A 144,179-nucleotide genomic window follows, 5' to 3' on the forward strand; every position below is an offset into this window, starting at 1 on the left:
GTTGTGCTAATTACAGTATGAAACATCTGGCCAATGAAAATGAGAGAGAGTACCCACTAGCAGCCAACTTTGTTAAAAGGCATTTTTATGTGGATGATGGCCTCATAAGTGTGGAAACTGTTGGAGAGGCAATTGAGCTTCTAAAGGAGGCCCAAGCTTTGTGTGCCAAAGGGAAGCTGCACCTTCACAAGTTTCTTTCCAACAGCAGAGACGTGCTAGACACAATCGATGTAATGGAACGTGCAGTTGAGATAAAGGACGTGGACCTCAACTACAATGACCTTCCAGTGCAACTAGTATTAGGCATAAGATGGAATGTAGAAAATGACAACTTTTTCTTCCAGGCGACATTCGATGAGAAACCACTGACACGCCGTGGTATTCTCTCTGTTGTGGCATCTCTTTATGATCCCTTAGGGTTCCTGGCCCCTTTCATTTTAGAAGGAAAGAAAGTGTTGCAAGAAATGTGTCAGAAAGGCATTGGGTGGGACGATCCGCTACCTACTGAACTGAAGCTAAGGTGGGAGGGTTGGCTGAAAGATTTAGAAAATCTCAAAATGATCCAGATCCCCAGATGCTTCAAACCCATAAACTTTGGTGAAGTCCTGAGAGTTGAACTTCATCACTTCTCTGATGCAAGCAGTCAAGGGTATGGCCAGTGCTCCTACCTCAGGTTGGTGAGTGACCAACAAGTGCAATGCACTTTAGTCATGGGCAAAGCAAGGGTTGCGCCAACCAGAATAGTCACTATCCCAAGACTAGAACTAACAGCGGCCGTAACTTCTGCTGCTGTGAGCTCTATGCTAAAAAGAGAACTAGAGCTCAAAGTTGACAGGGAATACTATTGGACAGACTCACAGGTAGTTCTAGGCTATATCAACAATGAGGCCAAAAGATTCCATGTTTTTGTAGCCAATCGTGTACAGAGAATCCGCAAAACTACAAACCCAGAACAGTGGTATTATGTTGCCACTGCAGAAAATCCAGCTGACCACGCCTCACGTGGCCTAAAAGTCACTGACCTTATTGACTCAAACTGGTTCACAGGTCCCAGATTTTTATGGGAAAGAGAGATAGTAACAGAACAAAACATTCCGGAGCTGTTGGTGGGAGATCCAGAGGTAAAGGCCATACAAGTGCTGGATACTGAGTTGGAACAACAATGGGGCATTGCAGAACATTTGTCACGACTCTCCAAATGGACTACTGCAGTCAATGTTGTTGCACGCATTCAACGAATGGCAAAGAAAATAAAGACATCGGAGCCACCAGATGTGGAACAAAGGAGACAAGCCACATTGACCCTTGTTAAACTTGCACAACAAAATGCTTTTCAGGAAGAGCTGAATAACCTTGAACAGAAAACAGGAAAGTTGCCCTGTAATAACAGACTCTATCAGCTTGATCCATTCCTCAAGGACTGTGTGATGAGAGTTGGAGGTAGGCTAAGGAAGGCATCCACACATTTTGAGGTGAAGCATCCTGCAATACTCCCTAAAGACAGCATTATTACAAGGCTCATTATTGGACACTGTCATGAGAAGACACAGCATCAAGGTCAAGGTCAAACCTTAAATGAGATCAGAGCTAATGGGTTTTGGATTGTTGGAGGAGGTAAAGCAGTAGCTAAGTATATCAGACAATGTGTGTGGTGTAAGAGAGCCCGTGCACCACCAGAGGAACAAAGAATGGCAGATCTGCCTAGTGATCGCATTGACCCTTCCCCACCATTCACCTATGTAGGTATGGATTGCTTTGGCCCCTTCAGTACCAAACAAGGCCGCAAAGTGTACAAACGCTATGCTCTTCTCTTCACGTCTCAGCTTGAGAGCAATTCATTTAGAGATGCTAGAAGACATGACAACTGATACATTCATCAATGCTTTACGCTGTTTTATAGCTATCCGTGGAGCTATCAGACAAATCAGATCGGATCAGGGATCTAACTTCATGGGAGCAAAGAATGAAATGGCAAAAACTCTACGAGAAATTGACAAAGACAAAGTGACATCATACTTGGCAAATAAGCAGTGCGACTTCCTCATGAATGCACCAAGCTCAAGCCATGCTGGAGGCGCATGGGAGCGCCAAATCAGGACTGTAAAAAGTGTACTGAGTAAAGTTCTTGCCCAAAGTGTTGGAAGGTTGGATGACGCATCTTTAAGAACCTTTCTTTATGAAGCCATGTACATTGTAAACAGTCGCCCACTCACTGTTAACAGTATCAGTGATCCCACAAGTTTGGAGCCCTTAACACCAAATCATCTTATCACCATGAAATGCGCTGTACCACTGCCCCCACCTGGCAAGTTTGTTCAAGAAGACGTGTATGCCACCAAACGCTGGAGAAGAGTCCAGTATGCTACAGAGCAGTTTTGGAACAGATGGAGGAAAGAATACCTTGCTAACCTCACTCTGAGACAGCGATGGCATGCCCCTAAGCGCAACATGAGAGTTGGTGATATTGTGATAGTCAAGGATGAAAACATCCCTCGTAATGAATGGACACTTGGCAGAGTGGTAGATGTACACGAGGGTGATGATGGACTGATTAGAAAGGTGTCACTACAAGTTGGAGACAAGCAACTGGGGAAGAAGGGTGAACGCTTGCGCAAACCATCCATTATAGAGAGACCCGTCCAAAAGCTTGTCGTTCTTGTAGAAAGTAGATGATTTCTTTGAAATTACCATTGATTTATTTAAATGAAGAGTGTAAAGTGCAGCATCTTCATTGTGTATCAAAGGTAATTTGGTGGGAGTGTAACTGACGCCAAAATGAATTGTATATAGGTTACCACGACAACAGGAATATGATACAAAATTTCCTTTGTTCATTTTGGTAAATAACTGCACGATTATTTAAGGCTATGTGTAACACGGCTTTACAGCTTAAGATGTTTATTTTATTTTGAAATTACCTGTGCTGAAGAGGAAATAAGCCACATAATTGCTCGACCCGGAAGGGCATATGTGTAGAGCGGGAGAGAAAAGGGGACAAGGAAAGTCAGAGCAGCACGTAAAACTCATATAAGACACAGAATCTGCTTATGGTGTCATTCTACTGCTGGTCAAACAGGTGCACACGTTTTCACGGTGTTCCACGGGTGTTACCCACGGTTGTTCCATGGCTGTTACACGAGCTGAATAAAGAAATAAATGTCTGTGGACATCAGTAAGGAGCGTGAAGTCCTTTTTGAGCAGACCAGCGTAGCTACAGCATCTTAGTGTTCTGAAATGTTGTTGTCCATTCAGATGCTCCTGCTTTGGTCTGAGTCACCACAGCGGATACAGCCCGATCCGCATTCGTATTTGGCACAAGTCCTGAAGCATTTCCTGCATTTTAAATAGTTATATATATCTTTGTTGTTTGCCACATTTGTGCATGTTTTTGAAAGTTACAATTTATATTTGCATTCTAAGTTGTAAAAATGGTTTGTTAAACATGTTTCTGATTTTCACAGAAAAAAGTACAATTTTTTTTCTATATGGATTTTATGTTTTTGTGTGAATTTAGGTTCATTGTGTTAATACAGTATGTCAGAATGAAAGAAAAACTGTAAAATCACACAGGTGAGGTTGTGTTGAAAAAAATGACACCAAACAAGGCAAAGTAAACAGTTTTTTAAAGGTAAATTATGAAGGTAAAACCAAAAGTGGTCAAAAACGGGCAATTATACTCTGGACCCCAGAAGGTTAAACTTTTGGCTGGCAAGTTGTCACATAGCATTTCAGATTTCAGTCAAATTCTTAATATAATTTGAAAAAAAGAGAAGAAATTTAGGTATAACTTATCTTTTTGGTGCAAGGTTTGTATTTTTCAGTGTCGTTCCCCAATCAGCTGCAATAATTAACTAGTAAGAAGCAGGGGCGTAGCACCAAATTCTGGGCCCTAGGTACTAGCCATATTTAAGACCCCCCCCCCCACACTGTTATGTTCTTTATTAACGCAAACACCAAATTTCTAATGCGTAGTCAAGCCAGGTCTAAATCATGTATACCTTAGATCACACCTGGGAGTCAGAACCCTTTTTAAAGTTGGGGGAGCAATACTGAATTGGGGGGTCTAGGGAACCAAATTCAATATAGCTAGCTTTCAAGCTCACCTCTCTTTTCAAAGAATTTGGTTAGCAGCTGCTTTCCCTCATTTAGTTTTCCTTCCCTGTCTTTTTTTCTCTTCTTTTTTGAAATCCGGACTTTGATTTTTTTTAGGAAAGACATATTTTAATTCAGCATAAACACTAGGGCTGTAACTAACGATTATTTTACTAATCAGTTCATCGATCGATTATTTTTTCAATTAATCGTTTTTTTTTTACTCACATGTGAGTTTTGCCATTATTTTTTTAAGTGAGTTATTATTAAAAGGCCTTTGTCACACAACATCAACATTTGAGCTTGTAACAAAGTTATGTTATATTCTCATCAAAAACATACCTGGAGTAGTGTTTTGTTTTATTTTGCACATACACACATCACCGACACACCACAAAGAGATTTCCAACAGGTTTAGATGCCTACAGCAACTACCTCAACCACTGACAACATATTACAGCAAGAGTCCATGAAAGTATTTTAAAGGCCTGATGAAAGTGTAGTATGTTATATTTAATGAGATATTTTCATGAAAAAAAGACACAAATGTGCAGTTTACTGCATTTTATTTTTTTCTTGTGTAAAAACACAGCTTAGATGTGGTTTGACCGAAACAAATTGTCATTAAACTTAATAAAACAGGGATGAAGTGGAGGTTTAAGAGTCACTAGGTGTTCACAGGAAACAGTTATTTCTGTATTTGGGTGATTCTTAGACTACGGGCACTTATGTCCTTTGATCATATTGTATGAAAAACAGAAAAAAGAGGAAATTTCACACTTTTATAGTTATCTTCACAATGAAAGTGTGTTAAGAAATTTGTTCTAGTAGTCTATGATGACTTTTTCACCTTTTTTCAGCATCATTATATTCAAATATTGCCGTTTTGTGCTTGTCCCACACCCAGACTTTTGATCTTCATTGATAAAAATGAATGGTAAAGAAACATTTTTTCTAATGTTTTAAAATATCTCTGAATAAAATATCAGTAAAATAATCAAAACATAATTGGGGTATTCAATGTCATACAACTGCTGTGATTTTTTTAAACAAAATGTAGTTGTCCCACACTATTGTCGTAATTTCCACCACAACATTGTAATGTCCCTTTAAACAGTTTGTATGAAAGATTGTTTGGGTAGTTTCTATGGAGATAGTGACATCAGAGCACATGTATATAACGCCAAATCACAACAAACAGTTGCCCCAAGGCACTTTATATTGTAAGGCCATGGTGTGGTGGAAATTACATTTACAAGGCCAATAGTGCCCATAGTTAAAGAATCACCCATTTATTTATGTTCATTGTTAGTTGGTTTAATCTTTTCTGTTTTGTTTTATCAGATTCTTTTTGTCCATTTCTCTAAAACTGTATTCTCCTCTTCACAGACTCGGTGGTCCATGCAGCCGCCTGGGGGGGTGTCGGCAGGGTTCCTGAGTCCAGAACATTTGTGGCTCCGGTCCATTTGCACGCGCCGTTCTCCCACACCAGACCACTGCTCCCTTTTGCACATTACTACACAGTTGGTTAATAAATCTGTTTTCTTTGAACCGCTCTGTTCTTTTAACGCTGGGTCTGGTCAGACGCTGGTTCGGGTCCTCCAAACTGCGTCGGCATACAGAACAACAACTTTACTTCAAAAAGCACTTCACGTTGGCAGATAATCACAGCAGTGCTGCAACCTAATGAAAGCCAAAGAATAGAGACTTTAAAAACTTTATCAGATACTAGATGGTCTGCTCATGCAGATGCCACAAAAGCCCTATGTGGCAATTATGCCAACATACAAAAAGCCCTCCAAGCAATCATAGCTGATGAAAAACAAAATATAAGCACAAGAGAAGAGGCCAGAGTTCTAAACAAAAAAATGGACAGAATCGAAATTGCTCTGCTATGCAATATGTGGAATACCATTCTAGGACGGGTCCAAAATGTCAGTACTGCTCTTCTGGCAGTCAACTTAGATCTGTGCAATGCAGTAGATTTAGTGAAATCATTACGGGACTATGTATCTGGACTGAGGGGCAAATTTCATTTGTTTGAAACTGCTGCTAAAAACATGTCCCCAACTGTGTCAGCTGAGTACAGAGCAGACACACATAGACAAAGAAAAAGAAAAAGACATGCAGATGAATCAGCTGAACCTGATGTACAACTGACGGGTCAACAACGGTTCCATACATTTGTTTGTCTCACTGTCATTGATCGCCTTGTGTCAGAGCTTGGCAGGAGGTCTGTGTGAAATCTTTGGATTTTTAAATAATTTGAAATCAATTTCATCCCAAAGCCTTCGCATTGCTGCAACCAAGCTATATAACAAATATAAAACTGATTTAGCGGAGGACTTTGTTAAAGAGGTTGTACATTTTCGTGATTTCATAAAAAAACAAACAGGGAGCAACAACTCAGCCATAGACTAGCTTAAAGACATTCAGAAAAAACAACTGCAGACAGTATTTCCAAACACAGACATTGCGTTAAGGTTATATTTGACACTGCCAGTTACAAATGCTGCTGGTGAACGCTCGTTTTCCAAACTGTCCATTGTTAAATCCCAGCTACGATCAAGCATGCACCAGGACAGACTCAGCCATCTTTCACTCATGTCAATAGAGCACGACATCCTTCGGGGGCTAGATTTTAAAGACATCAAAGACTTCTCTACCAGAAACTCAAGAAAAAGGCATTTCTGAGAAGGTAAGACTCCACTGGTTTATTTTAGGTTTTAAGTAGAAATTGCGATTGTACTTGTATATGCATCTGTTAAACCAATTTTATAGTTGCTTGCTCTATATTTATATTTCTTGTATAATGTTTAAATATCTCATCTATTTTTCTTTATCTATCACTGATTGTTAGCTGTTTGCACAATTTTGTCTTTTTATGTATTTAACAGGATTAAGAGCTGTCCCTCCTAATGGTGTAAGGAGGTCTATATGGTGTGTGCTTTTAATTATTATGATTGATTAGTGGTGATAGCTGTGTTTGCGTTTCTTCATTCAGGCTGCTTTATTTTATGTTTGAAAAGTATGTTTTTTTCTGACAATTGTTTTTATTTTAGCTATAATTGGTGATTTAAGTTGTGTAGACCAGTGCAATATCTAAGTATTTCTACTGTTCCTTGTTTATTGTATGATCCTTTTGTATTTTGAAGTATTTATAGTTTTGTCAGTTTACAGTCAATTTCAATTTTAATATATGCTGTATATAGTTATTGAGGTATTTACTTTTGAGTGCAATTCTTTTGTAGTTTTATATTTTATTTATAAATGGCTCTTTGGTTTATGTTGTTAAGTGTTGTTCATAGCTTTAAAATTTTCATAACTGATTTCAATACTATAAGTTTACTTATTAGAATAATACTTTACATTTCAACTATTGCAGTTTGGTGGTTAGAAATATTTATATTTAGTTATTGGGTTTTTTATTTTAATTGAGTGTAATATTTTAATAGTTCTATATTCCATCGCTAAATGGCACTTTGATTTATAGTATTAATGGCCACGAGTGCAATATTCTAAACAAATGTACATGTTGATTGTTAAATATGCTTTGCACTTTATCTTTGATTGTAATTTTTTGCTTGTGTTTGGTTATTAAAGTGAGTTTGTTAAAATTTCACCATTGCTTGTGCAAAATATTTGTTAGGAGAATAATACAATCTAATGTAACAATGTGGTATGTTCATCGTGTGCAGTAGGGGGGGCCTACAAACATCACTCAGCCCCAGGGCCTCTAGGCAGGTTAAGGCGGCCCTGTTCCTGGACCATAGTGAACACTTATTTGTATAAATATGATGTCATAAAAAACAACACTATAACAAAATTGACTGTAAACAGAATCAAATTGCCAAAATCTTTCAATTATACCTGAATCTATATTTTTTTTCAATTGATAAAATCAATAAAAATATGACTGCATATATTCTTAATAATAATATATTGAGATAGACAGTTCACAGAACACATTTTCCATTGATACCAATCAAAATTAGAAACAGTCCAGCAGGTAACAATATTCATCATGTCCATGACTAAATATACTAAAACAAATACATCACAATTGTACACATATCACAACTGTGATGTGTGTACATTTGTGATGTATTTGTTTTAGTATATTTAGATTTTGTTCTGATTTGGCACTTTATAAGCCGATTAAATTAAAACTGAATTGAAATTGAACATTTTATTGAGTCTTAAAGTAAATAAATAAAAAATTGGTCACTGGATCCTTAAACTTTGGACATAATAAACTCTACATGGTGGATCCTTGATCTCTGGACATAAATAGGAATAAACAAAATCTGTAGTTTTTGTCAAAAACATTTCCTTTCAGACATTATTGGCATGAATGTCTTTCCATATATCTGAGCTGAGCTCTTACAGCACATCAGGATGTACTTTGTTTCATTTTGGAAGGAAAAAAACGTTTTAGTCTATTGTAGTTTCTTGTCTGTATTACAGCGTTTGTAAAGAGGTGTCATTTTATTTTAAGCAGCAATTCATTTTGAAGTTATTAATTCCAACCGGACTCTGTCTCAGCGGAGAGCCGCGCAGCATTTGGAGCTGTGCCAGCGGAATGGAGGACGATTCTCATTTCTTGACTCTAACAAGAGTCCCAGTTAGTGACTTTAATCCACACAAAAGTAACTCATGGTATCTTAATGGCTTTGAGAGGGGTTAAGAAGCAGAGTTACCGCTTCTGAAGAGCAGCGAATCAAAGAGTCACAAGCCATGGAATCGAAGCATTGCTTCAATGGTTCATGGCTTCAAAGTGGAGTCGCGCTGTGGAAACAGTTGATTACAGACCCGCTGCAGACCAAACCCTGAATATCCGACTTTATTTGTACGTCCATATGACTCTGAAACTCGGAAACATCCGTATAATTTAGGGACTATAGCTTGACATGAAAACCACCAAAACGCTGTGTTCACTGCGGGGACACGTTAGGCACTATTCGGGATTATTCAAGTTTTTTTTTTTTTTTTTTTTTAAACTGATGACGAATGATGTGTAAAAAATGTGACCGATGCAACTGCATCGGTCCAAACCGGTCTGGATCCGGGCCTAGAGTAACATACTGTTTTTATTTCTTCATACCTGATTTAAATAATGTCCAAGACATAATCAGTGTCTCGGAAATGTTCATGTAGCCATCCCCTGACTTGTCTGAAGAAAACTAAAACTGGTTTGTATGTGTTATACTAAAGGGTGGCACTTACTTATTCACACCATCATTTTGGATTTTCAATTTTTATGGCTGTTAATTCATAATGTAGAGATTACTTTTTACTGTGAGTTTAAATGGCATAATTGTAGAAATTTTAATATAAAAAGACAGAATTTTTTTATGTCCTAAAAAACAGCAAACATGTAAAAGCTCAAGGGTGCATTATGCACACACACACACACACACACATATATATGTATATATATATATATATATATATATATATATACATACATACATGTGTATGTATGTAGTGCTGTCAGGTGATTTAAAAAAATAATTTGAAAAAGTCTTGCATCATTCTAAACTGATCACGTGTAATTCTTTTGTAAATATCACCCCTCAAATTGCAAAACAGGTATGCAGGCTCTCATAAACACAAAAATATATTTTTTGTACCTCAATACTAGCCCTAAATACCCCTGCTTCAACTTCCAATTCTATTGGAAACTTTTGCAGGTTTTAAATGCAGGAATAAATGTATATAAACAAATGAAATGAAGTTAACAACACAATATATGAAATATCTTGGGATCATAATATTTGCAATTAAATAAAAGTCAAAGTAAATATAAGAATCCATGCATTTTTGTTGTTTTTTATTTTGCATTTTCCATACATTCCAACTTTTTCTGATTTGGGTTGTAAAATAGTTGAAACAATCTTTATTGATGAATTACTGACTTATTGACAGGCTGGGCGGAGGAGAGGCAGAGACAGAGGCTGGACACAAAATACAGACTCACAAGCAGGCCTTATGAGTAAAAAATCAGGGTGTTTAAGCGGAGCAAAGGTACCAGGCAGGAGTGAGACAGAGGACGTGGTCATTAACAAGCCGGGTTCTGTACACAAGCAAACTGGGTTATCAGAGATGAGGCAAAAGGCAGGATCCAGTAACAGAGCAGTCAAAAACGGCTAGGCAAAACAGGACTGTGACAAAGTGCTGGTAAGTGATCAAAATCAACAAACGAGCAACGAGGGAATAAACAGATGCAGTTTAAATAGGTACAGTCGGGCCAGCGTCACTTCCGCTTAGTTACGGCTGCCATTTCAGATCGCCGCTGAAAACAAACTGTACGCACACTCACAACCATTGTTGATATAGTTGTCTTTACCGCTGTTTATTCGCAAAGGCCTGCCGATTTGGTCATGCTAAATGGCATATGAGTATGTGGAGAGCCTTGATAGGTGTGCAAAAGTTGCTGCAGTTAAGAAGCTCGTAGTTGGATCTCAGATCGAGCTGACAGCCCGCCACGAGGTGAGCTGCCATCTATCCCAGCCCCTGCCTCTCACCACCCCCTCGATGTCCAGCGGGGTCCAAAGCATTTACTTAGAAAAAATTAAAAGGAGGCCCGGTCACCTCAATACCCCAGCTACGAATAATGGAATAGGACTCCGGTTCTATTTTGTAGGTTTTCCTTCTCTGAGTCTGAACTGGGGCCATGATTAAGAGGGATGGCCGAGGGCATTCGTATTGTGCCGCTAGAGGTGAAATGCTTGGACCGGCGCAAGACAGATGAAAGGGAAAGCATTTGCAAAGAATGTTTTCATTAATCAAGAATGAATGTCGGAGGTTTGAAGATGATCAGATACCGTCGTAGTTCTGACCATATACAATGCCAACTAGTGATCCGGCAGTGTTAGTCCCATGACTATCCTCATTTACTTGACTGATAGCAGCCAACCATTTATCCCTTCTGTCTCGACTTTTGTGGCGCTTTGGGAGCTTGAAAAAAAAACGCACTTACAATCTTTTAACTTATCGTGGTTGGTACAGCCAACTGCAACACACGATCGTGGCGTTCTCTGTGAAAACTGGTGTATATTAAGTAGAAAAAAACGTGGCAGAATGATGTGAGCACGATGGACGTCGAGTAGGAAATGAGCGCGACAGTAGTTTGTTTTCAGCGGCTCGCTGGTTACTATGCACTTGCTATGTGCGCGTGGATCAGGCACCCGGATGTCCGACCGTACCTATAAGGAAGGCGGTGACAGGAAAACAAGACGCACGTGAGGGAGAAGGATCTGGAAACGTGGGTGTGGCCAAGCGATGAGGAAGAAGACAGAACAGGTGCAAGAACATGAGGGAAGGAAAACACAACGCAGACAAAACCAAGACAACTACAGTTGTATGCAAAGTTTGGGCACCCCTGATAATTTTCATGATTTTCATTTATAAATCATTGGTTGCCTGGATCAGAAATTTCAGTTAAATATATCATATAGCAGACAAACACACATATTTGAGAAGTGAAATGAAATAGGATTTACAGAAAGTGTGCAATAATTATTTAAACAAAATTAGGCAGGTGCATAAATTTGGGCACCCCAACAGAAAAAAATACATCAATATTTAGTAGATCCTCCTCTTGCAGAAATAACAGCCTCTAAACGCTTCCTGTAGCTTCCAATGAGAGTCTGGATTCTGGATGAAGGTATTTTGGACAATTTCTCTTTACAAAACATCTCAGGTTTGTTGGTTTCTGAGCATGGACAGCCCACTTAAAATCATGCCACAGATTTTCAATAATATTCAGGTCTGGGGACTGAGGTGACCATTCCAGAATGTTGTACTTGTTCCTCTGCATGAATGCCTTAGTAGATTTTGAGCAGTGTTTAGGGTTGTTGTCTTGTTGAAAGATCCAGCCCCGGCACAACTTCAACTTTGTCACTGATTCATGAACACTGTTCTCAAGAATCTGCTGATATTGACTGGAATCCATGTGACCTTCAACTTTAACAAGATTCCCAGTACCTGCACTGGCCACACAGCCACACAGCATGATGGAACCACCTCCAAATTTTACTGTCAGTAGCAAGTGTTTTTCTTGGAATGCTGCGTTCTTTTTCAGCCATATATATATATATATATATATATATATATATATATATATATATATATATACACTCAACAAAAATATAAACGCAACACTTTTGGTTTTGCTCCCATTTTGTATGAGATTAACTCAAAGATCTAAAACTTTTTCCACATACACAATATCACCATATCCCTCAAATTCTGTTCACAAACCAGTCTAAATCTGTGATAGTGAGCACTTCTCCTTTGCTGAGATAATCCATCCCACCTCACAGGTGTGCCATATCAAGATGCTGATTAAACACCATGATTAGTGCACAGGTGTGCCTTAGACTGCCCACAATAAAAGGCCACTCTGAAAGGTGCAGTTTTATCACACAGCACAATGCCACAGATGTCGCAAGATTTGAGGGAGCGTGCAATTGGCATGCTGACAGCAGGAATGTCAACCAGAGCTGTTGCTCGTGTATTGAATGTTCATTTCTCTACCATAAGCCGTCTCCAAAGGCATTTTAGAGAATTTGGCAGTAGATCCAACCAGCCTCACAACCGCAGACCATGTGTAACCCCACCAGCCCAGGACCTCCACATCCAGCATGTTCACCTCCAAGATCGTCTGAGACCAGCCACTGGGACAGCTGCTGAAACAATCGCTTTGCATAACCAAAGAATTTCTGCACAAACTGTCAGAAACCGTCTCAGGGAAGCTCATCTGCATGCTCATCATCCTCATCGGGGTCTCGACCTGACTCCAGTTCGTTGTCGTAACCGACTTGAGTGGGCAAATGCTCACATTCGCTGGCGTTTGGCAAGTTGGAGAGGTGTTCTCTTCACAGATGAATCCCGGTTCACACTGTTCAGGGCAGATGGCAGACAGCGTGTGTGGCGTCGTGTGGGTGAGTGGTTTTCTGATGTCAATGTTGTTGCTCGAGTGGCCCATGGTGGCGGTGGGGTTATGGTATGGGCAGGCATGTTGTGAAAGTGTCGTGACACGGACCCACAACAGGGGGCGTTAATGAACGGACAATGGATAAGCCAAAAGTAACAATTTAATGTTGTGAATCGCACAACGACGTACAGACAATAACAATATGGTGGACTGTCAATCATACACCAGGTGACGTGTGGGCAGGCTCGACGATAGAAGACGCCTGGCGAGAGAAGAGCCAGATCCCCACACAGCTTCCACCACCAACGGAGCTGAAGAACACCGGAGCCGCCAAGCCCTGCGCCGCAGGTGGCCGCTGTCTTCAGCAGTCAGACCCGGTACTGCTGGCAGAAAACAGAGACAGTCCTGATGAGTGTGAGTTCGCACACTCAGTAATCCCACAGTCACTGTTTAGTTAGGAGGGAGCACCTCCACCTCCAATCACACACTCGTGCAGCTCCTGTTTCACCACTTATCTGGTTTGGGGTGTGAGGCGAAGCCGTCGCTGATCACACCAAACGCCAATCCCACAGATAAGGACACACCAGGAAAACGGCTGCAAAGAAGTTCAGATTAATACTCAATGTTTTGAGTCAGCAGAGAAAATTACCTGAATGGTAGCTGATTTCTCGGCGGGGAGGTGGAGTTGCAGTCCGGCCTTTATGGTGGTGGTGATGAGTAGTGGATGAGTGACAGCTGGTATGGATGATGTGTGACAGCTGTCACTCCTGGTCGCTCCGACTCCCTCTCGTGCTTGAAGCCCGCACTTCAAGCAGGGCGCCATCTTGTGGTGGTGGGCCAGCAGTACCTCCTCTTCGGCGGCCCACACAACAAGGCATCTGTTATGGACGAAGAACACAGGTGCATTTTATTGATGGCATTTTGAATGCACAGAGATACCGTGACGAGATCCTGAGGCCCATTGTTGTGCCATACATCCAAGAACATCACCTCATGTTGCAGCAGGATAATGCACGGCCCCATGTTGCAAGGATCTGTACACAATTCTTGGAAGCTGAAAATGTCCCAGTTCTTGCATGGCCAGCATACTCACCGGACATGTCACCCATTGAGCATGTTTGGGATGCTCTGGACCGGCATATACGACAGCATGTACCAGTTCCTGCCAATATCCAGCAACTTCGCACAGCCATTGAAGAGGAGTGGACCAACATTCCACAGGCCACAACTGACAACCTGATCAACTCTATGCGAAGGAGATGTGTTGCACTGCATGAGGCAAATGGTGGTCACACCAGATACTGACTGGTATCCCCCCCAATAAAACAAAACTGCACCTTTCAGAGTGGCCTTTTATTGTGGGCAGTCTAAGGCACACCTGTGCACTAATCATGGTGTCTAATCAGCATCTTGATATGGCACACCTGTGAGGTGGGATGGATTATCTCAGCAAAGGAGAAGTGCTCACTATCACAGATTTAGACTGGTTTGTGAACAATATTTGAGGGAAATGGTGATATTGTGTATGTGGAAAGTTTTAGATCTTTGAGTTCATCTCATACAAAATGGGAGCAAAACCAAAAGTGTTGCGTTTATATTTTTGTTGAGTGTATATATATATATTAATGATTTAACATGTTTGAGGTAAATAGCAAAAAACAAAACAAAAAAACATTGTTACCCTCAGAGTGGTGGTGTTTTTTTGTTTTTTTTTACCAACAGATATATCAACTTACATAGATGCGTGGTAGGCATCTCTCAGCAAAGACCTTTACAAATTAAGAATGTTGACATTTTGCAAGATTTAAATGTAGTCATATATTACAAACTCAGTGTGATGTTAGATGTTATATAGATGGAATAAATAGTGGATATACAGTATATGCACTTACTGGCCACTTTATTAGGTACACCCTGCGAGTACCGTTGGACCCCCTTTTGCCTTCAGAACTGCCTTAATTCTTCATGGCATAGATTCAACAAGGTTTTGGTAAAAATTCCTCAGAGATATTGGTCCATATTGACATGATGGCATCACACATTCAACCAGTACCGCCCATTCAACCAGTCTGTCCATTCTCCTCTGACATCAACAAGGCATTTTTGTCCACACAACTGCCGCTCACTGGATATCTTCTCTTTTTCGGACCATTCTCTGTAAACCCTAGAGAAGACTGTGCGTGAAAAGTAGATCAGCAGTTTCTGAAATACTCAAACCACCTGTCTGGCACCAACAACCACACCAGATTCAAAGTTACTTAAATCACTTTTCTTCCCCTTTCTGATTCTCACTTTGAACTTCAGCAAGTTGTTGTCAACACGTCTAGATGCTTAAATGACTTGCTGCCATGTGACTGGCTGATTAGCTATTTGTGTTAACAAGGAATTGAACAGGTGTACCTAATAAAGTGGCTGGTTAGTGCATGTATCCAAACAAATTCATATGAATTATTGGGTTCTTACTATTAGTAAGGAAATGTATACAGAAATTTGGCCTCAGAGATAAATTCTGATATTTTTGACACCAAAATCCATTTTTGTTCCACTTTATGGTATAATTTTGCAAAAAAAAAAAAAAAAAAAATTGTAGTCACGTTTTCTTTATTTTAGAACTACAGTATACACAGTGACCTGAAAAAGATAGAAGCATAGTAGTCCTTGTGCAAATGTAACAGGCCCCGTACGAGAGGACTGTTGCCAGATTGTCCTGTAAATAACAGGAAAATAATGAGACAAGCAGAGAAAGTGTGTCTCCTTCCCTCGCTTCTGAACGTTCTTTATTTCCTTTATACAGTCAACTGTATTCCAGCTACTTGTTCATTGTTTGTAACATCCATCCATCCATTTTCTTCCGCTTTATCCGGAGTCGGGTCACGGGGGCAGCAGCTCAAGCAAAGCAGCCCAGACCTCCCGATCCACACACACCTCCCCCAGCTCCTCCGGGGGAACCCCAAGGCGTTCCCAAGCCAGCCGAGAGATGTAGTCCCTCCAGCGTGTCCTGGGTCTTCCCCAGGACCTCCTCCCAATGGGACGTGCCCGGAACACCTCTCCAGCGAGGCGTCCAGGGGGCATCCGGAAAAGATGCCCGAGCCACCTCATCTGACTCCTTTCGATGTGGAGGAGCAGCGGCTCGACTCCGAGCTCCTCCCGAGTGACCGAGCTCCTCACCCTATCTCTAAGGGAGAGCGCAGCCACCCTGCGGAGGAAACTCATCTCGGCCGCTTGTACTCACGATCTTGTTCTTTCGGTCATGAGCCAAATCTCATGACCATAGGTGAGGATCGGAACGTAGATCGATCAGTAAATCGAGAGCTTTGCCCCCCTACTCAGCTCTCTCTTCACGGTCCAATACAGCGACTGCATCACTGCAGATGCTGCACCGATCCGATGTTTGCAACATATTTGCCTTAAAAAAATACAAAATTATCCACTTGCCAAAACATATGCAAATTAATTTGAAAACAAATGAAAATGCAATGGCTGGCTCGGGCATCTTTTCCGGATGCTCCCTGGACGCCTCGCTGGAGAGGTGTTCCGGGCACGTCCCATTGGGAGGAGGCCCTGGGGAAGAGCCAGGACACGCTGGAGGGACTATATCTCTCAGCTGGCTTGGGAACGCCTTGGGGTTCCCCCGGAGGAGCTGGGGGAGGTGTGTGTGGATCGGGAGGTCTGGGTGGCTTTGCTTGAGCTGCTGCCCCCGCGACCCGACTCCAGATAAAGTGGAAGAAAATGGATGGATGGATGAGAATCCATAGCAATGTGGTCCAAAACTATAAATAAAACAGTCCTGTCTTCTTTTCCCATGACACAGGCTCAATAAAATATATGCATTTCTGGGCAAACTTAAATGCTCTTATTTGCTGCATGTAAGCACTTTGTAGACTTCCAGTTAACCTGGCAAGAGGGTGCTAATCCTCGCTTAGCATTATGTTAGCTTAATTAAAGAGGAATCCAATGGAAAAACGGCTAAGCTAGCGGAGTTAGCATTCTACTTTTTTTAACCTGTATAAACACACATGTGAATAACAGCTTCTCACGACTTATGACTGTTGTAAGGGATGTACAGGAGCCTTTTACAGTTAACCAATAGATAAAGGGAGTTTAAGAACCAGCTACGGTGGACTTTTAGTGTCTTCCATTTCCAAAACTTTCCTTTTTGCTAAAGCTTATAGTTAGGGCTGGATCAGGTGACCCTGAACCATCCCTTAGTTATGCTGCTATAGACTTAGACTGCTGGGGGGTTCCCATCATGCACTGAGTGTTTCTTTCTCTTTTTGCTCTGTATGCACCACTCTGCATTTAATCATTAGTGATTGATCTCTGCTCTCTTCCACAGCATGTCTTTTTCCTGATTCTCTCCCCTCAGCCCCAACCAGTCCCAGCAGAAGACTGCCCCTCCCTGAGCCTGGTTCTGCTGGAGGTTTCTTCCTGTTAAAAGGGAGTTTTTCCGTTCCCACTGTTGCCAAGTGCTTGCTCATAGGGGGTCGTTTTGACCGTTAGGGTTTTTCTGTAATTATTGTATGGGTTTTGCCTTACAATATAAAGCGCCTTGGGGCAACTGTTTGTTGTGATTTGGCGCTATATAAATAAAATTTATTTGATTCCATTACTCACATGAGCTAAGCTAACGCTAATTAGCATCACGACCAAAAGTATTTCACGGACTCTTAAACAAACAAAATACACTTCCTGGTATAGCACGTTAGGATGCTGCTTTAATTTAACCACAAAAGGTGTGCTTAGTGACATATACTAACCTGTAAATAACAGGAAAAGCAGAGAGAGTGTGTCTCCTTCCGTCGCTTCTGCCGTTCTGAAGACGGGGGCTTTTGAACACACTGAGCCGTCTCACCGGGAGGCTGTCCCCCTGCTGGCAAAATGTGGAACTACACTAAAACTAAATGTCTCTCAAAACCTCACTCCCTTTCACGATTTTCAAAGAAACAATCCAAAATGTGATCACACATTTCTGTGTGTCACACAAACGATACTGGAGTTATACTGGCAGTTGAGGTTAGCTGTAGGAAATTGCCAAACCATGAATTTCCTCTCTGTGTCTCTCTTTCTTTTTCTCTCTCTCTCTGTTTACCTATCGTGGGACAATTAAAGCATCATCTTACATTGTCTTGTGGACTTTTCGCCCATTTACCTTTTGTTTGCTGTTCCTCCTCACCCTTTGCTGCAGCTTTTTTTTTTTTTTTTTTTTTTTTTTTTACTATGCAGTGTCCACCACATGGAAATATAGTGCACACAAACACAGAACAAATGATCTAACAGTGGTGGGCGCAGCTAACCAAAAACTTAGCTTCGATAACCATTAATCAGATAACTGAAAAGTTATCTTTAATGAGGCTAAATTGATAAACTGCTAAAAAAAAAATGTATCTTTATTACATAACATTTGTGCACACTTGTGTTCACATGTATGAATTTCGATAACCGACAACTTTTATTTGGAAGCGGCCACATCAGATTACACTGTCGGCTTCTGATAAACCAGTTTCACTTTAACTTTTTGCTGTTGGGTAAATTCAAGGATCACAAACACACAAGAACACACGAAAAATGAATGAATAAAAAAAAAAAAAAACACCCAAACACTGTCATCATCTTCCAAAAGCAGTTAAACACAGTATTAGAAGTCACAGTTTATCTCGGTATTAGGTACACCGTCATTTATGAACTAAATATTTCCGAACTGCTTTTTTCACATGCTTTGAACCCTGCGGCTTAAACAACCAAAATACATCCATTAATGCATTGATTGGCAGCGTAAAATACACGTAGTAAATATAAATTCTTACCTGTTAGAACTACACTACCCACAAAGCTCCCTGCGTCGACCGGCCAGTCCTGTTTTTCACTTAATGATGAGGTCATCAGCAAGTGACAGGCAGCCAGTCTGCTACAAACACACAACAGATGGACTAAATTGTTTTATTTTAGGGTTTACAAACGTTTTTGACCGTTAAACTTTGCTAACTTTACCAGCAAAAAAATGTTATTGGACTGAAAGTTATCGGAACTAAATTTATCGAAAGATAATTGGTCCGATGATGGTTTTAAAATTTATCTGAAAAGCTAATCCGCTAGCAAAAACATTAGCTTTGATAATTATCGGTTATCGGATTAGCAGAACTGTGCCCACCACTGCGAACTAATAACATTACTCGTGAAAATTGCAAACGACACCCAGCCAGTTTGTTTTGGTGAGTGAGAGTGCGAACAAGTCACAAGCAATCCCAGAATGCAATGGATCATGAGGTCGTTACCCATTCTTTATAGCTGATAACATACATGTTCACGCTAAATTGCTGTGTTTAAATATCCACCTTTTTATATGAGAAAAGATTATATATCCACACATCACTAGCATTTAGGTACGTGGACATCTTCCGATGATGAAAGTAAACATCAGAACAGGGAGAAAAGGTTGATTACTCGTTTGAAATCTACTAAAATTTTCAGCTGAAACCAATTTTTTAAGGTCTGCACAGAATGGACAGAATCATCAGGTCAAAATATCTTGCCATTTTTCTCAAATTTCTTCAATACTCCAGACTCTTAGTTAAAAAACAACAAAGTTACACGAGTGACAAAGCACCAAAATTGGCACAGATGGTGCATCTTGAACCATTTCACAAGGGGTGCTCTCACAAACACCTTCTGTGAGCAGATATATTGGCATTTTTTTTTGAAATACCTGCCCTAATTTGTAAGTTGAATATCTCCACTCCTATAATAGCTACAATATAAAATTTGTGGTCTATCTGCATATTTTGAAGTGAAAGAAATACATTCAAATAGGATCTAAAGCTCAAAAATTAGTATTTGTAAAGTTATGTAGGGTTTTCCTTGTTAAATGAGATAATTGGGACAAATCTGGACTTTGCACATGGTAAAGAAGTCAAAGTAATTTTTTTGATATTTGTAATTGGTACAAAAATCAATAATTGATATATGAAAAAGAATGTTGTCTATAACCATCAATGTTTGCTTTATTTTGTATAAATGACTATATGATATTTATACATTCATTCACATATGTGTACTTGTATTTACATTTACATTAGCTTATACACTGTGAGTGTATAAGCTAAGTTTGCAATTTACAACACTTACATTGCCATAATATACCATTTTTTTGTTGTTGTTTATATTATAAGGGCAGCGCGGTGGCTTAGTGGTTAGCAACGTTCCCTCACTGTTCCCTCACAGCAAGAAGGTCATGGGCTCAATTCCCACCTGTGGCTTTTCAGTGTGGAGTTTGCATGTTCTCCCCATGTTTGTGTGGGTTCCCTAAAGGTGCTCCAGTTTCCTCCCACATCCAAAGATATGCAGATTAGGTGGATTGGAAACTTTAAATTGTCCGTACGTGTGAATGTGTTTGTCTATATGTGACCCTGCGACAGACTGGCATCCTGTCCAGGGTGTACTATGCCTCGCACCCTATGACTGCTGGGACAGACTCCAGCCCCCTCCCACACTGTGACCCTTAATTGGAGTAAACAAATTTACAAAATCGATGGATATAAGTAATCCAAAATGATGACGTATTTACTTTAGAGCACTGTATTGGATTCCTTGCCCTTCAAAATATGCAAAAATCCATTTTGACCCCTCCCAAAAAAAAAAAAAAAAAAAAAATTTATGTACAGTATCTCTGCTCACAGAAAGTGTTGGTGAGATCACCCCTTGTGAACTGGTTTAAGATGCCCTGAGGACCATCTGCACCAATTTCGGTGCATTTGTGAGTTGTGTTGCATTTTTTCTCCTAAGACACGGTTGCAGAAATCAGAGAAGACTGGTGAGATATTTTGTCCTGATGATTCTGTTCCCTGCACGCACTCCATCATTTACCTGATGTTATCCCTCGTCTATCTGTGGCATTCTTTCATACTGGGGAGTGCCCTGTCGCTGTGTCTGGGCTTGTTATCAGACAGAAGTGGGCGGCTTCCCATAGAGCTGACACAAGAACTCGCAGCATTTGAAAACTATGTTCCTCTGCTCTTTCTGTGTTCCTGTCAGGACCACCATAAGAACCACAGTGCTTATTTCTCCAATCTAATGCACTTTGAAGCAAGAGGATGTTTGCCCACAGCACCATAAATGTGCAACACTACAGAAACAAAACTGGTTTTTCAGCTTTACTGTGGACTTAGTCAAACTCTGTGTTTAACGGCTGGATTTGTACAGTTTTTCGGTCATTGAGTTCAGAATTCCTCCCTTCCTCTAAGAAAAGGTGAGTACAGCATATTTTATCCATTTGTTACTTTATTTCAAGGTATACTAAATAAATTGAAGATCACAGGTGCAATTCATTTTTTGCAGTCATTTTAATACTTGTCTCAATATTTCAACTTTTCTGAAACACTTTAAAATATTTGCTGTATCTTAGACTATATGAACTAAACCATGGATACTATTAAAAGGCTTTGAACATATTATATATGAAATTCACAAATAAATCTCACTGAAAAAGTGAAACTTGGAGTATGTGACTCTATGTTACACCTACATTTATGAGTTTAAGACTTTAGTTTGAGAGGAACTAATAAATTTAGATGTAACAACTTTGAAGGGTTTTTGTCTTTTTGAAAGTGATTCAAGACTTTCAGTGGTGTAAGTTAATCACAGCAGCAACATTTCTGTGCAACTCCAGTTAATGCTGCAGACTTTTATAAACTGTGTTCAAAACAGTTAACTTTTAGGTCAAAACTGAAGAAAACGTAGATTTTTGACAAACGAATAAAAAAACAGAACAAATAGTTTAGGCTGCTGTTTTTTTAATGTAAAAGTGGTCACAGTTGCCTTGAATATATATATATATATATATATATATATATATATATATATATATATATATATATATATATATATATATATATATATATATATATATATATATATATATATATATAAGAACCACAATGCTTATTTCCCCAATCTAAACAGACTTTCAAAACTGGTTGAAAGTGAAAGTTTTTTCACCATCTGTTTGTAGACGTTGAGTCAATGTTTGGATTTAGACCTTTTTTTAACTGAGATTTTTTCAATAGTGATATTAGTCAACCTGTAAAATGACTAAATTATAGGAAATCATAATTTTGAAGCCTAACTAGCAAGGTACATCCACATTTATCAATTAAAACCTGGAAATGAAAACTGAATTTAACAGAAGTTTAACATCTGTAAATAGTTATGGTTATGGTGAAAATATGTTGAAAACTGCTTTAAAATTGAAGGTTTAGTCAGCGTCTGTTTTGTAAAACATCTGTTCAATGTTAAAATCCTCCCTTTTGGAAGTCTTAATGACCACAAGATTTTTTTGTTAAAAATAGCAGCACACAAATTACACTTTGAAACATCATTCAGTTCTGGCTGTTGAGAGACAGTTACATCATATATATATATATATATATAGTCATAATGGTTTACAAAAAACCAAAAGGAAACAAACAAACAAACAAACAAAAAAAACAAAAACACCATACCGGATATCATTCAGCTTCTTTCTCCAATTAGGGCTCACAGGGGGGGGGCTATCCCAACAGTCATAGGATGTGAGGTGAGGTACACCCTGGACAGGATGCCAGTCTGTTGCAGGGCGAGGGCGATGGTGCGTCATTCGACTCCAGAGGTTTGAGCAACAATTTATGCATAATGCAACATGCATAATCTCTTTGAATTGCCCCAACTGGGGAAAGTTTTCTTGAATCTTACATCTGTTCATAAAAATACTAAGAAATAATAAAAACATCAGTTGCAATCTATAAAAAAAAAAGCAGCACTACTTGTTTTTGGCAAAGCCACACACAAAATTCTGAAGACAGTTTTTCATCAAAACCTCGAAATAAACAGTAACATGTCCACTATACATTTTGAATTGACCAAATCCTGCTGGTGGTTCTTCATTCTAGGCTGAAAACCAAAAGGCGACTGTGTTTTAAAGATTGTGGCTCTGATCTGTGGACACTGTTGAAACGTTTAACAAGAAGTTCAAGATCAATTTGCACAGAGTTACTTCTATTTTATTGTATTTGTTATAATAATGCATCTATATTTTTTTGTAAATTATGAAGCACTTTGTAACTTCTGTTCTTGAAGCTGCTATATAAATTTGACTTACCTTTACTTACATAAAGTTATATTGAGCAAATTTGGGATCTGTTACAGATTATGAGCCCATGTTGTGTTGCTTCATCAGCAATTGCGCTCTCATTTGTTGTGCACATGAATTGTTATCTGCAGGCAGGTCAAAGTTCAAGTTGCATTTTAAACACAGTGGAAAAACTAAAAAAAATCAGAGCAAGTTTTATTTAGTGGAGTGACATTTCATTATAAATTTATTTGATCCTGCAGCTGAAACAGCTGCACACTGGTCTTATCAATACGGACGGTTTTCGGCATGTTTGCATCAATACAAACTCATGCACTGCAGTGCTTTGACAATGCAATGAGTGTAGAAAGGAGTAGATGGAGTGATGAGTGAGGGAGGGGAGAGAACGATGATGACAGTTTTGACAGTTCAGCATCAATCATTCCGTCTTCCCCCATTGATTTGAATGGAGCACCTTGGGGAGCCGTGGCCTGACATGAGGTCATCAAAGTCGAGTTTACTGACAGGTTCAGGTTTCTGAGTGTTTATAAGCAGCGGGTGAAATCAGGCAAAATTCTTCATGTTTATGACTAAATTTCTCAGGGCATGTGGCACCAAAAATAGGCAATACATTGATATTTTCATAATTCATTCTTTATTTGAAATAGTCAGCTCATTTGACATTTCATTTTCGAGTGATATGTACGAGGCTCCCCATGAAGGAATGCATTAACTGCATTATAGTGAGCCTTAGAACTTTTCAGCCTACCCTCGTACTTTAACTTTGAAACATGTTCTGGCTGTTGACATACAACACCATCAAATATTATATATTCAGTCATAATAGTTTACAAAGAAAGAAAAAACACCACACAGGATATAACAGATTTATATAAGCAACAATTTAAATACAACGCAGTGTCTTTGAATTGCCTAAATTGGTGAAAGTGTTCTTGAATCTTAAATCTTTATCAAAAAATCACTAAGAAATAATAAAAACAATAACAGTTGCAATAATAATAAAAAATAAACAGTACTTATTGTTTTTAGCAAAGCCTCTCTCTCTCTCTCACACACACACACACACACACACACACACACACACACACACACACACACACACACACACACACACACACACACACACACACACACACACACACACACACACCAAATTCTTAGTTCTTAATTCGTTTTCTTCAAAGCCTCTAAATAATTGTCATCAGTGAGCACGTTTACATGACTTTAATAAGCAGATAACTGCTAGTAACCACATAACTATTAATCTGATGCATTTACAAGCACTTCAGGAGAAAGGCAACTTTTGAAGAAAAAGCACAGACTGTATAGAGAAAAAGATAACAGTCTCCCTCTTCTCCCTCTCCCTACCCCCCACACACTCTTACGATGTCACGCTTTTAGCAAACTCTCCTCAACTTTAATATATTTGTCTATAATCTGCATTGATAGCCAAGAAATTTACAGTACAGACCCCCCCCCCCCCCCCCACACACATGGTTCAGCACGCACATGAAGATTACTTGAAAGGTTTACATGTCAAGGTGACTTGTTTTCACAGGGATAAATCTGTTAATTTTGTTTCAGCCACGGTGAAATTTTAGTGAGTGAAGGTTAAAGAAGCTCTGTCTGCACATTCAACCCAGTCTCACTGATTGTCATGATTCAGCAGCACGAAATATACATTAATCTATTGGTTCTGCATATTGTCACGAAAAGTGCAGAAATTTTCATCATGGCAGCACGAATTTGTAAGGGCAGCAAGCAATTAAAAGTGCAGCGGGGGGGGGGGGGGGGGGTCAGGGTGGTTATGGCTAGGGTTAGGGGAAGGAGTAGGGTTAGGTTATGGTTAAGTTTAGGGTTGGGGGTAGGAGTAGGGTTAGCAATGGTGAGCTAAAAACCCCTGTCATGAAAGTTTTAATCATTTCGTGACGGGAGGACAACAAAAAAAAACAAAAAAACGTGAGACTGGGCTGGCACATTGTGCAGTCCTAAATGCAGCCTGGTATAAACAGCCTTGTGCTTCAGTTGCTGCATGCTCAGCACACTTCTGAATCCTAAAACTGACAGAATGTCTCAAAAGAATAAAGGAGTTGAGGACAAAGTGTCCGTCTTCTCCCTGTGCATCCGTTAACCCACTGAGGTAAGTGTCACGCTCAAATTGCGCACACAGCGGAGCTTGCCAAAAGTCCACAACACGGGAAAACAGCGAGTATTCCAGACTTTTATCCCAAACATCTGCTCTGCAGGAACATTGACCTGAATAAATTCTGATCAGAGGGTAGGACTAATGGATTTATCCTGTAAAGGTTATAAATAAAATTATTGTAGTCACCTTCTCACCAAACATCCTCTTCTCCTGTTTTAAAAAAATAATAAAATAAAATAAAAAGATAGTTGGAAGTTCTAAACTCTGATCAGCTTTGCTACATTTCTTCTTTTTTATTACAACAACATGATATTGATGAAAGGCTGTTTTTTATTCCCTGATGCATTTCATACTGAAATTTAATACAATAATCAAGGATATTATTTTCAAATATTATGTAAAATACTGGATACCTTGTTTTCATTTTTCATTCATGACCACACACACAAACGTTCCTTGTTTTCATTGCTCATTCAGCTTATTTTTTATACAAATTACTATTTGTCTTTAATTATTAATTTGTTATTTGGCTGATCCAAAAATGATCCATCCCATAAAAACTGTATCCAGTACAAACAGTGAGTTTTGTGATCTGTGACACTCCCAGCTGCCGAAGAGATTTTTTTTCACTGTTACACTAAGTACTGTTGTGTATACAAGTCATGGTGTGAAAGTGTGTAAAGAATTTCAGTAACACACTTTGTGAGAGATCAAAATGTTTGGTAGCATGTTTTTAATAAGTCCACACTATGAAGCATTTTTTAAGCATTTGTAAGCCATTAATTAACTTTGTACGGACTTTAAAATTCCACAAAACTGACAAAATTTAGTGGCTACTGACACCCAAGCATTATGATGTTCCAAAGTTACAGCTAAATTTAATGAAGAGAACATATTTACCTGCCCCCTGTGTGCATGCATGAGGTTTTGAAATGACTGGAAGTTTGACCTCACTAACGTCTGTGAGATGTCTTGCAAGTCACTTCAGAGGAGTTATTTCAAATACAGCTTTTTAAATTTTAGCAGTGTTTGTTTCTCAATAACTTTTACAAAACGTATGAGAAACATTTTAGATTTCTACAGAAGAATGTTGGATTATTAAGGAGTTCAAGGCCATCTGTTTTTTTTTTTTTTAATTTTTCCCTTCAGGTGAATTGGTTACTAATTTTTTTTCAAGACAACGTGAATTTTGATAATATTGGTAATGTCATAGTATGAATCCTCTGCTTAAAGGTTATTAAATAAAATTATGCCAATGTGCCAATGAAAATTATTTTTATGACTTAATTTAAAAAATGTGAAAGGCTGTACAGCTTTAATGCTTGGTTCATAATTTGCAAAGTGTTGTTCATACATTACATTTGTTCCAAGTAAAGAGCCCATTTAAAATGTTTTTATTAATTGAATTTATGTAAGAAATGATGTGTCAACATTTATGCATGGGCTTATGAATGCAATGATTTAGGGCCTAAACTATTAGTGCAAACCTAAATTTTTACACTTACACTAATAGTGAGTTTGCGTTAAAACTCTTTAACAAACACTTACCAATACTGCAATTCATAATTAATTCAGAAGTTACGAGTGGTTAGTTAAATATATTGTGTGAGCTCATCTGAAGTGAGGACTTTCTAAGATTTACAAAGCATTTACAAATGGCTTCCAAAATAAGTTTTAAATTTACAAATGAGTTTGTCCTTTTTAAAATAGAATATTTTTAACTGTACATAGTGGTATAAAAGTTGCACAGGCATGGAAAAGTAACATTGCCTCACAGAAAACACTGGTAGCTTAACTGTAAAATGAAAAACAATGAACGACTAAAGAAAAAAAATTCAATTGAAATAAATAAAAATTAAGAGTAAACATGCACATGCCATGATAGACTAGATAGGCCAGACCAAGAATGGTTCACAAGACACCATGAAAGAACGAGGCAGAGGAAACATGACCTGGCCCGGAAGAAGCTCGGGGCCCTCATCTGGAGCCAGGCCTGCATGTAGGGCCCGTCAGAGCGCGCCTGGTGGCTGGGCTTACCACGGAGCCCAGTCGGGTACAGCCCGAAAAAGCAACGTAGACTTTCCATCTCCACCCTGTGGGCTCACCACCTGCAGGGGGAACCGCAGGTGTCGGGTGTGCTGTCTTTTGGGTGGCAGTGAAAGTCAAGGGCCTCGACGGACCAGACCCGGGCGGCAGGGGCGAGCTCTGGGGGTGTAGAATGTCACCTCGCTGTGGGGGAAGGAGCCGGAGCTTGTGCGGGAGGTGGAGCGATACCAGTTAGGGATGCAGGTGAACAACGATGTCACACCAAATGACACCATAGTTTCATCTGCCTCCAGCTGCAGGTCCTTGATCTTGTTCACAAAATCTTGTGTGTTCTCCACATGGTGGTCTGATTTACCCACTAGAGGAGCCAAAATCCACTTGAGGTGTTTGGCCAAATTGTACGCGATGTGACATCGTTGTTCACCTGCATTCCCACCGCTGAGGTCGTCTCTGCTGTGAGGCAGAGACTGCTGGAGGATGTGTCTCTACTTGAAAGGACCGAACTTGCACCAGACCACATCTGCCAACTCTTGGCGATCTGTCTTAACACCACATATTTCCTGTTTAGGGGGAATTACTACAGGCAGATCCATGATTGCGCGATGGGGTCTCCAGTATCCCCCATTGTGGCCAATCTGTACATGGAACGAGTGGAGAAGACAGCCTTGATGTCTTTTACGGGCAGCCCTCCCAGTCACTGGTTCAGATATGTCGATGACACATGGGTTAAAATCAAGCAACAGGAGGTTGAGGACTTTACAGAACACACCAACTCGGTGGACTCCAATATCAAGTTCACACGTGAGGATTCCAGAAACAACCATTTAACATTCTTGGACTGTGATGTTATGATTGGAGAGAACAGGCAGCTCCAGACAGGGGTTTACAGAAAACCCACGCAGACTGACCAATATCTGTTCTTTGACTCAAACCACCCCCTTGAACACAAGCTCGGGGTGATCAGGACTCTTCAGCACAGAGCCCTACAGGTGCCCACAACTGCAGAGGGAAGGGCTAAAGAACAACAACTTTTCCGGAAAGCCCTCACAGTATGTGGGTACCCATGATGGTCCCTGGACAAAATGCAGAAGTCCCAGAGAACAAAGACACCAGATAGACAGCAGACAGAGACAAGAAGAAGAGGAGTGTCTCTCCCTTATTTAGCAGGAGTAGGGGAAAAACTACAGAGGATCTTCAGACAACACAAAATCTCAGTTTACTTTAAACCGGTTAACACCTTGAGACAGAAATGAGTTCACCCTAAGGACAGGATCCCTAGTTACAAACAAAGCAATGTAGTGTATTCTATCAGATGTCAGGACAACACTACATAGGTGAGACTAAGCAACCTTTACACAAAAGGCTATACCAGCACCGCAGAGAGGGCGCCAGTGGACCTCAGTCTGCAGTTCATCTCCACCTTAAAGATACTAACCACATGTTTGAGGACAAGGAAGTTAAATCTTAGCCAGAGAGAAGAAATGGTTTGAGAGAGGGGTCAAGGAGGCATTCTATGTGAAACAGTTGAAACCCAGCCTTAACCGTGGAGGGGGTCTGAGACACGCTTTGTCCCCTGTTTACAATGGGGTACTCAGGTCAAAGCAGTTTCAGTCTTTTGTTCATGGTAATGAGTCATTCACATCATCAGGAGAGTCATCAAGGGAGCCGGCAGGAGAGGAGTGAATCCCATCATTAGGAGGGACAGCTGCCCTGTCATTAGGAGGGTGCTAACGAGAGCACAATAGGTGCTAATTAGAGCTATTGTTTAGTCACTAGCCTATAGCAGTCTGCCTCTCAGTAGGAGGGGTCTGGTTAGGTTTAAAACTCCAGCTTTTGTGGCTTCTGTTTATTCTTCTCTACTAGAGTCAAGACAGAAGTCAGACTACCAGAGCAAGAATTTTAGCAGAGGAAGCTTCTGCGATTTGAAGCAAAACGTCCTTGCGTCAAGCAACCCAGTCCAGTCGAAGATTCAAGCTTCTCGACTACTGCAAAGTTTGTTAAAAACAAAACAAACAAACAAACAAAAAAAACCCAAAACAAAAATCAAACATGCTGTTCTTTTGCACCAGATTCTTTTGTATTTTTTCTTCAGTGGAAGCAGCTTTCCACTGACCTTCAGCAAACTGACTTCAATTACCAACTATCTCCTGGTCTGCATCATTTGCAGAAGCACACTGTGGATGTAAGACACTTAATGTAGTCTGATGGCTGTACATTTTAATTACATATTTGTAAGTACTCGGTACTGAGTACCGGAATTGGTGCATAAACAGCCGCGGTGTTCTGGTCTACACAAGCACATTTAAATGTTGTGGTTTGCACCCTGTCTGTGCCTTTCTGCGAGTTACCTTAGTGATCTGTCCCCTGTCGGTGTCCCTGTGTTGTCACTGTTTTTCAGTCCTGTGTTCTCATCTTTTAGTCAAGTTGTTTCTGTTTTTTGTACATTTACGTCTTTGAGTTCCATGTTAGTTGTCTTACTTGGTTATTTTGTGGTTCTCCTTTCAGTTTGATTATTGTTATGGTATGTTTTAGTTTTCACTCGCCTCCGACGATCTTCTGAGGTTTGTGTGACCTTGTGTGTGTTTGTAGGCGTGTCTTGTGTGGTGCACTCCACACCTGGAGCTCCTCAGTTCATTTGTGTCACGTGAAATACTGCACCGTTCTGCTGTTCCTTTGCCGGATTATTCTTTGTTACCTCCCGTCCATTGCTGTGTGTAAAAGGGTGAGTTTGATTCTCTGTCACGTCCTGTATGTAGCCGTGTGCACGTTCGTGAGTATCGCTTAATTTGGTGCCCTAGGCTAGATTTTTATAACAATAACCTTTAACCAAGAAGAAGCCCACTGAGATTGAAACCGCTTTTACAAAGGTGACCTGACCAAGGAAAGCAGCAGCACACATAATAATAGACAAGTTAACATCATCAAGAGAACATTTAAAACAAATAAAATACAAGGAATAAACAGAAAAAAATGAATTTTTTAAAAATTGTTTTTTGTGGTTTATGTTGCTTTCGCAGTGTTTTTGTGTTTTGTAGTTCAACTGGTTTAGTTTGTTGGACTATTATGTTGCTGTGACCATAAGTGTAACACGTAGTGTGTTTGGTGACTTCCACCATTGTCCCTGTGTTGTTGTGTGTAAAAATAATAGCACCTCCTTGCAGCAGAGTGCAAGAATAAACAAAAGCTTCAGCTCGGCTTATGTTATTCCATGCAACTCACCACACTATTATCACCATTATTATTTAATCTACATTGCTATGCAGTTAAATCAATATGGGCCTGTATTTATTTTATATTAAAAGATAAATAGTTTTAACTAGTTGCATCCAACAAATAAAATTATTGGCATTTACTTATTTGTCTGTCTGGATTACCTCAAAACTACTGCATGTATTTTGAAGAAATTTTCACCACAGATAGATATTAGGCCATGGAAGACTTGGAAGTGATCTGGATCTGAATTCTGGATCAAGATTTCACTTTATATTGGCTTTGAAGGATTATGTCAAAACTAAATTCTCACCAAATTTGCCACACAGATAGAGCATGGAAGGGATTAGAGCATGGAAGATTCCATTGAATTCTGAAGGTGATCTGGATCTGGATTGGCGGACAGTGTCCCTGTGTTAATTGTCACTGTTTTTCAGTCCAGTGTTCTCATCGGTTATGTTGGGAAAGTGTAGGAACACGGACCCACAACAGGGGGCGCAAATGAACGGACAATGGAGTAAGTCAAAATAACAAGCTTTACTGTTGTGAATGTGCACAACGAATACAACCAATCACAGCAATGGACAACAGTCAATTCACAAAAGTGTCGTGTGGGCAGGCTCGAAGATAGGAGACGCCTCTCCAAGGTAAGACCGGAACCACACGGCTTCCTCCGCCACAGGACCCCAGGAATACTGGAGCCGCCAAGTCCCGAACTCCCAGGTGGCCACTGCCTCCGCGTGTCGGACCTGGTACTGCTGGCGAGGAACAAAGGACAGTTAGATGGGGGCGCGTTTGCACCCAGGACTCCGAAGAGCAGGGAAGTTACCTCCACCTCTCGTTGGAACAGTAATCCACAAACTAAGCACAAATCCAAAAAGATACACTCCGTAGCTTCGATACGTTACCTCTCTGGTAGAAACGATATCTCGGCAATGAGGTGGAGGTGCCGTCCTGCTGATATACCCCACAGATGATTGCCGTCAGCTGTCTCAGGTGATGGGTGACAGCTGTCACCGTAGCTGCTCACGTGAGGCGGCGGCGCCCTCTGGTGCCTGGAGCCCGCACTCCAGGCAGGGCGCCCTCTGGTGGTGGTGGGCCAGCAGTACCTCCTCTTCAGCGGCCCACACAACAGGTTAGTCATGTTGTTTCTGTTTTTTGCACATTTACGTCTTTGGGTTCCATATTACTTGGTTATTTTGTGCACATTTTGAAGGTGATCCGGATCTGGATTGGCAGACATCAGAAATCTCGGTTTGCGCTTGTTTTAGTATAAGGATAGTGAAAGTTGACTTTATTTTATTCCCCTCATTTGTGCTCCCCCGGATGGATGGCACCCTTAGCAATTGCCTACACTGCCTATAGGCTGGGCCCGCCCTGCTCCTGTTTCACATTAGTAATTACATCCCATATTGTTACTGCCTGCATATTTGGGTTCACTCAGACTCTGCAAACTTAACATTTAAATGCTCCAGACATGGTTCCTACCCTCTTGAAGTACTTTTTTGTGCTATATCAGGCCATAACCTGCTCTGCGTTCTGGGATGAAATTCAGAGAATGTACAATTAGTGCTCTCCAGTAAGTATAGGTAAAGTATAATGTAATGTACAAAGTGCAAGGCAGACTGCAGCAGTTAGTGACAAAGCCAAGGTGATTTATTTACAGCAATAACTAACAAAAGCATATAGGTGGATGGGAGAAAACGGTGAGGGACTCAGGGTACAAAACTTAACAAAAATACCAAAAACAAACAAACAAACAAACAAACAACACAACACAGTACTTACTACAATAAGGAAAAGACAAAGCTCTTAGACCATCCACAGAAAGACAATGGAACCCCAAAGTCAAGACAAACATATAAATAAGTGGTAAAAATAAGCCAACTCATTGACACATGTAAGTAATCACAAAAAACAAAACAAAACAAAAAAACTCAAGGAATCGAAGGACTGAAAATAACCACATGAGGGGAGCAAAAGCAAGGCATTCTCATAAAACAAGACCATCTCAGAATATCACATATACAGTTGGATATAAAAGTTTTGGCATCCCTGATCATTTCCATGATTTTCCTTTATAAATCATTGGTTGTTTGGATCAGAAATGTCAGTTAAATATATTATATAGCAAACAAACACAGTGATATTTGAGAAGTGAAATGAAGTTCATAGGATTTACAGAAAGTGTGCAATAATTCTTTAAACAAAATTAGGCAGGTGCATAAATTTGGGCACTCCAACAGAAAAAATACATCAATATTTAGTAGATCCTCCTCTTGGAGAAATAACAGCCTCTAAACACTTCCTATAGCTTCCAATAAGAGTCTGAACTCTGGTTGAAGGAATTTTGGACCATTCTTCCGTACAAAACATCTCAGGATTGTTGGTTTCCGAGCATGGACAGCCCGCTTAAAATCACACCACAGATTTTCAATAATATTCAGGTCTGGGGACTGAGGTGACCATTCCAGAACGTACTTGTTCCCTTGCATGAATACCTTAGTAGATTTTGAGCAGTGTTTAGGGTCACTGTCTTGTTGAAAGATCCAGCCCAAGCACAACTTCAACTTTGTCACTAATTCTTGAACATTGTTCTCACAAATCTGCTGATATTGACTGGAATCCATGTGAGCCTCAACTTTAACAAGATTCCCAGTACCTGCACTGGCCACACAGCCCCACAGGATGGAACCACCTCCAAATTTTACTGTAGGTAGCAAGTGTTTTTCTTGGAATGCTGTGTTATTTTTCAGCCATGCATACCGCCCCTTGTTATGTCCAAATAACTCAATTTTAGTTTCATCAGTCCACAGCACCTTATTCCAAAATGAAGCTGGCTTGTCCAAATGTGCTTTAGCATACCTCACGCCTCATACAGCATCTCTTCGTGCAAAGTGTGCTGTATAATTGAACGATGCACAGAGACACTATCTGCAGCAAAATCATGTTGTAGGTCTTTGGAGCAAGTCTGTGGGTTGACTATGACTGTTCTCACCATCCTTCGCATCAGCTTATCTGAGATTTTTCTTGGCGTGCCACTTCCGGCCTTAACTAGTACTGTGACTGTGGTCTTCCATTTCCTCACTATGTTCCTCACAGTGGAAACTGACAGCTGAAATCTCTGAGATAGCTTTTTGTATCCTTCCCCTAAACCATGATGTTGAACAATCTTTGTTTTCAGGTCATTTGAGAGTTGCTTAGAGGCTCTCATTAGAAGAGATGCAAAGAGGAGAAACATTTGCAAATGACCACCTTAAATACCCTTTCTCATGATTGGATTCACCTGTGTAAGGAAGTCAAGGGTCAATGAGCTTACCAGACCAATTTTGTGTTCCAGTAATTAGTGCTAAATGTATTCAAATCAATAAAATGACAAAGGTGCCCAAATTTATGCACCTGCCTAACTTTGCTTGAATAATTACTGCACACTTTCTGTAAATACTAGAAACTTCATTTTACTTCTCAAATATCAGTGTGTTCATCTGCTATATGATATATTTAACTGAAATTTAACCAATGATTTATGAAGAAAAATTATAAAAATTATCAGGGGTGCCCAAACTTTTACACACCACTGTACATCTAAGAAATAAAATGCAAACCTGAAGAAACTCTTCCCAATGGGCACGTCACATTGGGAGGAGGCCCCGGGGAAGACCCAGGACACGCTGGAGGGACTACATCTCTCGGCTGGCTTGGGAACACCTTGGGGTTCCCCTGGAGGAGCTGGGGGAGGTGTGTGTGGATCGGGAGGTCTGGGCAGCTTTGCTTGAGCTGCTGCCCCCACAACCCGACTCTGGATAAAGCGGAAGAAAATGGAAATGAAGAGAAAAACAGAAACACTAAACATGGAACAATCAAAGAACTAGGGAGAACTTAATCAACAAAAGCAAAGTTACCTAAAAGAAAATGCAAGAGGTATGAGATGGGGGAGAAGTCAGGACCCAATGAGAAAAACACCACAACATGGTACAAATAAAGGAACACAGACCGTGTCATAAAACAGAAAACCACATAACCTGGGTAATCCAAAACTAGAAAGACCGCTGAGGGGAAAGACAGACCACGGCAGGAAAACATGATAAACTTGAGACCTATAACCAGAAATGATGAGCATAGGAAATACAAACAGAGTAGACATGAGACACACGAGGCCGGGTGGAGAGGACAGAGACAAGATGGAAGGAATGAGACAAGGGCATTGGTTAGGACACACACAAACAGAAGAGCAGGTGCACAGTGCAACAGGTAAACAAAACCAGACAGACGGTGAGGACTCAGAGGTGGACAGAACTATTGAAAAACACACAAGACAAGAATGACCTACAGGGTTAAATTAAACATGCACTAGACTAAAGAGGGACACTGACAAAAACAACCCCCAAAACCCCAGTCAGACGGGCCGCAGGGCAGAACTGCAACAGTGTTACTAATGTAATTATTGTGACTATGGTCCCAGCTCTCTTCAGGTCATTGATCAGGTCCTCCCGTGTATTTCTGGGCTTTCTCAGAATCAGCTTTACCCCATGAGGTGAAATCTTGCATGGAGCCCCGGACTAAGGAAGATTGACAATCATCTTGTGTTTCTTCCATTTTCTAAGAATAACACCAACCGTTTTTGTCTTCTCACCAAATTGCTTGCCTGTTGTCCTGTAGTCCATACAAGCCCTGTGCAGGTCTACAGTTTTGTCCCTGGTGTCCTTAGACAGCTCTTTGGTCTTGGCTATGGTGGACAGGCTGGAGTGTGATTGATTGAGTGTGTGAACAGGTGTCTTTTATAGAGGTAACAAGTTCAAACATGTGCAGTTAATACAGGTAAAGAATGCAGAATAAAGAAAAACTAACAGGCCTGCGAGAGCCAGAATTCTTGCTGGTTGGTGATCAAATATTTATTTCATGCAATAACATGCATATTAATTATTTAAAAATCATACAATGTGTTTTTTTTTTTTTTTTTTTAGATTCTGTCTCTCACAGTTGAAGCATACCTACGATAACAATTACAGACCTCTCTGTTCTTTGTAGGTGGGAAAAGTTGCAAAATTGACAGTGGATCAAATACTTATTTGCCTCGCTGTATATACAGCTACAGATTATATTTGTAGCAAAGCACACATTTTTTCTTGCCCCGTCACCAAAATAGGGCATTTTTGTGACGGAAGCACGACAAATAGCATGAGACTGGTGTTGTGTGGGCCGCTGAAGAGGAGGTACTGCTGGCCCACCACCACCAGAGGGCGCCCTGCCTGGAGTGCGGGCTCCAGGCACCAGAGGGCGCCGCCGCCTCACGTGAGCAGCTACGGTGACAGCTGTCACCCATCACCTGAGACAGCTGACGGCAATCATCTGTGGGGTATATCAGCAGGACGGCACCTCCACCTCATTGCCGAGATATCGTTTCTACCTACGAGGTAACGTATCAAAGCTGACGGAGTGTATCCTTTTGGATTAGTGTATAGCTTGTGGAGTACTGTTCCAACGAGAGGTGGAGGTAACTTCCCTGCTGTTCGGAGTCTTGGGTGCAAACGCGCCCCCATCTAACTGTTCTTTGTTCCTCGCCAGCAGTACCAGGTCCGACACGCGGAGGCAGTGGCCACCTGGGAGTTCGGGACTTGGCGGCTCCAGTATTTCCGGGGTCCTGTGGCAGAGGAAGCCGTGTGGTTCGGGTCTTACCTTGGAGAGGCGTCTCCTATCTTCGAGCCTGCCCACACGACACTTTTGTGAATTGACTGTTGTCCATTTCGTGATTGGTTGTATTCGTTGTGCACGTTCACAACAGTAAAGCCTTGTTATTTGACTTTCTCCATTGTCCGTTCATTTGCGCCCCCTGTTGTGGGTCCGTGTACTGACACTTTCCCAACAGGATATCTCTGCCATCGTCATGGATCCCGAGGGGCGTCAACCGGCTGTTGAACGGCCAATGGAAGAACAGGACGCGCAGGCGTCCGCGGGAGGGGTAATCGGTGAGTTGCAGCGGATCCTCACCGCTTTCACGACTCGGTTGGATTTCATGACCGAGCAGAACGTCCTCCTGAACCGCAGGGTGGAGGCTCTCGCCGCGCAGGTGGAAGCGCGCCCTCCGGGCGCCGCTGCTTCTCTCCCTCCCGTAGATCCTGTGCGTAACGTTGACGTTCCACTGGTTGTTCAACGACCTCTCCCTCCTTCCCCGGAAGCATACATAAGCCCTCCAGAGCCGTACGGAGGCTGTGTGGAGACGTGCGCGGATTTTCTGATGCAGTGTTCGCTCGTCTTCGCACAGCGTCCCGTTATGTACGCGACCGATGCTAGTAAAGTAGCTTATGTCATAAACCTGCTTCGCGGTGAGGCACGCGCTTGGGCTACAGCGCTCTGGGAGCAGAATTCACGGCTCCTTCTGACATACGATGGGTTTGTGAGGGGGCTCAGAACCGTGTTCGATCACCCTAATAGGGGCGAGACCGCTTCAACCGTGCTACTGTCAATGAGACAGGGGCGCCGGAGCGCAGCTGTTTATGCAGTCGACTTCCGCATCGCGGCTGCGAGATCCGGCTGGAATAACGCTGCCCTCCGCGCCGCCTTTGTAAACGGACTGTCTTTGGTTCTCAAGGAGCACCTGGTGGCTAAGGACGAACCGCGGGATTTAGACGGGCTTATCGATCTTGTCATACGGTTGGACAACCGGTTAGAAGAACGTCGGCGGGAACGAGACGAAGGGCGTGGCCGGGCACGCGCCGTCCCTCTCCCTTCCGGTTCCGACCGCGCTCCGCCTTCCCCACGCTCCACGGCCCCTGCGCTCCGTGGGGCCACAGCTCCCCCTACTGACGAAGCTATGGACACGAGTAGGGCAAAATTTAGGGCACCAGCTGCACAGAGGAGACGGGCCCATGGAGCTTGTTTTGTTTGTGGTGCACTAGAGCACCATGTGAGAGACTGCCCCGAGCGGTTACAACACCAACGCCCGCCCCTAGAGACTGGGCTAGGGGTGGGCCGAGACATTCACGTGGGACACACCCACATTGCTACACGACTCCCAGTCACGATCCTGTATGAGGATTTAACCCTGAAGGCCCCAGCACTGGTGGACACGGGCTCTGAGGGGAATCTGTTGGACTGCAGATGGGCCAGGGAGATAGGGCTCCCTCTGGTGGCGCTTACCTCGCCTGTGCAGGTTCGAGCACTAGATGGCTCCCTGCTCCCTCCGATCACACATAAGACACCACCTGTAACGCTGGTGGTGTCAGGAAACCACCGGGAGGTGATCGAGTTTTTTGTGACTCAGGCCACTTCCCGTGTGGTTTTAGGCTTTCCCTGGATGTTGAAGCACAATCCCCGGATTGATTGGCCGTCCGGGGTAGTGGTTCAGTGGAGCGAGACCTGCCATCGGGTGTGTCTAGGTTCCTCGGTTCCTCCCGGCTCCCAAGCTAAGGAGGAGGTCAGAGTCCCGCCCAATCTGGGGACGGTGCCGGTGGAGTACCACGACCTTGTCGACGTGTTCAGCAAGGATCTGGCGCTCACACTCCCCCCCCACCGTCCGTACGATTGTGCCATCGATTTGGTTCCAGGCAGTGGGTTCCCGTCCAGTAGACTGTACAACCTCTCACGGCCTGAGCGCGAATCAATGGAGACCTACATCCGGGACTCGTTAGCTGCCGGGTTGATCCGAAATTCCACCTCCCCGATGGGCGCAGGTTTCTTTTTCGTGGGTAAAAAAGATGGCGGACTTCGTCCATGCATTGATTATAGGGGTTCACGGGCCTCCCGCCGTCCCAGGGAAACACCGTGATCCTCACGATAGTGGACCGATTCTCCAAGGCAGCCCACTTCGTGGCCCTCCCGAAGCTCCCAACGGCCCAGGAGACAGCGGACCTCCTGGTCCACCATGTCGTCCGCCTGCATGGGATACCATCAGACATCGTCTCCGATCGCGGTCCCCAGTTCTCCTCGCATGTCTGGAGGAGCTTTTGCCGGGAACTGGGGGCCACGGTCAGTCTCTCGTCCGGGTATCACCCCCAGACCAACGGGCAAGCAGAGCGGGCCAATCAAGAAATGGAGCAAACACTGCGTTGTGTGACAGCCGCGCACCCGGCGGCCTGGAGTACTCATCTGGCCTGGATCGAGTACGCCCACAACAGTCAAGTGTCATCAGCCACCGGCCTCTCCCCCTTTGAGGTGTGTTTGGGGTATCAGCCCCCATTGTTCCCGGTGGTTGAGGGAGAGGTCGGTGTGCCCTCGGTCCAGGCCCACCTGCGGAAGTGCCGTCGGGTGTGGCGTGCCGCCCGTTCTGCTTTGTTGAAGGCCCGGATGAGGGCGAAGACCCATGCAGACCGGCGGCGGACCCCGGCCCCTACGTATCGCCCCGGGCAGGAAGTGTGGTTGTCCACGAAGGACATCCCGCTAAAGGTGGCCTCCCCAAAACTGCAGGACAGATACATAGGACCGTTTAAATTCTCAAGGTCATCAATCCCGCCGCAGTGAGGCTTCGGCTTCCAGCCTCACTGCGGATCCATCCAGTATTTCATGTGTCAAAGCTCAAGCCCCATCACACCTCGCCCCTCTGTACACCCGGTCCGGCACCACCTCCTGCCCGGATCATCGATGGCGAGCCGGCTTGGACAGTGCGCCGGTTGTTGGACGTCCGACGGATGGGCCGGGGCTTTCAATATCTGGTGGACTGGGAGGGGTACGGTCCCGAAGAACGCTCCTGGGTGAAGAAGAGCTTCATCCTGGACCCGGCCCTCCTGGCCGACTTCTACCGTCGCCACCCGGACAAGCCCGGTCGGGCGCCAGGAGGCGCCCGTTGAGGGGGGGGTCCTGTTGTGTGGGCCGCTGAAGAGGAGGTACTGCTGGCCCACCACCACCAGAGGGCGCCCTGCCTGGAGTGCGGGCTCCAGGCACCAGAGGGCGCCGCCGCCTCACGTGAGCAGCTACGGTGACAGCTGTCACCCATCACCTGAGACAGCTGACGGCAATCATCTGTGGGGTATATCAGCAGGACGGCACCTCCACCTCATTGCCGAGATATCGTTTCTACCTACGAGGTAACGTATCAAAGCTGACGGAGTGTATCCTTTTGGATTAGTGTATAGCTTGTGGAGTACTGTTCCAACGAGAGGTGGAGGTAACTTCCCTGCTGTTCGGAGTCTTGGGTGCAAACGCGCCCCCATCTAACTGTTCTTTGTTCCTCGCCAGCAGTACCAGGTCCGACACGCGGAGGCAGTGGCCACCTGGGAGTTCGGGACTTGGCGGCTCCAGTATTTCCGGGGTCCTGTGGCAGAGGAAGCCGTGTGGTTCGGGTCTTACCTTGGAGAGGCGTCTCCTATCTTCGAGCCTGCCCACACGACACTTTTGTGAATTGACTGTTGTCCATTTCGTGATTGGTTGTATTCGTTGTGCACGTTCACAACAGTAAAGCCTTGTTATTTGACTTTCTCCATTGTCCGTTCATTTGCGCCCCCTGTTGTGGGTCCGTGTACTGACACTTTCCCAACAACTGGGCTGTGTAAAACCCATGTTTCGGATCAGATCACAGCTTTTAAATCACAGATGATATCTTTTTTTTTTTTTTTTTGTGGATCAGACAAATAAAAACCAATAAATAAATAAATAAATAAAAACAAGAGAAATACCACTTTGCCTTCCATTTTTTAAATTAACTGGAGAACAATGAAAACAAGGAGCCTTTACCCTTGGTCCTGAATAAAAAACAAGGTGTTAAACAATGTATAAATAATATTTTAAAATAAAGTACTGAAATAATACTGTAATACTCAACTGTCATGAGCAGTATCTGTGACATTATACATCGCACGTGCAGGTCATACTGGCAGGTTTTACAGTGCCAGAGCTATCTCGGGGTTCCCTCATATGCACTCAAATTCGTTTCAGATCACATTTTGCTGCCATCAGAATATGGAAATTGCGGTCAGATGGTCCTCAGATTGCACATGGACTGCCGTTGGATAGGTGTCCCATCTCGACGGTGGCCGGAGTGTTTTGAGCATGTGTGCCACACTCAGGGCTGCCAGCCGATTTTGACCCACTGTGTGGACTTCCACAGATGGCTGTCAGAACGTTTTGGAACTGAAAATCCAACACTTTTCGGATATGCGCCGATTCGTCATTCTAACGCCATTCTGCGTGATTCTGGCTATGTGTGACGGGGGTATCAGGAAAACCTGTTTAGTGAACTTTTCAGCCACCTTGGCTTTCCTTTTGATGTGATTGAACGATTATTTCCAGCCAAAGGGGAATTCCTCAAAACACTAGTGAGACCATATTTCAACCTGAGTCCACCTTGCTACATGAAGATTATGTGCGCACGTGACAGCGGGTGTTTTCTTGATGTAGACATGAGTATTTTATATGTGTTAATGATTGTAAGCATAAAACAAAATTCAATCAGCCACTTGTTTACATGTAAATATACTGTGTGCACATGCATGTGTGCGTGTGCGTGCACGCGTGTACACGGAAGTGAAGAGATGACATGTTTTTTAATGTTTGAGGGACACAGCCTGGATAAATTTGAAGTTCCCTGCAGGTGTATTTCTGATGAAAATCACCCATGATATGACCTGTTAGGACCAGTGTCAACATAGCAGTTTTGTCTGATATACTAATCAAACTAATATAACAGCAGAGTTTTTTTCTTCTGTAATATTTAATGTTTAATGGAGTAAATTTTAATGGATCTGCCATAATCTTGTTTTTCCTTCCACAGATAATGAAACCATCTTACAAGACAAAAACCTGTTTAACAACGCTAGTCGTGTTTGGGCTTTTCTTCTTTGTTCTTTCATATTATTTTTGCTTTGATTGCTCATCTACTTTGATTTATGGGAACAACAGAGTGATGGATCACACTAAAAAGCCCATAGTTCTGCTTTGGTGGTGGCCTCTTGGGGAGAAGTTTGACTTTCAAGATTGTTTGACCTACTTCAACATCAACAGCTGCATTCTAACAGATGACAGATCCCTGTACAGTGAGGCAGCAGCTGTCATTTTTTATCATAAGCACATATACAGGAACAAATTAAACATGCCGCGCTGTCCTCGCCCTCCTTTCCAGAAGTGGATTTGGTATAATGTGGAATCGCCAACAAACACGCAGATGAAGTCGGGTTTGGATAACATCTTCAACTTAACGCTGAGCTACAGAAGAGACGCCGACATCACAGTGAGGAATGAGCTGACAATCAAGCAATCAGAGGACAACGACACATTTGTTCTGCCTAAAAAAGACAAACTGGTGTGTTGGATTGTGAGTAATAACGCTTATTTCACTGGGACGGCTACAAGAGAAAAGCACTACCTTGAACTGTCCAAGCATGTTAATATTCATGTCTACGGCACAGCATTTGGCGGGAGTCCTTTGAAGTACGAGGACTATTACTTGACCATTGCTTCCTGTAAGTTTTACCTCTCGTTTGAAAACTCGTTGCACAAAGACTACATCACAGAGAAGATCAACGGACCGCTAGTAGCAGGGACAGTACCTGTAGTTTTGGGGCCACCAAGAGAAAACTATGAGCAGTTCTACCCCTCTGAGTCTTTCATTCATGTAAATGATTTCCCTGATGCCAAGTCGCTGGCAGATTATCTGATCCACTTGGACAAGAACAACAAGATGTACATGAGCTACTTTGAATGGAGGAAATACTACACAGCCACCCCTCATCTCCTGTCAACACAAAATGAGTTCATTCATCCCATCTGCCTCGCCTGTGACCATATAGCACGGGACACATCTTTCCATGTAGTTCAGGACCTTTATCGGTGGTATTATTCATGATATGTCCAAAACATTTTTTTTATATATATTTTTTTTTTATTAGGCGGTAAGGCACAGGAACTGATGTCAAAATTATAATGATCAGATCACATCTGCAATGCAGCTGTCAATAAGCACAATCAGTATAGTAGAAATACTGTGCATCACATTGAATGAAAAATAATGCATATGATAATCTGCCTCCTATAGGTTTTCTGTTTGAACAGGAACCGAACATGAAAAGGCAAAACAAGCGAAGTAAAAAAAAAAAAAAATAATAAAATAATAATAATAATAATAATAAAATAATAATAATAATAATAATCAAGAAATTATGAGAATACTAAAAATATTTTTAACAGGAAGGGAGAGGAGGTCCATCAATCATGAGAGAAAGAGTTGAGAGAGTGAAAGAATGTTAAAAAGGGAAGCCATTTGTTATAAAATTTATCAGTTACCTTTCATTGAATATCTAATCTTCTCCAGCTTTAAAAAAGACATGGTGTCATTGAGCCACTGAGCACTAGAGGGCGCTTTAGTTGACTTCCAGTGAAGAAGAAGATGCCGTCTTGCCAATAGAGAAGTGTAAGCTAAAATATCTAATTGGTTAGAGGTAAACCTGGTATGGTCTTCTGGGAGCCTGAATATGGCGACATGGGGTGATATTTTTATGGTCTTTGAAAATATTTTTGACATGGTATCAAAGTAGTTCTGCCAGAAGCGAGACAGCAAGGAACAGGAGTAAAACATATGAGTTAAATTGCAAAATGGAGCTTGACATTTATCGCAACTGTCAGTGACAGTGGAATAGATTTGTGAGAGTCGAGCTTTGGAATAATGGACTCTGAACAGTACTTTAAACTGTATGAGGGTGAGACGAGCACAAGCTGAGCTTGTATAAATTTTAAGAGCAATGTCCTACCAGTTATCTTCCAAATTCAAGCCCAATTCTTGTTCCCAGGCAGCCTTGACTTTGGTGACTGGTGTGCAATCAAAGGACAAAATCTGATTATAAACTTTAGATATGAGCGACTTCTGGAGTGGTTCATGGCTTAGAAGATCTTCCCAGTGTAGACTTGGTGGTATGGAGGGAAAATCTGGAAACAAGTCCTTACCCTAATCCTAACCCTAACCCTTAGCACATTGTCTAATTTGAAAATAACGAAAAAGATGAGATGGTGGAAGATTAAATTCTACTGAGAGATCTGAGAAGCTGCGAAAAATACCATCCTTGTAAAGATCTTTAAAACGTTTCAATCCTTTGTTATGCCAAGCAAAAAAGGTTGAATCTGTAATTGCAGGTTGAAATAAATGATTCCTTAATAGAGGAGTTAAAGTAGAGGTAGACTTGAATTTGAAATGCCTCCTAAATTGATACCAAATTTTGAGTGTGGAATGAACCACTTGGTTATTTGTAAAGCTGGAGAGATTCGATGGAATAGAAGAGGTAAGCAAAGTGATAAGGGAGGATGAATCACAAGACTGTGCCTCTAAATTGCACCATGGCAAATCTCTTGATCTGGACCAAAATGAGGTCTTGTGAATATGTGCAGCCCAATAATATAATTGGAAATTTGGAAGAGACAATCCGCCATTGAATTTACATCTCTGAAGTGTGGATTTGCGGATCCTGGGTACCCTTCCACCCCATAAGAAGTGAGAAATAGTTTGATCAATTGTATTAAAGAACTGTTTAGGCAAAAAAAAGTGGGAGACAGTGGAATAAAAATAAAAACTTGGGCAAGATGTTCATTTTGACTGCATTAATTCTTCAAATTAAAGAAAGAGGTAAGCTCCCACATCTTTGGAAATCAGATTTAACTTTAGACATTAAAGGCAAGAAGTTGGCAGAAAAAAGGGAATTTAATGTTCTGGTTATATTGATCCCTAGATACCTAAAGCCAGACATGCTCAATTTAAAGGGAATATCGGATTGTTTGAGTTGTAATGCTGAAGTGTTAATAGGATAGCATTCAGTTTTAGAGATATTCACCTTGTAGCCCGAAAATGATCCAAATCTCCGAAAAACAGATAAAATTTTTGGAATGGATAGAACGGTATCAGAGACATATAACAATAAATCATGGGCATAGAGTGATAGCTTAAACTCTGTGCCCAGTCGAGTAATCCCAGTAAAAATGGAGGACAAGTGCAAAAAGATTGACAAAGGCATTATGGCTATTGCGAACAATAGGGGAGATAAAGGACACCCCTGTCTGGTGCCACGGGCAAGAGAGAAAAAAAATTTGATTGGATATTATTGGTGGAAATATTAGCTTGTGGAGATGTGTAAAGGAGACTGATCCACGAAATGAACCCATCACCCAGCTCAATTTTCTTTAGAACAGCAAACAAGTGTCCAAAACATTTTTAAACTTGCATCATGAATTCCGTACTTTTGGATTTTATTTAACACCTATTAAAATAAAACCAAGAAGTAATAAACTCCAAAATAACACCGATTAGCATATAGACACTGTAGAGAATCTAATTTTACAATTTTATAAAATTTGTAAGAATAAACAGCTAAGAAAAAAAACTAGATTAATTCAGTTAACAGTAAGAAACTGTATTGTACAAATACACTCCTTTTAGGGAATTGTCATTTTATTGTGCAATTACTAAGTAGTTAGCATAGCTTGGCACTCACACCAAAATGAGCCTGTTAAGGGAGTGAAGGAACCTGTCACACCTTGACGATTTAGCTAGCGTATGCCGACGTATCAAAAATGCGGCCAGTACGGCATTAGATGGTAGCTGACATGTTCAGCAAGTTCTGTGGTGGAACATGTGAGTAACTTACAAGTAACGTGTATCAACAAATGTGTTACTTACCTATAACAAATGGCCAGCGTATGTGAGACTTATTAGCTTCAACTATGTTGAAAATATTGTGCATAGACAAAATTTTTTTGACAACCTCGCTGTACTATGATTTATACCAGCGTGCTTCATCATGCTCTTAACTAAACTTCCCCATAATTTATTTGACGTACATCAGCGTAATCGCCAAATTTTTCATACGTTGGCATGCGCTGGCTAAATCGTCAAGGTGTGACAGACCCATGATGGTCAAGTAGTTAAAGTGGTGGGCTTGTTGACAAAAGATCCTCTGTTCCAATCCTTGCTGAATAGAAAGTCACTCAGGACCCTTGGGCAAGGTCTTTAATCCCCAGGTTGCTCCAGGTGTGTAGTAAATGTCTTGCATCGCTGTTAATGTGTACACATTTTTCCAGTTAGTGATTTTAGCAGTTTATGTTGTCATGTTTCATATTTGTGCATGATGTTGATTTCAATAAACCATGTAAATTTTAAATGGACCTGATGTGATAGATTGCATGAATCAGTATTTAAAAGCATTGAAATGATATTGTGAATATTGTGAATATGGTTACCTGCACGTGTTAATTTGCTCCACAAATTCTATAAATGTGTTAAAATTATTTGTTATACATACTGTGGGAGCAGATTGGACGGACTCTAAACATGGCTGGTGAGCTTGTTGCTAGTGCTAGCTGTACTTTGCTGTCATAGAAACAAAACCAATAAGCAGCACTTTTTGTTTTGATGAAAGTGCAGAGATTAAGACTTTTGGCACAAGGAAATGATAGTTCCAGTCAGTCGCCATGCTGAACCTGTTCACACAGGTATTGAAAAGAACAAACAAAAACAAAACTAGAGCACCACGCATGTAGGGTACAAACATCTGCTTGCACTACTTTCCAACTCTAACTATTTTTTATGTTGGAAAAGATTTTCAAGGTCAAAGTCCTGTTGCAAATGACTTTTCATAAGCTAAATTCTATGTATGTATTTAGTTTGTGCACTTGAATCTATTTGTTTTTTTTTTTGTGGTGTTGTCAGGTTTTTTTTCCCCAACTTTTTCGGTTTCTGAATTCTTTTTTCAGATAATTTTCACAGAATGTTGGTTATCTCTGCTATGCACAATCTGCATTGCTTTTTGGCACTTAATTTCCATCTAATAACTGGAACATAGACAAACACACAGAAAATTGGAAACTCCATCCAATTTTGGTGCTGTAGGTAAATCCATAACAGAAAAATAAGAGTGATTGAGGCACGTTTGACTGAAACATAATGCATCATCAAGGGTCATCGAGCCAACGGTCCCACCGAAAATTTGACGTGTCGCTGACCAAACAGTCTTCCCTAAAAATCGGTCCGCCCTGCCTGTGCTGCTGTGCCTATGTCATTTCAGAGCGTCAGTAGCGATTCACCAATTATCGCCTTGTTTCTGCTTACAACGGCCTTGTTTCTGCTTAAAACTGACTTTAGAATGATTTAAGAGGTTTTTAATTTGTCATCTGATGGTTAATAATCACATTATTCCCTTTGATCGCTTTGGGTGTAGAGAATCAGACTCACCAAGTCAGTCTCAGACGTGCTGCTGTGGCGTTCTGAGCACTCTCCTGTCTTCTATTATGAAATAATGCTGAATTTATGTGGAAACGATTGTTGTACAAAAGCTTCAGATACCCATTGCTGAGATAGATGATGACTGAAGTGCAGTTTTAAGCAGAAACGAGGCAATAATCAGTCAAATGCTGCAGACGCTCCGAAATGACACATGCGCAGTGAAGGAAGGGTGGACCAATTTTTAGGGGGGACTGTTCGGTCGGCGACATCAGATCAGACTTTGTCAGGTGATAGTGAGTGCCAGACTGCACCTCACTTTCAAATACGAGAGTGATTGGAGAATGTTTAATTAAGATATAATGTAAAATATTCATGAAAGGGATTTTTTAATGATAAATTTAAATGGCCACAAAAGCTATAATCTGGATCAGATCTGGATCAAACTTTGTCAGTCGATAAAGGATACCATCCTACATAATGCTCTCACACATGAAAGAAATTTGATCTTTTTGAATAGAGTTGTGAATTTTTGAAAATTTGTTCAGTGTTAAACGATAGAGATTTTTTTTCCAATCTTCCAAGAGTTTTCCTGACTTTGACCTTTGACGGATGACCTTGAAAATTGAATCAGTTCTTGCCTATCAAGATATGAATCATCTGTAAAAATTTTGCAACAGTATATGTAAAAAAATGTGGGTTACAGCCTGTTCACAAACAAACAGGGCAAAAACATAACCGCCGCCCAACTTTGCTGGCAGATTAAAAGAAAGAAAAAAACAAAAATGAAGCAAAACACGTCATAATGCTCCTTTAATAAAAATGCTTATTGAGAGTATCCACCTATGTCAGATTTAATATTAAATGAACCCAAAAATGCAGACAAGGGAACCACACAGTGAAGTGAAAGAAAAAATACTTTAGTTTAGAAGAAATGATGAAGCTTTTCAACAGATGGAGTCCAAAACAGTGAGGTGACAGGAGGCAGGTTTGTTTGTGACAGGAGTGACGGGAGGGAACGCAGTGAAAGTGAGAAGATACACAGCGGTAGGGTTGGGTATCGGTTGGGTTTTATCCGATAACGATGCCTACTCGGTATTTTTTAAACGATACTGGTGCTTAAACGGTTCTCGAACCGGTACTTTAAAAAAAATGAATTGCACACACTTTGTCAAAAAAAACCCAATACCCTTTTATTCCTAAATAAAATTGAAACATAATATTAAGTTGTTGTAAATCTTTAAACAATATAAATAAAACATATGATAATAATAAATAAATATAAAATGTCCATAATATCAAATAGAACAATAAGCCGAACAATCACTTTAATATAAATATAACACAAATATGGGTTCAGGGCAGTGCTCATCTCCCTTCAAAAAAACAAAACAAAACAAAAAACAATATATATATATATATATATATATATATATATATATATATATATATATATATATATATATATATATATATATATATATATATATATATATATATATATATTAGTCTATTTTAATATCAGCCACATTTTCACCTGAAAGATGGCGATTCCACCGTGGAAAATGGATGAAGCCCCATCACCACAAATTTGGTGGCTGCCCTGTGGATTTCCTCCACCTTCTCTTTGGGTAGTGCATTCTTCTTAGCCAGGGTGAAAGGAGTCACTGGTTACTTGAATGCCAGAAATAAAAACATTACTATCAAAATAGTTAATAATATACACCTGTCTGTTACTCATTAAACGAAAATTGACACTGATGTAAATATACTGAAAGTTCAACATTTTGTTTACATATATTCAGACTTTTGCTTTAAGCAGACATTGAGCAGAAATATTTAATAGTGTAGCCTCGAGACAGGTATATCGAGACAGGTCACGTACAACTGGCCTACAGTCTTTAGCTATAGCTTACCTATTTGTTGTTCCTATGCAATAGCAAAATTGTGCATTCAATCTTGTGCAAAATGCGCATTCAATCTCGTACATTTTGCATATACAGTACTTGTTATGAGGTTCATGTTAAGCATAACGTCAGCAGACGCTAAGTGGAACTATACATAGCCAGGCGTTAGACACACGCTGTTAAAATGCAACAGTACTTGCTAATGCTAACCTAAGACAATAATCAATCAATCAATCAATTTTTTTATATAGCGCCAAATCACAACAAACAGTTGCCCCAAGGCGCTTTATATTGTAAGGCAAGGCCATACAATAATTATGTAAAACCCCAACGGTCAAAACGACCCCCTGTGAGCAAGCACTTGGCTACAGTGGGGAGGAAAAACTCCCTTTTAACAGGAAGAAACCTCCAGCAGAACCAGGCTCAGGGAGGGGCAGTCTTCTGCTGGGACTGGTTGGGGCTGAGGGAGAGAACCAGGAAAAAGACATGCTGTGGAGGGGAGCAGAGATCGATCACTAATGATTAAATGCAGAGTGGTGCATACAGAGCAAAAAGAGAAAGAAACAGTGCATCATGGGAACCCCCCAGCAGTCTACGTCTATAGCAGCATAACTAAAGGATGGTTCAGGGTCACCTGATCCAGCCCTAACTATAAGCTTTAGCAAAAAGGAAAGTTTTAAGCCTAATCTTAAAAGTAGAGAGGGTGTCTGTCTCCCTGATCTGAATTGGGAGCTGGTTCCACAGGAGAGGAGCCTGAAAGCTGAAGGCTCTGCCTCCCATTCTACTCTTACAAACCCTAGGAACTACAAGTAAGCCTGCAGTCTGAGAGCGAAGCGCTCTATTGGGGTGATATGGTACTACGAGGTCCCTAAGATAAGATGGGACCTGATTATTCAAAACCTTATAAGTAAGAAGAAGAATTTTAAATTCTATTCTAGAATTAACAGGAAGCCAATGAAGAGAGGCCAATATGGGTGAGATATGCTCTCTCCTTCTAGTCCCTGTCAGTACTCTAGCTGCAGCATTTTGAATTAACTGAAGGCTTTTTAGGGAACTTTTAGGACAACCTGATAATAATGAATTACAATAGTCCAGCCTAGAGGAAATAAATGCATGAATTAGTTTTTCAGCATCACTCTGAGACAAGACCTTTCTGATTTTAGAGATATTGCGTAAATGCAAAAAAGCAGTCCTACATATTTGTTTAATATGCGCTTTGAATGACATATCCTGATCAAAAATGACTCCAAGATTTCTCACAGTATTACTAGAGGTCAGGGTAATGCCATCCAGAGTAAGGATCTGGTTAGACACCATGTTTCTAAGATTTGTGGGGCCAAGTACAATAACTTCAGTTTTATCTGAGTTTAAAAGCAGGAAATTAGAGGTCATCCATGTCTTTATGTCTGTAAGACAATCCTGCAGTTTAGCTAATTGGTGTGTGTCCTCTGGCTTCATGGATAGATAAAGCTGGGTATCATCCGCATAACAATGAAAATTTAAGCAATACCGTCTAATAATACTGCCTAAGGGAAGCATGTATAAAGTGAATAAAATTGGTCCTAGCACAGAACCTTGTGGAACTCCATAATTAACTTTAGTCTGTGAAGAAGATTCCCCATTTACATGAACAAATTGTAATCTATTAGACAAATATGATTCAAACCACCGCAGCGCAGTGCCTTTAATACCTATGGCATGCTCTAATCTCTGTAATAAAATTTTATGGTCAACAGTATCAAAAGCAGCACTGAGGTCTAACAGAACAAGCACAGAGATGAGTCCACTGTCTGAGGCCATAAGAAGATCATTTGTAACCTTCACTAATGCTGTTTCTGTACTATGATGAATTCTAAAACCTGACTGAAACTCTTCAAATAGACCATTCCTCTGCAGATGATCAGTTAGCTGTTTTACAACTACCCTTTCAAGAATTTTTGAGAGAAAAGGAAGGTTGGAGATTGGCCTATAATTAGCTAAAATAGCTGGGTCAAGTGATGGCTTTTTAAGTAATGGTTTAATTACTGCCACCTTAAAAGCCTGTGGTACATAGCCAACTAACAAAGATAGATTGATCATATTTAAGATCGAAGCATTAAATAATGGTAGGGCTTCCTTGAGCAGCCTGGTAGGAATGGTGTTATGTGGGCCGCTGAAGAGGAGGTACTGCTGGCCCACCACCACCAGAGGGCGCCCTGCTTGGAGTGCGGGCTCCAAGCACGAGAGGGCGCCAGACCCAGAGGAAGTGACAGCTGTCACTCATCACACCAGCTGTCACTCATCTACACCAGTACTTAAGCCGGACTGCAACTCCACCTCCCCGCCGAAAAATCGACTACCGAGAGGTATTTTCTCTGCTATCTGACACTTTGTGTGTACTAAACCAGATCTCTCTTGCAGCCTTATTCTTGTGGACGTTGCCTTATCCGGGACTTCGGCGTGTGGCGTGATGACGACGACTGCGCCACACTCTCTGAACAGATAAGTGGTTAGACAAGAGCTGCACGAGTGTGTGATTCGGAGGTGGAGGTTCTCCTCCTGACTGTGTACAGACTGTGGACCACTGAGTGTAAGGACTTACACTCATTCATCTTGTCTCTGCTTTTTGCCAGCAGTACCAGGGTCGACAGCCGAAGACAGAGGTCACCTGGGGACTCGGGAGTTGGCGGCTCCGGTGTTCTTCAGACCGTTGGTGGTGGAGGCCGTGTGGGACGCGGCCTCTCTCTCGTCAGGGTCTTCTATCTTCGAGCCTGCCCACACGTCACCTGGTGTTAATTGACTTTACAAATTCTGTGTGTTACGTTGTGTGTTGTCACAACATTAAATTGTTACCTTTTGGCTTACTCATTGTCCGTTCATTTGCGCCCCCTGTTGTGGGTCCGTGCTACGACACCTTCCCAACAGGATTTCTCTGCCGCCGTCATGGATTCCGAGGGGCGTCAGCTCGAGCGTGAACGGCCAATGGAAGAGCCGGGAGCGCAGGCGTCAGCGGGAGGCATGTTGAGTGAGCTGCAGCAGATCTTAACCGCCTTCACGGCTCGGTTGGATTTAGTGACCGAGCAGAATGTCCTCCTTAATCGGAGAGTGGAGGCTCTCGCCGCCAGGGTGGAAGCGCACGATCAGGGCGCTGCTGCAGCTCCTCCTCTGGCTGGTCCTGGGCCTGTATCAGACGTACCACTGGTCGTTCAACGAACCCCCCCACCGTCCCCTGAAGCATACATAAGCCCTCCGGAACCGTACGGGGGCTGTGTCGAGACGTGCGCGGACTTCCTCATGCAGTGTTCGCTCGTCTTTTCACAGCGCCCTGTCATGTACGCATCAGACGCTAGCCGGGTAGCTTATGTTATTACTCTGCTTCGAGGAGAGGCACGCGCATGGGCTACGGCGCTTTGGGAGCAGAACTCACGGCTCCTAACGTCTTATACTGGGTTTGTACGGGAGTTCAAACAAGTGTTTGATCATCCCAACAGAGGCGAGACCGCTTCAAACGTGCTGCTGTCGATGAGACAGGGGCGCCGTAGCGCAGCCGAGTATGCAGTTGACTTCCGCATCGCGGCAGCGAGGTCCGGCTGGAATAACGTTGCGCTCCGCGCCGCCTTTATAAGTGGGCTGTCCCCGGTCCTTAAGGAGCACCTACTGGCTAAGGAGGAACCGCAGGATTTTGACGGGCTTGTCGATTTGGTTATACGCTTAGACAACCGTTTGAATGAGCATCGTCGGGAGCAGGCCGGGGGGCGTGACCGGGCACGAGCCGTCCCTCCCCCTTCCGGTTCCGACAAGGTGACGTCGTCCCCACGCTTCACTGCCAGAGAGCCCCGTGTGGCTACAGCTCCCCCTGCTGAGGAGGCTATGGACACGAGCAGGGCCAAAGTAAGATCAAATGTCAGACAAAGGAGACTGGCCCGCGGGGAGTGTTTTGTCTGCGGCTCTTGTGAGCACATGCAGAGGGACTGCCCTGAACGGTCAAACTACAACGCCCGTCCTTAGAAACTGGGCTAAGGGTGGGCCATAACACACACGCGGAAAGACCCCGCAGATCGGCACGAATCCCAGTAACAATCCTTTGTGAGGAGTTAACCCTTCACGCCCCAGCACTGATAGACACGGGGTCAGAAGGGAATCTGCTGGACAGCAGATGGGCAAAGGAAGTAGGGCTCCCTCTGGTGGCTCTGCCGGCACCAGTGCAGGTGCGAGCACTAGATGGCACCCTGCTTCCATTAATCACACATCAGACACAACCAGTGACCTTGGTTGTGTCTGGGAATCACAGGGAGGAGATAGTGTTCCATGTAACACCGTCTACCTCCCGAGTGATTCTGGGTTTTCCATGGATGGTGAAGCACAATCCACGGGTTGATTGGCCGTCTGGGGTTGTGACGCAGTGGAGCGAAACCTGCCACCGGGAGTGTTTAGGATCCTCGGTTCCCCCCGGCACTACAGCAAATGAGGTGGTCAAAGTCCCCCTCAATCTATCGGCGGTGCCTAAGGAGTACCATGGTCTTGCTGACGTTTTCAGCAAAGATCTGGCGCTCACTCTTCCTCCGCACCGACCGTATGATTGTGCCATCGATTTAGTCCCGGGCGTTGAGTACCCGTCCAGTAGGTTGTACAACCTCTCACGTCCGGAACGCGAATCAATGGAGACCTACATCCGGGACTCCTTAGCTGCTGGGCTGATCCGGAACTCCACCTCCCCGATGGGTGCTGGTTTCTTTTTTGTGGGCAAGAAGGACGGCGGACTCCATCCATGCATTGATTACAGAGGGCTGAACGAGATCACGGTTCGCAACCGATACCCGTTACCTCTGTTGGATTCAGTGTTCACGCCCCTGCATGGAGCCCAAATCTTTACGAAATTGGATCTTAGAAACGCGTACCACCTGGTTCGGATCCGGAAGGGAGACGAATGGAAGACGGCATTCAACACCCCGTTAGGTCATTTTGAGTACCTGGTCATGCCGTTCGGCCTCACTAACGCCCCCGCGACGTTCCAAGCTTTGGTAAATGACGTCTTGCGGGACTTCCTGCATCGGTTCGTCTTCGTATATCTGGACGATATACTCATCTTTTCCCCGGACCCTGAGACCCATGTCCAGCATGTACGTCAGGTCCTACAGCGGTTGTTGGAGAACCGGCTGTTTGTGAAGGGCGAGAAGTGCGAGTTCCACCGCACTTCTTTGTCCTTCCTGGGGTTCATCATCTCCTCCAACTCCGTCGCCCCTGATCCGGCTAAGGTTGCGGCGGTGAGAGATTGGCCCCAACCAACAAGCCGCAGGAAACTACAGCAGTTCCTCGGCTTTGCAAATTTTTACAGGAGGTTCATTAAAGGTTACAGTCAGGTAGTTAGCCCCCTGACTGCCCTGACCTCCACCAAGGTCCCCTTCACCTGGTCGGATCGGTGCGAAGCCGCGTTCCAGGAGTTGAAACGCCGGTTCTCGACTGCACCAGTTCTGGTGCAGCCTGATCCTGATCGCCAGTACGTAGTAGAAGTGGACGCCTCTGACTCAGGGATAGGAGCCGTGCTGTCCCAGAGCGTAGAGGCTGATAAAGTTCTCCATCCTTGTGCCTTTTATTCCCGCAGGTTGACCCCAGCTGAACGGAACTATGACGTTGGCAATCGGGAACTTCTTGCGGTGAAGGAGGCTCTTGAAGAGTGGAGACACCTGTTGGAGGGGGCGTCGTTGCCCTTCACGGTTTTCACTGACCATCGGAACCTGGAGTACATCCGGACCGCCAAGCGGCTGAACCCCAGGCAAGCCCGCTGGTCTCTGTTCTTCGGGCGCTTTGACTTCCGGATCACATATCGCCCCGGGACCAAGAACCAAAAATCAGATGCATTGTCCCGGGTGCACGAAGAAGAAGCCAAAGCGGGGCTGTCGAACCCCACCGAGACCATCATCCCCGAGTCCACTGTCGTGGCCACCCTTACCTGGGACGTGGAGAAGACCGTCCGGGAGGCCCTGACCAGGAGCCCGGACCCGGGGACTGGCCCCAAGGACAGACTGTACATCCCACCAGAGGCAAGAGCTGCCGTATTGGACTTCTGTCACGGGTCCAAGCTCTCCTGTCATCCCGGAGTGCGTAGGACCGTGGCAGTAGTCCAGCAGCGCTTCTGGTGGGCGTCCCTGGAAACCGATGTCTGGGACTACATCCAGGCCTGTACCATCTGCGCCAGGGGCAAGGCAGACCATCGGAGGACGACGGGCCTCCTCCAACCCCTGCCAGTGCCTCATCGCCCCTGGTCTCACATCGGCCTGGATTTCATCACGGGCCTCCCGCCGTCCCAGGGCAACACCGTAATCCTCACGATAGTGGACCGGTTCTCCAAGGCGGCCCACTTCGTGGCCCTCCCGAAGCTCCCGACGGCCCAGGAGACAGCAGACCTCCTGGTCCATCACGTCTTGTGGCTGCATGGGATACCATCGGACATTGTCTCAGATCGTGGTCCCCAGTTCTCTTCACAGGTGTGGAGGAGTTTCTGCAAGGAGCTGGGGGCCACCGTGAGTCTCTCGTCCGGGTACCACCCCCAGACCAACGGCCAGGCAGAGCGGGCCAACCAGGAGTTGGAGCAGGCCCTTTGGTGTGTCACCTCCGCACATCCGGCAGCCTGGAGTCACCATCTGGCCTGGATCGAGTATGCCCACAACAGCCAAGTTTCGTCTGCTACCGGCCTCTCCCCTTTTGAGGTGTGTTTGGGGTACCAGCCCCCATTGTTCCCGCTGGTGGAGGGAGAGGTCGGTGTGCCCTCGGTCCAGGCCCACCTCAGGAGATGTCGCCGGGTGTGGCGGACCGCCCGCTCTGCCCTGTTAAAGGCCCGGACGAGGGCCAAGTCCCATGTGGACCGCCGACGGTCCCCGGCCCCCACGTACCAGCCCGGGCAGGAGGTGTGGCTGTCAACAAGGGACATCCCCCTCTGTGTGGACTCACCCAAGTTAAAGGACAGATACATCGGACCATTCCCTATCCTCAAGATCATCAACCCGGCCGCAGTGAAGCTCCGTCTCCCGGCTTCGCTGCGGATCCACCCTGTCTTCCACATGTCCCGTATCAAACCGCACCACACCTCGCCCCTCTGTACACCTGGACCCACGCCGCCTCCTGCCCGGCTCATCGACGGGGAGCCTGCTTGGACGGTCCGCAGGCTCCTGGACGTCCGTCGTAAGGGCCGGGGGTTCCAATATCTGGTGGACTGGGAGGGGTATGGACCTGAAGAACGCTCCTGGGTGAAGAGGAGCTTCATCCTGGACCCGGCCCTCCTGGCCGATTTCTACAGACGACACCCAAACAAGCCCGGTCGGGCGCCAGGAGGCGCCCGTTGAGGGGGGGGTCCTGTTGTGTGGGCCGCTGAAGAGGAGGTACTGCTGGCCCACCACCACCAGAGGGCGCCCTGCTTGGAGTGCGGGCTCCAAGCACGAGAGGGCGCCAGACCCAGAGGAAGTGACAGCTGTCACTCATCACACCAGCTGTCACTCATCTACACCAGTACTTAAGCCGGACTGCAACTCCACCTCCCTGCCGAAAAATCGACTACCGAGAGGTATTTTCTCTGCTATCTGACACTTTGTGTGTACTAAACCAGATCTCTCTTGCAGCCTTATTCTTGTGGACATTGCCTTATCCGGGACTTCGGCGTGTGGCGTGACGACGACGACTGCGCCACACTCTCTGAACAGATAAGTGGTTAAACAAGAGCTGCACGAATGTGTGATTCGGAGGTGGAGGTTCTCCTCCTGACTGTGTACAGACTGTGGACCACTGAGTGTAAGGACTTACACTCATTCATCTTGTCTCTGCTTTTTGCCAGCAGTACCAGGGTCGACAGCCGAAGACAGAGGTCACCTGGGGACTCGGGACTTGGCGGCTCCGGTGTTCTTCAGACCGTTCGTGGTGGAGGCCGTGTGGGACGCGGCCTCTCTCTCGTCGGGGTCTTCTATCTTCGAGCCTGCCCACACGTCACCTGGTGTTAATTGACTTTACAAATTCTGTGTGTTACGTTGTGTGTTGTCACAACATTAAATTGTTACCTTTTGGCTTACTCATTGTCCGTTCATTTGCGCCCCCTGTTGTGGGTCCGTGCTACGACACCTTCCCAACAAATGGGGTCTAATAAACATGTTGATGGTTTGGATGAAGTAACTAATGAAAATAACTCAGACAGAACAATCGGAGAGAAAGAGTCTAACCAAATACCGGCATCACTGAAAGCAGCCAAAGATAACGATACGTCTTTGGGATGGTTATGAGTAATTTTTTCTCTAATAGTTAAAATTTTGTTAGCAAAGAAAGTCATGAAGTCATTACTAGTTAAAGTTAATGGAATACTCAGCTCAATAGAGCTCTGACTCTTTGTCAGCCTGGCTACAGTGCTGAAAAGAAACCTAGGGTTGTTCTTATTTTCTTCAATTAGTGATGAGTAGAAAGATGTCCTAGCTTTACGGAGGGCTTTTTTATAGAGCAACAGACTCTTTTTCCAGGCTAAGTGAAGATCTTCTAAATTAGTGAGACGCCATTTCCTCTCCAACTTACGGGTTATCTGCTTTAAGCTACGAGTTTGTGAGTTATACCACGGAGTCAGGCACTTCTGATTTAAAGCTCTCTTTTTTAGAGGAGCTACAGCATCCAAAGTTGTCTTCAATGAGGATGTAAAACTATTGACGAGATACTCTATCTCACTTACAGAGTTTAGGTAGCTACTCTGCACTGTGTTGGTATATGGCATTAGAGAACATAAAGAAGGAATCATATCCTTAAACCTAGTTACGGCGCTTTCTGAAAGACTTCTAGTGTAATGAAACTTATTCCCCACTGCTGGGTAGTCCATCAGAGTAAATGTAAATGTTATTAAGAAATGATCAGACAGAAGGGAGTTTTCAGGGAATACTGTTAAGTCTTCTATTTCCATACCATAAGTCAGAACAAGATCTAAGATATGATTAAAGTGGTGGGTGGACTCATTTACTTTTTGAGCAAAGCCAATAGAGTCTAATAATAGATTAAATGCAGTGTTGAGGCTGTCATTCTCAGCATCTGTGTGGATGTTAAAATCGCCCACTATAATTATCTTATCTGAGCTAAGCACTAAGTCAGACAAAAGGTCTGAAAATTCACAGAGAAACTCACAGTAATGACCAGGTGGACGATAGATAATAACAAATAAAACTGGTTTTTGGGACTTCCAATTTGGATGGACAAGACTAAGAGTCAAGCTTTCAAATGAATTAAAGCTCTGTCTGGGTTTTTGATTAATTAATAAGCTGGAATGGAAGATTGCTGCTAATCCTCCGCCCCGGCCCGTGCTACGAGCATTCTGACAGTTAGTGTGACTCGGGGGTGTTGACTCATTTAAACTAACATATTCATCCTGCTGTAACCAGGTTTCTGTAAGGCAGAATAAATCAATATGTTGATCAATTATTATATCATTTACCAACAGGGACTTAGAAGAGAGAGACCTAATGTTTAATAGACCACATTTAACTGTTTTAGTCTGTGGTGCAGTTGAAGGTGCTATATTATTTTTTCTTTTTGAATTTTTATGCTTAAATAGATTTTTGCTGGTTATTGGTAGTCTGGGAGCAGGCACCGTCTCTACGGGGATGGGGTAATGAGGGGATGGCAGGGGGAGAGAAGCTGCAGAGAGGTGTGTAAGACTACAACTCTGCTTCCTGGTCCCAACCCTGGATAGTCACGGTTTGGAGGATTTAAGAAAATTGGCCAGATTTCTAGAAATGAGAGCTGCTCCATCCAAAGTGGGATGGATGCTGTCTCTCCTAACAAGACCAGGTTTTCCCCAGAAGCTTTGCCAATTATCTATGAAGCCCACCTCATTTTTTGGACACCACTCAGACAGCCAGCAATTCAAGGAGAACATGCGGCTAAACATGTCACTCCCGGTCTGATTGGGGAGGGGCCCAGAGAAAACTACAGAGTCCGACATTGTTTTTGCAAAGTTACACACCGATTTAATGTTAATTTTAGTGACCTCCGATTGGCGTAACCGGGTGTCATTACTGCCGACGTGAATTACAATCTCACCAAATTTACGCTTAGCCTTAGCCAGCAGTTTCAAATTTCCTTCAATGTCGCCTGCTCTGGCCCCCAGAAGACAATTGACTATGGTTGCTGGTGTCGCTAACTTCACATTTCACAAAACAGAGTCGCCAATAACCAGAGTTTGATCCTCGGCGGGTGTGTCGTCGAGTGGGGAAAAACGGTTAGAGATGTGAACGGGTTGGCGGTGTACACGGGGCTTCTGTTTAGGGCTACGCTTCCTCCTCACAGTCACCCAGTCAGCCTGCTTTCCCGGCTGCTCGGGATCTGCCAGGGGGTAACTCACGGCGGATAAGCTACCTTGGTCCGCACCGACTACAGGGGCCTGGCTAGCTGTAGAATTTTCCACGGTGCGGAGCCGAGTCTCCAATTCGCCCAGCCTGGCCTCCAAAGCTACGAATAAGCTACACTTATTACAAGTACCGTTACTGCTAAAGGAGGCCGAGGAATAACTAAACATTTCACACCCAGAGCAGAAAAGTGCGGGAGAGACAGGAGAAGCCGCCATGCTAAATCGGCTAAGAGCTAGTAGCTACGCTAAGCTAGCGGATTCCTAAAAACACGCAAAGTGAATAATGTGTAAATAATTTAGAGGTGATTCAGCAGAAGGAGTGCTTTAGTTAAGGCACGTAAAGATTACACTGGGAAACAAATCGTAATCTAGATAACTAGATCAATCTAACTGCGCAGATTAAACAGCTAACAGATACAGAAAAACACCGCTGTGCTCCGGAACAGGAAGTGATACAATACCGCAGTGAGAGCCAACCAGCAGTAGAGGCAAGCAAGAGTTAATAATCAAGATTTGCAGTTGGCATTAAACTAAACTTACCTGAAGAGGAACGGCTGCTGTCATCGTCATCATCGGTGATGTGCAACGCCACACTAGCAGGGCTGGGAGTGGGACTTTCTTCAATTTGCCCTGCAGCTCCTGCTGCCGAAGTGCTGGGCCGTGAAACGTCACGCAGTTTATCAAACACCGTGCATTGTTCAGCTTTCAAATAAACTCCGTGACTGGCCAGATGCTTCATCAAATTTGATGTGTTACCTCCCTTACATGCAATTGTTTTATGACATCTGTGGCATGTCGCAGAGTCGTTGCCCTTGGGTGTGAAATGAAGCCAAACTTTGGAGCGTTTCGCCTTCAGCATTTTTATTGATCCTCTCGCTATCAGTTCTCATCAGCTAATGCGGCGCTGACGTCACACAGGTTGACGCCGGAACACTGTGGTCGTCCAGATATACGAAGACGAACCGATGCAGGAAGTCCCGCAAGACGTCATTTACCAAAGCTTGGAACGTCGCGGGGGCGTTAGTGAGGCCGAACGGCATGACCAGGTACTCGGACAGGGACCCACAACAAAACCCGAGTGAGTGACTCAAGACAAATAAATTTAACTACAACATAAAACTGTGAAATGAGAACTAAAGGAGAACTCCAAAACTATCTGATGTACGAGGTCTGTTAGAAAAGTATCCGACCTTTTTATTTTTTGCAAAAACCTGATGGATTTGAATCACATGTGCTTGCATGAGCCAACCTTGAACCTTCGTGCGCGATTTTTTTCACGCCTGTCGGTTGCGTCATTTGCTTGTAAGCAGCCTTTGTGTGAGGATGGGTGGAGTCTCTCGTTTTTTCTTTGCAAGGAAATGGCAGAATGACTGGAGCAGCGCGACTGCATCAAATTTTGCCAGAAACTGGGGGAGAGCCAGGTGGAAACCATTCGGATTATTCAGACGGCTTTAGGTGACGATCCTATGGGCATCACATAGATTAAGGAGCGGTACAACCGGTTTAAAGACAGCTGCACAACAGTGGAAAGTGAGTCACGCTCCGGTCGGCCATCAACATGCTGAAACGACCAGATCATTTCCAAAGTGAACACTGTGGTGATGTGGGACCGTCGTGTGACTATCCGAGAAATTGCGGAAGAGGTGGACATCAGCACTTTTTCGGCACATTCCACTGTGACAGAAGATTTGGCCATGAAAAGAGTTGCAGCGAAATTCATGCCGATGGCTTCGGCACGAAGCTGATGGCGGAGCAAAAGCGCCTTCGTGTTGAAGTCTCACAGGACATGTTGTGACATGCCCATCTCTTCCACCATTCGGCAGATTCAGATGGCTTTCGGTGGCTTTTCAGTCGTGTGACTATCCGAGAAACTGTGAACGAGATGGGCATGTCACAACATGTCCTGTGAGACTTCCAACATGAAGGCACTTTTGCTCCGCCATCAGCTTCGTGCCGAAGCCATCGGCATGAATTTCGCTGCAACTCTTTTCATGGCCAAATCTTCTGTCACAGTGGAATGAGCCGAAAAATGCTGATGTCCACCTCTTCCGCAATTTCTCGGATAGTCACACGACGGTCCGACATCACCACAGCGTTCACTTTGGAAATGATGTGGTCGTTTCAGCATGATGATGGCCGACCGGAATGCGGCTCGCTCTCTGCCGTTGCGCAGATGTCTTTAAACCTGTTGTACCGCTCCTTAATCTGTGTGATGCCCATAGCATTGTCACCGAAAGCCATCTGAATAATCCGAATGGTTTCCACCTGGCTGTCGCCCAGTTTCTGGCAAAATTTGATGCAGGCGCGCTGCTCCAGTCGTTCCGCCATTTCCTTGCAAAGAAAATCCGATGAAAGACAATACCCATCCTCACACAAAGGCTGCTTACCAGCAAATGACACAATCGACAGGCATGAAAAAAATCACACATGCGCACAAAGGTTGAAGGTTGGCTCATTCAAGCACATGTGATTCAAATCCATCAGGTTTTTGCAAAAAATAAAAAGGTTGGATACTTTTCTAACAGACCTCGTATACAAGAACCTAGTGAACAACCTAAACCACAGACTTTCTACTTATTGAAGTGTTAGGCTTAAATGAAGTTTCCTATAATTATCTGTACTGTTGTTAAGTAGCACCTAGCAATCTTAACAAATTTAGAGTTCCATTTCAAAATAATAGCACAAGATAGGCCTTCCACTGAGGTCTTTTGATCTTAGAAAATTACAGAGTGGATTATTAACTGAGGCGGGAGTGGATTTAACTGATCAACATTGTTGCAAGTCATGGGAAAAAAAAAGTCATGAACAAAAAAGTGTGCTTGTACTTCCCCACCCTTTCCCATGCCCATGGTTTGGTTTTTATGCAGCACATACTGTACATACACTTGTGTGATGTCATAAAGTCTGTGTTTAATTATGTGTAAAACTGTAAAAAGAAGAGAAAGCAATGAAGGAAACAATTTTGAATCCAGTTAATTTATGTCTCCAAATTATCGAATCTGTGTCACCGCATTGAATAAAAATGGGCTTTAAACAAAGCTGACATAATGACATTCAGATTAATTGGCTCACTCATCGCTAAACTGAAAATTGGAGCTATGGAGTGCAGCTTTGAATCAAGTTCAGCTAGACTTATTCACATATATTCAGGCTGGAATTATGCAGCTAATGGTAGAAACACCTGCACATTTCGCGTAACATGCTGCCTTCACTTCACCTGGTTCACTGTTGCTCTGTGTATGTGTTCACTCATGCACGTGTGGAGGAGCTGCCTGAGCCCTGCCCATGTTGAAATTCCGATATTGACGTCTTTACGGTGTCAAATCTCGCGCATAATCACATTCTCGCTGGGGAGGCCGAGATTTCGTTGTCAGTGTAAACAAGCGTTTGCGGGTGGTGGAGTGGACAAGCAAGAAGCAACTTGTTTGCAACATTGCGTCGTTATGGAGGTGAATTCAACCAAAATATGTATTCAGGTGTTTAACTAAGATAATCGTGAGTCTTTAATGTGAGTTTTATATAAAACAACAAACAAACAAACAAGTTGCTGTTAGGGTTGTGTGTTGGGAACCGGTTCTTTTTCGGTATCCTTAAGAAATGATTCGATCCATCGACATCAACCTTTTCAGTACATACTGTACAAGTTTGTATGGTAGTATATTTTGTAACTTAAGTGGTAATAGTCTTAATAAGTTTGGCATTGCATGGAGAAAGGCACAGAGACGTCTTTTTAAATTACCTTACACTACTCATAATAGGTTACTACCTCATATTTGTGATATATTGCCACATGATACTTTGATACATACAAGATTTATTAGTCATGTTATTGCAGGACTTACACATGATAATCCTGTTGTAAAACATTTGTTTCAATTATGCTTAGGGACTCAGCTGTCCAGAACTGGGTATAATTTACTGTACTTAGGTGATTTATATGGTTTAGACCGCTTTTACATACATACTTTGAGTAAGGGTCACATCAAAGCTCTGATTTACATTTTATGGATTCAACAAATGAAGTTGATGTTCAACAAGGTGTTCAAATTAGAGAACTTTTAAGAATCAGGGACTCTGATTTTAACAATAAATTTCTATTGTCTCAGAATGAAATATCTGAGATAATTACGAGGTCTGTTAGAAAAGTATCCGACCTTTTTATTTTTTTCAAAAACCTGATGGATTTGAATCACGTGTGCTTGCATGAGCCAACCTTGAACCTTCGTGCGCATGCGTGATTTTTTTCACGCCTGTCGGTTGCGTCATTTGCTGGTAAGCAGCCTTTGTGTGAGGATGGGTGGAGTCTCTCGTCGTTTTTTCTTTGCAAGGAAATAGCGGAACGACTGGAGCAGCGCGACTGCATCAAATTTTGCCAGAAACTGGGCGACAGCCAGGTGGAAACCATTCGGATTATTCAGACGGCTTTCGGTGACGATCCTATGGGCATCACACAGATTAAGGAGCGGTACAACCGGTTTAAAGACGGCCGCACAACGGCAGAGAGCGCGCCGTGCTCCGGGTGGCCATCAACATGCTGAAATGACCAGATCATTTCCAAAGTGAATGCTGTAATGATGTGGGACCGTCGTGTGACTATCCAAGAAATTGTGGAAGAGGTGGACATCAGCACTTTTTCGGCACATTCCACTGTGACAGAAGATTTTGCCATGAAAAGAGTTGCAGCGAAATTCATCGGCACAAAGCTGATGGCGCAGCAAAAGCACCTTCGTGTTGGAAGTCTCACAGGACATGTTGTGACATGCTTACCTTGTCCACAATTTCTTGGATAGTCACACGACTGAAAAGCCACCGAAAGCCGTCTGAATCTTCCAAATGGTGGAAGACAGGCCAAATCAACATTACGTTCATACAAATTTGCAACAAAACAAAAGTGTCAACATTATTTCTTTCCTTGCAGGTGTGACAACATGTTTTCAACACTCAAAGTTTCTCTTCATCACTCCATCCTAAAGAGGATTGTTGTAGTAGCTGGATTCATCGGACTGTTTTTAATGTACTATAAGTCATTTCCGTTCCCAAGATGTCATCTTCAGTCGGTTCCACCACAACAGATGAACACGCACAGCGGTTTGCACAACACATCAGCAGTCAGGAAAGAACCAACCAGCGCTGTCGTGCAACGACAGTCACACATCCCTTTAATGCTGCTGTGGTCGTGGCCGGAAAACAAGCGGTTTGACCTGAATATCTGCAAAAACCTTCTCAACATTGACAGATGTCACCTGACTGATAACAGGTCTTTGTACTCAATGGCTCACGGGGTTGTGATATTTCACAGAACTATCCAAGATGACCTGTCAAACCTCCCAGCACCTCCCAGACCTAGATTCCAGAGGTGGATCTGGTTTAATACAGACTCCCAAAAAAACACACGCAGGATACCAGGTATCGAACACCTTTTCAATTTGACTTTGACCTACAGGAAAGATGGAGATATCCATGTGCAGTGGCAACTGAGTGCCAGGAAGAGCACAGACAAAGATTTTGTGCTGCCCCCGAAGCAACGATTGATTTGCTGGATTGTGGATAAAATGGAGCTCGACACGAGATTAGAGGAAAGAAACCGATACTACAGAGAGCTCACCAAACACATTCCGGTGGACGTCTTTGACCGCACGTCCCTCAGCGATGAGGACTACTTTCAAACAATTAGCAGCTGCAAATTTTACCTTTCCTTTGAGAAATCAGATGATAAAGATTATATTACAGAAACGTTCAACGGGCCTCTTGCAGTCGGCACTGTGCCGATAGTTTTGGGGCCACCAAGGAAAAACTATGAGGAGTTTTTTCCAGGCACTTCATTCATACATGTTAATGATTTTTCTAATGCCAAAGTTCTGGCTGATTTCCTCATGAAGCTGGATGTTGACAATAAGACTTATATGAGCTACTTTAGCTGGACGCGTTTTTACACGGCAAGACGGCATCTTACTGAGGAGAAGTACAAATTTGCACATGCTATCTGTCAAGCCTGTGAGTATTTGAGCATTTATAATGTATATAGAGTTGTGACTGATTTATATAAATGGTACTTCATTTGATGCACTCTCTTATGCACTCTCTACTGCACCTTTGCAGTAATTTAACGGAGAACTCACTAACTTTGGTCCATTTTTTTTTTTCGCTGATTCATCTGTTTGCTTTTTTTTTGTTGGTTGCATTCTTCTGTATGGAGCTCCCCCTACAGCTTGGGAGTACCTATGCCACAAAACTGTTGTTAAAAACGTACTCCTGTGACTCATCACCAGGGAACCGATTTTTTGTCTCAGACATTGCAAGGCTGGTTTTCTGCTACAAGACCATTGGAGGGGGACAGACAGCTGCCATTTCTCCAAAAACAAGTTATTTAACCATTACAATTACTTCTAAACTGTAAAATTAAGGGGAAAATGTTACTTATTGCGCCTTTAAAGGCTAGTAAATAAAATTACAGTGGTGCCAAAGAAAGTTATTTTTTGTGACTTAAATCTGAAAAACTTGAAAGCCTGTACATGTCAGGATTTGGCCCTAACCAGGGCTTCGAATCCATTTTTCCCTCCTTCGTTTTTCCACCATCTGCTCCAGCTTTGTTTTACTAGTTATTTTATTTTCATCATGTGTTTATTCCCTGTTCTATTTTGCTTTGCTACTTTGTTGCTTTTATTCTTTGGCCATTGTTCAGTTCCGTTCTAGTTTTGTTTTGTCAGTTTGTGTGTTCACTATTGATCATTAGTTTATTACTTGTTTATTTTGCTTTTTTCATTTGTGTTGCTGTAAAGTCAGGTATTGTTTTCTGTAATCAGTTAGTCTCTGTTTTTCTTATTTGTTAAGCCACTTTGTTTTCTTAGTCAGTTCCAGTTGTAGTTTTGTCTTTGCATTTATTTTCTTATTATTCTCTGATTAGTTCTCATGTAGGTTTTTCTTCTGTACTTATTTTTCTGCTCTCATGTTCCGGTTCATAGTTGTATTTTACTCTGTCCTAGGTTTCCGTTTGATCTGTGTTCTCTGTTTTCCTCATGTCCGTCTGATTGTGTTCCCACTCCACATCACTGCACCTGCCATTGTGTCTTTGTCTGTCACTTTCATGCTGTCTGCTTTGCGTTTTCCTTTACTCACTATCTTGACACCTGTTCACGTATCTCTGTCTTTTCATCACTCCACCTTGTGTTGTTCTCCCTATCCTGCACCATGTATAATCTTGGATTCACCTAGCCACACCCCTTTCTAGAAACTTCTCCCCACACATGCAGCTTGTTTACCAATCACTTCCTGTTCTATTTAAGTCCATTGTATTCACCTCCTCACTGCTAGTTTGTTGCACTTCGCCGTCTTCGTCCCAGGTCTGTTTTTGCCTTTGCCTGATTGCCAGCCTGTGTTTGACCCTGCCTTTTTTCTTATCCGTGAGTCCTGCAATTGTGTCCAGCCCTCCAGTGTCTGCGGCCGTATCAGTACAGCTTTAATGGTTTTTTCATCATGTGTGAAGTGTCAAATGTTCATACATTAGCTTTCATCAGTAAGTCATTTGTAAACAATTATAAATGTTTTGTTTGTAGTAATTAAGCTCATCCAAAATGTGTTTATTAATTGAATTTTCATATGTAATAAATGTGTTCACCATTTCTAAATGTAGTATTTCTATCATTAGCAATTTGCTAAAGGTCCCTTCAAACATAACACGAATGAGGCCAAATGGCGCATGGAGGACTCAAATGGCAGTTGTGAAAAATTGGAGCTGCACTCGAACGCCTCGTACAGAGGTCGGCACAATCAATCAATTTTTCAATCAATCAATTTTATTTATATAGCGCCAAATCACAACAAACAGTTGCCCCAAGGCGCTTTATATTGTAAGGCAAGGCCATACAATAATTACGTAAAACCTCAACGGTCAAAACGACCCCCTGTGAGCAAGCTCTTGGCTACAGTGGGAAGGAAAAACTCCCTTTTAACAGGAAGAAACCTCCAGCAGAACCAGGCTCAGGGAGGGGCAGTCTTCTGCTGGGACTGGTTGGGGCTGAGGGAGAGAACCAGGAAAAAGACATGCTGTGGAGGGGAGCAGAGATCAATCACTAATGATTAAATGCAGAGTGGTGCATACAGAGCAAAAAGAGAAAGAAACACTCAGTGCATCATGGGAACCCCCCAGCAGTCTAAGTCTATAGCAGCATAACTAAGGGATGGTTCAGGGTCACCTGATCCAGCCCTAACTATAAGCTTTAGCAAAAAGGAAAGTTTTAAGCCTAATCTTAAAAGTAGAGAGGGTGTCTGTCTCCCTGATCCGAATTGGGAGCTGGTTCCACAGGAGAGGAGCCTGAAAGCTGAAGGCTCTGCCTCCCATTCTACTCTTACAAACCCTAGGAACTACAAGTAAGCCTGCAGTCTGAGAGCGAAGCGCTCTATTGGGGTGATATGGTACTACGAGGTCCCTAAGATAAGATGGGACCTGATTATTCAAAACCTTATAAGTAAGAAGAAGAATTGTAAATTCTGTTCTAGAATTAACAGGAAGCCAATGAAGAGAGGCCAATATGGGTGAGATATGCTCTCTCCTTCTAGTCCCCGTTAGTACTCTAGCTGCAGCATTTTGAATTAACTGAAGGCTTTTCAGGGAACTTTAGGACAACCTGATAATAATGAATTACAATAGTCCAGCCTAGAAGAAATAAATGCATGAATTAGTTTTTTCAGCATCACTCTGAGACAAGACCTTTCTAATTTTAGAGATATTGCGTAAATGCATATTTGTTTAATATGCGCATTGAATGACATATCCTGATCAAAAATGACTCCAAGATTTCTCACAGTATTACTAGAGGTCAGGGTAATGCCATCCAGAGTAAGGATCTGGTTAGACACCATGTTTCTAAGATTTGTGGGGCCAAGTACAATAACTTCAGTTTTATCTGAGTTTAAAAGCAGGAAAGTAGAGGTCATCCATGTCTTTATGTCTGTAAGACAATCCTGCAGTTTAGCTAATTGGTGTGTGTCCTCTGGCTTCATGGATAGATAAAGCTGGGTATCATCTGCGTAACAATGAAAATTTAAGCAATGCCGTCTAATAATACTGCCTAAGGGAAGCATGTATAAAGTGAATAAAATTGGTCCTAGCACAGAACCTTGTGGAACTCCCTAATTAACCTTAGTCTGTGAAGAAGATTCCCCATTTACATGAACAAATTCTAATCTATTAGATGAATATGATTCAAACCACCGCAGCGCAGTGCCTTTAATACCTATGGCATGCTCTAATCTCTGTAATAAAATTTTATGGTCAACAGTATCAAAAGCAGCACTGAGGTCTAACAGAACAAGCACAGAGATGAGTCCACTGTCTGAGGCCATAAGGTAGATCATTTGTAACCTTCACTAATGCTGTTTCTGTGCTATGATGAATTCTAAAACCTGACTGAAACTCTTCAAATAGACCATTCCTCTGCAGATGATCAGTTAGCTGTTTTACAACTACCCTTTCAAGAATTTTTGAGAGAAAAGGAAGGTTGGAGATTGGCCTATAATTAGCTAAGATAGCTGGGTCAAGTGATGGCTTTTTAAGTAATGGTTTAATTACTGCCACCTTAAAAGCCTGTGGTACATAGCCAACTAATAAAGATAGATTGATCATATTTAAGATTGAAGCATTAAATAATGGTAGGGCTTCCTTGAGCAACCTGGTAGGAATGGGGTCTAATAGACATGTTGATGGTTTGGATGAAGTAACTAATGAAAATAACTCAGACAGAACAATCTGAGAGAAAGAGTCTAACCAAATACCGGCATCACTGAAAGCAGCCAAAGATAACGATACGTCTTTGGGATGGTTATGAGTAATTTTTTCACTAATAGTTAAAATTTTATTAGCAAAGAAAGTCATGAAGTCATTACTAGTTAAAGTTAAGTTCGGCCACAGCACATGCACTCCACATTCGCATTGCACTTGTGCTGTAAACCCAATCGAACAGCAGTCGAACCCAGGAACTTCCAACAGCACTCGTGGACCATTTGGTACGCAAGTGTAACGAAGGCCAGCAGGTATCGCTGTGCAGATGTAGTTAGTAAACCTCACTCCCAACAGCTCAAAAGGATTCTCTGGTCACAAGGCCAGAGCCCTGGGTTTTAGCCTTGTGGTTAGAGAGTCCAACTCCCATGCTGGAGATCATGAGTTTGCGTCCCGAGGGGAGCGAATGGGCGGAGTCATAACAACACAACACAGAGTGCAGCCGCTACACAAGGTTGGACCATTCGGACCGCGGTTGAGGGGCTGCATGAAATGATGGGCCATGTTGAACCCCGCTGAATGTGGCGATTGAGCCAGCATTCACACCAGCGGCCGAATGAGGGTGAATGCCCATTCTACCCACACTCGGCCAGAGTCGAGGTGCCACCCATGAACTTTCAACAGCAGTTGTGGGGCACTTTGAAAATGTGAGCCCATTCGCCCGGCCAGCAATAATGTAGTGCCCAGGACACAACTGTTGAGGTGCAATTGAGGTCGCGACTGTTAGGGTCCCATCGGGTTGTTTTTGGGGTCTTGTATTTTGTCTCCTTCCTTGTCTGTCTGTCCTGTCTTTTGAATGGTCAGTGTCCAAGTTTCTGCTGTATTTGCTCTGTCTGCTCATGTCTCCTGTCTGTGTGAATCTGTGGGTGTGTCATTTGGATGAAGGAGTGGAGTCGTGTGTGTGTAGGTGCGTGTGCACGTCTGGTTGTTAGTGTGCTCAACTGCATGCACGTGTTCTGGCATGCCCCCCTCCTAGTCCAAAAACTATATGGATTTGAATCATGTGCGCTTGCATCAGCCAAGCTTGAACCTTCGTCTGCATGCGTGAGTTTTTTCATGCCTGTCGGTTGCGTCAGTCGCCTGTGAGCACGCCTTGTGGTCCAGCCTCCTTGTCGGATTTTCATTGTCAGGAAAATGGCCGAGCAACTGCCGCTTTGCTGCATGAAAATTTTTTCAGAAACTGTGTGAGACAGCCAGATGGAAACCATTTGGAAAATTCAGATGGCTTTCAGTGAAGATCTTATGGGTATCACACAGATTAAGGAGCATTACAACCGGATTAAAGACAGCCCACAGCGGCTGAGGGCGCGCCGCGCTTCGAGTGGCCATCAACAGGCTGAAATGACCAGATAATTTCCAAAGTGAAGGCTGTGTTGATCCGGGACATCATGTGACTACCAGAGAAATGGCAGAAAAGGTGGACATCAGCCATTTTTCGTCAGATTCCACTGTTACAGGAGATTTTGTAATGAAAAGACGTGGAGGCATTCACGCGTCGGGACGAAGCCGCAGTGGCGGAGAACAAAAGCAAGTCTGTGTTGGAAGTCTCACGGGACATGTTGTGACATGCTCAGGTCTTCATAATTTCTCGGATACTCACTCGACTAAAAAGCCACCGAAAGCCGTCTGAATCTTCTGAATGGTGGAAGACCTGGGCAGACCCGTGAGACTTCCAACACGGACTTGCTTTTGTTCTCCGCCATTGCAGCTTTGTCCCGACACGTGAATGCCTTCGCACGTCTTTTCATTACAAAATCTCCTGTAACAGTGGAATCTGACGAAAAATGGCTGATGTCCACCTTTTCTGCCATTTCTCTGGTAGTCACACGATGTCCCGGATCAACACAGCCTTCACTTTGGAAATGATCTGGTCATTTCAACCTGTTGATGGCCGCTCGAAGCGCGGCGCGCCCTCAGCCACTGTGGGCCGTCTTTAATCCGGTTGTAATGCTCCTTAATCTATGTGATGCCCATTGAATCTTCACCGAAAGCCATCTGAATTTTCCGAATGGTTTCCACCTGGCTGTCTCACACAGTTTCTGAAAAAATTTTCATGCAGCAAAGTGGCAGTCACTCGGCCATTTTCCTGACAATGAAAATCCGACGAGGAGGCTGGACCACTCCTCCCACAAGGCGTGCTCACAGGCGAATGACGCAATCGATAGGCGTTCATATCTGCACTCTTCGTTCATGTATGTTCTGTTCTCTGCCGCCATCTAGTGTCTTAATTTAGTCTTCACACCCCTTCTCTGAGTTTCCAGCTGGAATTAATTCACTCATCAGACTCTGTATTTAACCTCACATGTTCATGTCCCTTGCTGGTCCATTGTTGCTGTTTCCCATTGTAGCTGGTGCCTGTGTTGCTGTTTGTCTTCGTCCATGCCGCACTGCTTATCATTCTGTTGTTAAACTGACTGCTCACTCTTTCTGATGTCTTGTGTTGTCCACTGCTCCATTTTTGTAAGTACTTAGTTCTGGTTTTTGCACTTCCTGGAAGATTGTCTACCTAAGTTTTGCCTTGTCTCCTTATGCCCTGGACCTCCCCACACCCTGAGTGGGTGAACATTGTATTTTTGTTGTTCCTGCTCCTCCACTGTTTTTGTATCTTTGACATCAGCCCTGCATTAAACCTGGTATTCTGTGAAATTCAACCATTTGTCGTGACTGCCCTGTAGTTGGGAAATCTCAGCCTTTGTTCAGATCCTGGCCTCAAATCATAACAGCGACAGCTCAAAGGGTGGTCAGTGTGTCGTATCCGCTCCCCCAAGAATCATGAATGGCGTGCGAGTGTGTCATACTCTCCCCCAAGCCCCACGTATGGTGTGCAAGTATGTCTTGCCCCCCCATCCAACATTGTCAAGGTGCGGCCGAGGTCTGCGCTCAAACTGCGCTTGGAGTGCAGTGCGATCGCTGTCCAGCATAGCGCACACACCTGGATAGGCTGTCATGTCCATCATAGACGTCATTTAACACATAACATTGTCATTCCCTCCCATGGGTTACACAATGTATTTGAGACATCATGATCATCACAGCTGTAATATGTGCAGCTGCGCGCAGCATGCTGCCTGCCCACGCCAAGTCGATGCATGTAACAGGGCCAGTGCACTGCCACCAGACACAGCTCAGCTGGATATGAGAGCTGTCAAACACCCATCATGACATATACAGCATGTCCCTGTGGAGGAGAGATTACCGGGCAGCGGTGTGCCCAGCTGCCACCCCAGAGATACAAATAAAAACCCTACCCTGTGCCTCATGCCACGTGACAGGTGATTGCAACATTCACAAGGTCTGTCTGTCATATGGACATTAGCTGACAGCAGAGGTGGGACAAAGTCACTATCAAGTCATTCTCAAGTCATCAATCTGCAAGTCCCAAGTCAAGTCAACTTGCAAACAATTGGTGGTCATTATGACTTGAGACTTGACTTGGGACTTGTTGATTCCTGACTCAAGAGTGGCTTAATGGTGACTTCGTCCCACCTCTGGCTGACAGCCAGGACATATGCATGCCACCGAGGTGCAGGCAGGAGCCATAAAGCTGTCAGATAACCACAGCTCATGTGGGCCAACCGAGGTGATCAGATAATATCAGCACATACAGGAGCCCTGAAGCTGTCACCACGGCTCATGCAGACCAACCGAGGTGATCAGATAATCTCAGCGCAGGCAGGACAGGATGTACAACATATTTCACTAACCACTTGTAACTTCTGAATTAATCATGAATTGCAGTATTGGTGTTTGTGAAAGGTGTATTAATGCACACTCACTAACTATTAGTGTATTAAATCTATAAAGGCATGCATAAATGTTTGTCTAAATAGTTTGTTAATCATTAACTTGTACATTCTAACTGATCTTATCACCCAGAGACAATTCCTAAAGGCCCCTTCACACATAACACGAAGTTGGGCAAATTAGGCCGAATGGGAAAACCCTGAAATATTCCAGCCGCAGTCGAGATGGACAGATGGTCGGACAGCCGTGTACAAATGCCACATGGTCCCACGGCGACGATTTTGTGCATGATCGTGTGCACGCACACAAACACAGTGTGACCATGGTGAGAGGTGTGATACCACATCACACTCTTTGTTGATGCACCTTTGACAGCAATTACATCCTCAAGTCTTTTTGAATATGATGCCACAAGCTTAGTGCACCTATCTTTGGACAGTTTTCCCCATTTCTCTTTGCAGTGAAGCATGGTGGTGGCAGCAACATGCTGTGGGGATGTTTTCAGGGGCAGGAACTGGGAGACTAGTCAGGATTGAGGGAAGATGAATGCAGCAATGTACAGTGACATCCGGGATGAAAACCTGCTCCAGAGTGCTCTTGACCTCAGACTGGGGCAATAGTTCATCTTTCAGCAGGACAATGACCCTAAGCACACAGACAAAATATCAAAGGAGTGACTTCAGGACAACTCTGTGAATGTCCTTGAGTGACCCAGCCAGAGCCTAGACCTGAATCTCATTGAACATCTCTGGAGAGATCTGAAAATGGATGTGCACCAACACTCCCCATCCAACCTGATGGAGCTTGAGAGGTGCTGCAAAAAGGAATGGGAAAAACTGCTCAAAGATAGGTGCACCAAGTATTCAAGAAGACTTGAGGCCATAATTGCTTAAATATGATCAATCTATCTTTATTAGTTGGCTATGTACCACAGGCTTTTAAGGTGGCAGTAATTAAACCATTACTTAAAAAGCCATCACTTGACCCAGCTATCTTAGCTAATTATAGGCCAATCTCCAACCTTCCTTTTCTCTCACAAATTCTTGAAAGGGTAGGTGTAAAACAGCTAACTGATCATCTGCAGAGGAATGGTCTATTTGTAGAGTTTCAGTCAGGTTTTAGAATTCATCATAGTACAGAAACAGCATTAGTGAAGGTTACAAGTGATCTTCTTATGGCCTCAGACAGTGGACTCATCTCTGTGCTTGTTCTGTTAGACCTCAGTGCTGCTTTTGATACTGTTGATCATAAAACTTTATTACAGAGATTAGAGCATGCCATAGGTATTAAAGGCACTGCGCTGCGGTGGTTTGAATCATATTTGTCTAATAGATTACAATTTGTTCATGTAAGTGGGGAATCTTCTTCAGAGACTAAGGTTAATTATGGAGTTCCACAAGGTTCTGTGCTAGGACCAATTTTATTCACTTTATACATGTTTCCCTTAGGCAGTATTATTAGACAGCATTGCTTAAATTTTCATTGTTACGCAGATGATACCCAGCTTTATCTATCCATGAAGCCAGAGGACACACACCAATTAGCTAAACTGCAGGATTGTCTTACAGACATAAAGACATGGATGACCTCTAATTTCCTGCTTTTAAACTCAGATAAAACTGAAGTTATTGTACTTGGCCCCACAAATCTTAGAAACATGGTGTCTAACCAGATCCTTACTCTGGATGGCATTACCCTGACCTCTAGTAATACTGTGAGAAATCTTGGAGTCATTTTTGATCAGGATATGTCATTCAATGCGCATATTAAACAAATATGTAGGACTGCTTTTTTGCATTTGCGCAATATCTCTAAAATTAGAAAGGTCTTGTCTCAGAGTGATGCTGAAAAACTAATTCATGCATTTATTTCCTCTAGGCTGGACTATTGTAATTCATTATTATCAGGTTGTCCTAAAAGTTCCCTGAAAAGCCTTCAGTTAATTCAAAATGCTGCAGCTAGAGTACTAACAGGGACTAGAAGGAGAGAGCATATCTTACCCATATTGGCTTCTCTTCACTGGCTTCCTGTTAATTCTAGAATAGAATTTAAAATTCTTCTTCTTACTTATAAGGTTTTGAATAATCAGGTCCCATCTTATCTTAGGGACCTCATAGTACCATATCACCCCAATAGAGCGCTTCGCTCTCAGACTGCAGGCTTACTTGTAGTTCCTAGGGTTTATAAGAGTAGAATGGGAGGCAGAGCCTTCAGCTTTCAGGCTCCTCTCCTGTGGAACCAGCTCCAAATTCGGATCAGGGAGACAGGCACCATCTCTACTTTTAAGATTAGGCTTAAAACTTTCCTTTTTGCTAAAGCTTATAGTTAGGGCTGGATCAGGTGACCCTGAACCACCCTGAACCTTAGTTATGCTGCTATAGACTTAGACCGCTGGGGGGTTCCCATGATGCACTGAGTGTTTCTTTCTCTTTTTGCTCTGTATGCACCACTCTGCATTTAATCATTAGTGATTGATCTCTGCTCCCCTCCACAGCATGTCTTTTTCCTAGTTCTCTCCCTCAGCCCCAACCAGTCCCAGCAGAAGACTGCCCCTCCTTTAGCCTGGTTCTGCTGGAGGTTTCTTCCTGTTAAAAGGGAGTTTTTCCTTCCCACTGTCGCCAAGTGCTTGCTCACTGGGGGTCGTTTTGACCGTTGGGGTTTTTCCGTAATTATTGTATGGCTTTGCCTTACAATATAAAGCGCCTTGGGGCAACTGTTTGTTGTGATTTGGCGCTATATAAATAAAACTGATTTGATTTGATAATTGCTGTTAAAGGTGCATCAACAAAGTATTGAGTAAAGGGTGTGAATACTTATGTACACGTGATTTGTTAGGGCCCTGTCCCACTGGCGTTCAGGAGGATTTGCGTATGGATTGCGCACAAAATTGGCCCATATTCGCCAAACATCCGCAATATCCGTGTAACATGCCCGTATGAGTCGGCCGTCATCCGAACACGCCCGTGATCATCCGCAGAGACACGCATGTCCACAGCCAGGATTTTTGAGCTGCTCAAAAATCTGGATGCGGATAATATCCGCCTTACATACTCCATATATACTCAATTCATACACAATACATACTCACTCTATGCGCTGTATATCTGCCATTAACCGCTGATATCCACAACTGACGTGGATTTGCAGCTTGGCAGCGGACCGGGACAGTGTGTAAAACATATATATCGTGCCCATCATGTCCACATCACAAACTAAAATATGTTGTAGCGACTGCATACAAATTGGCCATGAATAAAGCGTTTTTATTACATCTGCTTTGCGGACAATCTGTGAATGCATAACAAACACGTCACATAAACCCAAAGTACTATATGTGGCAGAAAGGGACATACCTGCCAGTCAGTGCCGGTCCGGCTGTGTAAATCCACAAACACGTAATAGCTGCTGCAATCCGGGACTTTTATTTAACACCAACAAAAGGAAGAGTTGCTGTTTTAGCTACAACTCACGCTGAAGTCTGTTTTCTGTGACACTCTCAAAAAAAAAAGAAAAAAAAAAAAAAACACCGTCTCACACCCCGAGCGGCTTCCCCCCTCCCGCTCCGCACACTCATGAACAAGTTAACCCTCGCATGACAAAATGAACATTAACTCTGATCAACTTGTCCAAGTCCAGAAAATGCTCCAGAGGCTGTATTGTTGATGTGAATAGTGATGCCGACGGTCCGAGTGTGCTTCTTTTATGACCGCAATGCAGATGCCGTGCACGCGCAACACATGCGCGATGCATTCATAATACACCTGTAATACTGCCGTGATAATCTCAATGTGTCGGATCAGTTTCCTCACTACATGCGTTATATAACCATGATTGTTCATCATATATTCGCTATATATTATTAACATATCCGTAATTCATACTGGGACATTTGTCATTTTTGGCCATTTTTGTTGCGGACGACAACGAACGCCAGCAATTTGTATACTCAATTCATGCGCAATTAATCCTCTCCCCAGTGGGACAGGGCCCTTAGTTTTTTATTTTTAATAAATTTGCAAAAAAAAAAAAACTTTATGTGGTCATTATAGGGTGTTGTGAGTTGAATTGTGAGGGGAAAAAAAATGAATTTACTCCATTTTGGAATAAGGCTGTAACATAGCAAAATGTAGAAAAATTAGGCCCCATGAATACTTTCTGGATGCAATTAGTTCAACTTTTCATGCAGGAAGATGAGCTTATCAGTGAAATCACTTGTTTTAGGTGTACATGTGGATGCAACACATGGTAGGACCTTTATTCAATGAAGTCAGGGTTTCCAACTTTCACATTATTCTCAAGCGACCAAGCCATTTTAGTGACTAATATGATAATTATACCATCAAAAATAGAAGATTATACCATCAAATATGCCAATACTTTATAACACAAATCTCAATGAACCCATCACTCATACTTTGTGACAATCATTAGCTATTTTCGTCCTCCCTCTGGGCATCAAGAATCAGTCTCATTGCTTGTGCAGCTGTAAATCTTGTTATTTTAGGTCTATTGGCCATGCTTTCCAGCAAAACAGTAAAATGATTAGAGTTGACAAATTACAATACCATCTATAATGTCGAAAATGTCATAGATCTTCCCAGGGGGTCATAAGTGACCCAGCACAGGTTTTCCACACGGATCGGCCGTCCTTGCAAAATTTTGTGAACAAATGCAGGACAAATAGATCGACAAATCATCGTCAGAAACTTTTTTGCAATTAAAATTAGAAAAATGGTGCACAAAAATATATGCCCAGGGTCATAAATGAGCGCACTCAGTTGCTTGAGGGTTAAGGTATTCTCCATATTTTTCGGATGAGACCATAGGCTGTATGAGACAAGTGAAAAATCAAAGATGGCCGCCATTATTCAAGATGGCTGATTTGTCTGAATATTGGGTCTGATATTTTTTTTACAAATCCAAATGTGATTTTGCCACCAACTGAATCCATTATGCTTCTGTAGGCAACTGCTCTTTTAGTGTTTAAAATATATATGTGGTATTCATAAAAGGTAGTCTTGCAAGAAAAAGTCAACGAGTGCAAGATATCGCTCTACTTTGCCTTTGTGGACTATGAGAAGGCCTTTGACTCCATGAAGTTCACCTCGCTCTTCAAAACCCTGGAGAATCGAGGCGTTGACCCAGCCTTCATTGCATTACTGAACGACCTTTACAATGGTGGTACAGCAGCTTTAAAGCTCCACAAGGACAGCAAGCTGATCAGGCTGTAAAGAGGAGCAAGACAAGGCAACTATATCTCCCCAAAATTGTTTACCTCTTGTCTGCAAGACGGCATCATCGACAAGATTAATTGGGAGAACAGAGGAATCAACATCGACGGACAGCGCCTCACCCACCTGGAGTTCGCTGATGACTCACAGCCATACTCTCCGTTATCCACAACACCAGCAGAACAGTCAGCCTCAACATGCACCTAGGCAAGACCAAGGCCATGTTCAACATCCATATCACCCCATCAGCAGTCACTGTAAACGGGGCAATCATTGAGGAGGTGGACAGCTATGTCTACCTTGGTAAGACAGTGACAAGAGATGGTGACCTTCTTCCCGAGATCACAAGAAGGATCACCTTAGGATGGACAGCATTTGGGAAGGTAGACAACATCATGAGGAGTGTTAAGGCCAGCATAAATATCAAGAGGAAAGTAATGAACAAGCACATCTTGCCTGTGATGACACATGGCAGGAAGACATGGCCACTGAACAACACCATCTCCAACACACTCGACATGGCACAACGCAAAATGTAGTGCATCGTGCTCAGCATCACTCTGCGGGATCAGAAAAGAAACACCTGGATCCAGCAACAGACGTGCATGAAAAACATTACAACCATAAAAAAGAACAAACAAAGGTGGGCCGGTCATGTTGTAACCCTCAAGGATAACAGATGGACTGTCAGAGTGACTAAATGGCAGTGGTGGGCACAGTTCCGCTAATCTTCTAATTAGCGAAGCTAACTTTTTTGTTAGTGGATTAGCTTTTCAGCTAATTTTGAAAACCATCAGCAGATCACTTAGGTTCCGTGAAATTTAGCTCCGCTAACTTTCAGTCTGCTAACTTTTTTTTGTTGTTGTTAGCATAGTAAATCAAAATCATACATTTTAGTACTTACCTATTGAGTGTCTTGCAATAGTCAGACGTCTTGTCTTCAGTGTTGGGCACGTTACTTTGAAAAAGTAATTAGTCATAGTTACTAGTTACTTCTCCCAAAAAGTAACTGAGTTACTTCACTATAAAAGTAACTAGTTACCAGTAAAAGTAACTATTGCACTACTCAACCCGTAGCCCCCCCTTCTCAGAGCGTGTCTCATAAGCCAAATACATACAGAGCAGGACAGCAAAGACAAGTACATTCACAGAGGTTTGCATTTATTGCAACTCAACGCGAACTATAGACAACGGATGGACATACAGTTCTCAAAATATGTTTTTAAAAAGAAAAGTACACAATTTAACAGAGGCTCGTTTAAACTGAACTGAAAATGTATATGGATTTGTTAAATCCAACTTAAAGTCCATAACATGCATTCATTCATCTTGCATGTATGTAATCATTTATCCAACCAGCCAACCCAGTCGTCTCACCAACAGCAAAGACAGTTACCTGCACAAAGGTTTTCATTTACTGCAACTCTAACTTACCAGAACTAGTACACAACTATAGCCAACGGATGGACATAAAGTGCTCCAATTTTGTTTCTTAAAGAAAGTAAATAGCTTAACAGGAGTGCTTTTTAAATTGAACTGAAAATGTTCATGGATTTGTTAAATCCAACTCTAAACATGCATGCATTCCTCTCTCCATCCATTTTTTTCTTTCCATGTTTGCTGGTGGATGTATCCAGCGTGCAGTTACGCCAAGGTAGCTTTTATTGTGTGCAGTCCATATGTCTGCAGTAGTTGCCAAATATTCCAGCTGTTCAAATTCTTTTTTGAGCTCAGCATTCATTTTAACATATTCGGCATCAATGTATTTCGAAAATGTCTTTCTACAAGGTGGGCCGACGCCTCCTTTTCTCTGTATTTTCCCTATCAGAGCCCTGAAGGAGTCTGACTCCACTGTTGACATCGGCAGCATGTTCTCCACAATATTATCTCCCTATCAAGTCATAGAGCTCTGTCTGCATTAGTTTTTGGGGAGCTGAAGCACAAAAATCAAGCTTTTGCTGCTTACACAATGAGGGTCCTTCACCGTGCCCTTTGTTAGCGGACCCCACGTTAACACCAGCCCTGCTACCTGTGTCTTGGGCCACTAGATTAGTGGAAGCGTGAGCCACCGACAGGTGTTTCAGTAGGTTGGAGTTGCTTACACAAGACACGGGCAAAGTTTTTGCTCGGGGACACAATGTACACTCGACGTGTACATTTTTACCTTTGACCTCAACGAGGTTAAAGTAGTGTCTGTATTTCCATCTGGCAAACGCTGTCTTCCCTCTTAAATCCTCCTCACTCGCCATCTCTCGCTATGCGCTGTAAACAGCCGCAACTACGCATGCGCTCTAAACACCCACCCACCTAGTTTCTCTGATTGGCTGAAGACGTAATCTTACTATACCTTAGCCAATCATCATTGCGTAGGCGGTTATCTCACCTCCCCTCCCTTGTCACACACACACACACACACACACACACACACACACACACACACACACACACACACACACACACACACACACACACACACACACACACACACACACACACGACACCCACTTGTGCCTGAGAGTCCTGTGTCTGTATGCGCGAAGTAAAAAAAAAAAGTTTATTGAGCGGCTTCAGTAATGTGCAGTAACGGGATGTCAGTAATGGTAACGGCGTTATAGTGACAGTCACAGTACCGTATTTTCCACACCATAAGGCGCACCTAAAAGCCTTAAATTTTCACAAAAATCGGCCATGCGCCCTATAATCCGGTGCACCTTATGTGCGCACTGAATTCCAAAATCTGTAAAAACGACCGACGTTGTCTTTGACCGTCGGAATATCAGACCATTTCCCGCCGACACAGGGACATAATACGTAAAGTAAATACGCTGGCAGCCTAGAGTACGTACCCTGGCAACGATAAACCAATCGGAGAACATTACGTAATACGTAAAGTACGTACGCTGGTAGCGTAGAGTACATACGCTGCCAGCGATAAACCAATCAGAGAAGAGTCCGTGAGTCTGTGTTACGTACACTTACCTCCGCCACTCCTCCGGTAGTTACCGTATACTACAGGTATCCTGCAAAACAACATTTGTTTAAGGACCCCGGAAAATGGCGCCAGCGAAGAGACATGCTTACGAGGCACAATTCAAACTGCAGGCCATCAGTTACGTGGTTGTTCATGGGAATAGAACAGCTGCGAGAGGAAACAAGAAAATGAACTGCGCCAAGTTAAAAAGACCAAACAGAGTTTCCGCGGAAACAAAGCGAGGTGGCCACAGCTAGAAGACCAACTCGAACAATGGGTCATTGAACAAAGAACAGAAGGCAGAAACTATAGCGATGATGAGCGGGAACCTGGCGTGTTTGATGTCGAAATTGCCCATCTGTTCAATTCAGACACAGAAGATGAGGATTTGTGACAGAACCATAATAAAAAACAATGTGAGTACCATATTGTTAAATACCGGTAGTTCAAAGTTGTTAAAAAGTTCAAATAAACTCACCGTTTTGCTTCCGTGACCTTTTTTTTTTGTTTTTTTTGTAGACTATATGTTTTAGCGTGCGCCTTTTGTGAGGGTTAAGTACCCGCTAATTGAGGCTGCACTTTATAATCCGGTGCGCCTTTTGTGAGGGTTAAGTACCCGCTAATTGAGGGCGCGTTTTATAATCCGGTGCGCCTTTTGTGAGGGTTAAGTACCCGCTAATTGAGGGCGCGTTTTATAATCCGGTGCGCCTTTTGTGAGGGTTAAGTACCCGCTAATTGAGGGCGCGTTTTATAATCCGGTGCGCCTTTTGTGAGGGTTAAGTACCCGCTAATTGAGGCTGCACTTTATAATCCGGTGCGCCTTTTGTGAGGGTTAAGTACCCGCTAATTGAGGGCGCGTTTTATAATCCGGTGCGCCTTTTGTGAGGGTTAAGTACCCGCTAATTGAGGGCGCGTTTTATAATCCGGTGCGCCTTTTGTGAGGGTTAAGTACCCGCTAATTGAGGGCATCCGGTGCGCCTTTTGTGAGGGTTAAGTACCCGCTAATTGAGGGCGCGTTTTATAATCCGGTGCGCCTTTTGTGAGGGTTAAGTACCCGCTAATTGAGGCCGCGCCTTATAATCCGGTGCGCCTTTTGTGAGGGTTAAGTACCCGCTAATTGAGGGCATCCGGTGCGCCTTTTGTGAGGGTTAAGTACCCGCTAATTGAGGGCGTGCCTTATAATCCGGTGCGCCTTATGGTGCCGAAAATACGGTAATTAGTTAGATTAATCGTTACTGGAAAAAAGTAACGGCGTTAGTAACGCCGTTTATTTCAACGCCATTATTCCCATCACTGCTTGTCTTTGTGGTGTATTCAACTGAATACACCACAAAGACAAAATATTTAATGTTCAAACTGATAAACTTTATTGCTTTTGAGCAAATATTTGCTCATTTTGTAATGGATGCCTGCAACATGTTTCAAAAAAGCTGGGACATTGGTATGTTTACCACTGTGTTACATCACCTTTCCTTCTAACAACACTCAATAAGCGTTTGGGAACTGAGGACACTAATTGTTGAAGCTTTGTAGGTGGAATTCTTTCCCATTCTTGCTGGATGTACAACTTCAGTTGTTCAGCAGTCCGGGATCTCGGTTGTCGTATTTTGCACTTCATATGCACCTCACATTTTCAATGGGTGACAGGTCTGGACTGCAGGCAGGCCAGTCTAGTGCAGATACAGAGGTCACTGAATAGTTTAGATTTTTGAGGTTCAAACTGGCTAACAACTCAACAGGGTGGGGCCCACGTGGATGGTACATGTTTTAACTGTAGTTGCTGTCGCGTTGGGTTCTTTTACAGATAAAGGCTGCAGCTTTTAGTTTCCACGGAGCCTCTTTATTAACTGGTCGCAACAATGCGGTTTTCCTTTGCACCGCCATCCACAACAACTAATACACGGACATAGTCTGCCCTCTAGTCTACACCACATCCCCCCTCACTGAAGTTAGGTTGACCCTTCTTAGCAATTAACATATCACAACATCAGATTTCAGTTACAGTTGGTCAACTCACTCTATGGCAGGTTATTACCACCACAACCATTTAATAAAATTTTGCTTCTCCTTTTTTTCAAACAATTTTTTTGTATCAGAAAATTAAAAATCTCATTGCATTTTAGGGCATTTTAGAACACAAACTCAGAATTACTAATACATAACTATCAAAGATCCAGTCTCTTGGCTTTTATCACCTCTCTACCAGACCTGGTTCGAATAACGTCTGGTGTTTGTTGCGCTTCAGGCTTGGAACAGTCTTTAGTAGGAGTGATGTCCATAGACTGGGTCAAATGTGTCTCCGACTGAGCCTCTGGTATGAGCATTGGAACCAGATGACTGCGGCTCCTCCTAATTGTCCCTTGTGGTCCACTGAAGACATAGGACTGTGGAGTTTGGTGAGCTGATGTCACTGTACCCTGCGCTCTTGCGTCTGTAATCCAAATAGAGTTCCCAGGTAACAGTTTATCTAGATCTCTTGTTCTGTGTCTTTTGTTAAAACATTCAGTTTGTCCCATCCTCCTTTCCCCCTCCACATGATGTATGTGTTGCAGATCGTGCACACATGGCTGTAAAGCCTCTGGAAGCATTGGCAAGGAGGTATGCAGCCTGCGCCCCACGAGAAGCAGCGCTGGGCTGTATCCGCTAGCCAGCGCTGTGGTCCTGCAGGCCAATAGTGCAAACTGATAAACTTTATTGTTTTTGTGCAAATATTTGCTCATTTTGAAATGGATCAGTGGCCTTCTTGTGGAGGTTTCTAACCATACGGACAGCTCTCTCCACCTCGCCATTGCTTTGGGGGTATCTGGGACTACTGGTCACATGCTCAAAACAGTATTCATTTGCAAAGTCCTTCATTTCCTGACAAGCAAACTGTGGGCCACTGTCTGTGATCAGTACCGCCGGTATCCTGTGGTGTGCAAACATTGAAATGAGATGTATGTTTACATTAGCTGAATGAGTAGGGCTGAGCAGAGCAATCTCTATATACCTAGAGAAGTAGTCCACTAGCAACAGATAGTTAGCGTGAGCCCTCTTAGCACGTCGTCAGCCTCATCTCCCATGCAATAAACCAGTGTATTAACTTGATTTTCATTGGAGGAGTTGTTCAGGTTACTTGCCGCTCAAAACGTCTGATCCACTTTTCCCATTCAAAAGGCTCCGGTGGTTTGATAGTGAAGGTTGCCGCTGGGGTCACCGCCGCCATTACTGGACCTGTAGGTGCGGCTGCTTGGGTACCTGCTGCCGCTATTCCTGCTGCTGGAGCTGCCGCTACATGTGCACGGTTGCAAAGCTGACTTGCCGCATCTCAAAGCACACCAACTTCTGACACCATGTTGGGTTGGGTTCTTTTACAGATAAAGACTGCTGCTTTTAGTTTCTCTGGTTCTCCTTTCCTCCGCTGTCCACAACTAATACACGGACATGGTCTGCCCTCTAGTGGTAATGCTATAGATTACACGACAGTTGCCTTAAGTCCCCGGGCTGCAAAGGTTCCTGTAAGATGTAAGATGTCTGCTGTGAGTCCAATGAACCTGTGTAATTTGTTTGTTTTGTTGTATAATGTGGCATCGTGCGGCTGGCGGCATTTAAAAGCAGCCTGAAGTCTACAGACCTGTTGCTGTTGTAATCAATTTTGCTCTATTTTAATCTTATATTTAAAAACAAAAAACAAAGGAAAAGGGAGACAGAACAAAACAAAAAGGGGAAAAAAGGACGTGGTCCCTTCTCATGTCCGCAGACAAAGGTAATAAAAATGGGATAAACTGCATTAATTATCAGGGCTCCTTAAAATGTTGCACTGAGACAACTGACTTCTCATGGCAACATTTTCATCCACAGGTGTCCACAGTGAGTGGTTTCCCAGCGACTTGATAGTCTAGTCATAACTACACCATCGGGCTAATCATAACTTTGAAAGATAAACATGAACCGACGTGGACAAACAAGGCACAAGCGAGACATATTTTTCAAAGGATATAATTGACGTTTATGCACCAGACGTTCAAAAAGAAATAAATAACAGTAAGTTTCCACATTAGAACACTTGTGTCAAATAGTATAATGATGGAAATAAGTGATTCTCGACAACCCTTTCATCCTCTGTAAATTACACTCATACCCCACCTTTTACTCCCAAAAGGATGTCAACCGACAAAAATAACATGCAGATTAATGCCGTTTTTACATTTAGTAAAGCATTTCATATTCATAACCAGACAGACACTGAAAATAAATTGGAATTCCTTCATGTAACATCAACCTTACCATGAAATAATTCTTTGGGGATTATTTAAACTTGTAAGTACGTCAAAGTATGTAACTGCCTTCAATGTTGTAATCAGGATAGACGCATTTTTGAAATATAAATTTAACTAGGGGTTATGAATGTTTTGAGAAGCACAATAGGGCCTATACAAGTGTCTTGACTGAACATGACGTTTAATGATTCAGCAAAAACTGTCCCTCTCAAACTGAGCCAAATGATCCGAAATCTAATCAAATTGTCTTTCAAAAAATCTGTCAATGGAAGAAAATTTACTTTGGCTAGAATTCTCAAAACTGGCAAAATGTCTAAGCACTGCATAATCGAACTGTGTCTTAAAACTAGACAGCATTCTTATTTTAAGATTAGCCTCTGACTTAAAATAAGGAAAACAGTCTTGTTCCTTTGCTTGGATGATTTGAAATCCATTGTCTTTCTTTGTTACTGGTAAGATACAGAAGACTTATTAGGGAAAAGTGAGACACATTTTCCCCACACAAAGACATTTTTGTCTTATGTAACAACTGCTTGACAAGATTATTTTTCTATTTGGACAAAAATTACGTCAAATGTTCTCTAAACAAATCCTTTTTTTACTCTATTAGATATCAGTTTTTGCAGTGTAGTATTATGATGTAAATCAAACCAGTTCTTAGGGAAACATAACAATAACAATATATTGTGGTCTGAAAAGCCTTTAATTTATTTTGAGAGCAGGGGCTGATTTGTTGGACTCTCGAGACATTTATCCAGATGAAAGTGGTCTCCCCGTCTGCTGGCCTCCGGTGAACCCGCTGGACTCCAGATATGTCACTGGGACTTTTGAAATCCGTCTGGGTTTTGATCGATGTGGTACAGCCAAGGTTCCTGTTCGTAAGGGAGAGATAATTAAAAAATTGTATACGGTGACGGGTAATTTGCTCTGCTGCTGTTTTTCTATTTTTTTTTCTGATTTCTGTTTGATGCGGGTCCGAGATGGCGCCTCTCCATACGAGAGCACTTAGACTTCACTCAGACTGTGTGATGTTCCTGTGGACGACTCTGCCCTATTTTAGAAAGACCACAGGTCAAGTTTACATTAAAATCAACAACTGTGCTAACAATAAATGAACGTAGAGCACGATAATATGCACAGTATTATCATTATGAATAAAAAGAATTAGAGCCGCTGCACCTTCGCGTTGAAAGGAGCCAGCTGAGGTGGTTCAGCATCTGGTAAGGATGCCTCCTGGGCGCCTTCCTAGGGAGGTGTTCCTGGCATGTCCACCTGGGAGGAGACCCCGGGGAAGACAACAGGACTAGGTGGATTATATTTCCACACTGGCCTGGGAATGCCTCGGAATCCCCCAGTCAGAGGTGGTCAATGTGGCATGGGAGAGGGAACTCTGGGGTCCCCGCTAGAGCTGTTGCCCCCACGACCCGATCTCAGATAAGCAGTTGAAGATGAATAAATGAATGTATGAATTCACTCATTACTCATTTAGGTCATTATTAAATGGGAAAAAGAAAAAACAATGGAAAAGAGAGGAAAAATAAAACTAAAAGTGGTTCAAATTAATCTTACTCAGTTGCTAAAATAATACCTTAAAAACTACAAACACTGTTGCTTTCTGTGCTAAAATGAGCATGTGACTGGGGTAAGGATGTTAAGTTTGGCTTGTTTTCACGTACTACAACCTCAATTCCAATGAAGTTTGGACGTTGTGTAAAATGTAAATAAAAACAGAATACAATGATTTGAAAATCCTCTTCAACCTATATCCAATTGAATACACCACAAAGACGAGATATTTAATGTTCAAACTGATAAACTTTATTGTTTTTGTGCAAATATTTGCTCATTTTGAAATTGATATCTGCAACGCATTTCAAAAAAGCTGGGACAGTGGTATGTTTACCACTTTGTGACATCACCTTTCCTTCTAACAACACTCAGTAAGCGTTTGGGAACTGAGGACACTAATTGTGAGTGTCATGATTGGATATAAAAGCATCCCCAAAAGTCTCAGCTGTTCACAAGCAAAGATGGGGCGAGGATCACCACTTTATGAACAACTGTGTGAAAAAAATAGTCCAACAGTTTAAGAAAAATGTTTCTCAATGTTCAATTGTAAGGAATTTAGGGATTCCATCATCTACAGTCCACAATATAATCAGAAAATTCAGAGAATCTGGAGAACTTTCTACATGTATGCGGCAAGGCCGAAAAGCAACATTGAAAGCCCGTGACCTTTGATCCCTCAACATCATTGTGTAAAGGATCTTACCGCGTGGGCTCAGGAACACTTCAGAAAGCCATTGTCAGTTAACTCAGTTTGTCGCTACATCTACAAGTGCAAGTTAAAACTCTACCATGCAAAGCGAAAGCCATACATCAACAACATCCAGAAACGCCGCCGCCTAATCTGGGCCCGACCGCATTTGAAATGGACAGATGCAAAGTGGACCAGTGTGCTGTGGTCTGATGAGTCCACATTTCAAATTGTTTTTGGAAATCATGGACGTCGTGTCCTCCGGACAAAAGAGGGAAAAGACCATCCAGATTGTTTACCAGAGTAAAGTTCAAAAGCCAGCATATGTGATGGTATGGGGGTGTGATAGTGCCCATGACATGGGCAACTTACACATCTGTGATGGCACCATCAATGCTGAAAGGTACATCCATGTTTTGGTACAACACATGCTGCCATCCAGGCAACGTCTTTTTCAGGGACGTCCCTGCTTATTTCAGCAAGACAATGGCAAGCCACATTCTGTACATTCTGTGTTACAACAGCGTGGCTTCGTAGTAAGTAAAAATTGCAGATACTAGACTGGCCTCCCTGTATTCCAGACCTGTCGCCCAATGAAAATGTGTGGCGCATTATGAAGCGCAAAATACGACAATGGAGACCCCGGACTGTTAAACAACTGAAGTCATATATCAAGCAAGGATGGGAAAGAATTCTACCTGCAAAGCTTCAACAATTAGTGTCCTCAGTTCCCAAATGCTTATTGAGTGTTGTTAGAAGGAAAGGTGATGTAACACAGTGGTAAACATACCACTGTCCCAGCTTTTTTGAAACGTGTTGCAGGCATCTATTTCAAAATGAGCAAAGATTTGCACAAAACAATAAAGTTTATCAGTTTGAATATTAAATATCTTGTCTTTGTGGCGTATTCAGTTGAATATAGGTTGAAGAGGATTTGCAAATCATTGTATTCTGTTTTTAATTTACATTTTACACAATGTCCAAACTTCATTGGAATTGGGGTTGTATTAACAGTGTAACTTTGTGTCCAGAAGCTTTTCTCAGACCGTGAACAGAGGATGGATCTCAACACTATTGGAAGCTTTAAGACAAGCTGAGGGAATCTCCAAATTTTCACACAAATTCAAATATGTGTTATGGTGAAAGATGCGGGGAGGTGTGTAAGTATTTCCTGTTACGCTGATTAAGATCAGCGTTGTCAAATGCTTACTGTGAGAACCGAGTTTGTTGGTTTAACAGGTATGTTGAAGACAGACACAAGGTTTACCGTCTAATCTGCGCTGTGCCACAGCTTTCTAAAAGGGCTGCTGTTGGTTATGTTCCAGATAAGTTTTAACTGCAAGCATCTGTCTTCCTAAAACTGCATGCGTGAATCGTGGGTTTATGCCTTATGAAAAATATATACAGATAAACAGGGGGTGTTTACAACATAGATCAACCAGACTGTGCTAATTTGGTGTTAGCTACTAGCATGCTAACTGATGTTAAAATCTAAGAAGTGGATCAATTCACTTGCACAGGTTGACACCGATCAAGATCATGCCATCTGTTGGGTTATGTTGACACCGATCAAGATCATGCCAACTGTTGGGTTATGTCTTGCTGGGCGAGGCAGCTCACCCAGTAAATAAGGTGGCCTTGACTGCTGGGAAAGAAGGGGCCCTATCACCGTTTTTTCAGTAGATGTTTTTAGCACAGGCAGATGGTCCCTTTGGAATCTCTTTGGAAGCTGGGATGAGCCATTTCCTCATACAACAAGGTTACTTGCTGTAGGAGGAAGAACCTGGAATCACATTGTAGCCAGGGACTACATTAACGCTATATCATCAGACAACAATACAAATCTATCACCACCGGTCACCACCCACTAGTGGCGATTGGTCAACAAGGGGCAGCCATACATTTAGATTTTCAAGTTTGTCCCGCCCTTTTAAGCAGAACGTTAATGACTCATTTCAATTTGAAAATAACCGCATGAACTTGAACAGGAAGTGGCTGGGTGAAACCATTACCCACAGTCCAGAGTCTGAGTGTCGAAAGTTGGCGCACCTCATCTCGACAGAACACCGGCTCTGTGGTATGCAAGAGATCACTTGACCGAGGGTCTATACGTTCAAATAATAATTAAAAAAATACTGTCATCACTCGTCACTCTTAGTCAGTCTCTTACAATGGTGCAGCGTAAATACACAAGCTTTCCAGGAGCGCACGTCTCCTCTGGTGCGCACTACTTTTTGGGGGGCGGGCAACGCCGCCCCCTGTGATAAACTCATCGCCCCCTTAATATTTTTTTTTTCTGGTGCCGGGTCTGACAAAATGGAAGCAAATGCACACAAGCGGAAAAAAGTTTTTGTGTCTCCAAAGTGTGTGTGTGAGTGAGTGAGTGTGAGAGAGAGAGAGAGAGAGAGAGAGAGAGGAGTAATGTGTAACCACTGCTAGGATTCACACCGCAGCAAATTAAGGAGCTGAAGTCCGTAGCTGTTGCATTTAACGATTAACAAAAGTAAAGCACAGTTAATTAAGATAAAAGAAACGATTCCAACCTTGTATCAGTAGAACAGCAGAGAGAAGTCCAGGCGCCGAGGAGTCAATCCATTCACAGGGGCGGGAGCGGCCGCCTCCTCTTCCTGCAATCTGATTGGCCACCCTGTATGCTTCTCCATTGCCATTGGCTGTTGGTCATGTCAATCATTGTGCTCGATGTAAGGCTCCGTTGTGTGATCAAACGGAAACAAAACTGAAACCTAGAATAAGACTGCGCCGTGTATGAAACACTACAGAACTTTTATTTTGACACAAATTCAGGAAGTGGCTCTGCAGCTGCGCCCATTAAATGCTGTAGCTTCACCGATCACGGACTTTCCTCGTGTTGACAGCAGCGCGCGGTTCGAGAACACTGTATATTTCCATAATCTCTATAAATATGGGAAGGCCGGCCCACGCACGTCTAAATGTGCAGCGGCCCACCGGGCAAATGCCCAAAATCACAGATTATCAGTCCGAGCCTGCTTCACCCAAACATAGCACAAGGCAGTCATGCGATTCCCCACCTGCAGGTGGTGGATCGCATTACACTCTCTCACAGAAAACAAAATGAAGCAAATTACAATTCAGTGTTGTGTGGGCCGCTGAAGAGGAGGTACTGCTGGCTCACCACCACCGGATGGCGCCCTGCTTGGAGTGCGGGCTTCAAGCACAAGAGGGCGCCAGAACCACTGGGAGTGACAGCCGTCAATCATCCTCAACACCAGCTGTCACTCATCATCTCATCATCACCATCACCATAAAGGCCGGGTGGCGACTCCACCTCCTCGCCGAGAAATCTCCTACGATACAAGGTAATCTCTCTGCTGACTTATCCGTCAAATAATAATCTGATCTGTTTTGCAGCTGTTTTTTCCTGGTGGTATTTCCTTGACTGGATTTTCGGAGCTGCACGTGTGTATGATTGGAGGTGGAGGCTCTCCCTCCACAAGAATCAATAATCAAGGTTGCTGGGTGTGAGGATTCACACTCACTACCTTCTGTTTTTTCTGCCAGCAGTACCAGGGCCGACAACGGAGGACAGAGACCACCTGGGGACTCGGGGCTTGGCGGCTTCGGTGTTCTTCAGGCCGTTGGTGGTAGAAGCGGTGTGGGTCCCGGCTCTTCGTTCATCTGAGGTCTCCTATCTTCGAGCCTGCCCGCAATCCTCTTGTGTGTGATTGGCAGTACCTTTGTTTATTTTACGTTGTGTTCTTGTGCAACATTAAATTGTTACTCCTTCCCTTATCCATTGTCCGTTCATTAGCGCCCCCTGTTGTGGGTCCGTGTTACGACACCTTCCCAACAGGATTTCTCGGCCATTCGTCATGGATCCCGAGGGGCGTCAACCACAGCTTGAACAGCCAATGGGAGAACAGGGAGCGCAGGCGTCAGCAGGAGGCGTGGTAAGTGATCTGCAGCAAATCCTTACCGCTTTCACTGCTCAGTTACAGCTGGTAACTGAGCAAAATGCAAGCCTCAATCAGAGGATGGAGGCTCTCACCGCCAGAGTGGAAGCACGCGAGTCAAGCGTCGCTGCAGTGTCTCCTCCTGCTGGTCCGGGGCCTAATGTAGATGTTCCACTGGCCGTTCAACTACCCCCCCCACCGTCCCCTGAAGCTTACATAAGTCCTCCTGAACCGTACGGAGGCTGTGTGGAGACGTGCGCAGACTTCTTGATGCAGTGTTCGCTCGTTTTTGCACAGCGTCCAGTCATGTACGCGGCAGACGCCACCCGGGTGGCTTATGTAATTAATCTGCTTCGAGGTGAGGCACGCGCTTGGGCTACAGCGCTCTGGGAACAGCAGTCATGGCTTCTGACGTCATACGCTGGGTTTATACGGGAGTTCAAACAGGTGTTTGATCATCCCAACAGAGGCGAGACCGCCTCGACCGTGCTGCTGTCACTGAGACAGGGGCGTCGGAGCGCGGCCGATTACGCTGTCGACTTCCGCATCGCGGCTGCGAGGTCGGGTTGGAATGACGTCGCGCTCCGCGCCGCCTTCATAAGCGGACTGTCTCCAGTACTGAAGGAGCATTTACTGGCTAAGGACGAACCGCAGACTTTCGACGGGCTTGTCACTCTGGTTATACGCTTAGACAACCGTTTGAATGAACACCGTCGGGAGCAGGCCGGGGGGCGTGGCCGGGCACAAGCCGTCCCTCTCTCTTCCGGGTCTGACGGGGTGACGTCGTCCTCACGCTCCATTGCCGGTGGGCTCCGTGTGGCAACAGCTCCCCCTGCTGACGAAGCTATGGACACGAGCAGGGCTAAAGTGAGATCAGATAGTAAACAAAGGAGACTGGCCCGCGGGGAATGTTTTTACTGTGGCTCATGTGAGCACCTGTTAAAAGACTGCCCCAAACGGTCAAACACCAACGCCCGTCCTTAGACACTGGGCTAAGGGTGGGCCATAACATGTGCACGGGAAGTTCCCGCAAATCAGCACGAATCCCAGTGGTAATCCTGAGTGGGGATTTAACCCTTCACGCCCCAGCACTGGTGGACACGGGGTCCGAAGGGAATCTGTTGGATAGCAGATGGGCAAAGGAAGTGGGGCTCCCCCTAGTGGCTCTGCCTTCGCCCTTGAAGGTACGGGCACTAGATGGCACTCTACTCCCGCTAATCACACACCGGACCCAGCCTGTGACCTTGGTTGTGTCTGGGAATCACCGGGAGGAGATAGTGTTTTACGTGACATCTTCTACCTCCCGAGTGATTTTGGGTTTTCCTTGGATGGTGAAGCACAATCCCCGGATCGATTGGCCGTCTGGGGTCGTGGTGCAGTGGAGCGAAACCTGCCACCGGGAGTGTTTAGGATCCTCGGTTCCCCCCGGAATGACGGCTAAGGAGGAGGTTAAAACCCCTCCCAATCTGACGGCGGTGCCAGGGGAGTACCATGATCTGGCTGACGTCTTCAGCAAAGATCTGGCGCTCGCCCTTCCACCACACCGACCGTACGATTGTGCCATCGATTTGGTTCCGGGCAGTGAGTTCCCGTCCAGTAGGCTGTACAATCTCTCACGTCCGGAACGCGAATCAATGGAAACCTACATCCGGGACTCCTTGGCCGCCGGGTTGATCCGGAACTCCACCTCCCCGATGGGTGCTGGTTTCTTTTTTGTGGGCAAGAAAGACGGCGGACTTCGTCCATGCATCGATTACAGGGGATTGAACGAGATCACGGTTCGCAATCGATACCCATTGCCCCTCTTGGATTCGGTGTTCACACCCCTGCATGGAGCCAAAATATTCACCAAACTCGATCTTAGGAATGCGTACCATCTAGTTCGGATCCGGAAGGGAGATGAATGGAAGACGGCATTTAACACCCCGTTGGGTCATTTTGAGTACCTGGTCATGCCGTTCGGTCTCACTAACGCCCCCGCGACGTTCCAAGCCTTGGTTAATGACGTCCTGCGGGACTTCCTGCACCGGTTTGTCTTCGTGTATCTGGATGATATACTCATCTTTTCCCCGGATCCTGAGACCCATGTCCGGCATGTACGTCAGGTCCTACAGCGGTTGTTAGAAAACCGGCTGTTTGTGAAGGGCGAGAAGTGTGAGTTTCACCGCACTTCTCTGTCCTTCTTGGGGTTTATCATCTCCTCCAACTCCGTCGCCCCGGATCCGGCCAAGGTTGCGGCGGTGAGGGATTGGCCCCAACCAACGAGCCGTAGGAAGCTGCAACAGTTCCTCGGCTTCGCAAACTTCTACAGGAGGTTCATTAAGGGTTACAGTCAGGTCGTTAGCCCCCTGACCGCCCTGACCTCCACCAAAGTCCCCTTCACCTGGTCGGACCGGTGCGAGGCCGCGTTTAGGGAGTTGAAACGCCGGTTTTCATCTGCTCCAGTTCTGGTGCAGCCTGATCCTACTCGCCAGTTTGTAGTAGAGGTGGACGCCTCAGACTCAGGAATAGGAGCCGTGCTGTCCCAGAGCGGGGAGTCCGATAAGGTTCTCCATCCTTGTGCCTACTTTTCCCGCAGGTTGACCCCCGCTGAACGGAACTATGACGTGGGCAATCGAGAACTCCTCGCGGTGAAGGAGGCTCTAGAAGAGTGGAGACACCTGTTGGAGGGGGCTACGGGGCCTTTCACGGTTTTTACGGACCACCGGAACCTGGAGTACATCCGGACCGCCAAGCGGCTGAACCCCAGGCAAGCCCGCTGGTCCCTGTTCTTCGCACGCTTTGACTTCCGGATCACCTACCGCCCCGGGACCAAAAATCAACGATCTGATGCATTGTCCCGGGTGCACGAAGAGGAAGCCAAGGTCGGGTTGTCGGACCCCATCGACACCATCCTTCCCGAGTCCACTGTCGTGGCTACCCTCACCTGGGACGTGGAGGAGATCGTCCGGGAGGCCCAGACTAAGAACCCGGACCCGGGAAACGGTCCGAAGAATAGACTCTACGTTCCACCAGAGGCTAGGGCTGCCGTCTTGGACTTCTGCCACGGATCCAAGCTCTCCTGTCATCCTGGAGTGCGTAGGACCGTGGCAGTAGTCCAGCAGCGCTTCTGGTGGGCGTCACTGGAAGCCGACGTCCGGGACTACGTCCAGGCCTGCACCACCTGTGCCAGGGGCAAGGCGGACCATCGCAAGACCAGGGGTCTCCTCCAACCCCTGCCTGTGCCTCATCGCCCCTGGTCCCACATCGGTCTGGACTTCGTCACGGGCCTCCCGCCGTCCCAGGGCAACACCGCCATACTGACGATAGTGGACCGGTTCTCCAAGGCGGCCCACTTCGTGGCCCTCCCGAAGCTCCCAACGGCCCAGGAGACGGCAGACCTCCTGGTTCACCACGTCGTGCGTCTGCATGGGATACCGTCGGACATCGTCTCGGATCGTGGTCCCCAGTTTTCCTCGCAGGTCTGGAGGAGTTTTTGTAAGGAACTGGGGGCCACCGTGCGTCTCTCGTCCGGGTACCACCCACAGACGAACGGCCAGGCAGAGCGGGCGAACCAGGAACTTGAACAGGCTCTTCGTTGTGTCACCTCCGCTCACCCGGCGGCCTGGAGTAACCATCTGGCCTGGATCGAGTACGCTCACAACAGCCAAGTATCCTCTGCCACCGGCCTCTCCCCCTTTGAAGCGTGTCTGGGCTACCAGCCCCCGTTGTTCCCACTTGTGGAGGGAGAGGTCGGGGTACCCTCGGTCCAGGCCCACCTGCGGAGGTGCCGCCGGGTGTGGCGGGCCGCCCGCTCTGCCCTGTTGCAGGCCCGGACGAGGGCCAAGGCCCATGCAGACCGCCGGCGTTCCCCGGCCCCTACATACCAACCAGGGCAGGAGGTGTGGCTATCCACCAAAGATATCCCGCTCCAGGTAACCTCCCACAAACTCAAGGACCGCTTCATCGGGCCGTTCCCCATCGCCAAGATCCTCAGTCCGGCCGCAGTGAAGCTAACTCTCCCGGCTTCACTGCGGATCCATCCGTTTTTCATGTTTCCAAACTCAAGCCATACCACACCTCACCGCTCTGCTCCCCCGGACCCGACCCACCTCCTGCCCGGATCATCGACGGGGAGCCGGCATGGACCGTTCGTCGGCTCCTGGACGTCCGTCGGATGGGTCGGGGCTTTCAGTACTTGGTGGACTGGGAGGGTTACGGACCCGAGGAACGCTCCTGGGTGAAGAGGAGCTTCATCCTGGACCCGGCCCTTTTGGTCGATTTCTACCACCGACACCCAGACAAGCCTGGTCGGGCGCCAGGAGGCGCCCGTTGAGGGGGGGGTCCTGTTGTGTGGGCCGCTGAAGAGGAGGTACTGCTGGCTCACCACCACCGGATGGCGCCCTGCTTGGAGTGCGGGCTTCAAGCACAAGAGGGCGCCAGAACCACTGGGAGTGACAGCCGTCAATCATCCTCAACACCAGCTGTCACTCATCATCTCATCATCACCATCACCATAAAGGCCGGGTGGCGACTCCACCTCCTCGCCGAGAAATCTCCTACGATACAAGGTAATCTCTCTGCTGACTTATCCGTCAAATAATAATCTGATCTGTTTTGCAGCTGTTTTTTCCTGGTGGTATTTCCTTGACTGGATTTTCGGAGCTGCACGTGTGTATGATTGGAGGTGGAGGCTCTCCCTCCACAAGAATCAATAATCAAGGTTGCTGGGTGTGAGGATTCACACTCACTACCTTCTGTTTTTTCTGCCAGCAGTACCAGGGCCGACAACGGAGGACAGAGACCACCTGGGGACTCGGGGCTTGGCGGCTTCGGTGTTCTTCAGGCCGTTGGTGGTAGAAGCGGTGTGGGTCCCGGCTCTTCGTTCATCTGAGGTCTCCTATCTTCGAGCCTGCCCGCAATCCTCTTGTGTGTGATTGGCAGTACCTTTGTTTATTTTACGTTGTGTTCTTGTGCAACATTAAATTGTTACTCCTTCCCTTATCCATTGTCCGTTCATTAGCGCCCCCTGTTGTGGGTCCGTGTTACGACACCTTCCCAACATTCAGTTTCAATTTAATTCAGTTTATTTCATTTATATAGCACCCAATCACAACAAAGTTGCCTCAAGGCGCTTCACACAAGTAAGGTCTAACCTTATCCCCGGGAATACTTCAATTCTGACGTTAAATTTGTGTACCTGACGTGAGTCACTAATCTTCATGTATTGTTCAATGATGTTTAATTGCTTTAAAACTGATTAAGCTGGTGCAATCCTACATCTGACTGGACATGTAACTGATGATTTACTCCTTCACTTTGATGAATGTGAAGACACACATCTTTCAAATTACTTCATATGACACTTGATGTCTTTCAAATTATTGGAAACTAATTCTTCTTTCAGCATTGCAGTAACATACAGTCACATCCGATGTGACTGTATGGTTTCTGCCTAAAGCCCATATTCTTCCTACCAAAATTACTTGGCATGTCCCTCAATCAACTTCTTTTCAATTTCAGATGACACTTTCACTGCGTAAGAACACAAAATGTTAAAATGTTGGGTGGTGCTTCTGGGATATCACTGCTTAAAGAATTAACGTGCATATTTTGTTTAAATAGGAACGCGAACGGTCCTGGAACTTCTGCAGTGAGAATGTGTACTCCTGGCCACACGGACTCAGGTGAATTATTCAAACAGGTATTACGTGACTTGGCGACCACAGATCATGTCTGGATTCATCGACTGAGTCAGCCTGTTGTGCTAAAGACTGTTTGCATAGGACGGATGACCTCACTTGTACAGGTGGTAATAAAAATAGACTTTGTGATACTGATCTTCATGAAACTATTGCAACAGGTTTATTGATGTCACACCACGGTGATGTTTGGTTGAACCCAATCATGGCAGAGAACTACAGAATGCAAATATGGGGGCAGATCTTTGTAAGTGGATATGTATGAACAAAAAAAGGATAAACAACAAGGGACAATAACACAGAAGCACACATCTATACAACTTGAACTAAGAAGTCGGTCAGACTGTTGTGTGTTGGGGGGGGCGTGGCTGGCTGTGTTGGTGTTCTTTTCTTTTCTTTGCTCTCCAGGTGGCATGAGGGCTGATTTGTCTGTGGAGAAAGTGCTGGTTGAAGAGTCCTCACCCTTATTAGCATCATGTGGAACACCTGTGGCAGGGGCTCACGTGCGGCCTTGAAGACTTGCAGCTGGAGCAGATAATTGGATGGCGTTCTGTATATAAGTCATGTGTGATTTGAGCGGAACTGCCGGGAACTCGACCTTGTGACGTTCGTGTGTGAAACGCTGAGGACCGCGCCTGGGTTTGACATATTGAGCCCGTGAAGCAGGGAAGGGTGAGGACACATGCTGTCAGCACACGCTAAAGGTAATTAAGTGATTAAGTAATTATTGATAGTATTTTGGTGTTTTGTTACACAGTAAACTGAGACTGTGAAGAGAATTGTGCAGCTTGCTTCTCACTACGGTGGCGTGCAGGATAAGGGATCCCCACTTGTTGTGAGAGGCTGCTCATTTGCATAAAGTTAAAGAGGAACATTGACCTAAGTGTGTTGCTGATAGCGTGTGTTATGCGAAAGATAGAGTTGTATCTGCTGACTTACCTCACCTTCTCTTTGCTCCACAGAGAATCGGTTCGTTGTGTCCACCTGGGGGGTGTTTGGCGGTGGTAGTGAGTCCAGAAGCGCCGGGCTTTAATCCTTGCAGGCGCTGGTGAACGTGCCACTTATCACTCCACCAGAGGGACGCTTTTTATGTTTTACATTTGTAAGCACAGGTGAAAAAATAAATTGTTTCTGTTGGGAACCGCCTTCTGGTTATTTTTACCGCTGGGTTCTGTCAGACGCAGGTCCGCTCCTCAACCCGCGTCGACACATAACACAGACAGCAAATACGATACACATTACATTAAAAAGTGGTTAAGTAGTTAAGTAGTTTTAGATACATTTGACACAATGGAAGGGAATTCTTGAAGGTTGCCCCACTAGAGATCTTTCAGAGAACAGATTTATAACGGATCATTTCAGTGGGTACATGGCCACTGCAGAAAAACTTTATACCAATTTCATTTATATACAATCTCCTACAATGATAACAATACAAACAATACAAGCTTGATAGTTATTTATTAATTAAACAATTCCACCTGCCATTATTAACACAGTAATGGCAGGGTTGGGCACTTTCCTTCAGAAATAATGGTGTTTCCTGGTTACAGGTAATACCATTGTTCACATTTAGCGACGGCCCTCTCTTTCAAACTACAGGCCAGTCTCACTGTTACAACACTTCCAATAGGGGCGAAGGCTTAAATGGTGTTTACATAAGGAGTTGTATAATTTCATAGCTGCACACCAAAATACTCTGTGGACAGCACTTTGGTTTGAGTCATACAAGTTTTCTTTGGGACAATGCAGCAGAGCTTTTAATTGGGGAAAATAGCCCCGGGCTTTCACATAGCCATTGACCAATACTTGATGATGAAACTGCACTTATCACTGATACAATATGTCTTGTAGTTACAGTAGATGACAGATTAAGCTGTATATTAACACTATATTAACTGTGACGGTGTTAATTCCAGGATGTCCGACATCCTAATTTCCTCTTATTATTCCCTCTATACGTCTCTTTAGATCTCTTAGATGTCCCTGACACCTGGACAGTTCTGTCGATTACACTGGTTTTAAATCTGGGTCAAAATCTGATATAATTCTGAATAATTTCTACTTTGCCAGTCATGTCCAAAATAACTAAGAAATAGGTTACCCAGCTAATTATGTAGCCATCATTCTTTCATAAGCCTTGGTCCCACCGAATAATAATCAATCAATCAACTTTTTTCTTATATAGCGCCAAATCACAACAAACAGTTGCCCCAAGGCGCTCCACATTGTAAGGCAAGGCCATACAATAATTATGAAAAACCCCAACGGTCAAAACGACCCCCTATGAGCAAGCACTTGGCCACAGTGGGAAGGAAAAACTCCCTTTTAACAGGAAGAAACCTCCAGCAGAACCAGGCTCAGGGAGGGGCAGTCTTCTGCTGAGACTGGTTGGGGCTGAGGGAAAGAACCAGGAAAAAGACATGCCGAGAAGGGGGGCAGAGATTGATCACTAATGATTAAATGCAGAGTGATGCATACGGAGCAAAAAGAGAAAGAAACAGTGCATCATGGGAACCCCCCCACAGTCTACGTCTAAAGCAACATAACCAAGGGATGGTCCAGGGTCACCCGATCCAGCCCTAACTATAAGCCTTAGCGAAAAGGAAAGTTTTAAGCCTAATCTTAAAAGTAGAGAGGGTATCTGTCTCCCTGATCTGAATTGGGAGCTGGTTCCACAGGAGAGGAGCCTGAAAGCTGAAGGCTCTGCCTCCCATTCTACTCTTACAAACCCTAGGAACTACAAGTAAGCCCGCAGTCTGAGAGTGAAGCGCTCTAATGGGGTAATATGGTACTATGAGGTCCCTAAGATAAGATGGGACCTGATTATTCAAAACCTTATAAGTAAGAAGAAGAATTTTAAATTCTATTCTAGAATTAACAGGAAGCCAATGAAGAGAGGCCAACACGGGTGAGATATGCTCTCTCCTGCTAGTCCCCGTCAGTACTCTAGCTGCAGCATTCTGAACCAACTGAAGGCTTTTTAGGGAACTTTTAGGACAACCTGATAATAATGAATTACAATAGTCCAGCCTAGAGGAAATAAATGCATGAATTAGTTTTTCAGCATCACTCTGAGACAAGACCTTTCTGATTTTAGAGATATTGCGTAAATGCAAAAAGGCAGTCCTACATATTTGTTTAATATGCGCTTTGAATGACATATCCTGATCAAAAATGACTCCAAGATTTCTCACAGTATTACCAGAGATCAGGGAAATGCCATCCAGAGTAACGATCTGGTTAGACACCATGCTTCTAAGATTTGTGGGGCCAAGTACAATAACTTCAGTTTTATCTGAGTTTAAAAGCAGGAAATTAGAGGTCATCCATGTCTTTATGTCTGTAAGACAATCCTGCAGTTTAGCCAATTGGTGTGTATCCTCTGGCTTCATGGATAGATAAAGCTGGGTATCATCTGCGTAACAATGAAAATTTAAGCAATACCGTCTAATAATACTGCCTAAGGGAAGCATGTATAAAGTGAATAAAATTGGTCCTAGCACAGAACCTTGTGGAACTCCATAATTAACTTTAGTCTGTGAAGAAGATTCCCCATTTACATGAACAAACTGTAATCTATTAGACAAATATGATTCAAACCACCGCAGCGCAGTGCCTTTAATACCTATGACATGCTCTAATCTCTGTAATAAAATTTTATGGTCAACAGTATCAAAAGCAGCACTGAGGTCCAACAGAACAAGCACAGAGATAAGTCCACTGTCCGAAGCCATAAGAAGATCATTTGTAACCTTCACTAATGCTGTTTCTGTACTATGATGAATTCTAAAACCTGACTGAAACTCTTCAAATAGACCATTCCTCTGCAGGTGATCAGTTAGCTGTTTTACAACTACCCTCTCAAGAATCTTGGAGAGAAAAGGAAGCCATGAATAATGAGCCACGCATGGGTGTGTCAGTGATTATTCGAAGAATGACCCACGTTTTCATCTATCACGTATCCACTACTAAGGTGCCCCTATGTGCCTCTCTGTACCCCACATGTGCCACGTAGCAGCCTCTAGTGAGCCACGACAGACCTGTCATTAGAGTCTCGAATGACTTACATCAGCCACGGTAAGCCACGTAGCGCCGTGATAGCGCCATGATAATGCGACGTTGGTGCATGTTTAGGCATGGGTTTGGTCCAAACCTCCAGCTCTCCCACACATGGTCCCTTTAAAGTGTGGGTTTTCAATCCACAGCAGCATTTAAAGATGTCACATTTTTTTAAATGCAGTCCAAAAATAGACGTTTCAGTACAGTCCCGTGGTTGTGCGCTGCGCGTCAGGCTGCTGTCCACCTGTAATGCTCCAGACCAGCTAGAACTGAACCAAAGGTTCCTGCCTTTGTGCTCCTCGCTGGCTCCGTGGCTCACTGGCTTTATTTCTTCTGTGGCTTTAAACACACACATGGTGATCCCACTTTTAACTTTGTGTTTGTCTGTTTATTTCTGCAAAATTGCTCTTTTGCGCGCGCTGCTGTTCTGCATTCCTGGAGAACCGCCTCTGTGCTCCTCACTGGCTTCCTTTCCATTCATGGCTTGCTGGCTTTATTTTTTCCCTGGCTTTAAACACAGTCATTTTCACACTGTGATCCCACTTTTAACTTTATGTTCATCCGTTTATTTCTGCAAAATCGCTCTTTTGCGTGCATGCTGCCGTTCTGCATACACGAGGTGGCTGCTTTAATTATATACACCTGCATCTCATGTGGATCACTTTAAAAAAAAATATTTTATCAAGCTATAAAAACATTAAAAATAGTTACCTTAAGCTTTTCAAAATACATTACACATGGAGCAGGAAAGAGAGGGGAAAAAAAAGTACCCAGATGAAACAGGCCTCTGTGATTCCAGAAGCGCTTAGAGGTGTTTTCAGCATCGAAGGTTTGGCAGAAAATGCTTCATCTGCGACAAAATAATTATTTTATATACAGCATCCAGCGCACAGAGCAGGTGGAACTGTGTGCACAAGAGGGCAGCCACTCCAAAAAATAGCCTCTCAGGTCCTGCGTAGCTGGCAGGCGCACAAATAATGGGCTTTTAGCAGCCTCGTAAGCACCACGCACATGCCTCTAAGTCATCGTAGTAACTCATACACATTGTTGCTAAATTTTGAACATCTTGAAATTAGCGCCACGCTCAGAGAGGAGCCTCGATAACTGAACATAAGGCCTCTAAGAGCCACTATTCTCCCACGATAGTTGAAGAAAATAGTGCAGCGGATAAGTTCAATTTTTCACTAGAACACTTCAGTTAATGATCCAAGCAAAAAAATTGGCACAGATATTCCCCATAGTGTACTTGTGAAAATTCACTGGGTACCCAGTCAAAATTTCAAGATGGCCGCTATTTTTCAAGATGGCCGCCAGTCGACTTTCCATATCGCAACCCTCGCAACTTTTGTCATGTTCCTAAGCATTTGTATTGGTTTTATTTGCTTAATCTACACCCCCAAGCAAATATATGCTGGATATTTGCATACTGATTAATATAGTATATAGATTTACAATTATACACAAATATCGCAGCCATATTTCCGATCAGAACACATGAATGATTTACAAGGCTCTTGGCGATGTTTTTATGTCATGCAGAAGTGTTCATTTCATTAAATATGTCACACACAATTGGTTTACAATTCAGTTTGGTGTGAAGTTGCTGATTTTGTATTATAATATATTTAAAAGAGTGAAAATCAATGCACAACCAGGGCACACTGGTGACTTCACTGCTGTTCAACTCAGCATGAGGTTCAGTGTCAGCTAATCTTGCTTTACTAATGCCATACTTAGTATTACTAACACCAAAATGGTATGCTAGCACTAGTTGTAGTGTAGTTTAGCATAGAATAGTGTCCCAAATGCTGTCTAGCAGCCCCAAATCAATTAGCTAGTAGAAAGTAGTTGGTAGATTTAGTTAGACAGCCACACCTGAATTGACAGGGTGTGCCAGCGCGGGAGAGCCGAGCCAAGGGTGAGGGGGCTATACGTGGGTTACCTATGTACTTACCCAGGTGGTGTACAGATCACACAGGACTTAAATGACATTGGATGAATGATCGGGCTAGGTGTAGGGTAACCAAACCTAGTTCTATCCCATACATCAATGTGCATACTTGACAAAGGTGGTAAAAGGACAGCCCCTCGGCCTTCGTCAAGTGCTCAAAATGGCAAGTTCTTTCCCAAGCAGAAAGGAAACTAACTGGAGCAAATGCTGTCTTTGTCAAGACAATAAAAAGGAAGCTCTTATTTCACCCTTAGCCTCTATGCATCATGATCCAGAGCAGGAAGGATGTGATGATTGCAAGAAATGTGCCATTGTTCCAGGAAATCAGTGAAATGCCAATCACCTTTGACCCAGCAAGGCTGGATGAAGACAGTGGCATAGAGGCAACATTGAGAGAAAACATGGCAAAATACCACAGAAAAGGTCCAGCAACCTCCATAGTGTGGATGAGGCCAGACTTGACCTGTTTGCCAGAAAGCAGAGGCCATATGAAGCCATCCCTCCAACTAGAGCAGCTCTGCTTCAACACACAAAACGCTCGGCATATCAAGCAGGTTGTGTGTGGGCCCAAGCAATTCTGTGCCAGCCAGAAGAAGAAAGTCCAGCTGACTGGGGTTGGGAGAAGGATGGGGATCAATGGAAAGTCTAATGGACTGCCAATTCCCCAATAGCAAAGAGCTGTGAATAGCTGACAAAGTGTGGCTGTAAGTCTCGTTGTAGTGGCAGGTGTAAGTGCTACAGACTTGGGCTTCTCTGCACAGGTTTATGTAGTTGCAAGTGTGATGTGTAGGTAGCCTCACAATCTCGTTTCGGTAGCCATGTATCTACTTTTTTTTATGATGTGCTCTCACAATTCGTATTGATCCTCTTCTAATTCTGAGTCACGTTTGGAGATCCTCTTTTTTCTTTGGAACTGCCAAAGCTTTCTTTATCTTGTCGAGTTCTTTGCAATATTAGCAATGTATCATTGTAGCAGATGGTCAAAAGTTTATTTATTTATATATTTTTTGTCAGAAAATTGTGTCTATCGCTACAGTACAGATCAACAAATATACCTCCAGTTCACTTCCAATACTGAGTCTGAGTCTATATTTGCAGGTATGTTTTTATTTCTATATATATCTAGAAACACATATGAAAGAGGAATTTGCATCAATCAATCAATCAATTTCTTTTTATATAGCGCCAAATCACAACAAACAGTTGCCCCAAGGCGCCTTATATTGTAAGGCAAGGCCATACAATAATTATGTAAAATTATACAATAATTATTAAAATAATTATGTGCGTGTTTGCATACACAAACACGCACACACATATATACATTTATTTATATATATATACACACACATGATTTGAGGTATACATATACACGTATATATGATGTGTCCATATAATTTATATTTTTTATTCTGATAAAACCTTATAATGTGAGATATGCAGATACATCAGAAATTTTCAGATTTATAGCTTGAAATCATAATTGCTAAAAAGACGATTTTGCCCCTGCAATTTGAACGATATGCTTTTCAAAATGATATTTCTTATACTGCTGATGATTTTAACTATTGTACAAGCCCCAAAACACACTTTAGCTAAGAAATGGTGCATTTGTTTCATCCATTGTGTGCAGAAATCATCATAAATTAGTATAGCCAGCGGCCATCTTGAAAAATGGCAGCCATCTTGAAATTTTTTGTGGGTACCCAAACTTTTTGAAAGAGAAGGTTCAACTGAGCTATTGTGCAAAATTTCTTGCTTGCATCATTAACTGAAGTGTTCCTTTGCTTATCTGCTGCACTAAAACCTCTCGTAGCAAAGAAAACATGCTGCGTGGCTCATTATTCATCCTTCATTATTTGGTTTAGATTCACATACTGTTAGTTTTTTCATGTTACAAGCTTTGCAATATGCAGAGTAAAATACCGCAAAATTCTCAACATGCTACATTGTTTACCTAAGGGAAGCCTGGTTTGAGTCAAGTTCAAGGGCTTAGGTCAAGACCTGCTGGGGGGGGGGGGGGGGCACCACCGGCACCACGAGAAGTGAGGGTACTCCTCTTAGGTTCACACAGGCTCATGTACTCTTGGGTATGTTTGTTATTTTTGGTAGTTAATTGAATATAATATATTTGTGTTTTTTTTTTTCGCACTTCACTTTTATTTTAGGTGACGTGACTTAGAGTCACATCAACAGGGGGAGCTGTTGGATATTATGTTTCATGGCTAATTTGTCTGTGATATAAATCATAATGTAACTGGCTAATGACCTGCTAATACCCTCAAATCTCCTTATAATAATAATAATAATAATAATGTCCTCATATTTCCTCTGTAGTGGCCCGCTCATCTGGGGGCGTGGCTGGAGTGCAGGGGGAAAAAGGCAGGCGGGGGCGGAGTTAGTCAGCCTGCAGGCTTAGTTAGCACCAAGCTGTCCAGAAAAGACTTTGTTCAATACAACATCTAAAATTGAAGTCCGTTATCTGTGGTTTTTGAGTCTTTTGAGTTCAGTCCCCATGACAGTCAGGAAAATTGGAAATTTACAAACTAACAATTGCTTGTTTTGAAATCGACCACATCTTTTGTATGTTAAGCATTTTGCAGTCTACATAGACGCATGAATAAAGTTGAAGCTGAAATTGCGTGATGATTTCTTTATTTTTTTTAACTGCACCCACTCCAATTATTGCTCAGAAACTCTCAGCAAGTAATAAAACCCATTTTACTTCCGTAGTGCTGATAGGAAATGTTTTCCTCAGTTATCCTACTAGAGGTATATGATATGAGTACAGGTAGGTGTTCTCTGTCTCTCTCTCTGTCTCTCTCTCTGTCTCTCTCGCTCTCTCTGTCTCTATTTCAGTGGAACCTTTCAGATGTAGGTGTGTTGTTTTCCTACTATGTGGCATTTGATTTGTTTGCTGCCATGGGTTGAAGAACCAGAGCCAAGACGTGTGATAGAGATGGTTTCAGTTGTTGATTGAAGTCTGTAAGTTTTTTATTTCTTTGTTTGCAAAGTGACAGGATGACCGCCATTATTTCCTGCAGTAACGAGTTCAACATGAATAACCAGTAAGTATTCCCCACCTGACGGTAATTGTGCAATGAACACACGCAAGCGTGCACACACACACACACACACACACACAGGTGGTTCAGCTTCTTTATCTCAAACCGCTTCAGTTTCTGAGCGTGTCTGTATGTTTGAGGAAAATCGCATATAAAAAGGTAAGAGCAACATTTTATATTAAAAAATGCTAAAACTTGATTACTTATGTTTTGTTTCAACATAAATTAAGTCAATATAAAAATATAGCCAGCAACACTCGAGTGTCCATCTTAATGTTTTAATGACTCACAGCAAGACGACAGGATCAGGAGCACAGACGTGTTCCGACAAGGTCTTCTGTGTCTCACACTGATGAAGACCTAGTCGAAACGCATCTGAGCTCCTGATCCTGTCGTCTTGCCGTGAGTCATTAAAACGTTTATTAAGATGGACACTTGAGTGTTGCTGGCTATATTTTTATATTGACTTAGTTTTTGAGCCGTGCACCTCCACTCCTGGTCCCTGTGAGTGCTCGTTTTTTTTCTCTGCTTCAACATAAATTAAACCATTTAAACACAACCATATGTCATATCATATGGTTGTGTGTCGGTACAAAATACTGTTGTAGAAAGTTATTTTATTTTATATGTAACAACTAATGTATTGAATTTAAAACAATGATCATCACTGAATTTGTTTATAACACAGATCATAAGGATCTTTTTCTTTCCACAGATGATGATGACAAACTCCAATAAACCATTGTATTTGGCAAAGACAGCTGCTTTTGGGCTTATCTGCTGTATTCTTTGTTTTTTTTTTTACTTTGAGCAGCAGACTCCTGACTGTAAATCCACATTCGTCAAAAAGGACGATGAAGCTGAATTCACAGATCCACCAGAAAAGCCAACTATTCTGATTTGGTGGTGGCCTCTTGGTGTGAAGTTTGATTTTAAAATTTGTTCGACCTACTTCCACATCGACAGCTGCATTCTGACAGATAACAGATCCCTGTACCACAAAGCGGCAGGGGTCATTTTCTATCACAAACATATAGGCTGGGATTTGAAAAACTTGCCTCAGGATCCGCGTCCATCTTTCCAGAAGTGGATTTGGTATAATGTGGAATCGCCAAAGAACACAGCGAGAAAGCCAGTGGATAACATTTTCAACTTAACGCTAAGTTACACAAGGGACGCCGACATCACGGTGAGGAACGAACTGACAGTCAGACAATCAGAGACAAATGAAACCTTTGTTCTGCCTAAAAAAAACAAACTGGTGTGTTGGATTGTGAGTAATAAAGCTCATTTTACTGGGACGGCTACAAGAGAAAACTACTACCATGAACTGTCCAAACATGTTAAAGTTACGGTCTATGGCGCTGCTTTTGGAGGGGGGTTTTTGAGTTATGATCACTATTACTTGACCATTGCTTCCTGTAAGTTTTACCTCTCGTTTGAGAACTCGCTGCACAAAGACTACATCACAGAGAAGATCAACGGACCGCTAGTAGCAGGGACAGTACCTGTAGTTTTGGGACCACCAAGAGAAAACTATGAGCAGTTCTACCCCTCTGATTCATTCATTCATGTAAATGATTTCCCTGATGCAAAGTCACTGGCAGATTATCTGATCCACTTGGACAAGAACAACGAGATGTACATGAGCTACTTTGAATGGAGGAAATACTACACAGCCACCCCTCATCTCCTGTCAACACAAAATGAGTTCATTCATCCCATCTGCCTCGCCTGTGACCATATAGCACGGGACCCCACAGTCCATGTAGTTCAGGAGCTAAATAGGTGGTATTTTTCATGATACATAAAAAAAAAAAAAAAAACATTATTTACAACATGGATTTCCATCTTGTTTAAATGGATCTGTCCCCTATTAAAACAGCAGTGGGTAGCATATACGTAGCTATGGCACCTCATAAACTTTGTACAATATCAAGCCGAAACTTCCAAAAAGACTGATATAATTAAGTTCAGACAACAACAAGCCAGTACTAGATCATATGTTTCTTTCATTGTCTCTGAGCAGCTGTACTTGTTAGCATAGTATGTAGCTAGCTTGTAACACTAGCTTGTAACACAAACTAGTTTGTGGATAAGATTAAAGGATTATTCTTTTTTAAATTCCACATAAGTGGCACAATGTGGTCCCACAGGTACCGGCTGGTTTTTATTCTTTTATTTATTCCACATAGTATGTGGCACAATCATGTGGTGCACCTCGCACTGTTCCTGCTCGAGAGACACCGTCACGTGCACAAACTCTCGCACCGGGCTCGTGCACGCCTGCCCGTCGGTGCATGTTTCATGGTGTGCAAATTCAAACTGTTTCGTGCTGTTTCACCGTTTTTGACCAGACGTCGACCAAACTTCGTACTATGTGTGAAGGGGTCCTTACAAAACGACGTCTAAACATGTTTCAATTCATTGTCCTGGTTGAAGAAAAGTCCATGATGGTCAGCTACCGGTGTAATCCCTTTACTGCGCGTGCAACTGATGGTTTGAGTCTCTGCTGTACTGATCTGTGACCGGCACAGTCATCTACAGGTGTAATCCATTCATTGAGTCTGTAGCTGATGGATCAAGTCTCTTCTGTTTGGGCTGCAAGTTAAAAGACTGTGGAGAAGCCGCCGACACTATGCGAGCGCGCTTGTCAATAAAAGTGCTCCACCTGCCAATCAAAAATTATTCTGTCGGTGAGACCTAACCATTCTGACACCTATAAAAACATGCATCACCGACCGGAACCACTTGGTGGAAACGGGGCTGTCAGTAGCCTGTAAAAATCCATAAATTCATCCAAAAAAATATATGGGACTATTAAGATAATGGTTCCAGCGGTGATGCCACTTCCTCCTTCTTTTCCAATGTCGTAACTCGCTGGGAAGTTCCTGGTTTTTAGTAGCGTGCAGTTCAAAATCCGAATATTTATCTCTTCAGTAACTGTTCACCAGGAAAAGATCAATTTCAAACTGTTGTTTAATTTTAGTCTTAAATACTCAAAAAAAAAAAAAAAAAAACATTTCATATTGTGTCACCTACACAAGTATCTCGCTGTCAGCTGCTGATGTGATGTTAGCATTACTCAAAAAATGAAAGCAGTGAGGGAATATTACTGACAATTTAAAGAAAACAGAATCCAGTGGCTTCGCATTTCAAAATATAGCAACATCTCCAGTGTGCGATTTTGTCCAAGATCCACAAGGGATACTTTGTGGTTTACTCTGAAACTTATTGTAATCTTTGTGGTTCTTTGTATGGTCATACGTAGTCTGATCTCTTGATCCCAAGTGCCTTATCCTTCCCAGAAGTGTTGCTGCAAAGAAACTACGTGTATAAACCATTTTCTTACATTTCAAACATGATATTTTAGGTGAATTGATCAAAAAACAGGCACTATCTGTGCCTGCCATTGCTCTCATCTTTACTGGAAAATATTGTGCTCCCTTTTCCGTGCAAAGAATTTTAGTGTATCATTGGAAAATTACAATGCAAAGCCACTGGATGTGAAGGTGTCAGTTTTTGCATTCTTCTCCAAGCAATAAGTTGCTCAACATATTTCAATAAGTTGAAAAATGTCTTAGCTGTAACTTTGTCTCATACAAGTATGAACCAGTACGAACAAAACACTGCCACTCATCACTTTCATTAAAAAACCCTAATTGTTGTGTGGCTGGGGGTGCCTGGCTGCCTTTGTTTCTGTCTTCTGTTCTGTCTTTTGTTTTTCCTTCCAGGTGGCACGCGTTTAGGACTGAGTGGCTGTGTGGCTGAGTTATCAGGACCTCACCCTGATCACCTGAGGCTGATCATGTGCAGCTCGTCAGGACTCACAGCTGTGGTGCATCTACACGGATTGGAGCATGGTGGCATTTAAGTCTGGAGTACACAGTGTGTATTTGCCAGAGACTCGACCTTGTGACCAGACGGGTGACATCGTTGTCTCGAGAGCCATCTCATCATTATGGATGCAGAGAACGTCCAGGTTTGATGCCATGGTCTGTGAAAGAGGAGGGGGTGAGGTCTCATGCTCGTCAGCACACTTCCTGAGGTACGTTAGGTTTTGTGACTAACATTAGTACAGTCAGTAAATGTGGTGTCCCTCACACCTTATTATATTGAGCTGTTATGTTAGTCATTTAATCAGCTTCCACTGCAGTTGAGTATGTGAACTGGATGTTCCATGCCTGCAGGGTGGGAAGCTGATTAGTAATTAAGCCAGGAAGTGTTTGCTGTTTGTGTACACCTTTGAGTGGTCTCTCTGTGTGTGGAGTGTGGACTCACATGATGGTTTCTTCTTTCACAGACTCGGTTTATCGCGGCCACCTGGGGGGTGTCGGCGGGGTCCTTGGGTCCGAACTGTTTCTGGCTCCGGACCGTTAGTGCTGCTGGGAGCACACCGTCATCTCCACCTCGCAGACCGCGCACTCATTTGTTGTATTTAGCACGTCACTGTTATGTCATTAAATTTTGTTATCCTTTGTACCGTGCTCTGCTTATTTTATACTGGGTCCTTCAAACGCTGGTCGGTTCTCCGTCCTGCGTCCAACACATAACACTAATACTAGTTCAATGAAGCTCATAGTACTTATTGTGGTTGAGTATTATGAAAATTTGCAAAATAACACATGCTCAGATATGTAACACTGCTCTAAAACTCCATATAAAGGGGACAAAGGTGCTTCTGAATGTGAAATGTCACAGTTAATGTATTTCTACCACACACAGCAGTGTCTGGGTGTTCATGAAGGGGGATACATACAAACACACACACACACACACACACACACACATATATATATATATATATATATATATATATATATATATATATATATATATATATATATATATATATATATAATGGCTTTAGAAGCTATAAGTGGGTGTAGTTTGTGGAATACGAGGTCTGTCAATAAAGTATAGGTCCTTTTTATTTTTTTCAAAAACTATATGGATTTCCTTCATATGTTTTTACGTCAGACATGCTTGAACCCTCGTGCGCATGCGTGAGTTTTTAAACGCCTGTCGGTGACGTCATTCGCCTGTGAGCACTCCTTGTGGGAGGAGTCGTCCAGCCCCTCGTTGGAATTCCTTTGTCTGAGAAGTTGCTGAGAGACTGGCGCTTTGTTTGATCAAACTTTTTTCTAAACCTGTGAGACACATCGAAGTGGACACGGTTCGAAAAATTAAGCTGGTTGTCGGTGAAAGTTTTAACGGCTGATGAGAGATTTTGAGGTGATACTGTCGCTTTAAGGACTTCCCACGGTGCGAGACGTCGCGCAGCGGTCTCAGGTGCCGTCGTCAGCCTGTTTCAAGCTGAAAACCTCCACATTTCAGGCTCTATTGATCCAGGACGTGAGAGAACAGAAGTTTCAGAAGAAGTCGGTTTCAGCATTTTATGCGGATATTCCACTGTTAAAGGAGATTTTTTTAATGAAAGACGTGCGGACGGATTGCAGCGTCGGCTCGCAGCCGCTGTGACACTCCACCACAGGAAAAACACCTCTGTTGGAAGCCTTAAGGACAAGTTGGAACATGTCCAGCTGTTAAACAATTTCTCATACACTCACTCCACTGAAAGCCATCAAAAGCCGCCTGGATTTTACAAATGGTTATCAACACGGAGGTGTTTTTCCTGTGCCGCCGCACCGCGTCGACTGCGTCCCGACGCGTGGACCCGTCCGCACGTCTTTCATTAAAAAACCTCCTTTAACAGTGGAATATCCAGATAAAATGCTGAAACCGACTTCTTCTGAAACTTCTCTGTTCTCTCACGACGTCCTGGATCAATAGAGCCTGAAATGTGGAGGTTTTCAGCTTGAAACAGGCTGACGATGGCACCTGGGCGCGCTGCACAACGTCTTGCACCATGGGAAGTCCTTAAAGCAACAGTATCACCTCAAAATCTCTCAAACCAGCTTAATTTTTCGAACCGTGTCCACTTCGATGTGTCTCACAGGTTTAGAAAAAATTTTGATCAAACAAAGCGCCAGTCTCTCAGCAACTTCTCAGACAAAGGAATTCCGACGAGGGGCTGGACGACTCCTCCCACAAGGAGTGCTCACAGGCAAATGACGTCACCGACAGGCGTGGAAAAACTCACGCATGCGCACAAGGGTTCAAGCATGTCTGACGTAAAAACATATGAATGAAATCCATATAGTTTTTGAAAAAAAATAAAAAGGACCTATACTTTATTGACAAACCTCGTATATGTATAGAAAATGTACTGTATATGTGTATGTATGTATTACTGGAAATGACTGGGAAAAAGAGGCTTGCAATCCACTTTCATGAGTATAGCTTATAACATAATGTGAAAACCATGAGGAATTTGTGAGATGTTGCTAATTTGTTTTGTTGATTAGCATTGTTTTAAAGACTTTAAATGATTCTATCAGCAATTTTTGTGTTGTGATTGTGTCGAATTTGCATTGTTTTCAGATCTGTGTCGGTCAGTCACTCACTCACTCACTCACTCACCTTCAACCATTGACTCCAGTTAAGGGTCGTGGGGGCAGTCATAGAGCGCAAGGCAGGGTACACCCTGGACAGGACGCCAGTCTGTCGTAGGGCCACATATAGACAAACAAACACATTCACTCCTGCACACACGCCTGTAGACAATTTAATGTTTTCAATCCACCTAACCTGCATGTCGTTGGATGTGGGAGGAAGCCGGAGCACCTGGAGAGAACCCACACAAACGCGGGAAGAACACGCAACCTCCACACATAAAGGCCCCGGGTGGGAATCGAACCCATGAAAATTCAGTAAGGTATGTCTTCTATAATACATTCCAATTATAAGGTAGAACTCTACTAGTGTATACTAAGATATATCTAAAAAAAAAAAAGAGTAGAGTAGAGCCACTTAGGTGCATGGTCTTGAGAACTAGGGATGGTAGGTTAAAAAGCTTTTTTATCCCATGGGAACTCTCCCTACTCACTGAAGCAGCTCAAGAAAATGGACAGCATATATATATAAGTGATATTTACACCATCAGGGTAATAACATATACAAGAAATATAGTTACTACATAATATTATAGGAGTTAGCTTCTAAAACCTAAATATTCATACAGGAGAAGATTGTAGTTTATGTATACCTAGTCTGTAGACTTGTAGTAAAATTAAATTATAGCTAGTAGGCTAAGCTATAAATATGGTTATTTTATTATAGAAACAGAAGCTATGATGTAATATGTTTTAGGTATCCATCTAAAGTTCACCCTGCTAGCTTACTATAGGAAGACAAAATACATGCTATATATGCTATCTAATGGAAACCCCAAACTTAGATACTATCTGTTGATATCTATTGAAGAATCCATGAACTGAAGAACCATTAAAAATCTACACCATGTAAAATAAAAGTGTAAATCACCAAAGTAAGCTAATTATAGCTAGATGAGCTACCGTTAAATTAGCCGTTAGTTAGCCAACCGTACCTTGCTAGCCAACAAGGTTAACTAGCGTATAAAGTACAATAGCATAGTTTAACCCTACAGTAACGGTATTAACAAATACATATAACAACAAATGTAAACAAAAGTCTGTATTAACATTAGCTTCCCAAACAGAACAGAACCGACTATATTGTTGGTTTACCTTCTTGCTGTGAGGCAACAGTGCTAACCACTAATCCAAAAGAAGTTTTCAGTGTGCTGTGAATCCATTAATTTTGTTGTCTGGATTTGTCCCAACATTCACAGCCCCATTTAAAAAAAAAAAAAAAAAATCTGTGTAAAGGTTCTCCAGTTCTGCTTTTTCACCCAACAGTACAGAGCCGGTGTCACCGACCAAACGGTCCCCCCTAAAAATTGGTCCCCCTGCCTTCACTGTGCATGCGTTATTAGCCGCGATTCACGGACTATCACCTTGTTTCTGCTTAAAACTGCACTCCAGTCATCAACTATCTCAGTAACAGATATCTGAAGCTTTTGTACAACAATCATTTCCACATACATGTAAATTCAGCATTATTTCAAAATAAAAGACGAAGGGATCAGAGCACTGCAGCTACACGAGCTGCTAGTTGGTGCGTTCACTGCGCATCATTTCAAAACGTCACAGATTATCACCTCATTTCTGCTTAAAACTGACTTTAGAATGATTTAAGAGGTTTTACCTTGTCATCTGATGGTTAATAATCCCATTAATCCATTTCATCGCTTCGGGTATAAAGAGACTCCATCTCAGATAAGCTGCTGAGGTCCGAAATGACGCATGTGCAGTGGAGGCAGGGCGGCATAATTTTTAGGGGCGGACCGTTCGGTCTGCGACACCGGCTCTAGCCATTTTGGTGCCTGAGGTGAGAATGCAGTTTGGTACCCCCCCCCCCCCACCCCAAACATTAATGGACAGCAGCAGTATGTCAGACCTTAAAGGTTTATTTGTTAATCAAACACCCCAACACATAAACACACACTAAAATAACAAAATAACATAAATAACAATAAAAAATAATTAATTGAAATAACTGTTTTTCACAGTTTTTTTAATAATTAAAAAACTGGGACGCGGAAGTGTTTGACACATGGGAAATTCTGGGCTCCAGAAAAAGAAGAGATATTCAGCGTATGTCATGACAAAGAAGAGGTTCAAGGTGTACACTTGAGTGTCAGAATGTCTCAGGATTGAAAAGACCAAGTCCTGGTGTGATACAGGTGGAGTCTGCTGCAAAATAGACGTTTTTCTCGGTGCTGCACAGAGTGGGCGACAATATGACCAGCGGCTCGACACAGGGATGCCGCGGTAGGCCAAAAAAACCTCCCGAAACTTTCTGTCATAAATGCAAGAAAGAATGAAGGAAGTAATAGCAGATGGGTGCATGAGCACAGTGACGTAATCAATGAAGTTCTGTGGTACATTGATACCTGAAGACTATCATTCTGAGAGGGGGAACACCAAAATTTGGTATTTTTGTTATTGGGGCCCATTTCTCATTGTTGATATGTGTAATCATGGAAGAACAACCCAGTCTCACGGCATGTCGTGGTTCAGCAGCACGGGGTGGCTATGGTTAGGGTTGGGGGTAGGAGTAGGGTTAGTAATCGTGAGTTAAAAAAAAAAAACCCGTTGCGAAAATCTGAATCATTTTTTGACGGGAGGACGAAAAAAAAAAACGTGAGACTGGGCTGTCAAAATTCCCGAGGAAGTTTTTTTCTCAACACTATTCCCAATGTGCTTGCTCAGGGGCGGGTCAGGTTAAACCTTATTCAGAAGAAACACCATTAAGTGACTGATATTGTGATTGTCATATTTAAAAAAATATTCTGCTCAAGTCATAATGACCACCAATTGTTTCCAAGCTGAGTTGGGACTTGCAGATTGATGACTTGAGAATGCTTTGACAGTGACTTCGATCCTCCTTATGGTAATGATAAGAAAATTATTTTATTCCAGGCCTTATAGTTTATCATAGTCCCTCTATCTATGGTTAGCAGCCCTCTGTTTCATTTGGAGCCCTCGGCTAGCACCCTCAAAAATTGTGTTATTGTATAATTATATCCTCCCTCATTATACATAGAACTCTTTATCTGAGTCATAGACCATCTAATGACAAGAGTATGTGAGCAGGTTCTTGGTGTGTCACTCTGACCACATCCTAACTCACCTGGAATGCACCACCACCCTGTTCAGTGAGACTGCTGACCAGCTTCTGTAAGCACTCGGTGCATTCGATGAGGAAACCAAAAAGCTCAGCTTAAATTTCAGCTGGGCCAAGACGAAGGCTATGCATGTGGGAGATGGTCCTGGCCCACCACCCTTCCTGTTTGATGGTACATGGGTCCACTTTGTACCAAAATTTAAAGATCTAAGCTCTATACTGTGTAACACTGGGGATCTCTAGCTAGAGGTCTACTGACATCAAGCCCTGGCAGCCACCGTTATGCAGTCCCTGTGGAGACCTCTGTGGTGGCACCAGCATATCTTTCGGGGCACCACGCTCTGACTCTGTAATGCCTCCATTCTTTCTATTCTCCTACAGCTCAGAAGCCTGGCCGCTGAGTAACAACCTGGCAGCCAGGCTTGATAGCATTGACACCAGAGCCCTGAGGAGGATCAAAGGCATTACCTGGTCCCAAACCATTACCAACCAGGCTTTGAAAGAGCGGACCCAACAGCTCCTGTCATCCCGCTATGCAGCAATGCGACGAGTTCAATGGTAGGGCCTTATCATCCGCCTGCCCACGGAACATCCAACACGGGCCATTCTGCACTATGACTCACAGCATTCCACCTGCAGGCGATCCAGAGGCTCCTCTCAGATCCACTGGCTATATATAATAGCCCGGAACCTCACCCAAGCACGGGGTATTGCTCATGATGGATCCAGATGAAGACCTTTGGTTTCTATGACTGGCTCCATGTGCCCTGAGTGCAAGAGTCGCCAAGGAGTATATGTACTAATAACAATACCAATGGGCTACCAATAATGATATGTAAAACTAGGTTTGATTCCGTCACATTACCTGCCTGTGTACTTGCACAAGAAATGTCACCTGCACTGTATCAGTCCAACCACCTATAAACTGTAAATGATTACCAACGTTGCTAGAGGTAGGAATCTGGGTCAGACTGGCATCCATTCAGCAAGAGTCATTGACTCTCATCCAGTTCATATTGCAACATATCGATATCAGCACTAAATGGAATAGTCCTATATCTTCTCTTCTTCTGCATCAGTACCTATAGCAAACAAATCTTAACAAGACTTCAGCTATTAAGGATGATTTTCCTGTAGAGCCTTTTTTTCACCAACAGGTTTAATATTTATCTTGTTTATAGCTTCTTGTCCCCACCCCCTGACCCCATAAAGTGCAGCACTTTGTAGATTGTTAAAATGCACTCTGCATGCTTCAATGTGTCCTTTGTTTTCTTGTGTGAATTTTGCTGAGGAAATGCTTTCAAATTATATTGTTGCATGTGCTTTAAATTATGTTTGTTTGTGTTTGTTGAGTTTGCAAGCATTTTGTCAGTTTGCTGCAGTGGATATTTGATTTTAACATTGAAAAGTGATTTTGATCTATATTTTGTATTACATTTTGGCTTATGAAAAGCCACTTCTAACAGGACTTTGGCCTTGAAATTTTTTAGCCAAGGTAAAAATTTGTGTTATTGTATCGTGTTGGTGGAGGTTTGCACTGTACGAGTGCGATGCTCTAGTTTGATTTACTTCACTGACTTCAGAAGTGATATGCCCTCTAAAATTTTATTTCTTATCTATAATGACAGCAAGATTTTTTTTTTTCCTTTTGACTTAGTTTGTATTGGTGGTGAACCATTTGGAAAATAATAAGCATGCTCATGTTGCACTTCCCCATTTCCATGACTTTGCATTTACTGAATCTGGAGCAGCCACTTTTCTGAGCAGGTGCATGCCCTGTCTGCTTTGAGTATGCCTGATCAGATCAGGACACAGAAGCTTAGGAGAGTGGGTCCTGATTAGCATGAATTATTAGAAACAAAAATCTAAAAGCCAAAATGATGGTGTGAATAATTAAGTGTACCCTTTAGTGCATATAACACATATTATTTCTCCAATCACAGCCAGAAAAGCCTATAAGGGTGATTCTTTAACTACGGGCACTACTGGCCTTGTAAATGTAATTTCCACCACACCATTGCCTTACAATATAAAGCACCTTGGGGCAACTGTTTGTTGTGATTTGGCGCTATATACATGTGCTCTGATGTCACTGTTTATCTCCATAGAAACTACCCAAACAATCTTTCATACAAACTGTTTAGGGACATTACAGTGTTGTGGTGGAAATTACGGCAATAGTGTGGCACAACTACATTTTGTTTAAAAAAAAATCACAATAGTTGTATGACACTGAATACCCCAATTATGTTTTGATTATTTTACTGATATTTTATTCAGAGATATTTTAAAACATTAGAAAAAATGTTTCTTTACCATTCATTTTTATCATTGAAGATCAAAAGTCTGGGTGTGGGACAAGCACAAAACGGTAATATTTGCATATAATGATGCTGAAAAAAGGTGAAAAAGTCATCATAGACTACTAGAACAAATTTCTTACACTTTCATTGTAAAGATAACTATAAAAGTGTGAAATTTCCCCTTTTTTCTGTTTTTCATACAATATGATCAAAGGACATAATAAGTGCCCGTAGTCTAAGAATCACCCATAATTTCTTTAGGGTGGTGGTTTTCCTCACTAGTCTCCTTCTTGCGTGATACCAGGCCCGGATCCAGACCGGTTTGGACCAATGCAGTTGCATCGGTCAGATTTTTTTACGCATCTTTCATCATTGGTAAAAAAAAAAAAAAAATCTTGAATAATCCTGAATAGTGCTTTTGATTTGATCCCACAATGCACCATGCAGGTGTACACAGGAAAATTCAAACCGGATCAAATAAACAAAGCGTCAGTCCAGGTGAGTCGATGATCATGGCATCCAGGAAAAAAGTTGTGCAAGTAAAATTGGGCGCTTATTTCAAAAAGAAACGGTGAGTGGTTTATAAATAGTTTTCAGACTAGACAGAAAAGCATTCTATGATGACTGAAATTACATTTTCAGTGGTTTTTCGACCATACATGTCAACCTATACAGATTGTCCGTAAATTATATGGATTTTTCAGAGTTTCCGAATCATACGGACGTACAAATAAAGTTGGATATTCAGGGTTTGGTCTGCAGTGGGTCTGTAATCAACTGCTTCTGCAGCGCGGCTCCACTTTGAAGCAAGACCCATTGAAGCAATGCTTCGATTCACTAACTCGTTGGTTCTTTGATTCACTGCTCTTCAGAAATGGCAAGTTCGCTTCTTAACCCCTCTCAAAGCCATTAAAATATCGTGAGTCACTTTTGTGTGGATTAAAGTCACTAACTGGGACTCTTGTCTTGTTGCAGTCAAGAAACGAGAGTCATCCTCCGTTCTGTTGCACAGCTCCAGATGCTGCACGGCTCTCTGCTGAGACAGACTCCGGTCGGAATTAATAACTTCAAAACAAATTGCCGCTTTAAATAAGATGACACCTCTTGCAAACGTTGTAATACAGACAAGAAACTACAATTGACTAAAACCTTTTTTTCCTCCCAAAATGAGACGTGCTGTATTTCTTTACAAATTACATCCTGACGTGCAGCACAGCAGCTACAAGAGCTCAGCTCAGATATATGAAAAGACATTCATGCCAATAATGTCTGAAAGGAAATGCTTTTGATTAAAAACTACAGATTTTGTTTATTCCTATTTATGTCCAGAGATCAAGGATCCACCATGTCAATTTTTGTTATCATATTTATACAAATAAGAAGTGTTCACTATGGTCCATGAAGTATAATAAATATATTAAAAGAAGTGTGACAGTGTATGTTGCACACGAATAAAAGAATGAAGATTATTGAATAACAAGACGCGTGCAATTTTTATTTTCTTATTGGGCAAAAATGCATCTGTCAGATTTTCACGCTGGATCCAGCCCTGTGATACCTTAGTTTTTGAGACGTGTGCTCCACACAGATTTACCACAGAGTACCATCTTGTTTGTATTTTTTCATAACTGATGTAACAAAGTCCAAGATATAATCACTGTCTTGGAAATGTTCATGTATCCATCCCCTGACTGGATGTAAAAGTGATGGTTTGTATGTGTTAAACTGTCATGGTTGGGGTTTTGTTTGATGTTGTTTTATGTAGTATTCAGTTCTTTCTGGGGTTTTCTGGTTTGCATTTGTTTTTCTACACGCTCTTGACTTTCGGTGTGGGCTTTTGGGGTGTGTCCCTTTGTTTGCCGTGCCCTTTCCTGGTTTGTTTCCCTGCACCTGTGTATAATTTTCTGTAATCGCATCCTCTATTCATAGGTGTGTGTAAATCTGAGACTGTGAGATCTTGTGTTTGCTGTAACAATAGAGACACTGTGTGCTCATGAAAATAGGCAGGAATTACATCATGATCCACAGGTCATGCCGGATTTGGTCCGAATCCTACTCAAACTGGATTGTCAACCTCAGTCTGAACAGGAGAAAAAGGGTGACTTATGGATCCTTCAAGAACACACTTTTAAATTCTGCTTCCATATTTTGATCATGCCCATGTTTAAAATATGGTCAAATCACATGAAGATACTAAATTTAACACTTTTCCCAAGGAATTGTCTGTCTTCAGATTTTTCACAGTATCTTCTTCATCTGCAAAAATTACACTGAGACTGTGTGGTTTTTTTTTTTTTCATGACCTCGCCCTTTTGGGCAATGCTCAGTGTTTTCTCAACGGGGATTTTAGAGCTATAATCTCCATCTCACCTTTGTTGTTTTAATGCTTGAAGAGGATTCAGCAATGGCATGTCGTGTTTTTGTGATTTTTAAACTGGATTTTCTACTTAATGCTGAGGAATATACATTAAAAATATTACAAGTTACCTAAAATCTCAGTTAATGTACACCAGAATCCCTCTCCCTGTGGAGTTTTCAATACTGCACTTAAAAATATATCATAGCCTCCAATAACATAATCTGCCAAGGATATAGTAAATCTGCTGTTTTTTCTTTTTTTTGTTCTTCCTTTTAGGTTTTCCAGTTCATCCTGTGGACTGTGTGCATGTGTGCAGCAGCACATCGCCTTTTCACAGATATAAGCACTTAGTTGTTTGTGTTCACTGTGTTGTTGAAACTTGCATTGTTTTGCAGCTCAGACATGACTAACTCGCATTTTTGTGTTGCCAAAACAACTCTGTATTAATGGTTTCTGCGATACTGGCATAAAATACAACAAGTCACCTTCCAGCCCAGTCCACCTTCCAGCCCAGTCTGGGAGGGGCTGCAGTTACGTCACTCATCACCTACCCTTCGGAGCTGCGCAGTTTCAAACCGTCACCTGCGGACAAACTGAACATCACGATGGAAGCTCCGCCGCCTAAGTACGTATTCTGATCAATACGCAAAATGATCACCATCCTGCGGAGGTTACTTTTTATTATGGATTTGCAGACAAAAATTCGTTAGTCCTCACAGGAGCTGACAGATTTTAATTTTCTTTTCTTTTTTTTCTTTTTTTACATCAAAAGATCACATTTGTTTCTTTTCTTCTTCTAACGGATTTTATGGTTAGTGTTGATGGAAAACTTTTTAAGACAGAATACCTGCGGTGATAAAGGGAAAACGCCCTGTTAATACTAGCTTTTGATAATCACAATCATTAAAAATAAAGTCAGGAACAGAAATGTAGAATAATTGGTTTAATAGTTTAAAACCGCTGAGATGGAAACGACTGACGTGCTGTGGTGACCGGACCGGCCGGTTTACCGTTTTGTTTTTTTGTTTTTTTAAGATTCCAGAATTCCTTTTTTAATGTGTGAAAACGTTTGTTTAAAAAAAAAATCTCACAGTAAGTACACATTTCTATTGCATTGCGACATAACTGCGTTGATCAAGTCATTTTTTTCGCTTGTAATCTGCCTTTAAGACAATTTAAACCCTGAATTCGCCACATATCGTAATTTATGTATTTCACTGTTTTTTTTAAATTAATGTGACTTATATGGTAGTAATTTATTGTTGTTTTTAGTTTAGCAGTTTACATTTAAAACTGAATCTCCTACGTAAATTATTGTTGTTATTTTTATTAATAAGGGAAAATAAGGAAGCAGTCAAAGGGACTTATTATTATTATTATTATTATTATTATTATTATTATTGTTGTTGTTGTTTCCACATTTATTTGATAAACTACAATAGTAACATAATTAAAAACCTCCAAAATGACACAATTTTCTTGCACATTTGTTTTGGTATTTTACCAGACAGAGATTTTGTTTTCTGCACAGTTCATTTATTCATTTTCTGCTTACCCCCCACCCACCCACACACACACACACACACACACACACACACACACACACACACACTAAACAAACAAAAAAAACAAGAGGCATGTGATATACTTCCTCCTTCTCGGCCCAATACAATCCCAGGGCAGTTCATGATGACATTCCAAAAAGTAAGTTAATCTATGTTTTGTAATACTGTCACAAAATTTTTGTGACGTGGAAACAAAATGTGGCGTGACCTCAGGGGGGTATTCATAATCCTAATCGTAATAATACGTAATAATAAGTCTGATGTCCTGCAGATAATGTGTACACAACTCCTCCTTTATGAGTTGCAACAGTTTCGAATGTACACCCCCCCAGGACACTTTGTGGGACTCGGTAGGACATCTTTTTCAAATCCACAAAGCACGTGTAGTCTGGTTGGTCATATTCCCAAGCCATTTTCAATATCCTTGTGAGGGTGAAGAGCTGGTCCACTGAAATTAATTTGAATAATCTAATGCATTGAATCTGGCTTGACTTCCTACTCTTCAGCTCCCTGAGGTCATATTGTTGCCTTTGTGTGATGTGTCAGTTTGGATTATTATCATTTATTATTGCTTAATGGATTAGTGTATAAGATCCAAAAGGAACAAACAATAATTTAATAATAATAATTATTATTATTATTATTAATATCATTTTAGGGTTTGCAAACATTTTTTATTGTTGAACATTTAAAAAATGTTAGCTAACTTAAATTTAGGAAAACGAGATTTAGTGGAATCTAACTGGTCCGCTAAAGGTTTTCAAAAGCTGAAAAGATAGTGTGCTAGCAAAAAATTTACAGCTCCAATTCCAGTGAAGTTGGGATGTTGTGTAAAATGTAAATAATAACAGAATACAATGATCTGCAAATCCTCTTCAACCTATATTCAATTGAATACACCACAAAGACAAGATATTTAATGTTCAAACTGATAAACTTTATTGTTTTGTGCAAATATTTGCTCATTATGAAATGGATGCCTGCAACACGTTTCAAAAAAGCTGGGACAGTGGTATGTTTACCACTGTGTTACATCACCTTTCCTTCTAACAACACTCAATAAGCGTTTGGGAACTGAGGACATTAAATGTTGAAGCTTTGTAGGTGGAATTCTTTCCCATTCTTGCTTGATGTACGACTTCAGTTCAACAGTCCGGGGTCTCCATTGTCGTATTTTGCACTTCATAATGTGCCACACATTTTCAGTGGCGGCAGGTCTGGAATACAGGGAGGCCAGTCTAGTACCCGCAATCTGTTACTACGAAGCCACGCTGTTGTAACACGTGCAGAATGTGGCATTGCATTGTCTTGCTGAAATAAGCAGGGACGTCCCTGAATAAGACGTTGCCTGGATGGCAGCATGTGTTGCTCCAAAACCTGGATGTACCTTTCAGCATTGATGGTGCCATCACAGATGTGTAAGTTGTCCATGCCATGGGCACTAACACACCCCCATACCATCACAGATGCTGGCTTTTGAACTTTGGTCTGGTAACAATCTGGATGATCTTTTTCCTTTTTTGTCCAGAGGACATGATGTCCATGATTTCCAAAAACAATTTGAAATGTGGCCTCATCAGACCACAGCACCCTTTTTCACTTTGCATCTGTCCATTTTAAATGAGCTTGGGCCTACAGAAGGCGGCACCGTTTCTGGATGCTGTTGATGTACGGCTTTCGCTTTGCATGGTAGAGTTTTATTTTGCACTTGTAGCTGTAGCGATGAACTGTGTTAACTGACAAATGGATTTCTGAAGTGTTCCTGAGCCCACGTGGTAAGATCCTTTACACAATGATGTCGGTTTTTAATGCAGTGCCGCCTGAGGGATCGAAGGTCACGGGCATTCAATGTTGGTTTTCGGCCTTGCCACTTACGTGTAGAAAGTTCTCTAGATTCTCTTAATCTTATGATTATATTATGGACTGTAGATGATGGAATCCCTAAATTCCTTGCAATTGAATGTTGAGAATCATTGTTCTTAAACTGTTGGTCTATTTTTTTCATGCAGTTGTTCACAAAGTGGTGATCCTCACCCCATCTTTGCTTGTGAACGGCCGAGGCTTTTGGGGATGCTCCTTTTATACCCACTCATGAGTGTCCTCAGTTCCAGACACTTATTGAGTGTTGTTAGAAGGAAAGGTGATGTAATACTTTTCCTTCTGTATGTTTACCACTGTCCCAGCTTTTTTGAAACGTGTTTCAGGCATCCATTTCAAAATGAGCAAATATTTGCACAAAACAATAAAGTTTATCAGTTTGAACATTAAATAACTTGTCTTTGTGGTGTATTCAATTGAATATAGATTGAAGAGGATTTGCAAATCATTGTATTCTGTTTTTATTTACATTTTACGCAGCATCCAACTTCATTGAAATTGGGTTTGTAGCTTGGCAATTAGCTCTAAGGTAATTAGCAGTGTGGAATGGGTGTTTTGGAACTTTAAGTTGCAGTGGACATGTTCATGACGTAACAACAGCCAATATAAGAAGTTTAATAAAAAAGACTTCCATGAGATGTTGAAATTTGAATAGCAAAAATCAATCATTTTCAGAGAAAATGTGCTGACAACATTGCAGCTAAACATTTCTTCTTTTCCTTGCAGGTTCTTCAAAATGCTTTGCTCTTTCAAGGTTTCTCATTTTCAGGCCATCCTGCCAGGGATCATTGGAATAACCGGAATCGTTGTCCTGTTTTTAATGTACTTTAAATCGCCTCCACTCAGTATATGCCACATTCCACCTGCTCAATCAGGACAAATTAAAATACACAGTGACAACAAATTAGCAGAGCAGCAGCTGCAATATAAACCTTTAATGCTGCTGTGGTTCTGGCCCGAAAACAAGCAGTTTGATTTTAACGTGTGTAAGAAGATTTTCAAGCCGGTCAGATGTCAGCTCACCGATGACAGATCTTTGTACTCCAAAGCTGAGGTTGTTGTGATGTTTCACCGAGCTATTGAAGAAAATATGACAAACCTACCTGCGTTAGCCAGACCCAGAATTCAGAGGTGGATCTGGTTCAACACCGACCCAAAAAACGGCACACGCAGGATACCGGGTATCGAACGCCTTTTCAACTTGACTTTGACCTACAGGAAGGATGGAGATATCCGTGTGCAGTGGCAACTGAGTGCCAGGAAGAGCACAGACAAAGATTTTGTGCTGCCCCCAAAGGAGAGATTTCTCTGCTGGATTGTGGAGAAGAAGAAGCTCGACACGGGATCAGGGGAGAGAAACCGATACTACAGAGAGCTCATCAAACACATTCCGGTGGATGTCTTTGACCGCGCGTCCCTCAGTGATGACGACTACTTTCAAACAATTAGCAGCTGTAAATTTTACCTTTCCTTTGAGAAATCAGATGATAAAGATTATATTACAGAAACATTCAACGGGCCTCTTGCAGTCGGCACTGTGCCGATAGTTTTGGGGCCACCGAGGAAAAACTATGAGGAGTTTTTTCCAGGCACTTCATTCATACACGTTAATGACTTTTCTGATGCTAAAACGATGGCTGATTTCATCTCGAGAATGGTTGATAATGATGAGACTTACATGAGGTACTTTGGTTGGCGCAAATCCTATGTTGCTCGACGTCATCTTACTCAAGACAAATATGAGTTTGCACGTGCAATCTGTCAGGCCTGTAACCATGTGGGCGTTTACAGGGAGTACAGAGTTGTTCCTGACATATACAAGTGGTACTTTATTTGATACTTGAATCGATGCAGTGCTCATTACCATCACTGCCTCAGCCAACAAGGTAATGTTTTTGACCCTATCTGTCTGCCTATTCGCAGAAGTAAGAAATTTTAATTTTCATTAAAATTGGTGGAGGGATGGGGCCTGGACCAAGGAAAAGCCTGTTAAATTTTGGTAAGGATCAACAGGCTGGATCCAGGAATCTTTTTTCTTTGTTAGCTTTGCTTGATTGGAACAGAGAAAATTTTAAACTAATTTTGAATGTTCTGTGTGCCTTGGTGGCTTCCTTCAATAGGTTTGAAAATTGTGTGTGGCGATGGCTGTTCTCTGTGTGCGTGCATGAGCGGAAGTAAGTGCAAATGCGTGTTTCTACAGTTAACGTGTATTATGCCATTTTATACATTGTTTAATACCACTATATTCCCCTTCTGTGCATGTTCGAATATTTTGTGGATAGTCGTAGAAGTTAATAAGACACCTGGGACCGTGTAATTAGTAGTTTAGGAGCTGTAATCTTCAACCATAGCTGTAATCCATGTGGTAGATGCTATCCTGTAGATATTTACTCCTTTTACAGTGGTTACATAAGGTTATAAACCCCTGTGCTGCGCTACAGACACAAGGTGTGAGGCTATTATGCACCTGGCACGAGCTGTGTGCCGCCATCACGTGTCCTTCTCCCATATGATGTAATTGCGGTGAAACTGCTTTGATCTGAGTACCCCATTGTAAACAGGGGACAAAGCGTGTCTAAGACCCCCTCCCCGGTTAAGGCTGGGTTTCAACTGTTTCACATAGAATGCCTCTTTCACCCCTCTCTCAAGCCATTTCTTCTCTCTGGCTAAGATTTTAACTTCCTTGTCCTCAAACGTGTGGTTAGTGTCTTTAAGGTGGAGATGAACTGCAGACTGAGGTCCACTGGTGCCCTCTCTACGGTGCTGGTATAGCCTTTTGTGTAAAGGTTGCTTAGTCTCCCCTATGTAGTGTTTGTTACAGTTTTCCTGACATCTGATAGAATACACTACATTGCTCTGTTTGTAACTAGGGATCCTGTCCTTAGGGTGAACTAATTTCTGTCTCATTGTGTTAACAGGTTTAAAGTAAACTGGGATTTTGTGCTGTCTGAAGATCCTCTGTAGTTTTTCCCCTACTCCTGCTAAATAAGGGAGCGACACTCTCTTCTTCTTGTCTCTGTCTCCTGTCTTTCTGGTCTCTTAGTTCTCTGGGACCTCTGCAGTTTGTCCAGGGACCATCGTGGGTACCCACATACTGTGAGGGCTTTCCGGACAAGTTGTTGTTCTTTAGCCCTTCCCTCTGCAGTTGTGGGCACCTGTAGGTCTCTGTGTTGAAGAGTCCTGATCACCCCGAGCTTGTGTTCAAGGGGATGGTTTGAGCCAAAGAGCAGATATTTGTCAGTGTGAGTGGGTTTTCTGTAAAACTCTGTCTGGAGCTGCCTGTTCTCTCCAATCATAACATCACAGTCCAAGAAGGCTAAATGGTTGTTTCTGGCATCCTAACGTGTGAACTTGATATTGGAGTCCACCGAGTTGATGTGTTCTGTAAAGTCCTCAACCTCCTGTTGCTTGATTTTAACCCATGTGTCATCAACATATCTGAACCAGTGACTGGGAGGGATGCCCGTGAAAGACGTCAAGGCTCTCCACCAATCTGTACATGGAGCGAGTGGACAAGGATCAGACAGAAGTCAGACTACCAGAGCAGGAATTGTATGTGAGGAAGCTTCTGCGATTTGAAGCGAAACGTCCTTGCGTCAAGCAACCCAGTCAGTTGAAGATTCAAGCTTTTTTTTACGTGTGTGTGCGAGCGAATCGTCCATGAAGATTATTTTACTTATTAACTACACAGATGTATAATAAAACAAATGGTGACTGGTTTCTAAACACAATTATGATAGAGTTTTTTGGGGTAGAGCGAGGAGCAGCCCTACAGCAAGCAGCTGAGTTTTTTTTTATTTATATGTGCGCGCATGAACGGGACAGGAGGTCCTCAAACTGGGTCCTGCAGAGGGGGAAGGACCGCTGAAAGCGGCCATCATCCAGACGCAGCTCCTGCAGCAAATGATGATACTCCCCAAATTGGGAGCTTTCCACAACAGCTCGCTCCGTGTGATCAAGGTCTGTCATGTTAACTTGACTGACAACCGGAGCCAGCGAGCAGAGTGGAAGCTCCTCCTATTTGATGACGCACTGGGGCAAATTTTCGTAGCGAAAGCAGAGCGACACACCGGGTGATGGTGGTGCATCTGTCGCCACACGACCGAAGCAAATTTGTGGCATCTGGTCACGCCCTGTGTGAATGCAGCATAAGGACACCAGGGACAAAACTGTAGACCTGCACAAGGGTGGATGGACTACAGGACAACAGGCAAGCAGCTTGGTAGAAGACAACTGTTATGATTATTTATTATAAAGTGGAAGAAACACAAGATGACTGTCAATCTCCCTCAGTCTGGGATTCCATGCAAGATCTCACTTTTGTGGGGTAAAGATGATTCTGAGAAAGCTCAGAACTACACAGGAGGACCTGGTCAATGACCTGAAGAGAGCTGGGACCACAGTCACAAAGATACATTAGTAACACATGATGCTGTCATGGTTTAAAATCCTGCAGGGCAGCAAGGTCCCCCTGCTCAAGCCAGCACATGTCCAGGCCCATTTGAAGTTCACCAGTGACCATCTGGATGGTCCAGAGGAGACATAGGAGAAGGTCATGTGGTCAGATGAGACCAGAATAGAGCTTTTTGGAATCAACTCCACTTACCATGTTTAGAGGATGAGAACAACCCCAAGAAAACCATCCCAACCGTGAAGCATGGGGGTGGAAACATCATACTCTGGGGGTGCTCTTCTGCAAAGGGGACAGGACGACTGCACCGTATTGAAGGGAAGATGGATGGGGTCATGTATTGCGAGATTTTTGCAAACAACCTCCTTCCCTCAGTAAGAGCATTGAAGATGGGTCATGGCTGGGTCTTCCAGCATGACAATGACCCCAAACACACAGCCAGGGCAACTAAGGAGGGGCTCCGTAAGAAGCATTTCAAGGTCATGGAGTGGCCTGGCCAGTCTCCAGACCTGAACTCAATAGAAATCTTTGGAGGGAGCTGAAACTCCAAACCTGAAAGATCTAGAGAAGATCTGTATGGATGAGTGGACCAAAATCCCTGCTGCAGTGTGTGAAAACCTGGTGAAAAACTACAGGAAACGTCTGACCTCTGTAATTACAAACAAAGGCTACTGTACCAAATATTAACATTGATTTTCACAGGTGTTCAAATACTTATTTGCAGCAGTAACATACAAATAAATTATTAAAAAAATCATACATTGTGATTTCTGGATTTTTTTTAGGTTATATCTCTCACGGTGGACATGCACCTAAGATGAAGATTTCAGACCCCTCCATGATTTCTAAGTGGGAGAACTTGCAAAATCACAAGGTGTTCAAATACTTATTTTCCTCACTGTCTTTAACTAGTAATGATTACAGGTTTGGTTATCTTTCAGCCATGTTTTAAGCTGTGTCTTGAATAAAGCAAATGTGGGGGTGAACCTGATTGTCGTTGGCAGAGTATTTGTACTACTTCCCCTAATTAAATAGAGAGTACATTTTGAGCAAAGGCAATTTTTCTAAATTTGATCTCGCAGTCACCCCTAGCGGAGGATCTGGTGTTAATTTCATTGTTACTTTTCCTGTTAATATAGTTTCTCAGAGGGAGTGGGGGGCAAATTGTGTAGGGAGCTGTACACAACACAACACATTTTAAATAGCATGAAATTGTCAAAACTTAAAAGTTTATATTTTTCTAAGATTGGACAGTGATGAGAAACCTGTGTGTTACTGAGGCTATGATAGCAGGGTGCCAGTTCATTTAGAGGCTAACTGTAGGCAAGATGGTGTGTCGGTCAGAACACAGGGATGAAGACACCAGACTCCAGTATGTCCTTCAGCAGGCTTTACTCCAGCTAATATTCATGAACATATTCAGAAATATTTACAGTTAGGGAGGGTGATGGAGTGAAGAAGTGAGTCTGAAATAACAAACCAAATAATATTAATTAGTTCAAAACATTACAACTCTCAACTATTAGAATCAAATAAGATGCAGTCACTCATTGGTATGCACACAGCATGTAAACTCCAAACCAGTAAATCACTATAGAAAGTAGTGAAATGGCACCATCTAGTGGCGCTAGAATCTGGACAGAATTGTTCACTTGATGAATTAGGCATGAATGTTCTTCATAAATCAGTGTTTGAGAAAAAAGTGCTGGCCACTTGAAAATCCAATATGGCGGCCAGGTAGGGGTCAATGAAGAATTACACAGGGGTCAAAATCTAAAAATGCTCCAATCATATTGAAAAGTATAACACATTATTTGTCTGATCATAAATATTCCAAAAATGTATAGTTTGGACTATCTATGTCTGACTGTTATGGAGTTATGGGGTAAAAACAGCAAGAATGGTGACAAAGGTCAGATTCAGTTTGTATAGGGGTTAAAAGAAGTTGCATCAATTTTGTAAAATGTGATGCAAATTATTGGTTGAGTTAATAGGATTTTAAAAAGGAATAGTTTGCACCATGTGTCATGCTCAGTTGTCACGTTACAGGGTAACATCTGTCACATGCCATAGAATCCAGTGGACGTCGACATTGTTTGATATTTACTTTGCAATCCAAGCATTCAACACAGTCAAAACTATTCCATTTATCAATCCTATTAGTTCAACCAATAATTTGCACCAGGTTTTACCAAAATTAGGGCAACTTTAACTTTTGTCTCCTGTACAAACTGAAATTGACCTTTGTCACCATTTTTGCAGTTTTTATCCCATAACTCCAGAACATTCAGTCATAGATGATCCAAACTATACCTTTTTGCAATCTTTGTGACCAGACACATAATGTGGTATAGCTTTCAATATGATTGGAGCATTTTTAGATTTTGACCCCTGTGCAATTCTTCATTGACCCCTTCCTGGCCGCCATATTGGATTTTCAAGTGGCCAGCACTTTTTCCTCAAACACTGATTCATGAAGAACATTCATGTCAAATCTGATGCTTGCATCACCAAGTGAAGGATTGTTTCAGTTATCTGCTGCACTACTACACATCAGGAGAAAAAAAACCCGGGTAAATCAGAAACGCGAGACCATGAACATAACCTCACGTGACTACAATGAAGAAGGGCTGAGCCATGGAAATACAAGGGCTGTCAATAAAGTATAGGTCCTTTTTATTTTTTTCAAAAACTATATGGATTTCATTCATATGTTTTTACGTCAGACATGCTTGAACCCTCGTGCGCATGCGTGAGTTTTTCCACGCCTGTCGGTGACGTCATTCGCCTGTGAGCACTCCTTGTGGGAGGAGTCGTTCAGCCCCTCGTCGGAATTCCTTTGTCTGAGAAGTTGCTGAGAGACTGGCGCTTTGTTTGATCAAAATTTTTTCTAAACCTGTGAGACACATCGAAGTGGACACGGTTCGAAAAATTAATCTGGTTTTCGGTGAAAATTTTAACGGCTGATGAGAGATTTTGAGGCGATACTGTCGCTCCGCCACAGGAAAAACACCTCCGTTGGAAGCCTTAAGGACAAGTTGGAACGTACATTAAAAACAGGACGACGATTCTGGTTATTCCAGTGATCCCCGGCAGGATGGCCTGAAAATGAGAAACCTTGAAAGAGCAAAGCATTTTGAAGAACCTGCAAGGAAAAGAAGAAATGTTTAGCTGCAATGTTGTCAGCACATTTTCTCTGAAAATGATTGATTTTTGCTAATCAAATTTCAACATCTCATGGAAGTCTTTTTTTTTATTAAACTTCTTATATTGGCTGTTGTTACGTCATGAACATGTCCACTGCAACTTAAAGTTCTAAAACACCCATTCCACACGGTACATGACCCAAGTCATTTTCATTGGTGGGCACAGTTCTGCTAATTACCTAAGAGCTAATTGCCAAGCTACAAACCCAATTCCAATGAAGTTGGATGCTGTGTAAAATGTAAATAAAAACAGAATACAATGATTTGCAAATCCTCTTCAATCTATATTCAACTGAAAACACCACAAAGACAAGATATTTAATGTTCAAACTGATAAACTTAATTGTTTTTGTGCAAATATTTGCTCATTTTGAAATGGATGCCTGCAACACGTTTCAAAAAAGCTGGGACAGTGGTATGTTTACCACTGTGTTGCATCACCTTCCCTTCTAACAACACTCAATAAGTGTTTGGAACTGAGTACACTCATAATTGGGTATAAAAGGAGCATCCACAAAAGGCTCAGCCGTTCACAAGCAAAGATGGGGTGAGGATCACCACTTTGTGAACAACTGCGTGAAAAAATACTCCAACTGTTTAAGAACAATGATTCTCAACATTCAACTTCAAGGAATTTAGGGATTTCATCATCTGTCCATAATATAATCAGAAGATTAAGAGAATCTGGAGAACTTTCTACACATAAGTGGCAAGGCCGAAAACCAACATTGAATGCCCGTGACCTTCGATCCCTCAGGCGACATTGCATTAAAAACCGACATCATTGCGTAAAGGATCTTACCGCGTGGGCTCAGGAACACTTCAGAAAACCAGTTGCCAGTTTCATAGCTCGTCATACATCTACAAGTGCAAGTTAAAACTCTACCATGCAAAGCGAAAGCCATACATCAACAACATTCAGAAATGCCGACGCCTTCTCTGTGTGTGCTGTGGTCTGATGAGTCCACATTTCAAATTGTTTTTGGAAATCATGGACGTCATGTCCTCTGGACAGAAGAGGAAAAAGACAATCCAGATTGTTTACCAGTGTAAAGCTCAAAAGCCAGCATCTGTGATGGTATGGGGTGTGTTAGTGCCCATGGCATGGACAACTTACACATCTGTGATGCCACCATCAATGCTGAAAGGTACATCCATGTTTTGGAGCAACACATGCTGCCATCCAAGCAATGTCTTTTTCATCTGTTTATTTCAGCAAGACAATGCCAAGCCACATTCTGCACGTGTTACAACAGCGTGGCGTCATAGTAAAAGAGTGCGGGTACTAGACTGGCCTTCCTGTAGTCCAGACCTGTCGCCACTGAAAATGTGTGGCACATTATGAAGCGTAAAATATGACAATGGAGACCCCGGACCGTAGAACAACTGAAGTCGTACATCAAGCAAGAATGGGAAAGAATTCCACCTATAAAGCTTCAGCAATTAGTGTCCTCAGTTCCCAAACACTTACTGAGTGTTGTTAGAAGAAAAGGTGATGTAACACAGTGGTAAACATACCACTGTCCCAGCTTTTTAGAAACGTGTTGCAGGCAGTGCTGGATCCAGAGTGAAAATCTGACAGATGCATTTTTGCCCAATGATAAAATAAAAATTGTACGCTTCTTATTATTCAGTAATCTTCATTATTTTATTCGTGTGCAACATACACTGTCATACTTCTTTTAATATATTTATTATACTTCACTGTTGAACGTGGAGGGTAAAGTGTTCTTTGGAGTAGTGGCAAAGAGGCTAACACAGTTTCTGATAAGCAACATGTACATCGATACATCAGTACAAAAAGGTGGAGTCCCAGGAGTACCGGGTTGTCTCGAGCACAACAGCATCATCTCCAGGATCATTGAAGATGCTAAGAAGAACAATGGAGATCTAGCAGTCCTGTGGCTTGATCTAACAAATGCCTATGGTACAGTGCCCCATAAGTTGGTCCATTATACACTCAAAGCCTACCATGTCCCTGACAAAGTCCAGCTACTCCTCCAGAACTACTTTGGGAAATTCAAGATGCGCTTCTCTTTGGGTGACTTCACGACCAACTGGCAGAGACTGGAGGTTGGAATCGCAACTGGGTGCACCATCTCAGTGATACTTTTTGCTGCAGCGATGAACCTCCTGGTTAAGTCAGTGGAGAAGCCAAGGCGGGGAGCCATACTGTCGAGTGGGATCCAGCAGGTCCCAGTCAGGGCCTTCATGGACGACTGGACAATTATGGCCAGGTCGGTCCCGGAGGGCAGGTGGATCTTGGAGGACTTGGTCGAGCTTACAACTGCAGCAAGGATGGAGTTCAAACCATCGAAGTCAGGAGTTTGGTCCTGAAACGTGGCCGCGTCCAAGATTGCTTCCGGTTTAAGATCGGCGATGACATCATCCCCACGGTAACGGAGAAGCCAGTTAAGAGCTTAGGAAGGTGGTACAGAGCTGACCTGAGTGACAAGGCGAGCATAAAGGAGATGCTCAACCAAGCAGAAGAATGGCTGCAAGCCCTCGAGAGGAGTGGCCTACTGGGGAGGTACAAGGCATGGGGATACCAACACGGCATCCTACCGAGGCCCCTGTGGCCACTGCTGGTGTACGAGATTCCTTTGACAACAGTGGAGGCTCTGGAGTGGACGATTAACAGCTTCCTCAGGAGATGGCTGTCAGTCCCCAAAGGCTTTTGCTCCTTAGGGCTCTACAGCTCAGGGAGTAAATTACAACTACCGATCACATCTGTTGTGGAGGAATTCACGACAGCCAAGGTCCGGTTGGCCATGATGTTACGGGACAGCGACGATAAGACGGTGCGTCAGGCAAACATCACTGTGAAGACAGGCCGGAAATGGGATGCCAGCTGTGCGCTGAGGGAAGCAGAGGAGCGACTGCAATATGCGGACATCATGGGGACTGTGACCCAGGGGAGGTTGGGCCTGGGAGTCATCACCCGAGCTAGCTGGAAGGAGGCGAAGGCGAAAGACCGTCGTGGAATGGTGCAGGAAGAGATCAGGGCTGCAGAGGAGGAGAACAGACACGCTAGGGCAGTGGCCATGAGTTGTACACATATCACAGTTGTGATATGTGTACAGTTGTGATTTGTTTTAGTATATTTAGATTTTGTTGTGATTTGGCGCTTTATAAGCTGATTAAATTGAAACTGAATTGAAATTGAACATTTTATTGAGTCTTAAAGTAAATAAATATGAAATTGGTCACTGGATCCTTAAACTTTGGACATAATTTTTTTACCGATGACGAACGATGCGTAAAAAATTTGACCGATGCACCTGCATTGGTCCAAACCTGTCTGGATCCGGGCCTGGCAGGCATTTCAAAATGAGCAAATATTTACACAAAAACAATAAAGTTTATCAGTTTGAACATTAAATATCTTGTCTTTGTGGTGTATTCAGTTGAATATAGGTTGAAGAGGATTTGCATCACTGTCTTTTGTTTTATTTACATTTTACACAACATTCAAACTTCACTGGAATTGGAGCTGTAAATTTTTTGCTAGCACACTATCTTTTCAGCTTTTGAAAACCTTTAGCGGACCAGTTAGGTTTCACTAAATCTAGTTTTTCTAAATTTAATTTAGCTAACATTTTTTAAATGAAGTTCAATATTCAAAAATGTTTGCAAACCCTAAAATGATATTATTATTATTATTAAATTATTGTTTGTTCCTTTTGGATCTTATACAGTAATCCAATAAGCAATAATAAATGATAATAATCCAAACCGACACTTCACACAAAGGCAACAATATGACCTCAGGGAGCTGAAGAGCAGGAAGTCAAGCCAGATTCAATACATTAGATTATTCAAATTAATTTCAGTGGACCAGCTCTTTACATTCACAAGGATATTGAAAACTGCTTGGGAATATGACCAACCAGTCTACACGTGCTTTGTGGAATTGAAAAAGATGTCCTACCGACTCCCTCAAAGTGTCTTGTTGGGGGGAGGGGGGTACTGTTTGAGTGTGGGTTCGTGATTACATCTCCATTCGACGAAAGCAGGAGTTGTGTACACATTATCTGCACATCAGACCTGGTAGGTATTATTAAAATTAAGGTTATGAATACCCCCCCGAGGTCACCCCACATTTTGTGTCCACATCACAAAAATTTGGGACACTATAACAAAACATAGATTAACTACCTTTTTGGAATGCTATCATGAACTGATATTGGGTTGGACCGAGAAGGAAGAAGTATACACATGACCCTCCCACATGCCTCTTGTTTTTTTTTTTTTTTTTTGTTTTTTTGTTAAGTGGGGGGGCAGAAAATAAATAAATGAACTGTGCAGAAAAATACAATCTATTTGTGTTTGGTAAAATACCAAAACCTTTTGAAAAACTTTTAGATTTTTGTTTCTAATAATTCATGATGTATAGATTGCTTTTCACTGTGAGTTTAAAGGGCATCATTTTAGAAACTTTAATATAAAAGCCTGAATTTTCATTTTGTTTTATGATCCAAAAACTTTTTAAACATGTAAAAAGGTCAAGGAGTTCACAAACTTTCAAGCAGCATTGTCAATTCAATTGATTTAGTTCTGTTGTAAATCACTTACATGACTGGATGGAAATGTAGTAATGTAAGTACTATAATCAGGACCCACTCTGCTAAATCCCCATCGGGGCTGCTCCCAGTTGCTTCCTGTGGTGTCGTGACGACGCAGAAATATCTGCGTCAGGTGCGGGAAGCAGGGGGCAGAGAGGAGGTGAGAACCCAGCCTGCAGGTTCTCTGTACAGAGAAGTCAGAGTGCACAGTTTGGCTGCAGACAGACTGTGCACTCTGACTTCTCTTCTACAACCCCTGGCAAAAATTATGGAATCACCGGCCTCGGAGGATGTTTATTCAGTTGTTTAATTTTGTAGAAAAAAAGCAGATCACAGACATGACACAAAAATAAAGTCATTTCAAATGGAAACTTTCTGGCTTTAAGAAACACTATAAGAAATCAGGAAAAAAAAAATTGTGGCAGTCAGTAACGGTTACTTTTTTAGACCAAGCAGAGGGAAAAAAATATGGACTCACTCAATTCTGAGGAATAAATTATGGAATCATGAAAAACAAAAGAACGCTCCAACACATCACTAGTATTCTGTTGCACCACCTCTGGCTTTTATAACAACTTGCAGTCTCTGAGGCATGGACTTAATGAGTGACAAACAGTACTCTTCATCAATCTGGCTCCAACTTTCTCTGATTGCTGTTGCCAGATCAGCTTTGCAGGTTGGAGCCTTGTCATGGACCATTTTCTTCAACTTCCACCAAAGATTTTCAATTTGATTAAGATCCGGACTATTTGCAGGCCATGACATTGACCCTATGTGTCTTTTTGCAAGGAATGTTTTCACAATTTTTGCTCTATGGCAAGATGCATTATCATCTTGAAAAATGATTTCATCATCCCCAAACATCCTTTCAATTGATGGGATAAGAAAAGTGTCCAAAATATCAATGTAAACTTGTGCATTTATTGATGATGTAATGACAGCCATCTCCCCAGTGCCTTTACCTGACATGCAGCCCCATATCATCAATGACTGTAGAAATTTACATGTTCTCTTCAGGCAGTCATCTTTATAAATCTCATTGGAACGGCACCAAACAAAAGTTCCAGCATCATCACCTTGCCCAATGCAGATTTGACATTCATCACTGAATATGACTTTCATCCAGTCATCCACAGTCCACGATTGCTTTTCCTTAGCCCATTGTAACCTTGTTTTTTTCTGTTTAGGTGTTAATGATGGCTTTCATTTAGCTTTTCTGTATGTAAATCCCATTTCCTTTAGGTGGTTTCTTACAGTTCGGTCACAGACGTTGACTCCAGTTTCCTCCCATTCGTTCCTCATTTGTTTTGTTGTGCATTTTCGATTTTTGAGACATATAGCTTTAAGTTTTCTGTCTTGACGCTTTGATATCTTCCTTGGTCTACCAGTATGTTTGCCTTTAACAACCTTCCCATGTTGTTTGTATTTGGTCCAGAGTTTAGACACAGCTGACTGTGAACAACCAACATCTTTTGCAACATTGCGTGATGACTTACCCTCTTTTAAGAGTTTGATAATCCTCTCCTTTGTTTCAATTGACATCTCTTGTGTTGGAGCCATGATTCATGTCAGTCCACTTGGTGCAACAGCTCACCAAGGTGTGATCACTCCTTTTTAGATGCAGACTAACGAGCAGATCTGATTTGATGCAGGTGTTAGTTTTGGGGATGAAAATTTACAGGGTGATTCCATAATTTATTCCTCAGAATTGAGTGAGTCCATATTTTTTTCCCTCTGCTTGGTCTAAAAAAGTAACCGTTACTGACTGCCACAATTTTTTTTTCCTGATTTCTTATAGTGTTTCTTAAAGCCAGAAAGTTGCCATTTGAAATGACTTTAGTTTTGTGTCATGTCTGTGATCTGCTTTTTTTTCTCTACAAAATTAAACAACTGAATGAACATCCTCCGAGGCCGGTGATTCCATAATTATTGCCAGGGGTTGTATAAGTGATATTTACACAATCAGGGTAATAAACAACATATACAAGAAATATAGTTACTACATAATATTATAGGAGTTAGCTTCTAAAACCTAAATATTCATACAGGAGAAGAAGTATATGTTTACCAAGTCTGTAGACTTGTAGTAAAATTAAATTATAGCTAGTAGGCTAAGCTATAAATATGGTTATTTTATTACAGAAACAGAAGCTATGATGTAATATGTTTTAGGTATCCATCTAAAGTTCACCCTGCTAGCTTAGTATAGGAAGACAAAATACTCTCTGAAATTGATGAAGGAAGTAATAGCAGATGGGTGCATGAGAACAGTGATGTTGTAGTCAATGAAGTTCTGTGATACATTGATACCTGAAGAAAATATCATTCTAAGAGGGGGGAACACCAAAATTTGGTATTTTTGTTACTGGGGCCCATTTCTCATTGTGGATATGTGTAATCATGGAAGAACAACCCAGTCTCACGGCATGTCGTGGTTCAGCAGCATGGGGTGGCTATGGTTAGGGTTGGGGGTAGGAGTAGGGTTAGTAATCGTGAGTTTAAAAAAAACCCGTTGCAAAAATTTGAATCATTTTTTGACGGGAGGACGAAAAAAAAAGTGAGATTGGGCTGTCAAAATTCCTGAGGAAGATATTTTTCTGAACATTATTCCCAAAGTGCTTGCTTGGATGCGGGTCAGGTTCAGTGGTGGGCACAGTTCCGATAATACAATAACAGATAATTTATCAAAGATAATGTTTTCATTATCAGATTATCTTTTTAGATAACTTTTAAAACCATTATCGGACTAATTATCTTCCGATAAATTTTTTGTCCGATAACTTTTAGACTGATAACATACGAATAAAGCCTAACAGTGACAAACATTTTTAAAATCATTGAGCACCTACCTGTTAAAAGTTTCCTAACAGATGTATAGTTCTACCCTCTGCAAACAGAAGAGAGCTGCTTCTATGAGAAACTGTTCTATCCTCTGCAGGCAAAAGAGAACCGGTCACAAAAGGAAGGAAGGGAAAAAAAATCATTTCTTTTAACACCATACTGATACGCTGGCAATATCACCCAAGTCATCCAGAGGCATATATTTTTAATTTATGGTTCAAATTTTAACCAAACTAATTTTGGACAAGTTATTTAAAATTACTGTCACATCTGAAATTTTATAAAGTGAAAATATCAGATATATATTTTAGTTTTAAAGTAATGTGCTAATTTTTAAGGTTTTAGTGAGCACATGCTGTGCCCAGCAGTGCATTATGGGTAGGATAGGGTAATCTCAGTATGTACACAACAGGACAAATGCATTTCAGACACTCTGTTCAGGCTCCACAGACAACAGCATTAAACTCTAGTGCCTAAAACTCTCATGAATATATTCTCTGGGTTTATAGACGTTATTGTATTTGCGTTTGTTAAATTCCGCATTTTGTTTTGGCAAGTTTCCACGGCCTCTACTGCCATCTACTGGCCAGTAGTGTTCATGGCAGTATTTGTCCTGAAGCTGGGCAGACACTGTATATTTTTAATCACTGTACTCGGTTTCAGTTCAAACTGTACCACAGAACCGCACGGTGTAAAAGTTCAGAACGCCCGATTTATGTTCTCTCACACATTGTACGTTCAAAAACCACACATCGACTCATGTTTCCAGAAGCAAAACGTAAGCTTTTTTCAAACTTCATTTACAAAAACTCTCGATGGGAGACATCAAAGTTTAAAAACAAAACAAAACAAAAAATTACAAGACAGCTCTACAGTGTTTCCACAGGCACAGTGCGATCAGTTGGATGCTTGTAGCTCTTCAGCAGCAGGATACCCTCACGACGGCCGACCAGAATAATATCAAACAGGTTTGATTTTCATTCGACCATACGATCGGCGATCAGGAGGTGGTCGTGAGATGTTAAACGCAGCTTGTTACTCCATGTACACTACACGATGCAGGACGCGCGATTAACCTGAAACTCAGTCAAAAAAAATTCTCACACGAATGAAAAATCATCTGAAAAAGGGCCAAAACTCGCACAGTGTAAAGCCAACATTTATGTGTCAAGACAATATTGAGTGCACGTTTTACAATATAATAAAATGTGTGCACAATTATATAATAAAACGTGCGCACGGCACAATATAATAAAATGAGCGCACATTCTCTCCACATGCAAAACATTTTGCGATGACACTTCCAGGGCTCCATACAAATGCCTGTTTTTACAAATAAAAAAATTGAATATTTTACAAAAATGCATTTATCTGTAAACACCAACACACGATACATGTCACATTAACGTGTTGGTTTACATAATGAATGACTGAACCAATCAGTGTTTAGCAGAGGCACATTTTACCCAGAATCCTTTGTGATCTGTCTGTGTTTGTTACAAAACCTCAGAATTAGTGCCTTATTCAACATTAAAAGATATATGTTATATTTTAACGTTGTACAAATGACAGAATTGACATTAATGGAGTTATTCTATCGGTATTAATGTTATTTAGAAATCAAAACCATAAGTCAGCACTGCTTTATTTTCCAAGACCTCCGCCTGACTGGAGCGTTGTGATTGGGTAGAGAGCTGGGCTTTGGCTGGTCTCAGCTCGCGTCTGTGCTGGAAGCTGCGTAGTAAACAAGAGCTTACAGCAGGGAGCAAGATGTTCAAAGACAGAATTGTGGGCTCATTGTTTGGGTCTGTGTTCGCTTTTGATGCTGCCAGAAGCGATTGTGGTGTTAAAACTCAAATACAGTTTATTAGTAGTTGCAAATGTCCCAGAGACAATACTGGAATGTATCGGTTATCGGTTATCTGTAACATCCAATACATTTTTGGGTGGTTTATCGTTTTATCTTTATCAAAGGTAACTTTTCAGTTATCTGTTATCAAAGTTAATTTTTTGGTTATCTGTGCCCACCACTGGTCAGGTTAAACCTTATTCAGAAGAAACATCATTAAGTGACTGATATTGTGATTGTCATATTTAAAAAAAATATTCTGCTCAAGTCATAATGACCACCAATTGTTTGCAAGCTGAGTTGAGACTTGACTTGGGACTTGCAGATTGATAACTTGAGAATGACTTGACAGTGACTTCGTCCCACTTATGGTAATGATAATAAAATTATTTTATTCCAGGCCTTATGGTTTATCAAGGCCCCTCCATCTATGGTTGGCAGCCCTCTGTTTTATTTGGAGCCCTCGGCTAACACCCTCAAAAATCATGTTATTGTATAATTATATCCCCCCTCATTACATAGAACTCTTTTTCTGAGTCATAGACCATCTAATGACAAGAGTCTGTGAGCAGGTTCCTGGTGTGTCACTCTGTGACCACATCCTAACTCACGTGGAATACACTTACAAACACCACCCTGTTCAGTGAGACTGCTGACCAGCTTCTGTAAGCGCTCAGTGCGTTCAACAAGGAAGCCAAAAAGCTCAGCTTAAAGTTCAGCTGGGCCAAGACGAAGGCTATGCCCACCACGTTACTGTTTGATGGTACATGGGTCCACTTTGTACCAAAATTTAAAGATCTAAGCTCTATACTGTGTAACACTGGGGATCTCTAGCTAGAGGTCTACTGACATCAAGCCCTGGCAGCCACCATTATGCAGTCCCTGTGGAGACCTCTGTGGTGGCACCGGCATATCTTTCGGGGCACCACACTCTGACTCTGTAATGTCTCCATTCTCTCTATTCTCCTATACAGCTCAGAAGCCTGGCTGTTGAGTAACAACCTGGCAGCCAGGCTTGATGGCATTGACACCAGAGCCCTGAGGAGGAATGAAGGCATTACCTAGTCCCAAACCATTACCAACCAGGCTTTGAAAGAGCGGACCCAACAGCTCCCGTCATCCCGCTATGCAGCAATGCGATGAGTTCAATGGTATGGCCTTACCACCCACATGCCCACAGAACATCCAACATGGGCCAGTCTGAACTTTGACCCACAGCAAGCCACCTGCAGGTGACCCAGAGGCTCCCCTCATATCCGCTGACTATATGTAATAGCTCAGAACCTCAGAGCCTGTAATGTGACCATGAGCCAAGCACAGGGTATTGCTCATGATAGACCCAGATGAAGACGTTTGGTTTCTATGACTGGCTCCATGTGCCCTGAGTGCAAGAGTCACCAAGGAGTATATGTACTAATAACAATACCAATGGGCTACCAATAATGGTATGTAAAACTAGGTTTGATTCCCAGTCACGTTACCTGCCTGTGTACTTGCACAAGAAATGGCACCTGCACCGCGTTAGTCCAACCAACTGTAAATGATTACCAACGTTGCTAGAGGTAGGAATCTGGGTCAGACTGGCATCCATTCAGCAAGAGTCATTGACTCTCATCCAGTTCATATTGCAACATATCAATATCAGCACTAAATGAAATAGTCCTATATCTTATCTTCTCTTCTTAGCAAACAAATCTTAACAAGACTTCAGGTATTAATGATGATTTTCCTGTAGAGCCTTTTTTTCAACTGGTTTAATACGAGGTCTGTTAGAAAAGTATCCGACCTTTTTATTTTTTGCAAAAACCATATGGATTTGAATCACGTGTGATTGCATCAGCTAAGCTTGAACCTTCGTGTGCATGCGTGAGTTTTTTCATGCCTGTCGGTTGCGTCATTCGCCTGTGAGCAGGCTTTGTGTGAGCAGTGGTCCACCCCTCTCGTCGGATTTTTATTGCAAATAAAATGTCTGAAAGATTTGGAGCTTTGCTGCATCAAATTTTTCCAGAAACTGTGAGAGACCTTCAGGTGGACACCATTCGGAAAATTCAGATGGCTTTCAGTGATGATTTTATGGGGATTACACAGATTAAGGAGTGCTCCAGCCGGTTTAAAGACCGCCCACAGCTGCTGAGAGCGCGGCGCACTCTGAGCGTCGATCAATAGGCTGAAACCCCGCTGAAACAACCAGATCATTTCCAACATGAAGCTTTGTTGATCTGGGACGTCGTCTGACTTCCGCAAAGCCCTCTAAAATTTTATTTCTTATCTATAATGACAGCAAGATTTTTTTTTCCTTTTGACTTAGTTTGTATTGGTGCTGAACCATTTGGGAAATAATAAGCATGCTCATGTTACACTTCCCCATTTCCATGACTTTGCATTTACTGAATCTGGAGCAGCCACTTTTCCGAGCAGGTGCATGCTCTGTCTGCTTTGTGTAAAGCCCCTTTCACACCGGGGCTGCTCCTGGTTGCGCCGTGTGTCATTATGACGATGCTGCGTGGAAGCAACTCAGTGCCGAGACGATGCAGCTCGGTGCCACAACAGCGCGAGAGGCGTAAAGGAGGAAGCAAGTCGGGCGCATAAAAATTAAACCTGTTTAATTTTTTGGGGTCCTGTGCTCGATGCAGAAAGGAAGTGGTTCCAGCGCAAGTCAGGGCAAAGAGGCCTAACTCGGGGCAAAGAGGTGTTACCCGGTGTGACTCGGAAGCCAATTTATGATTCCTGCTGTGTTCCATTGTTCCTGAGGTATAAATCACGCAGGATTGTTTTTATACCGTGTACTTAATGCAGTAAAAACTACACACTGAAAAAAAAAGACCACAGAAAAAAAAAAGCTCCGTGTGGAGCTGTCTGGTGAAGAGTAAAAAGTCAGTAAAAAGTCCGGACATCTCTAGTCCACTCATGGATATTCATTCACGCGCGCACGTGAACAATTAAAAGAAAAAAAAGTCTGGCTGCAGGCAATAGTTCCTTGTTTTCTGCTCAAACTCTCACATCACAGTTAAAAAAAAGGACAAAAAAGGACATAAGTCCTGAGACAGGACATGTCAACATCAAGTAGAACTCCAGACATCTCCACATTTGCTTACGGACGTTCGTTTGCACGCATCTCGCGGTCAAAGGAGGAAAGATAAACTATAACAGAACTCAGAGAGCAGCCCTGCAGCTCTGCACAAGAACAAATATATAGTACAACCCCTGGCAAAAATTATGGAATCACCGGCCTCGGGGGATGTTCATTCAGTTGTTTAATTTTGTAGAAAAAAAAGCAGATCACAGACATGACACAAAATTAAAGTCATTTCAAATAGCAACTTTCTGGCTTTAAGAAACACTATAAGAAATCAGGAAAAAAAATTGTGGCAGTCAGTAACAGTTACTTTTTTAGACCAAGCAGAGGGGAAAAAAAAAATATGGAATCACTCAATTCTGAGGAATAAATTATGGAATCACACTGTAAATTTTCATCCCCAAAACTAACACCTGCATCAAATCAGATCTGCTCATTAGTCTGCATCTAAAAAGGAGTGATCACACCTTGGAGAGCTGTTGCACCAAGTGGACTGACATGAATCATGGCTCCAACACGAGAGATGTCAATTGAAACAAAGGAGAGGATGATCAAACTCTTAAAAGAGGGTAAATCATCATGCAATGTTGCAAAAGATGTTGGTTGTTCACAGTCAGCTGTGTCTAAACTCTGGACCAAATACAAACAACATGGGA

The 144,179-nt window shown here is 42.8% G+C and overlaps 3 protein-coding genes and 1 long non-coding RNA gene across 8 annotated transcripts; 3 read left to right on the forward strand and 1 right to left on the reverse strand.

The window, feature by feature from the left end:
- Nucleotides 1-21,019: 21,019 nt before the first annotated feature.
- LOC117501911 (alpha-(1,3)-fucosyltransferase 9-like) lies at nucleotides 21,020-66,549 on the forward strand. 4 transcript variants are annotated; one of them, XM_034160870.1, is made up of 3 exons: nucleotides 21,020-21,275; nucleotides 29,935-30,067; nucleotides 63,849-66,549. In XM_034160870.1, exon 3 carries the CDS (start codon nucleotides 63,859-63,861, stop codon nucleotides 64,990-64,992), a length of 1,134 nt encoding a protein of 377 aa, XP_034016761.1. In that variant the 5' UTR covers nucleotides 21,020-21,275; nucleotides 29,935-30,067; nucleotides 63,849-63,858; the 3' UTR covers nucleotides 64,993-66,549. The 4 variants fall into 4 exon arrangements, with proteins under 4 accessions (XP_034016761.1, XP_034016762.1, XP_034016764.1 ...); XM_034160873.1 differs by lacking the exon at nucleotides 63,849-66,549 and adding an exon at nucleotides 41,258-42,857 and having other exon boundaries at nucleotides 21,023-21,275; XM_034160871.1 differs by lacking the exon at nucleotides 29,935-30,067.
- A 12,384-nt stretch (nucleotides 66,550-78,933) lies between these two features.
- On the reverse strand, nucleotides 78,934-102,197 carry LOC117502449. Its single transcript, XR_004558299.1, has 3 exons — nucleotides 102,186-102,197; nucleotides 100,952-100,960; nucleotides 78,934-79,076 (listed from the first exon to the last, which is right to left on the reverse strand). It is a non-coding gene; the product is annotated as an uncharacterized LOC117502449 (long non-coding RNA).
- Nucleotides 102,198-105,051: 2,854 nt separating this feature from the next.
- On the forward strand, nucleotides 105,052-107,987 carry LOC117502420 (alpha-(1,3)-fucosyltransferase 9-like). Of its 2 annotated transcripts, none has more exons than XM_034161470.1 (2): nucleotides 105,052-105,861; nucleotides 106,574-107,987. In XM_034161470.1, exon 2 carries the CDS (start codon nucleotides 106,574-106,576, stop codon nucleotides 107,660-107,662), a length of 1,089 nt encoding a protein of 362 aa, XP_034017361.1. In that variant the 5' UTR covers nucleotides 105,052-105,861; the 3' UTR covers nucleotides 107,663-107,987. The 2 variants fall into 2 exon arrangements, with proteins under 2 accessions (XP_034017361.1, XP_034017360.1); XM_034161469.1 differs by lacking the exon at nucleotides 105,052-105,861 and adding an exon at nucleotides 105,942-106,017.
- A 12,666-nt stretch (nucleotides 107,988-120,653) lies between these two features.
- Nucleotides 120,654-126,220, forward strand: LOC117502373 (alpha-(1,3)-fucosyltransferase 9-like). The gene is made up of 2 exons (XM_034161405.1): nucleotides 120,654-120,757; nucleotides 124,302-126,220. Exons 1-2 carry the CDS (start codon nucleotides 120,738-120,740, stop codon nucleotides 125,410-125,412), a joined length of 1,131 nt encoding a protein of 376 aa, XP_034017296.1. The 5' UTR covers nucleotides 120,654-120,737; the 3' UTR covers nucleotides 125,413-126,220.
- The last annotated feature ends 17,959 nt before the right edge of the window (nucleotides 126,221-144,179 follow it).

The sequence above is a fragment of the Thalassophryne amazonica genome, chromosome 20 (assembly GCF_902500255.1).
Source record: "Thalassophryne amazonica chromosome 20, fThaAma1.1, whole genome shotgun sequence".
NCBI lineage: Eukaryota > Metazoa > Chordata > Actinopteri > Batrachoidiformes > Batrachoididae > Thalassophryne > Thalassophryne amazonica.

Coding starts and splice junctions, on each gene's coding strand:
- LOC117501911 (XM_034160870.1), top strand. CDS start 63,859: ATGTTTTCAACACTCAAAGTTTCTCTTCATCACTCCATCCTAAAGAGG.
- LOC117502420 (XM_034161470.1), top strand. CDS start 106,574: ATGATGATGACAAACTCCAATAAACCATTGTATTTGGCAAAGACAGCT.
- LOC117502373 (XM_034161405.1), top strand. CDS start 120,738: ATGGAAGCTCCGCCGCCTAA. Junction 120,758..124,301: donor ATGGAAGCTCCGCCGCCTAA/GTACGTATTCTG, acceptor TTTTCCTTGCAG/GTTCTTCAAAATGCTTTGCT.